Genomic DNA, 144,179 nt, shown 5'->3' on the forward strand with positions numbered 1-144,179 from the left:
TTTTGTTTAACCTGTGTTTTCTCACTACAATAAATTATCTTCAGACGCAATGTCAATCAACATGGGAGCACTGCTCTAAATAAATTTTCCGTAAGTTTTTAATTATCGGAAAACAAATATAGTTTCAGCATGCTTTAAAAAGGGGGAAAACACTTAACAGAACAAAGGTATCCCAGCGAACGAATATTTTTTTCAGAGTATATAAGGTAGACGATTAAGCGAGTTGGTTCATGACTAAAGTACTAACTGCGCTGTTGTCTCTCTATTTTAGTCCCTCCATGTCGTCGCGCTTTTATACTGTCAAGGTACATGTAACTGAAAAAATTGTCTACCTTCTAAAAAAACATGAAATGATGAAACAATCTTCTTGATTACTGTATGTGCAAATTATTGTGAATTAACTGTATTAGCCAGTGTGAACATATTTAGTATCTTATAGTTTCACTGCAGAAATGGTTGCCTCTTCTTTTCATAACAAAATATGTTATGCAAGGGGACATGCAATATTGGAGTGATATTTCAAATCAACTAACAGTAAATGTCTCATGCTGAGTCACAGCGTACGTTTTTTATGATTAACAAGAAAACTAACGGTTTATTATTCAGGGACTAATAAATTTTACTCATGGGTAAGCACCACCGTTGGTTCAGTTTAATCAAGTTGAATTTAAATCAATATGATTGCTTTTATTTTATACAGAAAATGTACTTCCACGAGGTGAGAAACACGCTAAAAAGGGCGTTACGACAGCCCGCCACTCGACAGCACAATTCAGCGAAAGCTCAGCGGTAAAGCATTTTTAATGAAAAACATCCAATGCATGTCGCTCATAGCATGCTACCCCCTATCTTACTCCCAACTTTAATCGTAGCATTATTTTTTTTATTTAATACATTTAAATATGCACAACCAGTTTTGACTTCGTTTGAATTTATTTTACAGATCATCAGATCTCGAGGAACTTAAAAACGCAAATTGAAACTTTTTTTTTTAGGCACATAACGGCGTTTCATGATGCCGATAAAATTTCCTTTTGATTTGTTTTCATTAACCATGAACTTTGTTCGTTATGCCGTAGCCCACTGCTAATGCATATTTCCCTTCGTCCCGCGTTCGGGTGCTCAGCATTTATATATTTTGATCGATGTATGTATTGACCTTAATACTTTTAGGAACTAATCCTACAAGCCTTTACGTATTTGAGGGTGCCGCTATAAGACATCAATTTACTTAAAGCACCTGCAATAAAAATTATTATTATTAATGCAAAAACTGACTACAAGTGTATACCTTGATATAAACATTTTGTACCCCCTCCCTACCCCATCTCCCGAAGGTTATAGTAGTATCAATAAATACATGTCAACCGCTTCACGTGTTGTGTATAAGCAGGGCCAACTTGATGTAGTTTATTTTGATTTTAGCACGGCTTTTAATCTATCCTAGTTGATCACAAAATCTTGCTGGCTAAGCTTTCGCACTATGGTGTTGGCAGGGATTTGTTTGTATTGTTTAGGAGTTTCCTTATTCCGGCAGGAAAGTTTTAGTTTGAGTTAATCATACTGCCTCCAGGCCCTACAAAACAAACTCCGGGGTGCACCAGGGATGTATCTTAGGCCCTCTCTTATTCTCTATTTTTGTGAATGATGTCTCTTTAGTTATTTTAGATTTGTTATTCCTGCAGTATCCGGATGATATTGTAGCGGCGTGCCGAGGCGGGTGCCGGGAACTACGGAAGACGAAGACGAAGCGCAGGCAGACATCACGTGACAGACTTCCAATCTGCCCTAATTTGGTTATGGACGTCCTCTTGTAAATTAAAAACGTAACATTTGGTATCAGAAATGGGATTCCCGGCATTCCTCCTGACGGCCCAGGAGACCATCTTACAAGCCGCAACGATACTCTCTGCGCGAGTGTCAGCACCTCGTTGAGTGGCACGGCCGTGCCTGGATTACCACCGGCCAGACCAGCTTGCGTCGCCATGTTCCATCACTGAAGCTACGCTAGCCGATTGTCACGGTCTCCCGGGAGCCCACTCCACAAAAGCGCGGAAGTGCGCGATAGGCTTGAATGGTTTTCGGACAGGTTGTGGCAGTTTTACGGTTGAAAGCATTCACGAAAAATCAGGGTGTCTCCTGCATTAAACAATGCCGGTGCATAAGATTCGTTTTCCGACATGTCACCAGGGATGATAATAAGATAACCACCTGACCTGCTGGTGTCAGGACTCTGCGCATCAATCTTTCAAAAGCGCGAAAGTGCTGGTCTCTGGTGCGGCAGGGAGACTGTGATTTAGGCCTGAACTTTAAAGCGTGTTCAAATGAACACGAACTTTCACGTCAGAGTTTGCACGCTGAAAGGACTTCACTAAAAAAAAAAAACTTTTCAAAACAGGCAAGTGCAAGCAAACTGTCTAACCCCACAGTAATGGGGCGAGGTTGTGTAGCAGGAAGACGATCAAAAGATAATCCCTCCAAGGAAACAACTCCTTAGGGGGAACAATGCAGCGGCGTGCTGAGGCGCGTGCCGGAAACCACGGAAGACGATGACGAAGCGCGGGCAGACGGCGCGTGACAGACTTCTAATCTGCCCTGATTTGGTTATAGACGTCCTCTTGTAAATTAATAACGTACCATTTTTAAAATATCCCGAGAATTTCAAACTACTCACGACTGCGCCAAGATACGTACCGACGTCAGATCAGTCAACGTTTGGTTCAATGAAAACAAACTGCATCTGAATCGTTCGAAAACAAAAATAATGACATTGCTACGCAAAATGCAAAAAGGTATGCTTCCCTTATCGCAGTGACGGAGAATTATTGTCCCATGTAACAGAAATGAGTGATCTCGGTGTTTTGTTTTTTAATCAAACCTGCGTTTTGATGTTCATGTGAGGGAAATGATTAGTGCATCCTTGCGAGCTTTGGGAGTTGTGTGTCGCGTGACTAGAGAATTCCCCAATCCATGTAATTGTATTACGCTTTACTGTTCACTCAGCCTTTCTCAGCTAGAATAGGCGTCGGTAGTGTGGAAGGGCATCTGTAAAACGAGTTCACTCAGAATAGAACATATACAGCAAAAATGTATTTCTATTTTAAACAACGTTCTTTGACAAGTCATGATCATTCGCTGAATTATGAAGCTCTCCTGGAACGTATCAAACTACTGTGTAAGACCCTGCACTGGTCTATCGATTCTCCGGGTGTTTATCGGAGTTGCGCTTCTGGTACCTAGAGCGGCTACAAGGCTTAATTCTCCATATTATATACTCGTAACCTTTAGTACTATATGCCCGATCCCCAGGTTATTGGAAATAAACTTGATATATTTTTATTCCAGCTCAAGCAAGCTCGGTCGTTCGGTTGAAAGTATGTTCGAACTAATGCTGTACTGAAACGTTTATTTTTTTTTTTCTTGTCAAGCGTGTAATGCTTCGTTGCTTAAAATTTGAGGCTACAACATTCAGGTGCAGTGAAATGCCAACGCGCTAATCTTCTATCTTTTTATGCGTGATGAAATGTATTGCTTATGTGTTCTTGTCTTGTGATGTTTTTTTATGTTTTGCTCGTCTTAAAGTACGTATGTTCAACATACGTATGTTTCATTTTAGTAAGTTTTTGAATATGTCGGTGTGCCGGCACCAAGATCTTATGGTTGTTCCTGAGCACCAAACAAAATAATTGATTATTATTATTAGTATTATTATTATTTTTATTATTGTTAAAATTTTATTATTTATATCATTATTATTATTAAAATGAGTTTTCTTCATGAAAAAGCTTAAGAATGCGCTTCGTCACCTCAAATTCGCTGACGATGGTTTGTTAACTTTAATTAATTATTTCTTACATTTTTGGAATGCCTTGAGTACCTCGCGTGTATGTGTGTCTTCTTAAACACTACTGTCCTCTTGAGCGTTTGTTTTCATTATTTCTTATGTTCAATTGGAATGATAGTGATTTTTGAATGTGTGACTTTATATGATAATTTCTCGAGTGGTAGTACATGAAACCTTAATGTTTTTCTAGCCTTGGAGATTACCAGTGACTTTCTTCTGATATGTTTTTTTTCCTTCTTTTTGTTGATTTGTGCCTAACATTTGTACTTCTGTGAGCCCCACATATTAGGATGAACTGCTGCATGATTCTATCAGCACAGGTCTTTTTTCCCCATGAGTGCTTACGGTTTTATGTTCGGGTTGTTTTCTAGCTGCCTTGGACCATCTTAACTGTATTCAATTTTGACAGCCTTAGGCTCCAATTTGAGCTAAGCCTAAGACTTCGTCAAGGGTGCAATTTTTACTTGACGATTTCGTTTCTGCTATGTGTTGTGGCATGCCGTTGGACGACTAATGTGCGTCTGTGTTTCCTTTTTTCAATCATTCATTTTGTGTGTTTCGGTCCTTCTGTATTATCCGTTCATCGCTCAGCCTACAATAGACATAAAAACCTTATCTACTGAACGTTTTTGACACATAACATTTTTTATTATACCCACTGCTATTGATTCCACTCTGGCTTTGGTTTAGTCATCCAAGCCCTTGCTGTCTTTGATAAACCTGTGTTGTGCGTTAGAAATACCTCTCCCTCATGAATTATTCTTGTTCTTGTTCATGTTGCTGTTGTTCTTGTTTTTACTTGGCGGATATAGCCGAGCGATTTAATTCATTTTTCATTGCTCCCGCCCCCTTTCCAGAAAGTGTTTGTGACTGTGAAAAAGTGGTAGAAATAAACATTACAACTGCTTTTCTCTATTATACGAGTTTGGACGACGTGCGCTTTACGCTCCTCAGCATTAAGCCTACCCACCAGGTGTAGACGGTTAGATACCGTCCTGCTGGATGTCTCCAGCGAAACTTCGAATATCTAAAACGTGTATTCACTTCTATGCCTAACGGTTTTATTGAGTTGTTCATTATCCCTAACGAGCTTAAACTGCTACTGTTAGGCCGATGTTCAAGGGCGGGGATTCCAGAAAGGTAGAAAATTACCGACCGACTTCAGTTTCGCCAATGCTGGAACATTCTATTAAAACACATTTTTCACACCACGAACAGTTTCTTAAACCAGTGTTCGATTTTATCATCTAGACACTACGGGCTCTTTTTTGGAAGCAGTACGCAGCTACTTTTAGGTGACGTAGCTGATGACGTGTGCTCTACTTCTGAGGGAAACATGTGTTCTTGCACCGTTTTCCTAGATGACAGCAATGCCTTCGACACGGTTAATCATCAGATTTCGTTACAGAAGCTTTGGGGATTCGGTTTCCGTGATCCGTTTCAATCACTCTTTGAAAATCTGTTCGATAAAAAGGACCAAGTCGTTTCCATAGATAAGGTCGAGATCACAGCGCAGTTTATCCAAACCGGTGTCCCGCAGGGGTCACGGCTAACTTCATTACTTTTTAATATACATGTAAATGACATAGCATCTGTAGTTTCGAGATGTAATGTTTTTTCAGACCGCTGACAACAAACACTTTGCTGGTTTCACGCCATGTCAACTTTAACAAGGCCGTATACGCTCTGCACTCGACTGTCCTGAAAGTTATGAGCTGGTATACGACCAGCCGTATTACACTTTACTCTTTCAAACTAAACTCATCTGTTTTCGAAACCCCTTAAAACCACTTTTTTGGAGTATTCCCCTTTTTCTACATAGTTCTGCTGTAAACCCTGTTGTTGCACACCTGTTCCCTGGGCTGACTCAGCGGAATATGTGGGCCTCATTTTCGAATATGACATGTGCTGGAATAAGCAGATGGCTCATATATGTAGCATGATAAGGAAACTTACATGCATGTTGTACAGAACAGTATAGTACAATTGCCTGAGGCGCTAAGGTAGATAATATATTGAAAATAATTTCGCGGGGTGCTTTCTGCTTCATTGGAGAAGAAAACTAAATTTTCTTGTCCGGTGAATATTTTTTTTGGAATTGGCAGCTGCCGAGACTACGTGCTTTGTATACCAAAATAGTTGTGCTCCGCTACTTTTGAAGTCAGAACTTTAAGACGCGTTATACACCGTCGCGCCACCTCAGAGTTTTTCCTCTGTATATAGTCAAGTGATGTGTTACCAGATACAGAAAAAGGACACGGTTGTTTTATGTTTCGGAAGTATTCACCGATCTTCCTGGAGAGATTTATAGTATTACTGGCTAAGGACAATTGAAGAAGTGGCTTCGTCGTCACGTGTTTGAAGAATATTTTTTTCTTTTGCATATATGTGCGTGGAAAAAAAAGGGGGGGGGGGGGACTGGCAAGACAGAGCTTGTGTTCGCGTGTTTGTTTCTCTATATAATTTGTTTTCACCGAACCTGACTTGTTCGGTTCAGTCATTGTTTTATTTACTTTTATTTACAAATACTGCTGACCCATATCAGCGTTCGCAGCAGGGTGTAAAAACTTACAACAAGGCCTAAAAAGAACAAAAGAGTAACACCGCTCGTAACATAAGGCGAAAACAAATGCACTGACAGAGTATTGACTAGTAGTTTTATAAAGAAGCTCTTTTCATTTACAATTGTTCGGGGAAAAACAAAAATTTGAAACTATTGATGCGCGGTTGATAGGATGTAATGGTAAGCGAGATTCTTCCACGGGTGGCATATCCAGTATAAACAGTTATATGTTTATCTAAATTAATTTTATGCTGCCCTTAATTAATTAAAATAAAAATCGAGGTCTTCATGTGCGATTTATTTTTTTAATCGAGACAGATATAAGCCTTTACAGCAAAGCTGTCTAAGTTGGCAATCGGGTCAGCTGAACACAGAAAAACAAGGACACCAAGGAAAGAGTTTGACAAAAACACCGCTGACCAACAACTGACTTTTACTTAATCCTCTTCCCAGCCTAGGCCCTTTCGTCTTCGTTCTATGGCACAATAAACACGTTTCGAACAACCTTTTAGCCTGTCACTCAACGGGGTGTGGCAAACGGCAAATACTGGCGTTCTTTTTTGCGAACCTCAATTGACGATGTGCTCACGCAAATCTTCTCCTGTTTCTTCAATGGCCAAGGCCTCCAGCACTTCACCCGCGCAGGAGTTTTTGTTCCTGTGTTTTTCTGTGCTCAGCTGACCCGACTGCCAACAGTATGTGCCAACTACTTCAACTAAAACCCGTAAGCTGTCTAAAGCTAGGCTCTGAAAATGTTTGCGTGCGTGACCGCCGCTCCTCACACCACTTGTGCGCCGGTGGTGTTCCTTCGCTCCCAATCGGAGGGGCTGAAAAGACTAATAAAACGTCATAGTCTACCCACCAATTGTAGTGCCTCGTTTTCTTCTGACGTAGTCATCGCCCTAGCGACGTTATGAGCAGTTGCAATTTGAACTTGCTACGGGCAGGACACGCGTAGTTCGCTTTGAGGAGGAAGAACGTTCCCGCAGAGAGCGAGAACGAGAGCAAAAGTGCGAATGAGCGCGAAAGCGACGAGAAGCCGCTGCCGCCGAGCGCGCAGCGGCCGACGGGTCGGGACCATCGAGTTGCTGCTCTCTGACCGACGAAGAAGGCCGTGCTTCGAGACATTCCTATCCTCTGCCTGTGGGAGACCTGGACGGACGTGCTGCTACAAGTGGACGGATACACCAGCGTAGTGTGCAACAAGGGCGTTGACCCCCGAGCCGGTGGCGGCACGATGTACGCAAAGAATGGCTACGAGGACGTCTCACCCTATGCGTTACCCATCGCAGAGCAAGCCGAGTGTGCAGTATGTGCGAGTATGTGCCGTGCACACAGAAGATGAAACCGTCGTCGCGACAATCTGTGTCGCTCCGGCTAGGACCAAAAAAGCCATTGAGACCTTTCTAATAGATGCCTTTGGTTGGATCTCATCCGTCGAAAACAAGTCGATCGTCATAGTGGGAGACTTTAACGTCGACCAAGCGCGCCCCCCCGGAAAGTGGATTGTGTCCTTCCTGTGTGAACGATTTGGGATTGAGTGCTACACGGAAGTCAATGTGCCGACCAGGCGTCACCGGTCACGTATAGATTTAACGTTTGGGAAGAACGTGTCTAGGCATGGCAGACAACCGATCACAATGTACCACAGTGACCACAAAGCTATGGTCCCTGTGGTAACGAATGCAAGAAAATAAAGACAATAACCACGAAGTTAGGTGTATGTGTCTTCATTCAATGAATATAGCAATAACCATATAAGTCAATATAGTTGTCAGCATAGCCCTATCGACACAGGTTCGCTGGTTATCCTTCTTCACAGTCTAGAAGGGCACTACGTTTCTTGGTAAGCTCTGAAATGGTTTTCTATAGAATTTAAAAATGAATCTGACAGCTTTGTTTTGTATTCGTTGGATGTGTTTAATACGTACTTTGGTGATTGGGTCCCCAATAATGCTGGGAAATGTCATAACAGGGCGAAATAAAGTTTTCATACGCTAGAAGTCGAGTGTCTGTAATGACTGATGTTGGTGTTCGTTTGAGAAAAAAGAGTCAACGGAAGGCGCTAGAGGAAACGAAACTAATGTGTTTATCCCACCTAAATTCAGAGCAGATCCAGAAACCCAGATATGTGAATTCACTCACCCTTGTTAGCATATGCTCATAAAACGATAGGCGAATGAAAGTGGATTCTTTCTGTTATTCACTGACATACAGCAATTTTTATTATGGTTTACACGCATTTTCCAGGTATCACACCACTTTAAATTCTTATCTGAATCATCTAAGTCTAATTTGATGCTCAACACAAGTAACTCAGTTGTGCAACACACAGTCGTCGGCATAAAGACGTATTTTAACATAAATGTCGTCTGGAACATCGTTGATAAATAACAAAAAAAAAATGGCAAGTAGCGAACCTTGAGGTACACCAGGATCAACCGAGAGTGAGGAAGAACACTTATTAGTAAAGTCTACATATTGATAACGGTTTGTAAGGTACACTTGCGTCCAACCGAAAATCTGATCATTTTTTAAGAAATTATTTAACTTTTTTCGGAGCTTTACATGTCACACTTTGTCGAAGGCTTTCGCGAAGTCGACAAAAATTACGTCTACCTGACTTTTTTTGTTCAAGGCGGTAGCTAGGTGGTCAAGTGTTTCAAGCAACTGAGTTGTTGCGGAAAATGCTTTTCTGAAGCTATGTTGACTGCTAGACAGTAGGTCATATGTTTCAAGAAGTTTAAAATTATGTTTATTTTTTATGTGTTCAGACAAGTTGCAGACGAAAAAGTGAACGATGAAGGTCAGTAGTTAGCCAATACCTGTTTATTTCCAGTTTTATGTAGGGGAATAATTCCGGCCATCTTCCAATAAGTCGGCGATTCGCCTTCTGGTAATGATCTATCCAATATAATGATTATGTACTCCGATGTGAATAAATTCTGCATATCGTTTAAAAAAACACGTTTGGCAACCCATCTGGACCACTGGACTTTCGTGATTATAGATTTAAGAGCAAGTTAAAAATTGCTTGTTCAACCAAATGTAAATTTTAAGAGGTGGTAGATGGCCAAACTTGATATAAGGAGGCATTATTCCAATATCACGTGTAAACACTAATTTAAACTGTAGATTGAAAAGCTTAGCTATTTTTCTGAAGGCCGTTTTAAGAGCACCGTCGACCGTAAAGGTGCTGGAGTTTGTAATGGCTGGTAAGACGTGTTTCCATAAGTTCCAAGGTGACGACACCATGAAGTTGAAAATTAAAACACCGTAAAACTTATGTTTATATGCCCTTATCTGTTCTCGCAGCTTAACAGAAAGATCTGCAAATTTATTTTTAGTCTCATTTGTATCTTTTTTAGACTTAGCTGTTAACCGCCTTATTTGACGCTTTAAAAAAACAGACTCACCAGATATCCAAGGGTATTTCGTAAATCTAAACCACAGTTTGATAATATCTAAGGAAGGCTCTGAGGCGAGCAAAAGAAACTCATCAAGCTCTAAATCAAACGTTTCTAAAATTGAAGTGTCATCAGGATGAGCAAAATCTAGTAGATTAGTGACCTCAGTGTCACATTTAAGCATCTCGTTCGATAGCAATAGCAGAACATAATTGTGGCCGGAAATTCCTGCAACAACTCCACAAGTAGAGAACTTTGCTATAAAATGTTTGATAAAAACATGATCCAGAATAGACTTCGTGGTATCTTGCACTCTTGTGAAATATTTTGCTTGTAATAAATCCAACGTAAAAGCTTAATCTAACAGTCCCTCGTCATGTTCAAGTCATCAAAAATCCCGAATTCACAAAAGCCATTATACGCTTTGACGAACCCGTCATTTGATATACCGCAAGTATTGTGTGAATAAAAAAGTATTATGAATGTTATTATCATTATTATTATTATTATTATTATATTATTATTATTATTTGGTAAATGCTCCAAACTATGGCAAAAGAAAATCAACAGCGTCTTGAAGGGAATACTGAAAAGCGTGGGGTACAAGCGTGATTTTTCGGATTTACATCTTTTTCAAACGCTATCAATGCCAACTTTTCAGTCCCTATTTCTGGAAACAGTTGTGCTCAATTTTAACTGGAATGACGATTTTAAGTCTCCACGCCCCATCTCACGAAACTTGCGGAAAGCTTCAAGATTCCTCACTCCAATATGTTATACCCGCTACGGCAAAAATATGCGTTCGTACTACATCCCTCAGATTTTTAACCTATTGCCCCCAAGCCTTTCAGGGATTACTTCCAAAAAGAAACTCAAAAAGACATTCCGGACACTTTCCATCGATGAAGAGGCCTTATAATCTCTCATTTTTTGGTTTCGTCATAATTGGTGTTGCTTCCTCACATGAATCTTTTTTCGAGTCAACTTTTTTTGTGTAGTGTAATGCAGTAATGTGTGTGTATTTGTGTGTGTGCGCATCAGCGTGTGTGTGCATGTGTATGACTGCTTCTATCATCACGTTCTTATACGATACGACTGAAACTTAGCCATACCTCTTTTTTTTCCTTCTACTAGAAAAATAGCTTATATTTGTATTGCAAATTTTTTTCCTTGACTCTGACAATAACTTTCTGAATGACATTTTTGTGTAGTTTTCACAACTGAAGAAACCACGTGGTGTTTTTCTGCTTTATTTTACTATTTTCCGATACTCTTATTTACCACTGCTACTTAGGTTCAGTCCTACAAGCACCTGCTGGCTTCGACGAACCTGCCTAGTGCCGTCCTGAATACACCCTGCGTAAATAAATTTATTAATATTATTATTATTATTAACAGAAGAAAAGCCGATTGCTCTCTTTTCTATACGTTACAGTATCTAATTACTAAACTTTTTGTCTCCCCGAAACTTGGTTATGTCCTATCATCGGGTTCTCCTATTACTCTTCGCCTGGTTTTGTTGTGGCGCCGCGACCGTGACTTGTTTCAGGGAGCTGGAGTGGGAGGCGGTGCGTTAGCCGCGGTTGATAGGCGTTACAGCTCAAGGAGGCGTCAAGATTTAGAAAGCATTCCTGAGTGTTTGTTCGTCGAAATTGAGCATACAAAGAAAAAAGTATTCTTATCGGTTTGTTTTATCTCCCCCCACAGGTGCCGTCTGATGATTTTCAGCGTTTCTGGTTCGCTTAGAACAACTCAGCGAGTTACAGAAGTGTAATCTTATTATTTTGGGATACTTTAACGCCCCAGGCATCAAGTGGACTGATCTAAACGTTGTGAGTGACAGCTTTTATTGTAAGCAGAAGTGCAACTATACTTTAGACTTCCCTTTTTTCTTGCATCTGAAACAGCGCAATAATGTTCTTAATAAGCAAAACAATGTTTCAGACCGATATGTTTCATATACGGACGGTGTGCGTATTGACTCGGAGTGAAATGCCAGCGATGCCTGAGGATATCTAGCATCCGCACTTGATGTAGTGATCTCTATTTATAATTATCCAATTCGCAGTCACTCTGATGCCTCTCCGCCGCACGCTTCGTATAACTTCTCGGCAGGGGACTACGTCGGAATGTTCCACCACCTTTGGGTTGTTGACTCGACATATGTTTTTCAATCTACTGATTTCAATGAACAAGTGGGGTTCACGAGGATTGTGCAGGAGGTACTGTATACACTTATGTCCCTCTAAGAGCTCAGAATAGATATTCTTTTCCTAGCAGGTTTTCTCGTGAATTAAGGATGCTCCTGAAAAAGGAAAACCTTATTTCATAATCCTTTTAAGAAGCGTGGTCTTCCTAGTTGGGAAGCAGAATTCAAGAGTTGTAGAAAATAGTGTAGGAAGCTATTAAGACGCGATCGCAAAGTGCATCATGATGCGGTAGAATCGGAATTCGCTAAAAATCCGAAGAAATTTCGGAGTTATGCTAGATCGCGATGTAGAAAGGATATTAGATCTGACACTTCCCCTTAGTGGGAAAAATTGCCGTGGTGCTTTCGATCTTGAAATCGGGAAATAATGGTGTTGCTATTAACTACTGGACGTTTTCCCTTCTTTCTACATTTTTAAAGATTTTCGAAATGGTATTGCATAAATGGCTGCATTTCAAGCTTCGCAACCTAATTACTCCTTATCAACCCAGCTTTATCTCTGGCAGATCAACAACAAGTAATCTGCTCACTTTTCCGTCGACCGCAACTCGTGTGGTCTGTAACAGGGGTCAGCTCGACGTTATTTACTTTGACCAGAGTAAGGCTTTCCATGTTGTCAATCACAGGATGCTATTGTCTCAGTTTTTCCACCTACGGTGTGTGCAGCTCATTGTTTGGGTGGCTGAAGAGCTATTTCTTCCACAAAAATGCATTTGTCCAGGTTAAAAATATGTCATCTTTATTGTGCATGACATGCTCTGCTGTTCCTAAGGGATTTGTCTTAGGTCCCCTTCTTGTTTTAGTTTTTCTAAATGATGTCTCCCATGTTATTTCAGACTAAATGTTTCTTCAATACGCTAATGTAATGCTGCAAAAGTACAATCGTAATGGTACAATGGTATCTGATGATTAAGAGAGAGCATTATGCTTCAATAATTACATCCAATCAATTTTTTCCCAACCAGTGACTGACGTGCCCGATTATTTTCTGGTTAAGTCCCTCTCTCCAATCTCGAACTTAGGAATAAATGCTGACGAAATTTGGAGCCTCCTTCTAAACTTGAACATAAATAAGGCCACTGGCCCTGACGAAATCCCAAATTGCGTTTTGAAAGAATGTGCTGACGTGATTTTCTCTTATCTCTATTCTCTTCACAAACTCCTTGTCATCTTCAAAGCTGCCAGCAAAGTGGGAAGTAGCTAGCGTTGTGCCTGTGCATATAGGTGGATCTAAGAGTAAAGGAGATAACTACCAGCCTATATCCCTTCTAACCGCATGCTCGAAACAGCTTGATCACATTATATTTAGCACTTTAGTCAATCATCTAAACAAGACCAACTATTTTTCTCCCTTCCAGCATGGGTCTAGAAGCGGCTTCTCGTGCGAACCGCAGTTACTCGAACTTTTCATGACCTGGCGTCCTTGTATGATAGAGGCTCTAAGGTGGATTGTGTTTTTCTTTATTTTCAGAAAGCTTTCGACCCTGTTTCACAAGAATTAATCTTAATTAAATTATCCTCATTAAATATTTCAGTTAATGTGTTATTGTGGCTATGAGATTACTGAGCGAAAGCAGTGCGTTGTAGTTAACAGTAAGAAATCTACATATGGTGGACGTAACTTCGGGGGTTCCGCATGCATCCGTTCTAGATCCCCTGTTATTTCTCATTTTCATTATTTCCATTACCATGGGCATAGAGTCAAGTATTTGTCTTTATGCCGACGACTGTGTGATATATCGATATGTTCAGAACTCTGTTGAGCGCAAAGCGCATTGACTCGGAGGAATAATGGAAACCCTATAATCTCGCAGCCAATGAATACAAAGAAGCAGTCGGGGAGACTAAATATTACTTTTTAATGAGTGTCTCGCATCTATGCTAATCAATAATCCTACACAATTTTGGTGCGTAATGAATCTCATGTTTCAGCGTTCCCTTTCGCTTAAAAATGAGTCCGGTGAAATGATTCCCGATTCATTGTGTTCGACTATTCTCTATGACATGTGTTCTAGTGTATTTAATAATGTTACTGATGCTTTTTGTCCGTCATATCCTTTATATGACTTTTTCCCATGAATTCAATTGTCATCGATGTGAATGGCATTTTAAATATTATAGAGTCAACTAAACAATCATCGTCATCTGGTATTGACAATACTAATTCAGTTTCTAAACAATACAAAATAATATACATCAATCCTTTTGTCTAAACTATTTGAGCAATCTCTTTCACTGGGTCAGCTTCCAGACGACTGGAAAACTGGAAGGGTGATTCAACTGCCCAAGAATGGAGACAAACATTTTATTTTTCTAACTTTATACCCCTTTCACTCACAAGTATTTGTTGTGTTAATTTTCTTGAAGCTGATTCATTCTTCAACTTTAACCAACACGGTTTTAAGAAATCTTTTTCATGCGAGACAAAACTCGTAAAACTAACAAATGATTTGATCGTGTTATAGATCGTGGTTGACGAATTCAGAGTGTTTTTCTGGACTTCTCCAAAGCGTTTGACAGGGTCTCTTATAACCTTCTTCTTCTTAAGCTTCACAAACTTAACACTGAACATCATGTACCTCCGTGAAGTCACTCATTTCTGACTTATCGCTCACAGTTCGTAAATTGTAATAATACCGACTCGTCCAAATTTTCAGTAACGTCCGGAGCACCTCAGGGATCTGTGCTTGGCCCTCTTCTCTTTCTCATTTACATTAATGACCTATTGAATGTCAACTCTTTGATTTGTTTATTTGCAGATGAGTGTGTTGTATACCGCTAAATTGTTAACAGTTCTGGCATCTTACTTCTTCAAAATGATTTCGATTCCATATCAAGTTGGTGTGACACTTGGCACAAGTCATTAAATGTTGACAAATGTAAACACATGATAATTTCCAGGCGAGTTAACGATCCTCCTTCCTATATCTTTAATAATATCACTTTAGAGCGGGTTGACACTTACAAATATCTGGGCGTTCACATCACATCTAACCTCTCATGGTAATCGCATGTTTACCCCGTCATTTTCAATGCCGACCGCATGCTTGGCTATCTAAAACGTAATTTTTTCCTGACTCCTTCGACTTTGAAACTCTTCTTCTATAAAACAGTAGTCCGGCCAAAACTTGAGTACGCTTCTGCTATTTGAGATCCTAACACTGCGAGCCTCGTCGGCGACTTGGAGGCTGTCCAGAATAGATTTGTGCGTTTCATTCTTTCTAATTACCATCGTACAACAACCGTACACTCTATGAAGAAATGCCTATCCTTGCCAACTCTTTCTTTACGCCGAAAGTTTTATCGATTAAGTTTATTTCAGAAAATGTTTTTTCGCAACCCAATCCTTAAGACTGAACTCCTACTGGAGTCATCCTACATATCATCACGCAATGATCACATACATAAGGTCGAAATTCCGCAGTGTCACTATAGTACCTACTAAAGATCATTCATACCTCGTATGTCTGCTGACTGAAATCACCTTTTCACATCCATCGCCACAATTGTTAATCCTGTTGATTAAAAAAAATGCTGTATCCATACTACTAAACTTGATTCGTGATTTGAGTGCTCTATTAACTTGTACATAATAATCCCACCCCCTCTGTAATGCCTTCGGGCCCTGTGGGTACCAATAAACGAAATGAAATGAAAGAATAACTCTGCTTTGCAACGGGATATAGATTGCATTTCAGACTTGTGTGAAAGTTGGCATATGAATCTAAGCAGTGATAAATGTCATCATCTGCGCTTTACAAAAAAAAAACTATATTGCTGCTTTTCTCATACCGCCAGAGTGGCACTACACTGACCGTAACTCCAGGGGTAAAATATCTTGGGATACCCTTTACAGAACGGTTATCTGGGCAGTCTCATATTAACAAAATAACCGCTAAAGCGGCTGGTATGCTGTATTTTTTGGACGCAACTTTAGAAACTACCCTCCCAAAGTTAAGAAAACGTATTTCACAAATATAAGGCCTATTCTTGAGTATGCTTGTGTAATCTGGGACTCCCAGATACTGTATCTTTGTGACGACCTTGAAAGGGTTCAAAACAAAGCAGCGAGATTCGTGACCGGAAATTATGATTATACACTAAAGTCGAGTCTCCTGAAAGACCCTTGGTTGGCAGTCGCTAAAGTGCCGAAGATTCGATTTACTTTTAAAACTATTTCATAGCATTTATAATAATAAAACGGGCATCAACAGAGGATCGTTTCTTCAGCCACCTCACTTCGTATCACGCAGGATAAATCATCAGAATAATGTTCGCGAATATTCGTGCCGCACTAATATATTTTAACACTTTTTTTTCTCGTACCACTCATCGATGGAACTGTCTCCCCCGAGTCGCCCGTCATGATATCATCCAACAATGCGTTCTTGCAGACTTATTAAGAGAGTCCTTGTACCTTATCTCCTGATGTGTCTAATGTGCTCATAATTGTATAAAGCTTACAATTCTTATTGTTCTTACCACTAGCAAACTTTATGTCAGAAACCTAGAGTTCGATTATTGTTTTTCTCTCGCTGTATATCCCCCCTCCCCCTCCACACACACAACACTTTCTATAATGCCTTTGGGCGCTAAAAATTATATTGAAGAAATAAAGAAATATAATAATCTATAAGGAAGGGTCACGCCAGAGGATTGCACTAAGTTTCAGGAGGACGCTTGTTCCTTCTTCAGGTGGTGCTTAGATAATGAATTTTTTTAAACCGTTCTAAAACCAAAGTCATGAGTTTTTGTCGTAAGACGCATACTACCTCTTGTTTATATAATAACCACGGCGAAATCCTGTTTTTCGTGCCAATGAAATGAAGGATCTCGGTGTCATGTTTGGCTCAAACGTGAGGTTCGATAGCCATGTAAGCTAAGTGGCCAACTCGTCTCTCCGCACTTTGGGTGCCGCATGTCGTGTAACGAATAGTTCAAAACCCGTCTGCGTTTTTCACATTGTACTGCTGTCTAGCAAGTTCAAAGCTGGAGCGCGCATCGGTTGAGTGGAATGGAATTTCCCAAACCAATTCTGTAAGGATCAAGCCGAGTTCAAAAGGAGTTTATTTGTATTATGAAGCATCGCTATCTTAAGGAAGATATACCTCGTAAGAATTACGAAGATGCGCTAAAACGTTTTAAATTTCTTAGCGTGTCCCGGCGTCGGGCGAAAGCGAATTTTTTTTTTTCTTGTTTAAGGTCATGCACGGACTAATTCCTTCACCACACCTTTTGTCTCAAGTGAGTCTTAGGGCTTCACGCGTACCTACACGTCTTCAGTCATCTGTTTTTTTTTTATATATATTTCTCGAAATTTTAATCAACTAGTCCTAAACCTCAGGTTGGTTGAATGTTATAATTGTCACTCGTAAACACTTGACATAGTTCACTCGTGCTATAGGGCTTTTAATCAATTTATTGTAAACATGTTCATGCTTGAGCAGGACTGAAAGTGCTGGATGTCCACCTGTGTCAAATTTAGTAGTTTTTACAGTATGTGTGCCTTGCAGTTACATCGCTGCATTGCATTTACTTTGCACGCTTCAACGTTCCTTCGAACACATGATTCTCACCAGCAGAACTCCTAACTTTTTTACCCCTCTGCATTTTCGGGTCGTGAGTAAAATTGTGTTTTTGTGTTTGTTATTAGTTCGTAATTTGAAGCGTGGCACCACCGAGACCGTGAGGTTATTCCTGAACACTGTAATAAACACTCATTGATCGATTGATTGATTGAATTATTATTACATTAATATTATTATTATTATTATTATTAATATTATTATGGAGGGTTATCATAATGTATTTACGCCTATACTGTGAACAATTTCTAATAACTCCTTGACGTCAGGAATATTCCCTGACAACTGGAAAGTGGTGGTAGTTGTTTCATTCCTGAAATCTGGAAATAGTGGTGAAGTTCTTAATTACAGATTGATTTCTCAACTGTCTTCTTTTTCAAAACTCTTTGAAATGGTTATGCATCAATTCCTCACCTTCAAGTTTCGTAGTATAGTCATTCCTGATCAGCATGGCTTCATGACCGGCAGATCAACATCTACTAATCTCGTATGCTTTCCGTCTGCTGCATCTGAAGTGTTTGTAATAGGGATCACCTTGGCATTTTTTTTTCGACCTGAGTGAGGACTGCGACGTAGACAATCACACATCCTCTTATACAAGCTTTCCAGTTACAGAGCATAAGGTTCGGTACACAATTTGTTAAAAAGCTATTTTCCAAAAGGCAAGCGTACGTCTGTGTCAACAATACTATCTCGTCCTTGTACAAGGCAAGCTCTGGAGTGCCTCAGGGATCTGGCTTGGGCCCCCTCCTTTTCAATATTTTTTTCAAAATGATGCCTTTCAGCCTATATCAAACTCTTCATGTCTGCAGTATGCTGATGATATAAAACTTTAAAAAATATGGACCTTAGAGGATTGCATCACATTTCAGAATGATGCATATTCTTTCGGTCATTGGTGTTGAGACAATGACCTCCGTTTTAATCATTCTGAAAAAAAAGTAATGACATAGTTTCGCAAACCCACAACATATTTTTGTCTATATATATTTATTATGAGAAACTATTTTTACGTGCAAGTGAACTGAGAGACCTTGGTGCTCCTTTTAATTGAATCCGGAGATTTGACACTCAGGTTACCAGAGTGGTTCAAAATTGGCCTTGCGCACGTTGGGTTCTGCGTAACGCATAACGAAAAAATTCAAAATGCCCCTCCACTTTTTTCACGCTGTACGGTTCCTTAGTTTGATCCCAGCTAGAGCACTCCTCGGTTGTTTGAAACGGCTTTTAAAGAAAAACTACACAGTTTATTGTCGAGCGAGTCCAAAACACATTTATTTTCATCTTTAAATATTGCTACATTGAGAAAGCTGATCCTTGTTTAAACGTTGGTGGTAACTCTCAACTCGTCAACTTGAGCCTGCAGGAGCGTCGGGTGAACGTATATCTTTTTTTTTACGACCCTGCACAGTTTGATGAACTCTCACCGCCTTCTGCCCGAAGTGAGCCTCAGAGTTCGACGAGTACACGGCTTTAATCATCTTTGCAGTCAGGCACGCTTAGACACCTACCACTGCAAACCACAATCAGGCACGAGTAGGCACCCACCGATGACTTGGCAGGGAAGCGTGTCGTTCCACCGCCTACGACGAGGCGGTCAAGTGACGCTCGTCGATCGGAACGTGGCCCTTGGTGCGTCAAAACCGCATCCGCCTGGGTCGTTGCACAGGCAAAGGTTCGCCTACGAAACCAAAGGGGCTCAGTGACCATAGCCATGCATCTCGCTGCTCTGCGATATGGAGATCTCCGATATAGAGACAGATAGTGAGTTAAAATAATGGCTGTCTGAATGCTCCTCTTAGAGCATGAGGACACTCTTTATAGTAACTTGCCACCCTATGATGGCTTGTGGCTGCCTCCGACTTTGGAACTTCTATGCTGAATCTATCTGAGTTGCAGGTGAAGGAAATCGAGTACCTCCGATTCTCCACTCTGAATGGCATGACAGAACTTCTGCCCAGTCTTCCTGAATTGTGACCTATTTAAAAAGTTTGTCCATCCTATCGCAGAAATGGGCTGTAGCCATGGCTGCCTCAAGAAGCTCCTTGGCATAAACAAGAGAGAGGATTGCAAACAGACTGAGGCACTCATTGCTTCTGCGGCACGCTTTACCTTCATGTTACTTAAATGGTTTTGAAAAATGTGTCTCTCAGTGAGTTTTGGAGCCATTCGCAACCTCATCTTAAGGCAATCGATCCGTTCATTCCAAAGCGATTGTCTAAGCCTTCTAAATACCAGTTTTGGCTCCCGAGGGAGTTGATACGCTACATGCGTAAAAAAGAACGCTATCATAAATTGTTTAAAAGAACCGGCATTGAGTTACGGTACATAAAGTTCAGTGTTTACAGACTGCTTGTTAAGAAACTGTTTAAACATGACAAATTTATTTATAAAAAATCGGTAGAAAAAAGTCTCTTCCGTGAGCCTGATAAATTCTAGCGATTTTCCAAAAAACACTCGAAAGAGTCGGCAAGAAATATTTATTTACGTACTAATACCGACTACGTAACAAATCCTGAAAAAGTAGCTAATATATTTTAAACTTACCTTCGTGAATGATATTCCAAGGAAGAATTCAAAAGCAAGACTTCAATCTGCGCTACTGGTTGTAACGACATTTTCCCATTTAGTGAGGTTGATGTAAATAAAATTTTAGAGGCAATTCAGAAATTATAACCAAAGTAGTAGAGCGGGAGATGATACAATATCTAGCTGGATTATTAAAGAATGCGCTAATTTGTTTGCCCCTTTACTTATGCACAAATTTAACCTATCGCTGAGAAATGGTGTTTTAGTTCGATTGTTTTCTTCCCTTGTACGAGTTAAACTTGAATTTTGTAGTTCAGTGTGGAACTCGCTAACAATATTCGACACTGCACGAATAGGAAGAGTTCAGAAGCGATTTACACGCCTTGTTTACGATAGATATTTTCATAGAAAATGTTAGTTTGATTATGAATACATTCTTTGAGAACTTTCACTACAGAACCTGTCAAAAAGAATTGCTCGTGACATTATACTTTTACACAAAGTGGTTCACGGCCAAATAGATAGCAATCTTGTATAGTCTTTAAATTTTCATGTACCGGCCCGTGTCATCAGAAACTCAAGTGCGCTTTATTCATCTATTCAAACGAAACCGTCCACTTCGGTTCGAATGCAAATTTCTTTAAATGAATTTCCGACTCATGTATACACGAGTCGGAAATGTAGACTGAAGAAGCTCCTCACAAATATATCGATCTGATTCTGAACACACTGTATTGAATTTCGTTATATTTTACCGCAGTTTCCATGCGTTATATCCTTCCAGGGGTACTGGCTCGTTTTGTGAAGTGTAATTTGATTTTGTTTTACTATGTATTGAATATTTTTACAGATAGGTATTATTTCGTACCTGTCGTTCGAATGGCCGGGAACCGTCCTTCAAGCCTCCTTTGGTTTGTACAAACCCGTTTCTTTTTTGTGTACTACGCAACCTTTCAATGAAAATAATATTATTAAATTATTTTTATTCTAGTAAGAACGCGTTGGGCCAGTTGGTTCATCCTAGTTAAACATTTAACATAGCGCCCAAAAGACAAGGACAAGATGTAAATAGAACAAGTGCTAACTTTCAAGTAGTTCGACTCCGGAAAAGCATATCACAGGCGAAGCAGCAATACATAAAGGTTATCAATTTATTATCCGATCATTCAAAAAGGCTCGAGGTACACCTAAGTTGTGAATGCGAAAGCACGCACGCCGCTCTTCGCTCCCTTCTTTAAAGGCCGACGTAAACTTCGCGCTTTCCACTTTTGCCCGCCACCTCCTTTCCTATACCCCCCATGTTTTACTTTACCCCAACCTGGCTCCCCTTCGCAGCTTAGGAGAGGGGAGCGCTGAGAGGATTACCTTCCCTGCAGAAAACCGAGGTTGTACGTCGGCCTTTAACCTGCGGCGAACAACGCGCTGACCTTGGGCGTGAATCGGTGGAGCCGCTGCCTCGCGGACACGCAGCGCCATCGGGTGAGCTATCGTTCAAACTGTCGTGTGCCTTGCGGCACGCGGAAGGAACAGAGAGCAACGTAGTTCGTAGCAGAACAAACCCCTTGATTTATTTCACGCGACGTACACTCTAAGAAAAAAGATGGTCTCAAAGGACTAACGGCAGCATTTGGTCCTCCGAACTCCCATTTGCTCCCCGAAGAGACCATCTGGTTCGAGCGAGGTACCGTGTGCAAATGCTGGGGACTAACTGTACTTGACCAGGACTAACCGAAAGGCGCGCGGGAGCAAAAGCAGCCGCGGGTGCAAAAGCGCAGGAGCAAAAGCAGCGAAAGGCGCGGGGGAGCAAGAGCGCGGGACCAAAAGACGCGCGGACAAGATGGCAGCGTCCGCTTCGTCGCCGATGGCCAGCGTTGGCGACGCACTTACTGTTTCGGAACGCAGGGGGAGATATCCAGAGCCAATCGTAGCATCAAAATTGCAAGAGGGGCATGTTTAAGGGTTGAAGCTGACTTTATAACGATCGCAGCCTCCGTACCAGCACGTCGAGGAAGCCGCCGCTGACTCAAGCGCAGCCATTGTTGATGCACTAGCCATGCGGCTTTTGAGCATTGTCCTGGCGTCCTTCTCTTTGCATACTTTTGAACGTGCTTTGAAAGCGTTTATATTTTCTTTTTGGTTTAATTGGAACGTAGAACAATGTTTTTACCACTTAGCGCGTGGTAAAAACGTTTGCAAAGGCAAAAAAGATAAATTCTGGTTTCTTTTCTTTTTGTATTCTTTACAATCTTTTTTTTTTTTTTTTTTTTTGCAAGAGACGATGCCGTTGCCGCGGAGACGATGCGGGGAAGCGAGAACATGGCTGCTGGGAGCCTATGGAGATGCTGTTTTATAGACTGTCAAATAATTACGGTGTGTACCGTTATTTCTTAGTAAGAGATACACTCCTTGGAAAGTTTAGCAACAATATTGGAGAACAATATTGGTGCGAAAGAAGCAAAATATTTGTAACGTCGTTCACGGTTTAGATTGTCACTGACAAAACGACTCCTCTCATATGATCAGCATAAAAGGCGCATAGGTAGCCTTTAGGATGGCGATTGGAATAGCGTGTCGTCGCGTGTGTGTTGTGCGCGTGTTGTGGGTGTCATCTGTGTTCTAATTCCTTGTCTATGTTTAAATGTGTATAACGTGTGCAAATGTGAAATAAGCGTTGTTCGTATGTGAATGTAATGAGCGCATGAAATATCTACTCCAGCGATACCATATTTTTTTACCAACTTTGAACTTGACGTTGACTAGCGCTACCTAGGTACGTAAGGGCGGAATTCGCTACAAAATAAGGTAAGGGCGTAACATTTAGTCCCAGGAGCTTAAATGCAAAGGTGCAAAAGTTACTCGTGGGGGCTCAACTTTGAGGGACTAACGGTAGGTGAACAAGGGTTGCTCCCGTCACCGTTGCTCCCCTAGGGGACCAATGGTTGTGTCAGCGAATTTGCTCCCTTGAGAGAGCAAGTCACGCTCCCTTTTTTCTTAGAGTGTATATATTGCCACGCGCCTTACACTCGATAGGAGGCGAGCGAATGCGGTGATCAGTGATAACACAACAGTGTGATAACACAGCCAGGATGATACCACACAAACTAACGCGCAGCGGCCAATGGGAGCCTCGTCGACGCGCGCCAGCCAATGGGACGAAGTGTAAAAGGTGCCGTTGGCTAGCTTTGCGCGTGGTTTCATTAAAGTGCCTTTTGCATGGTTTCAAAGCTGATAACCTCGGCTCGCTTTATGAGACAATTAATACTTTCGCATTGAAACTGAAATTCGTTCCCATGAAGCACAATTGACATGTCGCTGACACATGCCGTCCCACTTTTTTTTTATAAAGAACGTCTTTAAAAGTTCACGAGCGACGGTTTCATGGCTTCCTCCAGACTCAACATCTGCTCTGATATTGCGTATTTGATAGCACGCACTATTAGTAAAAAAACATATGGCTCGCATTTGCCTATAGAATGTAGCACGTGTGGCTGCGTTCCGCGACTTTAGCAGATAAAGATTCCTTGGAGAAGCCGTGACATTGTCCCTCGTGAACAGTTAGAGGCGTGCTTTATAAAAAAAAACAGTGGGACGGCATGTGCCAGCGACACGTCAAATGTGCTCCATCGGAATGAATTTCTGTTTTTAAATGATTGGATACTAAATGGATAACTTTTATTTATTGATGCTTCGCGTGTGCTGTGCATATATGCTTTGCTTTTCCTGAGTAAAACTAGTTGAAAGTTGGAGCTTGTCCTGTTTACTTCCTGCCCTTGTCTTTTTTGCACTATTTTATGTTCAATTAATAATATTATTCTTATTAAAATTATTACTATTATTATTATTAAGATATCTGTGAGTTTGGGTCACATATGTGTGAGCGAGATTTGTTTTCTCGGTGAAAGTTTTCACTACATATATTAGTTGCAAGCTAGCGCTCGTCCTGCTTTGTGTCTTCTCTGTGCCGTGTTTTAGGCGCTACTTTTTTACCATGTCTGTCAACAACCAATCAGCCTGTCCTTCCACTATTTCTATGTTACTCTGTTTCAACTTTCTTTCACTTCTTAATCGTCTCGTTCGCCATCCAGTCTAAGGAGGTTAAAAAATGACTAATTTTTGTACCATTTGTACTTTTTATTCTATGCAATTCCGTTAACCTTCTATTGGCCCTATGTAAGTTCCTTATCTAAGTTCCAATTTAGCCCGTGGCTAAATAGCGAGGTTACGTAATCTAGGTCACGTAATGCCCGTGGTTGAAGTGATCGTGGTTGAAGCTCCGTCGCGTATTCGCCAGATGTTCGCTTGTAGTATAAATGTGACAAAACGGAATACACTAAACTGGGTTTCATCGTATTCTGAGTCGAAGCGCATATTGTACAAAAATAAGCAAACGACTTAAAAGGTACCATCCAGACCCTTTCGTTTTTCTTCATTTACGCTTGATTTTATGCTGGGACATGATTGCGTGATTGTGGGTCGGATGCGGTTCCAAATATTCCTCATGCGGTTTGGATGCGCATAGAAAATATGCGAATGCGTATCAGATGCAGACAAAATAACTTAAGAACATTGCGGGGGCGGTTAGGGTACAAATAGAAAGTCTGCAGATCCGGGTCGGGTGCTGATGATCAAACAGTTATCTGCGCAGGGGTCTACTTATAAGCAACAGCATACGTAACATCGGCACATTCAAAAGCCTATTCTTTTAGATTTACACATCTACTGAATGTGATCTCCGAGACGATAATAACGAAGACCGATCTGGCTTGTTAGCGAAATGTAGCTCGCTGGCGGCAAAAAACTAAATATGGACGGATGTTTGAAAAGGATTTTACTGATATTCTCAAAGTGGCCACGGACGTTTTACTACGAATCAGTTTCTTCGGGTCTTGAAGACGTCTCTTAGCAAAACATTGTTGGCCACTCTGCAGATAACAGGAAACTTTTGTTTCAAGTTCTTCTTGACAGCTTCGATCACCTCTGCATTTTGTTTGAGCTCAGTTTCATCAACTGTTAATGCTGAATATGTTAAAGGCATATGCCGTCGTGCCGAGCTCAAAGCGAACAAGCCGCCAAGCGAAGTTTGTTCGATGTCCGCCGCATATTTATTCCATAGAGTGCTGTGTTTGCAGTGCAAAGTGGGAACACTAGAGGATTGCTTTCAATGCGAGATACCAATATGATTGTTCACATGACACCTAATTGCAACATACGTAGAGGGGTCAAGGGTCACTGAAAAATTCAAATCATTTTATGTAAAAACATTAGGTTGGGGGGGGGCTAATTTTATGAACATACTTGTGGCTATACGTTTTTTCGGCTCCATACATTTAAGTACGGAATACGATACGAGATTTCGGAGAAAGCATACTGCGAAGTTCCAGCTGATGCTGAGTGCTCCAAGAGTTACAAATTAAGAGCATCTCTGGTTTTCCGCGGATTTCTATTTGCAGTAAAACTTCGTGTATGGCATTCCTCTAGAACGAGAATACATTTGATGTATTAACTTTGATATCTATCATAATAAGACATGGGTAATTTCCATATACGCTGCATTTCACCACATCAAAAAGCAAATACAAGGATCATGTCTTCTCAGATCGGCAGAGCTGCTATTTTCAAATGGTGTCATGCTGTGTTGCTCCTAAAGGTGGCTTGAACTTTGTGGTGATATTTGTGACTCACTACAAAAAAAAAAAAAAATTGTAGACAGAGGTTGTCGAAGTTTAGAAGGAAACAAAGAACAATTCTAAATATAATAATTGTTACTAAATTCACTACTACATTCATAAAAGATTCTTTGCTAAAGTTCCTGGTGTTTTTATGCATGTGCACGCATACCAGGGCCTTAAATAATTTATTTGAAGATTAATTAAAACCAATTGGGTTCCAAACACGTAAGGTATGATTTAGGCATATACGCTAATGTTTGCGTGTTCCTCTGCTAAGGAGAGTAGACCAACAGGTCTTAAATCTTCATTTATTCCTTTTTTGCGTAACTGTTCGCCTGCATCAGAGCAAATCAAATGTGGCGCCTGATTATTTTATGCAGGTGGTTTGAATAAGCTTATAAAACTTCAGCCACAATTAGGACACGTTATATTTCTTGCGTGCCCCATTTTACTATATAGATGTGCCAGGCGCTCCACTTTCTGATCTTCAGCGTAATACGATTTATACAAACGGCGCAGCTTCGATTGAGCTTTCAGAAAGCGCCACTTTAAGTTATCTCTATCGTCGATATTCTAGGCAAATCTGTAGGAACATGAATTTGTTGTTGTTTTATCTTGCTTCGAATAGAAATTTTAATTCGCTCGGGTAAACACATAGCAGTTACTTCAAGTGAAGGTAGTGTTTTTTTTTTAATTTGTTTTTTATATCGCTAGCATTAGTGATAGCAATGAATTTTTGTTAACTTTTCCTGAAGATGAGGGTGAATTGTACAATGCGAAAATTCTATAATGTTATTATTTTTATGCCCTATGTAGTGCCTTATGAAAGCATCTTGTAAAATATATAATAATTTGAGCGGTTTAAGCCAGTTTAAATCATTATTCCTGCTCCCCGGTGCTGAACCGGAACTGAACCGAAAGCCGTGAACCCGGACCCAAAACCGTATCGATAAATATTTCGGCTCGAGATTGATGTTTACCATTATTATATACTTCCTTTGTTTTTGTATCAATGAGGCTCTCAAGACTATGCTCCGAAACCGGCCATCGTCAGGGCCGACAAACCAATGTTTCAAGTATTAAAATATAGTATACATAAAAATTACAATTAGCCCTCCTAACACACTTCTTTCATTTCTGAAAATTCGGGAGCAACACCATCCTAGAATAGCGTTATTTTTATGTATATAATATTATTGCTGCGGATTTTATATATTTTTCCTCCAATATTATTATTCCTGAAATATTTTTAAATAGAGTAGGCAACGTTAGCAGTGATAAAGTAAAACGCGTCCATTTGCCTTTATTAATACCAGCAAAAAGGGATTTAGCAGAGGGGTGGTAATAAACCTATCATGCCGGGGACTCTCCAGAAGGAAGGGCAGTGGAATATGCACGAGGTGTTTTTCTTGGTGAAGCTACAAATGTCGTACTCACCAACAGAGACAACAAAACGAGAGTCTGAGTGAAATTTTTGATGAACCGTTGTTTTGTTTGGACCGCCTTCCAAAGGCCCACTAGATTGCGAAGATATCTCTGCGAGCCTAAAGGTGTAATAATTTCTGTTTTGGGGGAAATTAAAACCTCAACAGATGTTGTGTAATAAGCTTTCATTTGGTAGATTTTTTTACAACTTGTCGCGCCTTGTTAATTTTTTTTAAAAATCCGCAATGTATGGCAGAAGGCAGCGGTTAGAAATGGCGGCATTCTTGATTTTACGATACTTACCACATACTCTCTAATTTCTATTGTCTCCTAGGTCACCATGTGGAGAAGTGACATCCAAAAACTCGAAGATGGGCGGATAATTTCCTTGCCTCGAGTGCACAAACTCCTCGATAGCAATTTTCAGTCGGTCTGGTGCCACTCGACGCGCAAATGTAACCCTAGGTTGTCCCTTAGTCACTATGTGATGACTAATATTGTGTTTATGAGGACGCTGAAGAGTATTTGGACAAATTCATTTTAGAGACTCTTGAGTATGTGTTTGGTAAGGAGAGAAGAGGAGAGCCAACCCACACATTGGACGATAGGCACGGTACACAAGATTCCTCGTACCTCCAGACGTGTAGAAATATCTGCCAGGTGTTTTCTCTGCATATTAACCATGATATTCCCATTTTGAATGAACCCTATTGAGAATAGCACTTCAGCTTGATGTGGTATAGTACCCTCTCAGCGCTTTAAACACCTTCAGCCCATCACACCCTTCAGTCTGTCAAATCACTTCAGCCTTTCAACCGCTTCAGCCCTCCAAACCCCTTGATCCCTTCAAAATCTGCAGCCTTTCAGACTTCCTGAGCCCGTCAACCCTTTAGACGCCCAAATGACTGAACCATAAACCAAAAATGCAGTTTAAAACATGTTCAATTTATTTCAGACACCGAGTTTTGCATGCTTGCTGTAAGCCGAAATAGACTATAAAAAACAAGCTTTACTCAAACCCGGGAGCAAGCATATGCACAAAAAAGCCATCAGACCAAGCAGCTGTAAGAGATTTGTTGCAAAAATGCATTTCGAGGTACTCACAATGCCGCTAAGCAAATTCATGAAATGTACGGAAGTTCAAATAATAAAACCAAGGAGTTTCACCTGACGCAGATATACACACAGTAAGTAGCACGTTAAGCGAAACCCACAAAACGCGCAACCAACATCCGCCGGCGTTGACAAATCGGGACCAGTCACGGTGTCGTCCCGGTGGCGTCTCCGGTGTCTTTTTCTCTCGATCGATGCTTTTGGCACCGGACGAACAAAGAGGTGAAAAAAAAAAGGGCACTGAGAGACATTCTTTACCCGCACCCCTCTAGACGATAGGTCCCACTCATGGGACGGGAAGTCGACTCCGAGCGTCCGCTCTTCTGTGCGTATTGAGTTTGCGCTCGCTAACGAAAAAAAAAAAACACAAAGCGACCAGCCTCTCACGAGGGCTGTATATTGCTTGACTTAAACAGGCTGCCTTAAAACAAACAGCCAAAACTCCCTCTTCCCTTTTCCCCACGCGCCATCTCTTCCTCGTGCGTGAGGACTGGATATCCCTGGGCATCCCTAGTTCAGCAAAGCACATAAACAGAACACAGAGACGCAGCAATGGGGCTGCGTGAACGAAGGCCTCGACAGAATAGAAACAGAAGATCGTCTCCTCAATTCTCACACTCGTAGCGGACGCCAGATAAAAGATGGCTAAGCCGCTTCCCCGACACAAGTATCTTGAAGGGTCACGTGATCTCTCCCACAGACCAGTTAAACGATTTTGGATGGGTGCTGTGGTTTTACGGAAAGGATAGAGACAGACTCTGCAGGCCTCTCTGAAAAATATGACCGCTGTTTTAACCCTTCAGGAATTCTTGAGGGTGGGTTAGGCCCCTTAGAAAACTTCGACAAACATCTCGCACCCTGCCCCCCCCCCCCCCCCCGCCCCCCACGCAGACACACACACATTTTCGAAAGGTATGTTAAAACATTTAAATAATCCTGGTAAGCCTGACAGACCGTTTTTCATAAGGAGGGTTGCTCGCCAGGCTGGGTATAATACGTATGCCACTAGAAAAGACTAATGTAAAAACCTTTCCTAGTTCAATTTCGAGGGTCATGTCCCGTTCTCCGAAAGTGGTAAGGGTGTCTAATTAGTGACTTGAAAGATGAATAATGTGCGCTTCGATCTTTACGGAGCAACAAAGATGGGTAGAATCATTGCCTCCTCTCTAATTAAAAAGCTTGGCAGTTCGACGACGGAGCCATAGAATGCCCGGTCGCACATTTGGAGCGCGAGGATCTGGTAGCAAAAAGCATTTCTCAGGGAACCTGGTACTCAGCGCACAGCTTTTGCAGCAGCGAGGACCCGAAACATGGTTTTCAAACCCGACGAGAAGAGAACTGGTAGTGCGAGGAACGCGAGGAGCACGAGCGGACATTCCATCGCTCGGGAGAAGTGTGTTTTTGTGTCTCGCTGCAGTGGGGCGCCCGTTACATGACTCTCCTTTCGGTAGCCGCGTCTCGTGTGGATCTGCCAGGCTTTGTTAGTATTAGCGGCGAGATGTTTTGGTGGCGCCCTCTTATGGTTCCCGCTTGTGACGTCATTACCTTGCAAACTAATTCGATGGTGTTTGTAAATAGCATGGTGGAAGCTTGAAATCATTGCGCTCACAAAGGAACACTGCCAACACCGTCAAAATTAAAGTTCTTTCATTCCTCTTATTTCCGTCGATGATAAATCCTTTTCTGACGTCATAGTCAGCGTTCGGTCAATCGTGAAAGGCCGACCACAGCGACGCTTTCGGTCGCGCACGTCGCCAATGGGGAGTATTCACTGGCGGCCACAGCTGTGTGCGCGAATGCTGAGCGCGTGCTGACGGCGTGCTTCCACAGTTTTTTCGCCACGTGCATCCCGCACCACCACCCAGATTGCCGGTCTTAGCAGCCTATTAACGTGAGCTCGTTCCGAGCAAGCGCTCTAAACAGCACCCACATATATGGCGTCCAGTGAATACTCCCTATAGGAGAGGCTATGATAGAATGCTTACCTTTGCAATGGTGTCGACGAAGAAACAGAGCCCAGAGTCACGATCAGTAACAAACAGCTAGAAGCTTGCATGGTCACCGTCACCAATCACCGCCCCTAGTGGTGGCTCGATGAATTCCCCGATGCTGAACAGTGGGAGACTCAGTTGCGGCCTGGTCTCCAAACGTCCAGTGATTCCACCAGAGATGGGCATTGAGTGATTTTGACAAAGTGGCAGTGGGAGGCCCATTGTAAGAATGAGGCGAAAGGCGCTACCTTTCCTTTTGAAATCGAGCAGTTCGCGAGTGCAGTCATCCACGTTGGGATATTTCCCTTTTCCCGCCTGATCTCTTATCGGACGTCATCAAGAATACATGCGGTAGATGAGGCTTAAGCTTCAGGAAGAATGCATTGTTCATGCTTTTTGAGAACAGTGGTTTGCGCGGATGTTGGCGTCGCAATGTTCATTATCGTCTGCGCAAATTGGGAATGTTTGGGTAAAACTCCCTTCAATGAATACTTCTTGCGACTCTATTCAGTGATTTTTGGCGAAATCAGCCCAGAGGCGCATGCGAGGATCATCTGCGCGTCGACAGGCATCCGTTGGAAAAAAAGTGCTACCGTGAAAGGGCCACGCCAAAGGTTGCGGCTTTATCTCCCAGGAGATGATGAAGATATCTGAGTTGTTATGAATAATTTTGGGTATTTAGAAGATATAATCTGCTTGAGTCGTCCTTGTTATTTTGAAATTAATTTCTCTAACTCTGCCATATGTATAAAAAGGTTGTCGGCAGATTGGACATGATGTTCCTAGTTTTATTTGTGATGCCTAGCCGTAAAATGAGCAAATCGCGTCCTGGTCTCAAATTAAGAAAACTAAATGTATCTTTATTTACTCCCACAATAATTTTGCCACGCGCGTCGCCGAGCGAACGCGTGCATAGCTGAGTAGTTACCGTGCTTGGCCTTCTGCTTCCATTCCTGGGAGCGACGCACTTTTTATTTATTCTTTCAATGTAGCGTTCTCGCAAGTTCGAGAACCTTGTCGTCTGATCTAGTTACAAATGCTCCGCGTGCCGAACGTTCTATGCTGAATATTCCAGAAAGACCACCCGTGTACAAATGAGATTCTGCAAGGCGAGCGGAGTCAGTCTCGCTGCACACACTTAAAATTTTAACACCCTTATTCGTGTAAATGGTTTGTCCTCTGGCTAACGCCTTTATTCGTGTAAGGGTGTTAGCCGCCGGAGGTGAAGAAAATCGTGTAACTCCTAACACCCTAAAAACAATATGGTGGCCAGTATGCGACAGGGGATACGATTAAAAGGCTTGGCGAGCCGTACGCGGCTTCTCGCCGGAGCAAGAGCATACGGCTCGCACGCTCGTTTGGTGTCATCTGTAGGCGCAGAAAACTTTCCAAACATCTCTATGTCCAAGCGCCAACACCGCAAGTAATACGAGTAAGGCCGAAACCGCTGGAGGCTGAACAGCCCAGATTGTCGCCTAAGTCTCGCTCGGCCTGCTCAATGCAGGTCGCATTTTCATCGCATCAGAAGCGTTTATAAAGAAGGGATAGCTTTACAAACACTGACAGGCTGGCTTTATTGAACACAATGCCCACTTGCCGTGGACAAGTTGACAACGAATCGCTCCGACACCCTCTGTCGACAGCGGCTAGGAGGTATCGCACTCGTGCTCCGTGTGACTCTCGATTAACTATTGCCCGTCCTCACCTCTGTTACGTGCGTTATTCACTCATGAACGTTTGTGCGTGAACAGCGGCATTCAGCATCTAGAACACGCGCTGGGGAAGCCGCCTAACCTCCTTTTGTTGCAATCAGGCAGCATAACACGGCGACACAGCTACCAGCGGGAATAACCGAATAACTCGGAGCGATCAACACGACGGATGGACTAATGGCATCCAGCCCTCTAATAGTTATAGATCACCAACCGCCACACTTTTCAAATTGGGCGGCGACAACCCCCATCTAGCGACGAAAAAAAAAGTGATAAATATTTGAAAAAAAAACAGCCATTTTTTTCTGCTGCCCGTCGCACGGCCAAATTCACTCACGACACGGACATACACACATCGCTGTACATACACACCACGCAGATACAAGCACTGAACAATTGCACAGCCCACAACAAATAGTACATACAACCTAATTATACGAACCGACAAGTGCCCCGAGCGGTATATATATGCCCTCCTATTTCGCGCATCGGTTAGCCCAGTGACCACGCTAGTCTTAATCAAGATATGAAAATATTGCGCCAATTTTATTTTTCAATAATATTTTTCCTGGATTTGTCTTAGGTAGGTACACATATCCCTTAATACCTTCTTACACCATAATGTATTAAAATGATACGCACCTAACTTCTAGTAACTCAACGTGAGTGACGAGAAACAAAAATCGTGTGAATCTGTCTGGCAACCACAGTCGCGGCGTGGTTGCTATGGCGTCGCTGTCGGTACGCGCGTCGGCAGCCGTCCAGACGAGCCGTTCGGCCGTTCGTCTGCGGCTGAGTGCGCGAGTACACGGTGAACGCCGCGAACACAATCGAGAAAACAAAGCGTCGACTACTGAAGCTGTACGTAATCGAGTTTCCGCCCGTTCGCTGCCAAATTCTCCATAGTCTTCTTCCGCCCATTCGGACTGGTGGGCCAGCTGCTGGCCCACCAGTCCGATTATTGCCGTGGCTTCAGTGGCTTCATCTTCGGGGGGAACTGCCAACTGAATTAGTTCCAAAACGCGCGTGTGTCAGGCAGCGCAACGTGGCGCGGTCCACGCACAAAGTCGGTAAGTAAACAAAACACTCAATGCCGTTCCATTCGTTTTTTTTTCTTTTTTTAATTTACGGGGCGCGCGGTGTTTCTGGGTGGCTCAAGGTATGGGAAAGCAACCGGAAAAATCGGCGCCTGATCGACCATGGGGTGAAAATTTCAAGGCGTATCGTATGCAAACGACAGCGTTTGCCGGCGGAAGACTCGGTCGTCCGTGGCGAACGCATTTTTAGCATTTTTAAGGATGTTCTAGCTGCAAAAGAAAGGAGCGCCTTAAAATTTCACAAGGTAAAATACACTGCTGAGGAAACGACGTCCCTTTGCGTGCAGGCGCCGATTTTCCCGGCAGAGTTTAGCGCGCTGTGAAATGCAGTGTGCACTTAGGGAGAGTTTTGGCATAATATAATGTTGCTCATTGGAAATAAAAGCATTGGAAATAAAAAAAAAAGAAAAAGAAATGCTGGCATCATATGTTTACGCACTCATCATTTTTGGAATCTTAAGTACCCTTTTTTACGGCAGGTATTGGACGCCAGCACATTTTACGTAGAAACGAAGAGTGGAATCCTGCCAATTCCCTTCCATATTAACATCAAGTGAGTGCTGTGAAAGCAAAGAAGAAAGTGAGGGTGAAGCAGTTCCTGCAGTAGTAAGTGAGAGAAACAAGAAAAGTGCCCCAAAGCGGAATATATACCCCCTTGAAAAGGATCCAAAAGAAATAGAGGTCATCAGGTATATAGAGACACCGCCGAGCGTCACAGAACTGGACACTCCATTTCAGTTTTTTAAATGCCCATGCCCTGATGAGGTGTTTACAGCGATATTTGAGGGGACCATCCTGTATTCAATTCAATACCACCCTGAACACCATTTGCTGGTTCTGGTCACACCTCCACGCAGGATGTCCTGCTCCAGATCAAGGAGGATATCCTTGACAGAATCTCCTGTACGACAACGTGGGCGGTCCTGGCCCTGGATATGAAGGGCGCCTTGACAACGTCAGTCACACGCTGGTGTTCGAAAACCTGGCCTCGACTGGGTGCGGGCCCCGGATGTATGATTATGTGCGGGACTTCCTGAGCAACTGGATGGCCACCATCGGAGTTGAGTCCATCCGCACAAGCACCATCTCGATCCCGAGCAAGGGCAACCGGCAAGGCTCGGTCCTGTCACCTACCTTGTTACCTGGCGATGTACAAGCCGCCTCCTCTACTGGAACGGATTCCCCGGATGAAGCATAAACTCTATGCCACTCTATGTGGACGACCTGACGATTTGGGCTACGTCGGGATCAGACAGCGGGAGGCAAGACTTCCTCGAAGAAGTCATCGAGACGGTGCAGAACTACCTCGAGGCCGGCAACCCCCAGCGCGCCCCCGATAAGTCTCAGCTGTTGCTCGTCCGCGCGGGCAAGCCAATTTCCAAAGAACAAGAAGGCGGACATCCACCTCACGTTAAAGGATGGTACCCCCGTGCTGGTGGTGAAGCGGGTTCGGATCCTGGGGCCTTCACCTCCAGCGGGACGGCGGAGCCAAGTACACGATCGACCGACCCGTCGAGACAACCACGCAAGTCATGCGCATGGTGAGAAGGATAACGGGTCACAGACACGGGCTCGAGGAGTCGGACCTGATCCGGCTGACCCGAGCACTCGTCGTGAGCCACATCGCCTGCGCAAATCCGTATCCCAACCTGCTGTCGAGAGGTAAGGGCAAGATGGACGTTATTATTCGCAAGGCGTACTAGCTGGCACTGGGGTGCCGCCGTACGCGTCGAACGCCAAGCTCCGGCAGCTAAGTGTAAACAACACCTTCCAGGAACTCATCAACATGCACCTAGCCAGTCTGTGGGACCACATGGCCCTCACACTGAGTGGGCGGCATGCCTCGAGCTCGCTCGGCATCCCCATCCCCGCATCGCAATGCGAGGCTATCCAGCTGCTGCAGGCCCTTTGGGACAAGATCCAGGTGGCACCAATCCCGTGAAAGCTGAAACCATCCCTGCATCCAGGTCGCTGGATGGCTCCCGGTCCCTTGATTCCGCTTGGCACCCTCGTGTAGCATAGGGCCCCTGGTAGCAGTTTGTTGCTAGCCCAGCATTTAAGCATACTCCAGCCTTTTCGTATGTAAAGCAAAACAATTACTGCAACTGAATACTTCTTAACTGACAATAATCGAAGTTTGTACTGCTCAATGCCCTTCTGTTTTATCTAAAGTACCGCAACTAAGTACTCCGAGTACCGGTCGGAGCACTGCGGTGCAGGTGAAGTTTCTACTTCACCTATTGCCCTTCTGTTTTACCTAAAGTACCACAACTAAGTACTCCGAGTACCGGTCGGAGCACTGCGGTGCAGGTGAAGTTTCTACTTACAAAAAAATGTCTGCCCAAAAGCTTGCTTCGGTACCACGAGCTGCAACAGGAAGCCCGATGCAGAGGCTTTAAGAGCAAGCTCCATGCTTTGAATGTTGGTAAGCATGCGCGCTTGTGCAGTGCAACTGTCGCTCAGGACAACGTGCTCGTTCTTGGCATTTCAGTTTCACTTGCACTTAAAAGGATGTTGAACCGAAATTTGGATTCCATAATACACGGCGGCAAAAGCGTGTAACAAGATGCTACAAACACCAAAACATCACTCATACAGCGATATCTCGAATGGATGACCTTATTTTTTAAAAAAGGAGGCTCATTTGACAGATTTGTTTGTCTTGTTTCTCCGAGAAGGAAAGGGAACGACCTCACGTCTTCTCCACCTCGCCGCCTCGAGGGGGCGAAGCGGAGAGAGGAGGAAACGAGATATCTCGACGTCACGCACCTCATCGGCCTCGTTCAATCTCAACCTCTTTTTCCAAAATTACGGCCGTCCATTCGAGATATCGCCTTGTGACTACGAGTAGTGTTTTAGGGATTGTAGCGTCCCGCCTACGGCTTCTGCATCGTTTTCTGAAATCCAAATTTCGGTTTACCAGCCCTTTAAAGGGAAACGGAGTGTGGCAGCGATGGGATGATTTCTTGTGTCAGCCGGAGTTTCCTACCATTACCACTGTAGGGCAGCAAAGGCTACAGGCATGCAAGAGCGACTTTGCGAAGCGCTTTCGCAGAACAAGAGCTTGCGATAGAGCGTGTACTAGCTCGCACTTGTCGCCTTCGACCGCGCTGTCACCCTGGCAAGCCTTCGGCAACACCTTCAGAATGCCCGCATTCTTCAAGAAAGCCACAATGTTATGAATATACCACAACAATGCCTGGCTTTTATTTTTTTTCTAAAAAAGAGCATTTCTGAAACTTTGAAAATGCAGCAGTGCACGCTCATTACCTTCGGTACTGCTTATTATGTGCTCATTTGCGGTCACTTTATCCAGGCTGAAAAGCTTGTGCTCGGACAGGGCATATTGAACACTGGTGGCGTCTTTTGACTGAAGTAATATACAAAGTATGAACAGGAGTGATACAGAAACACAACATTTAGTGCCAGTCATCTCCACTTTTAGAAAGTATCTCAACGTAAGATTAATTTGACATTTTGTGGTAAAGGTGCTGAATTCCAGACATGGTGACAAAAACCGTTTTGATAAAAACGTAAAAACAAAATTAACTACTCCATACAGGTGCCTAATAGTTTGATGACGAGGAAACAACACAGAGGACTAGAGAAATGTGATGAATATAAACGAATAAAGCTGTTCCTGAATCGAAGCATACTTAGGCATGTGAGCCACACAACTTGCAGCTGCCATCTCAAGAAAAACAACCAAAGCCTTTAGTGATTTCGAAAATCGGAACAATCCTGGCAAGAGTTTCACAGACTTTGGCGATCGCACTACGTGATCAGCAATCAGGCTACAGGTGTTTTCTTGATTGTATTAATCACCTTGATTGCAACTGGCCGTAGCTGTGAGTAGATTAGAATAAGACAAAGCCTCTCAAGAAGGCAGCTCGTATTGTACGCCTTCTGGCCATGGGCGAAGCCGAAAAGCCAGTAGGCCGCCATGACCACAGTAAAGCCTTCGAAAAGCCAAACTGTATCAACGTGTATGTTCATGCTCTTCGCTGCCTCCACATCGTACCCCGAGAAGACAAAGCAGGGTGCCGTCGAAATGGTTCCCTCCTGCATATAAAAGCAGAATTCATTCAGTCAGAGAATAATAAAGGCCGCACTGATGAGTATGATTTTAAGCATGAAATGCTTTTAGCTCCCGGCCACCAAACTGATGACGTATCTTTTCGGGAACTAACGCCAAAAATCACTTCAAAACATCCCAGGTTTCGAAGTTTACTTTGGCGTTGGTTTTCTTATTTGAAACCGGCTTTGACACCTACTGGGTCTCGAAGTCAGTTTTGGATGAGAAAGGTGTGCACTAGCAGAGTTCAAAATTTGCTATCAAAATTTTGTTTCCATTGAGACAAGGAAACAAAAAGGAACATACACATCACCGTCTCAAAACCAGCGCAGCATACACCTGTCATTTATTTCCACAAGTCTTCTTCCTTGTCATCCTACACGCTACACATGCTATGGAACCTATTCCTATACACGCTATGAAACCTATTAATTCCGAACTACAACTTTAAAAAATTATCCAACATTCAAATCACTTTTTTGTATGACATCTCGCTACCGAATTCTAAACCAAGAGCGCATCATTCGTTTCAACCATTTGAAGCTATCGCCTGACGAGGAGCCCGTTGTCGTCGCGCTTTGACGGCGCACTTTAGTTCACCTTTCTGTCAACGTCTTGGGGGGGGGGGGGGGGGGGGGGGGGGTCTCAAGCATCGTCCCCGCGCGAATATTATCACAACTGTTTAATTGATTTGTGTGGCACACAAACTTCTGTTCGGGCTGGAACTTGGTCAGCAGTGTCTGAGATGAGCCGGGTGCCCATTTCAGACGTCAAATAAAATTTCGAAATTGCATTTTTTGGTCTCTTTAAGAGTTTCAATGCAGGCGTCTGGAATTCGCAAAATTTGGTGGCCGCAATTATGTCCTCTGTGACCGATTTGCAAAAAAAGTGAAAGCCTGTAACGCCGAATTGAAGCGCAGATCTTGAGGGGAGGAGGGAAGGGTACTGAGGGCAGGGTAGACCCCTCCTCTTCCTTCTCCTCCTCCCCTCATTCTATAATATGCTCCGGGGGGTCACCTGAACTCGGGGAGGGGGTCACGTGACCTCGGGGAGGGGGGCCACGTGATCTCGGGGGGTCATGGGACCTTGGGGGTCACGTGACCTTGGGAGGGATCACGTGACCTGGGAGGTCACGTTACCTAGGAGTCACGTGACCTTGGGGGGTCACGTGACCTTGGGGTGACCTTGGTTACGCCGACGGCGACGGCGACGCCGACGCCGCTCAAGCCGGAAACGGGCGCCTAAAAGCTGCGCTCTAATAAATGGTTTTACAGTAATGATTCAGATTGTGATTTATTGGGAATTAACCAGTGCTGTTAATGACATGCTCTGTATTGTCCGCTCTGCTGGTGTTCTTTCTGCCGTCATTGCATCCACGCAGCTTGAAAGTGCCCTGCTTTATGCGACATGTGGCATGCACACACCGTGGCACTCCACTTCATAGCGTGGCGTGTGGTGGCAGCAAAAGCCTCTGTCAAAAACATGCTAAGCTAGACCTGCACAGCATTTGTGGCGGCAGAAAAGATACAAGGCTATTATGTTGTTCCCGAGAGTATAGTATGTTGCAGGTTAAGACGGTACGGTGAGGGGAAGAAGCTCTATTTACGCTCTTTCCACTTTAGCAGACAGGACGCTATAGAGAAAATAAGGAAACCGCCAATCGTGGCAAGCAAACCCTTTTTGGACTGGCGGAAGGGATGGGAGACGCCAGGCAGTGTGAAAAAAGGGGAAAGGGGGGGTGGACTGCAAACGTGTTTACCAAGAATAAAAAGGGGGAAGAGTAAAAAGAGGTATTCTTCTGTAGATTCCTTTTTCTCCCGGAGCTGTGAATGTGCCATGGCCGGACTGGGCTCAACTCAATGCCCCCAATCATATTTAAAAAAAAAAAAAATTATTGCCGGCAGAGTTTTGCGGACTCGTAAAATGCCTTTACGGAGAGGTTCCACAGACCCTCTTTCCAGAACCGTTGGCCTAGATTGTGGGCATGGGCATCTGCAGTATGTTTTGCAGGGAAAGGATGGGGAGGGGGGCAAACCTTGTTTTCTTTCAAAGTTATAGGTTTGAAAGCTACACCCCTTCAGAATAATCCCCCCCCCCTTTTCCGCCACTTTGCTGACGCCCATGATTGTGGGCACCTCATCACTTACAAAATGTTTCCTAGGACCCATGTGTAAAAAGTAGGAGCCACCATTCAAGCACCTGTCATGACTACGGTGCAGACATATCACAATAGCAGGTAAGAATAATAAATAATGGACAGTCTGACCGGAAACAATGGTACAGTTTCAGACTCACTGCTCAGCTTGCCAGCTGAGCCAGGCTAGAAAAACGAAATTGTCAAAGAGAATGAGTTGCGAGTATAAAGATGCAACAACAAAACCCTACTGGAGTTCTTAGAAAACGTTGGGGCCTTCTTGTCAATGGAAAAGGCACTGAGTAATTAAATCCAATACTCGGAGCTTACGCTTCATGAGATTGCTGTTGGCACCTTCCACTGAAATCACGGTGATGTGCTCCAGCAGCTCCTTGTTGCATCTCAAAATCTTCCTGGAGGCAAGACTGGAGGCAAGACCTTCATTAGCTCGATCTTTGGCGCTTTTAGTCCTTTCGGAACTGAAAGTAGAGCATGCATGCATGTTTGCATGACAGAACCTAATTTCCAAGAATACTTCTCCTAATTCCAGCCCACAATAAATAATTTTAAAAAATTAACTCAATCTTTCTATTTTAAACCTATATATATTTGCAAATATATAGGCACTTTCACAGACACAGAGAACTATCGCCGAAACAGAAAGAATAAAATGTCCTTGGGCCCGATTTTGGTCATCGTTGAGATCGCGATCAAGATCTCACTAGGTCCGCACTGTGATTGGAGACGGTGTCACAGACGAGCGCTCTTGACCAATGAAAATTCTTTTCGCTGTCGACGAGGCAATTTTTTGGTGAGAACCTGTCACCTTCTTTCGGGCAGTGAGATTGATATCGTGGTAAGGTGGGTGCTTGTCCCAAGCTCTTGTTTTAGCACCAGTGGGTGTCAAGTTACACACGGCCACAAAACAAATCAGCATAGCCAAACGAAGCACAGGACAACAATTGTATCCGTAAAATAGCCGATGTTCCATATTTCAGTTAGTTTTTGATCTCACTCTGCGCGGCACACAATTCGTAGCTGACGATTGTCCCTTTTTGGCTCTGTTCGCAGATGACTTGCCAGTCTGTTCGTCGTTTTGTTTCTGTCAGAGAATGATACCTAGTAGCGAACAAACTCATTATTAATCCCTCATGTTAGCAGACGATGCGTCTGGTAGCGGTATTTTATAGCGAGTTCGTTTCACACGCACTGACACCGTTCGAGTTCTCTCCCAGAATGCATCGCACTCGCAGAGTGTTGCACGGAGAACTGGACTCAAACGAATTCGCCAAATGCACCAAGTGCAGAAGACTGATGCTGCCGCCATCTATGTTGTAGAAAGAATACCAACCTCAAACCGAAACTGGCGCCTTGCTGTTCGGAGTGATGGGTGGGAATGCGAGAGTACAGTCGCTACCAACGTTTATCTACAAAGGTTGGTCGCTGCAGCCTGTAGTTTATATTCGCGATGACTTCAAGCAACTCGGCTGTCATAGAGATAGTTACAGATGGCGTAAAGTTTCGCAACCAGCTGTCTACAAAGCAGCTGGTTGCGATCTTTCAATTCTCATAACCGTTTACACTGAAGAAAACGGATGATGCTGTCCAAGCAGAAGCTTGATCCGTTTGAGCATGGCATTATGCGCGGACCACTGAAAGGGTACGGCTTGAAACTAGTGTGCTGGAATATCCAGCAAACATTTTCGTGGGACTTTCGATTTCGACCGTCATTACAGGTGGATCAGATATTAGTTTTGGTTAGGGCGTCGAGAACGAGAGCTTTATCGAACAAAATATGACGGGGCAACTTAGCTGACGTAGGTAAATGTTAAACATGATGATGTTGCCCAAGCCTCGGGTAAAGTGACTATGTTTAGCTTTTCTGATGCTTATTGGGCAGTCAAAGGTTTCTGCTGGGGGAGTTTTGTCGACAAATGTTAAATTTTTCACCCGCACACGTTGGTGATAATCATCTCGGGGGCCGCTGATGCGTTTGTTCTGAGCATTTCTTTACACACTGGTATATTTCAGCGTTTTTACGGCAACAGAGCGACTTAAAACCTCCAAATAAAGCACGGTTTGTCAACTGCTTCCTTCATGAAATAGGAGACGCTCACAGTTCAAGCTCGCGTTTGATTCCGTTGCCCGCGGGACGCAATTTGTATCAGAAAGTCTTTTTTTTTTTCCTTTCAGTTCTGCGACACATCGTAGCAGACGAACTTTCGTCGTCTGCTCCCGCTCCTCGCCGGCCTAGCCGGAGCGAGGCATGACGGGATTCCATTTTGGCGCACTCTCGATATTCTCGGTGCAGCGAGTGCATGCAGGCATGGGGTGTCAGTGATGAACTCGGAGAGTGCAACCACTCGTGGAGTGGTTGCACTCTCCGACCGGCTGAAACAAACCCGCTCCACGCTGCGAGTGGACACGCGTGGGCACGAGTGCCGTGAAACGAACTCGCTAATACTTCTTCAGTGCAAGCCGGTTGAGACCTCGATGACCAAAATCAGGCTCCCGGTGAGATGGAATGGCAGACTGAGAATGATTTCACGACCAGGGGCCAAACAAATACCAGGTGCATTGTATGGTGAGAGTATTAGCACCGAGAACTTTGGGTGGCGACCCCTTACGGCGAGCCGGGGTGACGTCATGCTGAGAACAAAATGTATCCCCTCACTCGCTCTGCAAAGGCCGAGACGGCGTTAGCTGTCGGCATACTAGTTTCTGTTCTTTTTTTTCTTTTTGGGCGCGTTTTAGGTAGGAAATATGAATTATTATATGCGGCCTTACTGAGGTAGGGTCTGTAGCTGCAGGCGAAACTTCAACCAACATTCGGAGCATGGTTTCCAGGGCAGACAGCCCATGAATCACAGCTGGTATATGAAAAGGAAGAAATGCCACCACACTTGCAGGAGCATTGCAATATATTTACATCTCGCACAATCAACGCTGCTGATGATTTGTATAAATTAAGAGGTTTTTTCAACTTTGTTTCTAAACAAAAACGTCTCAGCAAAAAAGCTGCACTCTGCTCGAGCAACATGTTAGATATATTCTGGTCCATGGAGAGAAAATTGCAAGTGAGACCGCCCAAAGGCCTTTGACTTAAATGCCATTTGTATGAATGCCCGAAAAGCGGGGTCCGATGTTCTCCTAAAGCGCAAGACACATGGACAGCAAAATCGTCCGATCCGACAGTCCGAACGCCGCTCCGAATTGAGACACACGCTTCCGACCTTGCAAGCAACACGACGATCCGTTCGGCTCCGCCCAGGAGATCCAACTTTCAAGCACTCCAGCGGAGGTCCGCGTTCATAGGTCTCTGGTCCCAGATTGACGGTTTAGCTCGCACGAGCGAAGCTAGGAGCTCGTTTTCGTTAGGGCGTGCATTCTTTGCCGGGGCCATCTTTCTCGAATGGATCAGCGGGGTCCACTCGTCCGGCTTCCCGTCGCCAGTCTCGTTTTCTTATTCGTCCCGACAGACCCAGTACGTCATCATGACGTTCGCGCTAGCTGTGCTGTCATTGGCTGGACGCATCCGACAATCCATCCGCCGTGCGAAACTATCTGGCGCGTTGGACGCATGTCGGATCGCCGATCCGACGCCTGAAGCGCACAAATATTTCGGATCAGGCAGTCGTACTGCCGGGTCGGACGTCGGATCGGATGGATTTTTCGCGCATGTGTCTCGCGCTTAACTCATGAAGCTGCAAAGAACAGAATTTCAGTGTCTGAAACACTTACACCGCCGCTTCCACAACCCCTTGCACAACTGCTTTATATCGTGTGGAGGGGGCGGGGGGGGGGGGGGGGGGGTTCATCGACGGAATAGACCCTTTCGGAATTCAGTCGGGCCACTTTGATCATTATCATCATCATCTGAAAACGGCATATGTGCTATACTAATGGCGGCCTTCTGTTTACTGATGAAGGAAGAAGTTGAAGATGCTTCTAAGGGGATGATTCGAGACCTATACATTCCAGATGTTAGCGCGGCGTGAAGCAGGAATTGGACGCAAGAGCTGCGTAAGCGTTCATTTCTAACTCGGTCCCAGTCAACCTGTTAGTAGCCCTCACTCGGCTTCAAAGCCACTTGATGTATCAAACCACATAGACGCCTCTATCAAGGCGTCCATGTGGGTTGGCGCTTCGTTCTGACTGGCTGCATTTGTTTCGCCATCGACACTCACAGAGATTGAAAAATGATTGTCGTGAAGTGCGCATTCTCGTTTACCGTTGACCTTTAGGTGACGGAGCCCTATTAAATACTGCAGACCTCAGGTTCATTGCCGCCATTAGTATAGTAAAAGATAAACTGCCATTTGAGTCACCAGATGGCACTGAATTCCGGAAAGGGTCTATTGCCTCCACCGATAGGTTTCCATACTTATAACCCAATTATAAAGGTAAATGTGACAAACACGGTTGGTAAAGCTATGAAAATTCTGTTGGCGTAAGTCTCGCCCAGCGCCTTGTACACCGGGTAAACGAAGCCCCGCTTCTCAACGTGCTTACAGCTCACGACGGCCGATGTTGACGGTGCCTTTCCCATTCTTAGTCGGACTGTCCATGCTCTCTAATCTCGAAGTTTTTGGGTGGTAGAATATGATACCGGCTTCTTTTTGGAAACTGCATTGCAGCGCTGAACAGTAGGTCAGCATGATCACAAACCTCCGATCGTGAGGAAACGGGCGCAGGGAAGCCAGCCAGATGCCAGAACGCGAAGCGGAGTCCGTCACCAGACGTCACGGTACCCCTCACCCAATCAAGACGTGGCGACCGCAGCGACACTTGTGTTTGCTCTGAAGACTAATAGTACGCCGTGCAAGCAAAACCATTGATCTCCACGACAATTTGCTGTATCGCGCGCCTCCACTTGGTCGTTGCAGCTCAGGTGCGGCCACCGGATGGCCACCTTGGGACACAGACTATCAGTCAACCTTTTTGGAGCATTACGGAGGCTGGGCGGCAGCGAGCTGAAGACATGTTTTCTGCTCGTTCGTTGTCATTTACCGAAGAAGTTTGTTAAAACCCCGAACGATGAGAATTGCGTTTGAGAACACGTGGAAATGTTTACGAAAGCTCAGCACCATAAGAAAAAGGAGCTACTCGTCTAACGCAAGTCTCGCCGTTCTGGCGGCATGATCAAAGCTTCCTTGGCATGCCAAAGTGCTGCATCTCTGTCTTCGCACGCTCGAATACCAATCAAGAATTAACGCCATGTGGATTCGTTTTGTGAGTGAAACGTACATGAAGATGCATGTGCCTCTGGAGCAGCATTTTTCTTTACTCTTACGACTGTATTTTTAACTTCCCGCACTTGCAGTCCAGAAACGGGCATGATCCAGTGGCGACAAAGGAGGGGTAAGAGGCTATGGCGACGGCGACAGATTGCACATAACCATATGGACGGGTCGCGTTTGAAAAACTTTCGATCTCGCCGCTCATACTTTTGCCTTCGAAAACCTACCTTCCTCCACAGCATTGCTCTATTTGTGCTGTCATGTGACCCATTTGAGTAGATTTGGAACAGCCATGGTTAATACATAATAGCAACCACCGATTTCGTTTCCCATTGATAGCAACTAGCTGGAACAGCTGGGTGATAGAGAAGACGTCTACGTGCGACATACCTTCAAAGCTCTGCCATGGCGTCGATTCTTGATAAGTATCCAAGCGTGAAAAGGCACAGAGACGCAGCTGTTTGGCAGGCCAAGGAAACTTTGATAACGCTGCAAAACCGGCGAGACTTCCCTTTGACAAGCTGTGCCTTTTTCCTGTGGTGCTGCACTTTTGCAAAAAAATTTCATGTGTTTTTAAAGGAAATTCTCATTGTTTACACATTGCGAGCGTTTGGCACTTTTTTCACTAAACAGACGAGAGCGCCGCCGGAGACTGACACTCGAGCGCGCTCTTCGTGCTCCGACCATTTCTTGAGCACAAGTGACTTCTTCGCGCTTCGTGATGTCACGTCCACAAACAAGATGGCTGTGCTATTGTTGAGATTGTTGAAACGAAAAGCGTAGCCGGACAGCTGCTCCTTTTCAGTCAATTAGTGCTTAACCCAGCAGGTAAAAACAATTTGATTTGAAAGCCAAGACAGCAATTAGCATTCCGCAAAAAGTTTGTTCGTGCATCTCGCCTGAAAACCAATTCATCAATCAAACGGTAGCGTGCCGATAGCACAGAGACAGAAAAGTTGTTGAGATGAGGACACATTCGGACTGCTGCCCCTTTTATAATGCTGAGCCCAGCAAATAAAATACTTCGATGGGAAAGCCGAAAAATCTGTTAGCGTTGAGGAAAAGGTTTTTTCATTCGTCTTGCCTGAAAACAAAGTGATCTGTCGAACGAGCGTGCTGATAGCTCAGCGACACAAAAGTTGCCGAGAAGAGAGTGGGACGGCTGCCCTTTTTAAAATGCTTAGTCCAGCTGGAGCGAATAAAGATACTTATATTGGAAAGCCGAAGCATCAGTTAGCATTGCGGGAAAGGTTTGTTCATGCATCTCGCCTCAAAAACGAATTCATCTATTGAACGGTAGGTTACCGACAGCATAGCGACAGAAAAGTTGTTGAGATGAGAAGACAGTCAGACCGCTGCCCTTTCTAGGATGCTTTGCCCAGATACTTTGAATGGAAAGCCGAAACATCATGGTCATGTCTCGCCTGAAACGAATTGACGTGCTATCTATTGAACGACGGTGTTCCGGTATTAGCACAGCACATCAACAGCTTCCGTCCAATTCCGTCTCGCTGCAATACGGAACCACGAAATATATGGCAAGTTTGAGGGTTTTGTGCGTCGACAAGCGGGTTCAAGAATGTTGTCTTGAATTTAAATATGAACAGCTTGCATGTTCAATAAACAGATCGGCCAAGGTACCTTTCCCCGTATGTGCTCAAAGCGAGTCTCCAAACCTCTCAGGAATATTTAAACGTTCGTAGAAACTTCATAACGTCGCCGTCCTTTTACTTTGTACCCTGCCGCTCTACACTGGCTTTAATTATTTAGCACCGAAATAATTTTGGCTTCTCCCACCCGTACCCACGGGATGCCAGGTTCGTCATGACCATGCTGTTGGAAGGAGCTTGTGCTGCTCGTCGATATATTCGGTGTGTCGCGCCCCTGTACGCCATGCGCCGTTTAGTTGCTGTGCCTGGAGTATGAAACTCGGAGTGTCGGAGTAGGAGTAAAGGAGCGTGGACTTAAAGGGGCCCCGCAATCATATTTAAGCGTCTACATCTTTTGCTGTTTCCACGTCTCTTGGGGTTCGGGCAAGCCAGCGGGCACGGAGAGAATAACTAAATATGAGTAAGCCATATTTTAACCGGACGACGCAGAAACCTCCTCCACCTACGTTGTCGAAAGCGCGCAATATGTGACGTCCTTGGTCCTGGGCTTACTACTGGTCACAGCCGCTAAAAGCTTTTTTTTTTAGTCGAGATACAAAATATATATGTTGCGAACCATTTCAACTATGTATGAACGTAGTTTTTGTTCGGTATTTTTGATTAGAAAAGAAACAAATGCAGTTTATAAAGTTCGGAAACGAGAAAAGACCCGTCGACAAACCCGCCACCAAGCGGCCGAAAAAACGGCGCATACTAGAAAGGCCTAGTGGGATGAGGCTCCGACGAACGGCGGGCGTAGGAAGGTCCCGGATGTACGCGGCGGCGCTGCGGTCGTATATCGGCTCGAGGATCCGACCAGTTCCGAGCGTTCCGAAGGCTTTCGGCGCGGGCTTGGCTGGCGATTTGGCCATTTGGCGGAATGGCAGCGCGAAGTGGCTCTTGTTATGAACTGATCTTTACCCTGTGTTTGATGTCGTTTGTGGCCAATGAAGTGCTATGCCGAATTAGTCTTTAATTGCGCGGCAAATGCAATACGAGCCACCCTGGCCGCCCGCTTCATACAGCCTAGTCAACACGTGCTTTAGTGGCGCCCTCTCGAGCCGTCGACACTGAGTGCGGCAGCCGTGAGCGCTCGATGAGCTCACCACTTCTCGGCCACTCAAGCCAGCACCTACGACGACATGAAGGGGGTTATTTTTTGCTTGTTTTTGTAATTCTAATTTTCCTATAACTTTTGAAATAAAGCTAAAATTGAGAAAAGTTTAAGTTACTACGTTCAGTGCGCTCAGGTTCGGTCCAAATTAAAAACCAGTCAAAAAGTTATTGCAGGGCCCCTTTAACGCGTCCAATGACGAAAAACGAGGAGAAAACATGTCTTCAGCACGCTGCCGGCCAGCCTCTGCAACGCTCCAAAAGGTTCATTTTCCGTGTCCCAAGATGGCCGCCCGGTAGCCGCACTCACGAAGCGGGGAAGCGCAATTTAGCAATTGTCGTAGAGATCAGTAAACAAATATGGAATGCATACCCTCCTAGCATCCATCAGGTAGGGATAAGCATTCTGTGCAGTCTATATGCCCATCAATGTTAACGCATGTAGCCGTTTGCAGGCAGTCGCATCCATTCGAAGATCAATCTGGCCTTCGTCAGGCACCAGCTTTCGCTCTCAGCACACAGCCACTGTTGGTGGGCTTCGAGGCTGCTCGTATCTTCACCCTCCACAGGCGGGGCAACCCCGGTCTGTAAACGTACAATATGAATATGGCAGGTATTATTTGATAACACTTTATGTTTTGGCCGTGTAAAGAAAATCTGCATTCCATTTTCTAACATATCAGTTATGAAATAACAAGGTCAGGTGGAACGGCCCGAGTTGCTGACTGAAAGACAGAGGGCTTAGCCTGAACCAATATCCTAGCAGCCTTCGATACTGGTGTGGGGGCAGAGGAGGCTGAGCCTCTAAAGATGTCTTCAAATGATTCTCTAATTGCTCAACTCCAAAGTTTCGGGCTGCTGCACTTCAACGTTCTGAACTTTCTCCAACACATATGTATGCTGTCGCTAACCATGTTCCATTTGCCAATTTTTTACACGCCCCTTCTCCTCCGATCAAAACAGCACGAGAGCCCGCCGTGAACATGGCATCATCGTGTGTCATATATCCCCGATGATTGCCTTTCCCACTAAGATGCATTAAAGCCAAGGCTCGAGCACGAGCTCATAGCATGGCTAGATGGTCGCACTGCACGAACCCTCGTGCATCTTGAGTATCTACTAGTACTAGTAAAAGCGAGCGAGTTGAAAATAAATACTTAAAATAAAAAAAATAAAACGCGAAGGACAAGCACAGGAAAGCCTGGTTCGAACAGTTGCGTTTAACCGCGTTGCGGCTGCCAGAAACCAGGACATCCCTGCTGCTTATATCACGTGCCAAGATGATTCCTTGAATTGGAATCCACGCTTCATATGAAGTACAGATGTGCCGGTCACTTGCTTTCGGTTCTAAACGGAACGCAGACAAACGCACTCAAACGCAAGTGTCTGAACCGACCTTTACCGTACAGGCTCACAGTAAAGCTGTGAGCCCGAACCGTCTCGCACGTCTAGCCTTCGCTTTAGTACATCTTAAGATGAGACGGAATGTATCATAATAGAAGCGATGTGGTCTCACCATTTTGAGCAGAAGTGCGTGAGTAACCGATGCTATTTTCGTGGTCGCTTGCACGTAAACAACCAAGGAGCTTGTACACAACGCCGGCATTCATCTGGCTTGAAAACAACTTGAGTGTTGGCTTGGCTTGGATGTCAGCTGCCCATTGTGCTTACTTGAACTTCACGAAATCCGCTAAATTGAGCGAACTGCTTCTTACTCCTGTTGTCGGCGCGTATGTCTGCAATTTGGTGGGTTCCGAGTTCGACAACCTGGAAATCATGGGTGTACCACCGCAACACCCTCTTAACACGATTTCGGTAGCCGCAGGGTGTAAAAAGGATGTACGAAGGGTCTATAGCCTTTCCGTACACCCTTGAATATTCAAAAATCATGTAAGAATGATGTAGGAAGGGTGTGAGATCGGAAAAACACCCTTTTAACACGAACATGGGTGTTGAAATTTTTAGTGTGCAGCGTTCGATCCTGCTGCTTCGCCGCCATCGACGCTTAAAGCGCTAGCGTTTTTTGTTTTTTTTTTGAGGGGGGGGGGTTGCTTCAGTTTTCGTCGTGTCATCAATTGTCATTCGTGACAATATATCCAAAGAGCTGAATGAAACTTCTGAGCTGACCCGCAGTATCGTTCTCCTCCCCATACAACGTGTCGCGCGCCATCGCCATGCTCTTTTGTCGCACCAAGTATGCGTGTTTGCTACGAAACTATAAGCTACAAAGGGGAATGCAAGAATGCTTTCCTTAGATTTAACTTGTCAGTCCTACAATAAATATTTGTGTTTATTTTCTTAGAAGATGTCAACAGGCGTCCCATTGCTTGGGCAAAAGGCGAATATGATCCGACATTCGCGACCGAGCGCCCGGCCCGGCAGTGCATCGTATATTCTCAGCGTGCAAAGACGACTTCTTCGATTGAGTTTAGAAAGTCAACCAACTTGGTTGATCCGGCCAATCGCGCTTCATCGGCTTGGTTTTGTTTTCGGGCCTGTTCTTTCACGTTATGGTAAACATGCTTCGGTGTCATCCTGGCTGCATAATAATGTGAATTGTTCTAGCACGCATTTTATCTATATCAATGCTAGCACATAGAACCTGTAATGAACGGTGTTATGAATGGGCCCCGGACCATTTCCTAATGTCTTCATCGAGCCGTTTCTTTTCGTCGAACGCCTCCCGCGGGTTCAACGTCATCTGACTCAGCGAGCCTGGCACCATCATCGCTTCGGAAGCACGCCTGCCCAGCGAACGCACGAGACGGGCGCCGAGATATAGCCAGACTTTAACGTGTATAAGTCTGGATGTAGCCTCCAAAGAGGGAAAACAACGTCTCAGGTTTCACGACCGAAACACCAGGGCACGATCTGGGGCGATGAGATCATCCGGACGCCTTCATCCAGCACGTAGACACGAAGGGTCGAAAGTCGGCACGTCACGTCTCGGCCCTGGACAGTGTTTTGACCAGCTGCGTGAATTCCAACGAGCCGGTGTTTCGGTGAGACTCTCGGCGCCGCCTAGACCGACGGTGAAGTGTTTACGGCGGCTGAGTGTGCGTAATCATGGAATGTGGGGCGGTGTGTGAACGGGACACCTTTCTGTGATTGGCCGACTATCCACCGATGTGGGGGTCCCTACCCAGGGACCTAGGGAGAACGAAGTGTTTAAAATGAGCGAACTTTGACAAGCAAACGTCCTCTCTGGTCTTGAACCAACTGTACACATGTAAATAAACGTCTATCGAAAAGTAACCCGGCTTCCGAGGCCCATCTTCCTGATGTCCTGGTCGGTACCCGCTCCGGCGGAGCCCGACAACGAGGACGACCCTGGGTTTGCTACAAACCGCAGTAAAATTTACCTTAGCAAGTAGCCGGCCACCCAACCAAAAGTATTAACGGTCACGTGAAACACGCGCTGCCACCAGCGCCCTGCATCGCATTTCAGCGCAAATACATCGCACCAGCTGCGCCAAACGCCGTTGCCTTGGCAACACACTCGATCCCAGCGACGATCACACACAACCGATATGCACGAATTGCGGGTCATATATAAAATCAAATCAAATAAAATTAGTTTATTTTCTGCCACAAAAATACCTTCGTGGCAAAAGCGCAGGAAAAAACAAAATGCTGCACGATTCCAGCTTGACTGGTCCCAGAGCCCTAGTACAAGGCTGCAGCGGTACTGACATAAATAAATGAAAAGTATATAACAATTACACACACACACAAAAGCGATATACATACACCTAAATACAGACATTTAGAACTATCAGAAAGGTAAATAATGATTTTATATTACAATTTTTTTAAGGTACGATTGCTTACAGAGTATATATCAATGTCGCGAAAAAAAAGCAAGTTTAACTAGAGGGGTAATTGGTAGCGGTATCACTGAGTGCCGAAATTTGTTCTAAATGCAGGAACACGCCATTGGGGACTATGACTAAATGGACTCGTTTTTTCTTGTTTAACGAGGTCTAAGATTATTTTAATATTTTTTCTTACCCATTGTTGGTAATTTAAAATCAATCTAGAGGAATACGTACTGTATATATCAATGATTTTTTGTTTATCAAAAAGAGGAGGAGAGTGATAATCACGAGGTACATTTTCAGTTATTCTAACGGTCTTTTTCTGTAAAACACGCGATTTGTCTAAATTTCTCTTAGTAGTTGTTCCCCATACTAAATGGGAAGAGCAGATTACGGAATGAAAAAGGGAATTGCAAATTAATCTTTTCATGTTTACTGGGAGTATATGCAGTTGTGCAGTATATGCAGTTCTCGGGCTTATAAATAAATAAATACAGGCCTGTATTTATTCATGATCTTGACAACTTTACAAAGTCTTTTGTGAATGTATGTTCCGGGATTATTCCATGACATAAGATTAGAAAATATAACACCGGGAGTCTGAATGGTATCATCAATACATTCTATTGTGCATGACCCAAGATACAAATCGCGCGATATTTGTACATATGATCCCGGACATTAAAATAATACTGCCTTAGATTGAGCGGTATTAAGAATGAGAGAGTTAATATTTATCCAATTTTTTTTTAATTTACCAAAGAAAACGTTTGCTGTAGAGGTAAGTAGGTCGTCTTTGGAATTACAGCTAGGGCACTAAAATGCCCTGTTTCCATTTAAATGTAAATATTCCGGTTCTAGAATTTTAAGATAACCGTAGCTAACACGAAGATGACATTATGAAATATGTAACTGGGTTTGCCGACTTTTAAAGATGATGCCGTTTATGTTTATATATATTTTATATCTATATAAATATTAATATATATAAATATATATATATATAATATATGCTTTAATAAAGGCAGTGGTTTCTCTCACGCGGATTTCGAAGTCTATACATGATATATCCCAGAAACATCAAGGCGATGTATTGCGGTTCAAGACGATTCTTTCAGAGATAGGTCGGTTTCGTCCCCAGGACTCGAAGGCAAGGTCAACGCCACTCTAACGTCTATCCAGAATGCACGAATCTCCACTTCCACGACGCCTCGAGAACGACGCTCGGCTGGCGGCCGGTTTCGAAACATCAAGCTTATCTGTGTGTTCGCCGTGGAAGTTAACGACGCCGACGGTCGACACCGGCGTTCGTGTCCCTTTCGCGAGGTCGCTTTACACGCAAACCGGCGCCGCAAAGGTCTCTGACAGAAAATAAAATTGCACGAGGAAAACAAAAGACGTCGGCTATATCTTTGAGAGCGGGAAAAAATGTTCTCAATTTTTGTTTTCCTCGAAGGTTAGAGAGTACTCCCGACAGCGTTGGTCATTCCCACGCTGAAGATGCGGAACAAGGAAATATTCTCGTTCCTCTGTAAAATTCTAAAAATCGTTGCCGTTAAAAGAAAATATACAAAAGAGAAAAGAAGGGGTAGTGCACGTGAAAGTGTAAGAATCACAATCTTTATCAAATGTGATACTGTTTTTGCGTCGGGTTAATAGACTTTCGCAGCTTGTACTAATATATGTTTGTATTTCAGGTACCGCTTACCTGGAACACGTTAAATTTCGTGAAGTGACTTCTCAACTTAAAACAAGCCCTGCTTTACAAGCTCAACAAAAGTAGATAACAAAGAATGGAAAATTACTATCACGTCAGTCTATTTTACAGTTGTATAATAAATGGTTGGCAAGGATATTCAGTGAAAAAACCCTTCTTTCCTAATGGGTTTGCTTGGACCACAAAAATCCCGCGCTTAAAAGCTTAGAATGTCAATTCCTATTCGCCAAGGAACAGAATCGATGTTTTATAAAGACAGCGCACGATTTAATTTTTAAAGAGTAACTCTACTGGAAACTTTAACCAAAGTAAGTTACTCATTCCGTTATAAGGAGTCTAAATACCAGCAGTGCCAAAATGCTACGCAATTGGAAACCGCGATCAAACTCTAACACCGGTATTAAATATGGTACCACCTGCTTCTCAGCTGGAATTCAGCGCGTAGGCTGTTTGTCAGGCAATCCTGTGCCCTGGTGTGATCTTCGTATTCGTGGAGGTTTCTTGTTCGCACTGCCGCATCTTTTGCCATGCTTCCCTGTCGCGTTTTCAGCCGTCCCAGCGGACGATTTCTGCTCGTTATGTTATGTATAAGTGGCCGTAGTTAGTAACTGCTCTTCGGCCGTAGTTAGTAACTGCTCGCTTAATCGCGTCGTGTTGCCGAAGGTGGCTTACACTGGCAGGCATAGTTGAGTCCGGTCCTGGTCAGCGTGAGCATACACACTAAACTTTTTTACACCCCTTAGGGGTGTAAAGCACTTGTCCCAGGACGAGCACCCTTTGAGGGTGCAAACGAGCACCCCTGTGCCAAAGCACCCTATAGGGGTGAGGAGTGGCATAGGGTGCTGATGCTGATTTTAATGCGTGCTCGAGGATGATTCATTCTAATCGAAATAGGCTCTTGTAAAACAAAACTTATCTTATTTACACAGATGATCTCGCTACAGTGAGCACTTAGCCAAGCCGAACTTTGTACAGGCAGGCTGGCACCAAAAGTGGACTATTATCTAAAATTAGTTGATTAACTTTTTCAATTGCTGGTTCGACAGTTGTTGCGAATTAAAGAGAATCACCTCCTTAAACCAGTCAATTTTTAATAAATCTTGAAATGAGCACACAGATAAAAAAAAGGAGAAAATATCATTTCACCAAAGACAGCGGTAATGTAGCGGTCCAGAAAGTATTGTATCCCACAACCCGTTTTGTCTGCACAAATCTTTCTCAATCGTTTTTTCTTAGGTTAGTGCTCATTTCACGAAAAATAAGCTGGTCTAAGAAGGTGGCTGCCTCCATTTTCACAATATGTGCGGGTGCCATCAAACCAGTAACTAAAAAGCTAATTCATGGCTTTTAAACAATAAGGCCACTTTTAGCTGCCATCTTGCCTGTATAAAGTGTCTGCCAGGACAACTATAACTTAACTGTAAAAAGATAATTTGCATAAAACACAAGTTTTATTTTACAAGAATCTGTTCCGATGAGAATGAATCACACCGGTATCTCAGCACTTGTCAAAGCGGGTTCAGTATACCAGGTATGGCAACCAGAAAACCACGAAGTATGCCGACCAATTAAGTGAAGAAATAAGGAGATGCAAAAGTAAAGTACCAGCATAGGACCTCGTTACAGAAACTGGATTCATTATTTGATATGTGTGCAATGCATCGGCACACATGCTACTTGAAGCAGCTGTGCATAGATGCATCTTCCGATAATGAAGGCAAGATGTGCATGGCAGAAAGGGTAATATTTCAATGTGAAGCTTAACCTGTGTGCAAACAGAAGTTACAGAAAAATCTTGCGTGATTTAAGTTTTACTTCCCACAAAATTTGGAAGGAAAATAAAAAAAAATATCACAGAATTTGTTCCATGCCTAAAGCTTCTGAATCTATTAATTGCTCGATGGTCTTAATACTCGTATACTAGAATAGATCAGTGGGAGACATTCTCAAACATCATTTTAAAGAAGTCTGCCACCACTCTCAATGTGTCATTAAAAGTGTCCAATTGTCAAACTACCAAAACTGAAGTGTGATATGCATCACATGCATAATGAGCACTTGCTTATGCAAACTATGCAATGTGAGAAAGTGTATGGTACAAACATAAACAACGAGGAGCTTAGCATGTTCAATCCCGATACTTGGTCCTTGCATCCTGCTCTGGCTCGTCGGTCATTTGCCTTGCATATGAAGTGGTTACGAGTCGTCATACTTGGTATGCCGTAGTGCCTTTACACTTTCGCCCAGGGCATGGCGAGTGGCATCAGCTGCATACAAACAGCATGTGATTGAGGTGCAAGTAAATAAAAGTTATAAAATGAGAAAAAAAAACTGAAAGGAAAACTAAATAACTATTTATTGAGCTATTATGTGACCACAAAAAAAAATAATGAGGAATGTCCTCCACACACATATCAAAATACAATACTTGTGGCATTCTATCAAATATCGCAGCCTATATAGGCCTCGATGCTAGTAAAAATCGAGAAAACATTGGGGGGTTTGAGTCAATAAAAGCCAAACTAAATGAATAATCATTTATTGAACTATTATGTGAGCACAACAAAATAACCAGGTATGTCCTCCATACAAATAACCAAATATATATATATTTTTTAATATCACACCGTAGGCTTAAGATGCTAGCAAAAAAAAATCAATACAGATTACCTCAGTACATGAGAATGTCTCTTGATAAAATGACTAGAACAAAAGAACAATTTAGATGCCTTCCGGTTCGAGCGTATACTTTTTGTTCCATAGCACATGCGACTTTCATTTAAGACCCTAAAGTTGCATAAAAATCAAGCTACACTTCTTTCAGTTTAGGGCTTAAAACATTAAAACAAGCTACCATATTTTCCAGACTAGAGTCCACAATCCGGTGTATAATGTGCAAGGGAAAATGTCGGCTAAAAAGAAAAAGCATTTTCTTAAACAGTCCGCACTCGGTGTATAGTCCTCAGGGAAAACTTCAGGCTGGAGAACTCCACAAAAGGGATATCTGCGGATGAATGTCGGAGGGCTTTCCGTGATCCGCTCGTCAGCCAATCGCAGAGCTCCTCAAGATTAAGCTTGACCCAAGTTGGTTGCGTGCGGGCTTCCAAGCAAACACCATGTCAGATGCAAGGTATCGAAAGCCTGGGAAACAGACTGACGGTAAGAGACTGTCTCGATTACTTTATCTCAGCATAAAATATCCAAAACATGGCAATCTGGCCTAACCAGTTTCGTAATAATGAACAATCTTGAAACAAAAGTTGTAGATTCCACACCTGTAGACAGACCGTACGGTATAAAATATCAACATTTAGACATGTATAGTTTGTGCACTATAGTCTGGTAAGTATGGTACATTTATTTTAGTTTAGAGTTAGAAAGTTAAGGGTGGACACTACCCAAAAAAGTGAATTTTTTAACCACTTGTCTGATTTAAATGACATTTACAGGGCTTGTTTCTATTGATGTTGAGAACATTTGTGCCAAATTTTGTTAACCTCGGTAAAGTACAATAAGAATTGCTAACGTTCAAAGATGGAAGTGGGTGTGTCTGCGTAGGAAAACTATCGTTTTGAAATTACTTATAAATTTGTCGTTTTCATGTGTTATATTGCTTTAGAACAGTTCAAAGCAGATAGCTATGGAGCTATTTTTCTATTTTATACCATCTTTCATGACAAAAATGCCACTAAACACAAATGCTGTTTTTTTTTTTTAGATCTCCATTCTTTGTCCAAAATGCTAGTTCTTGAGCATGAAAAATGACAAAAATAAAAAATTCAAGCTCATAGCTATCTTCCCCTTAAAATTTCACCCCAGAAAAACTTATAAAAATGAATCCAAGTTATGTAATAACAAAACGATAGTTTTCTTAAAGGGAAATTTATGCTAAAACGTGGATTAGAGAAAAATGCGTTCTACGTGCTCCAACCCGTACCTCTTCTTTAGCATCGGTGGACCGAAAATAATTTATAAAAAATTAACTATGCAGTGTAAACTAGTGAAAATTTCTGGGAATACTCTTTAGATGTTGGTGGATTTGAATATGACATTTTTCAAAATCAACTTTTTTTTGCAGAAATTATTTTTCCGGGTAGTGTCCCCCCTTAAAAGTTGAATGGGTGCTGTACTGAAATTTGGCTTCACAAAACAAGGCATCAGAAGCACACAGTGGGATGCTACAGACCCCAAAACATCACTCATGCAGAAGTATCTCAACTGGATGGCCATATTTTTGAAAAGGAAGGGAAGAGGAGAATAGAGGTGTCGCAAGCTTTGTTCAATCATGCTGATATTTTCCAAAAAGTACTGCCACCCGTACAAGATACCGTCCTATGAGTTATGTTTTAAGGTTTGCAGCATCCCACCTAGTGCTCCTGCCTGGTTTCGTGCTATCCAAATCTCGGTTCAGCATCCCTTTGGTACTAGAACGGTTGTTTGTTGGCCTCACTGGTTTTACTCTCTTTCGACCTTGTTCAGGAATTTCGTCCCAACTGGCCTCGGAGTAGTGCTGCTGAGGCCGAAAAACAACCGTTCTAGTACAGCAACTGTGTTTGCTGCCTTTTTCGAGCACTTTATATTAAAAAGCCAGTAAGCTACCATGATGGCAGCGATGCCATCCTCTGCATTCTTCACGGACAGGAACACCTGCCTATCGACAGCGAGGTACAAAAAGTCAGCCCCCTCGGCGTCATTGCCAGAGTACACGACGCACGACATTGCCGGGATGTCTTGCTCCTGTGTTAGCAAACAAAATCAATGCAATGTAATGCAGGAACCATCTGTAATAGTCTTTTCTAAATCATCACCGTTAACATATCACTATCTACCAGCGAGCTTGTCCAGTGTTATTTGCTATAGTTACTTATCTATGTGTAATATGTAATGCCCCCACCCCCTGCAGGCCTGATTATACTTGTGCAGAACGCAACTTAGACAAGTGGCAGTAAATCTTGCTTTCCCAGCACTGAAAAATATGCAAGATCATCAGCGCAACAGGGACACCTGCATTATCTCTGCGATTAGTTAAATTTCGGCAATGCTAGCCAGAAGTCTGGTTCCACACAGAGACGTAAACGTTGCTTTGACTTGCTCATTGCAAAAAAGTCAAAATCAGTCAACAGCAGCCCATATTCTACTTGTGTGATGACTTCACCTCCCATGTACATCTGGGCCAAAATATTTTGCTTTAGATGGTTAGAAATCTTCGAGGAAACTACTTTTGGCCATGATATTCCCAACCATCAGTGGGCCAGGAAAGACAGCCACTGGATCTTTTGTACCTTTCTAGAAAAGTGCGCCATGCAGTGAATATAAAGCTTGCTTGTCGAAGTTGTAGCCAAACATGTGAAGCAGTGCCATCACCACCGTATTGGCTCCCCTGAGACCCAAGTGACTCCTAAACCTCACCTCCAACTGCATAACTTTGCTAAACTCTGATCTAGATAAAGGCTAAACTAGGTACAAGCATGGAACATGGCTCTATCTGTTGTGCAAGAAAGGTGCTAGTTTGTAATGTACCGCATGGTTGGCGGCCATTAAAAAAAAGAAAATGAAAAACTTTAATAAGATGGATACATTCACAATTGCATATGTGCACCAATGTTACCTAAACATTTGCTTAGAAAGATTGTGCGCAAGGGAATTCATAAAAGTGCTAGGTTACATTCTGCAACCTATGCTAGGAAAGATAGTTGAGAGCTTACCTCCTCTCCAGCAAAAGCAGATGTGACAGTGCCATGGTTTCTTTGACATTGTAAACCACGATCATCGTAGCCACTACTGCCAAGATGTCTGAAAAATAGTAGCACCGTTCCAGTATAAGATTAGTAGAAATTCTCTGCAGTTCTAATGCCCTTGGCGCCGTGGAGGGCGAGCCCTCCACGGCGCTTGCCCACATGATTTTGCAAGGTCCATCAAAGTTGGAGCTTCAGGTACTAAAAGGAGTGTGGAGCTGTATATAGTGCTGTACAAGCATACTTCTTGTAAGCGTGTAAAGCGCACTGGCAGACTCTTGGCTCCAGCCGGTATCAGGGGCAGCAGAAGACGACCAAGACCACACTAATGTTTCGAGCATGCCTACTTACAGCGCTCGGCGAGTCGAAGGCACAGATTGGCAAGCATTTGTTGCAGTTAGTCCCATAACCACCTGCTGCACAAAATTAAGGAGCTGGGTTCTAAGCAATGTTTCCTGCAATCACACAAGTGTAATTGCAGCCACTGCACAGCTGTGACAACTGCTCAAGGGTGCTTTTACTGCTGAGAGCTACTGCCACCGGCCGTGCACTAGTGCGCACCCTGTTCCACCGCTTTATGGCGGGTGTGTTGATGATGTGATGTTTTCGTTGCTTAATGTTTCCATACTTTATAATTATAACTTCAGATGTTCCTTGCTTATCTGCAATATTAAATAAAAAGTACCTTAATAAATAACTGGTGCAGCTCCCTGATTATAATATTCATTTTGCTTTAAAAAAAGACATGGCGGGTCTGACCCATCGTAGTTGCTTCATGAGGCATCGCCAGTGCGTCGCAAGTCGCGTGCATTCGGCATTATGTGACGCCACTGCAACACAAGCTGTTTCTGCCTTGTTCAATTAAAACATAATGCAGTAGTAACTTAATTCTCTCCTTATTGCCTAGGTTGCCCAAACCACCAATACAGGAATTCTAAGGATTCCTTTTATGTGAAGAAGCTGAAATGAAAGGTCATAAAATGTAACAAAAAAAAAAAGCTCCTTTATCATCTTTTGCCCAGTACAAACTGACATGTCTAGCTAATTGCTTCAGAAGCTCAACGACGTCACAACGCACAAAATGAAGGCAACTGCATGGCAACTCCATGGGCAGTGGATTATTCTGTCCGTCTTGTTTTTCAGTATTATTGTTCTGTCGTGTTGGCATTCAATTTTGTTATCCTCTGCCTGCATTCCTCCAGGGCAATTTCTTGGCCACTAATACATATTATAGATTTTTGGAACCAATTAATTTGAAGGATATGAACCTCAGCTTTTCCAGTGGAACAGAGGCATTGCCAGAGCCTGCCCACTCAAAAGATAATGAAAGCCCATCCCCCTCTCCGCTCTCTCCTTCTCCCTAAATCTTTTATTTTGCTGGGGCCTCCTCTGCCCCATCCCCCTCATACAGAATTTTGTCATGGGCACCGCCGAATCAAAATTTTGGCTACGTGCCTGGCTTGCACCCATTTTTTTGTTTGTTCATTACTATAGGATTCAACTGTAAGCACAGGGTTAATGCAGAGTAAGAAATAGAAGCATACTCTTGTTGGCTAGTGCTGATGATTAGACCAGTTGGTAGACAATTATTAAAAAGAAATTGTGAAGAATATGGGAACAGCGCACACGGACACGACACAGCACTGGGTTCCTCTCCTCCTCCTTGTCTGTGCGACTCCTATTCTTTGAAAAAATCGTAAGGGTGCAGGCGAGCTGGTGAATATTAACCATGTTGAAATAACCTGAGACTGGGGTAGAGAAGAAGCATCAAATCGTAGAAGGGACAGAAAATAGACAGGACGACGTCTCAAACTCAGCTAACTTCATTTATTTTGTCCACCTCCTTATATAGTCCCAAACTCAAGGTCATCTCCACCAACACAAAAGGAAGAAGAAGCATTGTTTGACGAAGGCTGTGGCGCTTGAACTGTTTAGACTTCATCCTTTTGTGTTGGTGGAGATGACCTTGAGTTTGGGACTATATAAGGAGGTGGACAAAATAAATGAAGTTAGCTGAGTTTGAGACGTCGTCCTGTCTATTTTCTGTCCCTTCTACGATTTGATGCTTCTTCTCTACCCCAGTCTCAGGTTATTTCAACATGGTTCGTATTCTTTGTTTTTAATAATTCATTTTTAATGATATTCTGTTTAATATCATCTGTATGGGAGTTCACTGTAACAACCCACCTGCCATTGCGTTCACTTTGGGGGCAGCTCCCCCTTCCTTATGGTGCCAGCGTTGAAGGAGTGCAGGGTGGGTGTCACTCTGACTCTTGTGGTGCAGTTCCCCAGGTTCCCATAGGTTGCAAGCTGCCAGCCAAACTGCGTCAGGCCTGCCAGCCCTGCGGGGGATGCCAATTCCACTCTTTTAGACGTAGACACCCACATGTTGCGTTTACCTAAAAAAGAAAGCTTTAACAGAGAGGAAACGCAATAATTGGCCCTTCTTGAATGCATCTTTTTCTTTTGCTGGGAACATACATAAAAGTCACAAGCTATTGTACATTCAATGGTGCGGCTTAATTCACAATGAGCATTTTTTTATATAACTTCGAGCATTTAGAAAAAATATACAATATAATGGGTCGGACATAAATTGTTCCGGTGAACTATCCTATAAATTTACAGATTACCTGATATCATGAAAGCTACACAGCAGGGAAGGCTGTACTGCGTGAATTAGAAATTTATAACCAACTAAAAGTTGGCATATATCTCATTTATTACTATTGGCTATTATTTTTTGACAGAAAGAATAACTGGGCGAGTCGGTACGTTGGTATACTCTTTTAACACCATCGAATATTCAGGATCGTTTCGCGTTTTTTTATACTTTTACTTTTTCTAGCTGCTCAGCTTTTTGTAGCGGCTTTCGCTGCCACTTAAGAACGCGACATCCAAACTCACTTTATTTACATCACACAATCGTAAACTTCGAAACGTGCCGCTTCGGCATAGGCGAAGAGACCGCGCTTCTCTGCGGCACAGGCATAAGCATAGGCAAGAAATCATGCTGCTCGCTCTTGTAACGTTTTTTCTCGCTCCCGCTTTACGAAACGAATCGGTGGCGAGCGGTTGTTGAGACCACACCGCAGAACTAGCATCACCTGTGATTACTTGAACTGCCGTCAGACTGCACTTGAACGCTCCGCAAAAGGGTCGTCGGACGAACGTCGTAGAACGGCGCCCAGAGCAGCCTCTCGGCTCCGCCGCACACGCATCTTTCGTCGCACACGAATCTTTCTCGCTCTGCGGAGCGAGCCACAGGTTTTGAAGAACGCACGCCCTTTTCAAATAACGAAATAACACCGGCCAGAAGCATTGTTAGAATCAAGCATAGCTTAGCAAGCACATGGTACACGTACACGACACAGTTTGAAACACCGACGCACTTCGCAGAAACAAAATAGCTCACCGGCGCTTGCAGCAGTGTTGACGGACTGTCCGCAACTTGCGTTGGTAAGAGGCAGCGTCTTCCAGCTCTTAGTCGTCGCTTGCTATTCTTGAACACGGTATTCGTAAGAAACATATCTAAAATATCTGCTAAAGCGGCTAAAACGTAAAAAGGATGCGATTCTCGAAGCCTGCGTAACGGCCAGTGCCAACGGTAGCTGATTGCAATAGCGATGGTCCTTGCGCAGTCTTCAAAAGGCTCTTCATTTTTGTGTTTGAAAACAAAACTAAGCAAATTAGTATTATATTACTATTAATAGTGTCACTATAATGTTGTAGAAAGTTGACAAAAATTTAGTGTATCTTAGATGTTATCTAAACTTTAGGTTTTCTTTTCCAATACGAAACCGAAACTATAGCTCAAGCACGTTTCGTTCGTCGTATTCGTTTCCGTGCGTGCGTGCGTGCATGCGCCCTGTTCGTATGCGCGTGTGGGTACGTCCGTGTGGTTGTTTATGCGTGCATCTGCGTCTGCGTGCGTTTTCGCGTGTGCATGCTTGCGTGCGCGCGTGTATGTGTGTGTCTGCGCGCGCGCAAGCATATCTGTTTATGCGTTCTATTGAACTACGCCAGCGAGAAAACCAATTGGATGTCCCTGGACACTGTAAAAAACACTAAATGATTTTATTATTATTGTTATTATTGAAATATGCCAACGTGAAGTCCAGTGTTTCTCCCTAAACTCTGCAGTAAACACTAGTTGACTGATTGATTGAGCTTTATTTTTGCTGGTCGTAATTTGAGACAGATGCCAATCGGCCACTTCCGCGAATGGGGCGAACGTCCGTGGCCCTTCTAAATATCGCTCTTTCAACGTACCTCGAGGAGTCCGACGCCTTGATTGTCGACATTTCAGCAGTTCTATAAACCACTTCTATAATCCCAAATAATACTAATGGCGCGCCTAAATTATACTTAATTATGTTTAGAGCGTACTTCGAGTAGGCTAGTAGTTACATGATGTAAACATACTTAGCAAGTATACTTGGATCATGGAACGGCTCCCGCATGCCACATACTACTACTCTACTTTTTGTAATATTCTTTTACACTCCCTGCCATACAGCACACTACAAGTGTATGTCGAGTATACTTTTATTCCGCTCTTTTTCACTAGGGGGATGACGGTGAGACAGAAAACGACTACGTCACATACGTATATCAGCACAACATCAGACGCTCCAGTTTTTGAATTGTGATGGAAAGGCCGATGGCTATTTCATAACTTGTTGCATTTTCACGCATTGTTTCAAATTAGTTAGACTTTAAGAATGGCTTCATTTGAAGCTGCAATTGCAATATCGGCCACTAAACTAATAAAAAAATATCGAATTTTGGTTAATTAGTCATACATAAAAATAAAATAAAATAAAAGTAAACTAAATAAAAAATATACTGCGGCGTTTATCAATTCATCTGATGTACGCTGACCTCACTTATATACACTGAAGACGACATACAGATATCTATCGCTTCCCTTTTTTCCATATTATTCTGTTAAAAATAAAGATCTTCACCCTTGTCCGAATAATTGAGCACCCTTCCAACACCCTTCCAGCACTCAGCACCTCTCACAATGCATCGGAAGGGTGCTCGCGCCCAAGCACCCTCGCGCTCGTCATGAGGGGTGCTAACCGTACGAAAAAAAGGGTGCTGGACGGCTAAGTGAAGGGTGCAAACCACTTGCAGCACCCCTAAAGGGTGCTGTAGCACCCTTAAAGGGTGTAAAAAAGTTAAGTGTGTACGATTATCTTCTACAACGGTTCTACAACGTGTATTGCACACCACTATTATTGTAGTTTACCGCATAAAATAGGCAAACTCGTTTTTACGCTGCGTTCATCGTGGCAAGCTAGCTTTTCGGCTGGCAACCTAATCAATCCGCATACATATTTACTAGATATGGTTGATTTCTACGAAGCGATGCAGTGACAGCCAACGCTACTCCATCGACTCAGTTGGCGAACACCCACGGAGAGCGTGATCCCTTCTCGTACCCCTCAGCCGTGCTAACGCTATTCGTAGCGCCAACCTTCTTGCTCGCTGCGGCGCGTCTTGCAGCAGAAGTACAAAACACGGCCGCAGCGGGCAAGAAGAATGACGTTTCAAACAGCGTTTCCGAATCTAGGCGTTATCAGCGGAGACTTTCGTGTATCAGTTCGTGTCTTAGAAGGGATCACGCTCTCTGTGGGAGTTTGCCAACTGAGTGGATCGAGTAACTGTTGGTAACAGCCGTATCATCTTACCTGACTGATCGGAATTGCTCTTGCGCCGAGGTCAGCCATACGTTTTGCGGTACCACTGTACGAACTTTACCTAACACGATGGCCACGCAGCTGATCACAAGAGTTGCCATGACGCTCGAGCCGCTAGTTTCGGTTTCTGCGTAGACCCCCGAAACAAAACTTTTAAATGCAAAATCCAAAAAACTAAAACAAAAAAAAAAACAAGAAAAAGAACGCACACCTCGTAATTCAGGGACACTTCTTTCACTAGTAACTGTTGTAGCCATAAAATCTACAAAATGTACGGCAGTTACCCTTCAACATTTGGTCTTCACTTTTGACATTACTTTATGAGCAACGTGTATACTTCCTTTACAGTTACTTCATATACATGTTGACATTACTTTACGAATAACCTGTATAATAGTTCCGAAATAAAAATTGTCTACTAAAGTTTTTAGGGAATCTTCCACTGCCACACAATGACTTTCACGTGACCCGACTTTTTGAGCAATAAATAATATTTTTAGGTTAGACTCAATGCCCAGTCTTACAGCCAGTTTTATTAGGCCACCACTGCCGCCATGCATCTTGGAAACTGTACCATAGCCTTGTCTATGCTCACAAAGCCTGGCAGTTCGACGACGGAGCCATAGAGTGCCAGGTAGCAGACATGGAGCGCCAGGATCTGGTGGCAAAAAGCATTTCTCGGGGAGCCTGTAGTCAGCGCATTGCTTTTGCGACGGCGAGGACACGAGACATGGTTTCCAAACCCGACGAAGAAAGAAGCGGTAGCCCGACGAACGCGAGAAGAACGAGCTAGCCTTCCATTGGCCAGGACAAGTGTGTTTCGGCGTCTCGCCGCAGCAGGGTGCCCGTTACATGCCTCTCCTCTCATTCGCTATCTTCCGCTCTACCTTTTCGCTTTCGGCGGCCGCGTCTCGTGGCAATCTGCCAGGCTTTATCAGTATTGACCTTGTGAGTACGTCACAACATAGCGTCTGGGTCCAAACAAACCGTTTCTATAGGGACGTTGCTAGGAAATAATGCACGAGGACTCCACTTAAGGCTAGATTTTTGCTTACAAGTAAGTAAATATTTTTTGTAAGCAACCGAACATCTTGATATCTAATTATGAAGATTTTCTTTTCATCTCTGTCGCATTGCAACAATAAAAGCCATTTCTGAAATATTACACGCCGCTTTGCTTTGGTAGCAGACGACACGGTAGATATGCTGGCCTCTGTTGCAGCGGGCGTCTTCATTAAATTTCTTCGGTAAAGGAGCGACAGAAACAAATGCGTCGCCGTAGCCGTAGAGGCCTTCGCAATGTGCGTTTTGTTTTTTTCTGTAAAGAACCCAGCTTAGTTCAGAGGGCTGGAAATGCCGTAAAATCTAATCACGCCATGCAGATCAGTTACGACGACGACCTGAAGTGCATTACCGGCGTAGTGCAGGCAAGTATGAAAAAGAAATCGTACGCAGTCGAGGTAAGTCGCTTATTAATATTATTATTGAGGTTGTCAGGTTAATGAATAGTTGCATGTCTATCGCGATTTTGCAGTAACCATTGCAGCGACGGTTACAACCAGGTACCAAGCACCCTCCCATAGCGCGAGTCCACAAACAAAATTTGGGATGTCAACCGATTGCACGAAGTACTTTTCTCGCGGGTGCAATCTGATCTTTTAGTAGACTATCATCTCGATCGACTCCCGGACTTTCAATAAACCATATTTTGTACTGCACACAACTGTCAATTCTTATAAATGTCTGAAACTCATTATATTTATTTCAAACAAATGCAATACCAGAATATCGTCTTTATTCACACGATTCAAATGACGGTGCCGGCTTGGCCGGCCCGTGTGTGGCAGACGGCATACTACTTGCTTTCGTCGTCTGCTGCAGGCATCTTGAGGATCGCAAGTTTCAGTCGTAAATATTTCAGAAACAAGCGATTACCGGCACACTTCTGTCGAAACATTTAAGCTTTCTAAATCTGCGATTTTTAGAAGTTTAAATCATACTCCTGATTTTTTAGCGGTCGGGTTTTCGTAGCGAAACCTAGCCACATGTATTTATCCATAACAACGACCCTAGCAACGGTTTGTTTGGACCCATGACGTCACTCTTACGGAGTCAATAGAGGATGCTATGACTTTACTTATTTTGCGCGTGCGACAACCCCGCCGAGGTTGTTTGCGCTATCTCTCCATGATGCGTGGTGCCGCCGGGGCCGATATGCGCTCCGATAGCAAACCGAAACTTAAAAACCCGGGGAATTTGTGCGGTTTTTCAGAAAGCCGTAAAATGCTTCGCGTGCCTTCTATCGTTCTGCAATTTGTTGATTTAGTGTTTTTTCATGATGCTGAGCAATTTTCTAATTGAAGCCACGCCCTTAACCACAATATTAGAAAGTTAATTACGCAAAAATAATTAACATGTTAATTATTCCGGACTTTAATAATTTTCCTAAATGGGCCCCTGGCCAACACCACCTAGACAGAAGGCCTCCACACGCGTCATCATAGTCAGATCGATCGAGGCGAGAGATTGGGCACGAGTGCTGCGTCAGCGTTCGGCTGCGGCTCGTGGCCGATCAGCGCGTCGAAGGTCGGGCTCGGGTCCAATAGCCGACCGAGCGCGATTCGACTGTGATGACGTTTCGTAGAAGAAGAGGAAACCATGCGGAGGCCTTCTGTCTAGGTGGTGTTGCCCTTGCCCAAAACCATAACGGCAAAAGTTTTTTTTTTTTTTTGCGATAAGTAGTTTACGCAGGAGCGTTTTGGCCTGAATTCTCTAAACCACCCTGTATATATTTTTTTAATTGTTTAGCACAGAATATTGCAAAATTAAAATAACAGAAGAGCTGCGCTCTAACTTCGCATTACAGAGATTTGTAAACATCTTTCATTTTTTCATGCCACGAATTTAAGATAAAAACGCCGTAACTGCTCAATTATTTCGTCTGTGTGACTGAGAAATATACCTAGTACGTACGAATTATTCGTGATATTTGCTCTTATAAGCAAGCGCGAGGAGAAAATGCATTATTTTGTGCCCATTGAAATGCAATACCGGAAGTCGATTTCCGACTGGTTGCTGTCTGCTTCATACTTGGGTAGTAGTTCAATTACATTAATTTGATTACTGTTATTTAATAACTTTCTTTGTACGTTGTAACTTTGATTAATTACTTTCGGCTAAACGGAATTGCAATTTAATTATTTTCTAGCGTCAGTAATTGCGAAATTTCAGGCACAATCACAACTACTTTTGCAAGACTTTACGGTACCGACGGAACCTCTCTGACAGCCTCAGCGCTCGCACGAGTGGCCTAGCGCTCGGTGACACACTCGCACACATAGACACGCACTCACACACACGCACAACAAAAACAGCGTCGCGTTGTTTATTGTTTTGATGCTTACACTGCGGGCTGAGGGTATCCTTTTTGGAGCCTACCTCAACGGCGCCATGTGGCGCTGTCTGTGTTGCGAGCAGAAAACAGTAGCGTAAACATGCCAAAATATTGAAAGAAACAAAATTGAGGTTCAGCTTTTAGCCGAGGTTGAGGATTTTAATGGTCTACGAAGTCAGTTTTTTATTTATTTGTTTGCCAGTTTTTCGCGCTCCTTTTTAAATACTGTCCCTTTTTTTGTATTATTTTCAAGTTTATTTTTTGTTGGTTTTACCTCGGATATTATTTGCATAAGCATTTTGGAGCTGACTTCGCACCTGTGAATATTGTCGTGATTGATTCGGGGGCCCATATTCGGGTCTTATAAATTTTGAGCCATTGTAATTTCAACTCAATGTAAATAATATAGGAAAAAATGAAACTCTTGTCTGTAAATATGGTCGTATTAGCGCGTGTGGATGTGGATAGTAGTCTTATATTAACACTATTAAAATATTCAGATATCGCTAATTGTCACATTTTTATCTGCCTGGCTAACAAATGTGTGTCAACCAATTTTATTTTAGCGATCGGGTGTCTTCGAGTATATGAACTAATTTATTATTATTTATTGAAAATATCAGAGCGTAGGATTTCATTATCCCAAATTGTCAAGTTCTATATTTAATTTAAGAAAATGCACAAACAGAATGTACTATTCGGGACATATATTCGGCGATGCTTAAGCCTCCTCAAACATTTGGGCAAGGAATGAAGAACTGCGTTGCATTCCTAACATGTTGTTTGAAGTTATATAAACCAAGATGGTCGCTCCCAGAAATAAATAATTGTAAAGTAGTTGCATTACTTTTTGATGTAAGTTGTAATTGAAATGAATTATTTTTCATAAGTAGTAGTTGTAATTAAGGTTTAACTACTCTTGCAGCAAAATGATTGTAATTGTAATTAAATTACATTTTGGAAGAAATTTACCATGTATGGTCTGCTTCAATTTTCCGTGGCACACTAAAGCCAGTTGAGCCACTAGCGTACATTATAACTATGGTTTGTACTTAAAGTTTGCTTTACTTGCAGCAGAAATTGGCCGGTAGTGCACTGCCACCGGGGGCGCTAGATTGACAATAGAATGAGTATAAAAAGAGGATACCCGGATTCTGTATAAACACCTGCCAATAAAAAGACGCTAAAGCGTTCTTCCGCCATTCGATTGCCAATTTAGCACCTACCACGTCAGTGCATACATAAAAGGTTGAATACTGGTTGCTAAAACCATATGCTATCAATTAATTTTGATGGTGAAAGCATTCACTTTCATTGTCAGCGCGAGTTTCTTTAATCGTCAGCGCGAACTGGCTTGCTATTATCAGCGTCTGAAGGAAGCACGGCCAATGTTAGCTCACTAGCGGAGTGGCCAATCAAGTCGAGTCTGAAGCGCTTGCGCGCGCCAGGCTTCCGCAGGCTTTCTTCAGCCAGCCTAGATGCCGATTTCAGAAAACCGGCCAAGTTTCAATAATCCGCGTCTCAAGAAAGGATTGCCAAATCTAGGGCACGAGCCATGTGGCGCGTGAAGCCCAGTTGCAAGCGCTTGGCAGACTTCGTTCACACAGCCAAGGTGCTGATTCTAACCAGCAAGAGCAAGTGCCCAGATTGCTCTCGGTCTATACAGGAGTACGATCGTGTCGTTCAGATGAATCATAAATTTGGAAAATGTCCTTCACATTGACGCACGCAGTGTTCGTGAAAGAAAACAAATTAAAGCCGTTTACAACTCCCTGTAACGCCAGATTAGAGCGCAGCTCTTGAGGAGGAGGATGGAGGTGTACTGAGAGATACGATGGAAGCGTACTGAGGGATGGGTAACTCCCTGAGGTCACGTGACCTCAGGGTGGTCACGTCGCCTGAGGGGGTCACGTGACCATTGGGGGGTAACGTGACCTCAGGGGGTCAAGTGACCTGACAGGGGTCACGTGACCTCACGATTACGCCGACGCCGCTCAAGCCGGAACCGGGCGCCTAAGAGCTGCGCTCTAATAGTTTCTACCAGATATCTCTCCCAGCTTCTCGCCCAACTTCGTCCAGATATCGCCCTTGTACTTGAACACCCGTATTCAGCAGGCGCGAGTATCGCCTGTTTAACCACTGACTAGCCACGTCATCGACTAAAATGATCACGTGGCGAGCGATAGTCGCCGCTAAGTGAGCGCTTGGTATTCACCGGTCGTGTTCAGGGCCTAGTCGCCCCGCGCGACTAAGAAGTCGACTAACAAATCTTAGTCATAGGGTAGGGCTAGTTTATCGGGCGACTAGTGGGCGTTTGGCGGCAAATAGGGCCGACCTGCGAGATCTTTTCGAGCTCGAAGAGCTTTCACAAGTTCAAGCGCTTCGCGTTATGCCCCGTATGCTACGCGACCGGCAGAACCCATCTATTATATGGAGCGACGACAATTTCAAAAGGTGGTACAGGATGAGGATGGAGACGGTGATGTTTGTTGTGAATCTGCTTCGGTCAGACCTCAACGAAACTTCTGTGAACAACGCAATGTCGCTGGAGCTTCAAGTTCTCAGCGCCCTCCGCTTTTTTGCGAAAGGCAGCTATCAAGACTACGCTGGAGACATCCACGGCTTAAGCCAGCCTACCCAGTCGTAAATCGTAGGCCGGGTCTCTCGGGCTCTAGCGCGAAGACACGCTCAGTTTTTGTGCACTTTCCTGAAAACCGCAGGGAGCAGAGCTCTACGATCCAGCACTTCTTCGAACGATACGGGTTTCCTCTGTGGTTGGGCTTATCGACGGCACTCACATACGAATAAAGAATCCAGGAGGGCTAATGCAAACCTTGTACATCTGCAGGAAGAAGTTCCATGCCCTGAACGTTAAGGTGAGCTAGCTGAAAACAAATTTATTTCCACCTTTTTTAATACGCTAGCAAATTCATTACGGTTTCGTGGACATTCAAAACGATATCCAAAAAGAGTGTTTAAGCTAAATTAGTGAGTACCAGGTCAAACAGCAACTACCTAATACTCATCTCTCAAGAAAGTATTCAAATAGAACACATTTAAATCCCTAACCAGTAAAAACTTTATGGAGCTTTAGAGAGAAAGCTGCCTTGTCACTTCACGGGAGAAAAATGTTTGATGGCTCTTTTGCTGTGACAAGAACAAGGATACTAAGACCGCCCAGTAATATGGTGAAAGGCTCACTCTTTCAGCTTGTTGTTAAGAAAAGAAGTCATTCCTCGGTGCGCCTTGCAGAAGATTGTGGTGAACATTTTGTGCATAAAAAACACCGCACTTTATATACGTAGTTTAATAATGAAACAACATGAAATAAAGCGCATAAAATGTGAGCAAATTCAACAACGCGAGAGCTTGTGCTCCATAAGAGTTGCGAATAAACTTTTGATATTCGTTAAGCGAAGCGCTAGCTTGGACACGCCTGTCTTGATTACCCTTGCCCGCAAATTCCAGCTGAGGAAGGTTCTGCGAGGTCCGTGTTTACCTCGCCCATGTCAAGCCGCGGTCCTCAAGTGCTTAATTGCTGGCGCTCGAACTCAAAACCAGGATGCCGTTCCGCCCAATGGGCTCCCTTCAAAAGGGATCTGCCTTATCTCGACGTGATTGCCCTATGGACCTTTTCGATGAGAGGTAACGAGTGGGCAAATATCCATCCATTACTTATAAGAGTGCAACGAGTAGATTGCCTGCAAATCGACGCCGTGAGTCTCACGTACAGCTTAAATCCAGCCCTCTCGGGGATCGAGTCATGAACGCCGAGTGTTGGCTAGTGCTTCTCACAGTGGTGGCCTCCTGTTCCAGCCTGAGTGGTGAAGTTAATCGTAAGTCAAATTTCTCGATAAAAAAATAATTAATCTTGTCTTTATGATTATGATAACCACTGGAGGCACGTGTGTCGCGTACGCATTATGTGTGAGTTGGAATTTTTTAGGCTCGGTTATTAAATCATTTGTTGGTCTTAGAAGCACTGTACACACTCTAAGCTTATGAACTGTATCGGGTTTATCAGAATAATCCCTACAAGTCCAAGTTTACTTAATACCTATGTTAATCATTTCCTTGCAGCATATTAAATATATGCTGCAATAGAACGCTCAGTAGACCCATATATAAACTTTGTAATTTCTTAGGAATTGCAGCAAACCCTGCCGATATAGTAGTGGGCATTGCAGATATTGTGTATTCTCTTTATGGAAGGGCTCGTTATTTTCTAAAAAAACGCATGTTGGCGTGCAAATCTCAAACTGGGAAAACATTGGCGAGTTACTTAAGATAATCCAGCTCACAAACTGTGGGCCGAGGTAAGCGAAAATCACTTAAATCCTCCAACTGCGATACGATCAATTTTGTCGGGATTTGTTTCTTCACTTCTAAGTGAAAGACGGTTTTCATGAAAATCCACATTTATTAAGTCCTGCACTGAGTAGTGATGATATTTTTTAAAGTTTACCTATAAGTGGTACGGACACGTTACAATGCTCTTTATATTGGAAATAATCAAATTTCCTGTGTTTATGCTTTTTTAACTGCTAATGGCAAGTCGTTTTATCTTTCGGAGAGCAAATAATGAATGGTGTCATCCAGGTGCCGATTATTCTTAGCACATCACTAAACTGTTAAATTGTTGATTTTGGTATAGATGATGTAAAGTTTTAAAATCAAACGCTTATACCATGTCGCGCAACAGTTTATAATTGATTTGCCGTTTTAATCGACGAAGATGTTCATCCCAAAGCGGCATTCATCACTTTGACAAAAATGAGTATGGAAAAATTATCTGCGGTATTGATTTCGCAAACTCCAGCAATATATTTTTTTAATATTAGATAAAAATCGGATGCATTATGATTCATGAAACCGATGTTACTCTATTTATTACGCTAATAATATTTGTAAAGTTTAACGACCATACAAGTTGAATATATTTTACGCGCATATGTTCCGATCAATATTAAAATACCAACATATAATGAATTGTTACTTCTTAATGGTCAGGGATGTAGATTTATCCCGTTATGTTAAAGCATGTCGAAAGAACGAATCTGGTGGTGTGTCCACTGTACCAACCGCTATGCAACAATTCAGCTTCAGGAAAAAAGCTTCGACGCAGTCCACAGATCGAGAAAGCCGAGGGATCTCACTAAAGATTAATTCTTCTCTTATAAAAAATGCTACGCCGTCCCCTCTGTACATCGCGGTTCTTTGAAGACATTCTATTACATACTCTAGGATATTAACGCTTTTATACTTTCAACCACGTTTGCTTAATTGCTATGACGTCATATGTAATCGAGTAAAGGGTCAGGAACTCGAGCCCTTCGAATAAACCTTGGGGATTTTCCATTGCATGCGATCTCACCAAAAAATAACCTTCTCTACTACATTACAAAAGCAAAAACAAAAGCATAGCGAGCACGGTGAGATATAGTTTAGAACACGAGTGATATCTACCTTAATCTCTGTTGCTTTAGTTGTTTCCGTGATATCTTAGTAAGTCACAACGTTGTTGTCGTTGTTGTTGTCGTTTATTTTTATTTGGATCAAGCACAGCGTGCAGGATGCTGGAGGCTTTTGGAAAAAACCTGTCAGAAGACCAGCTTGACAGAGAGCCGCGGGTCCCCACATTGCCATTTATGCAGTTCTAAAAGGAAAATAATCAACATACCATACAGCTTGCAGCATTAACAAAAAAATAAAAATAAAGAGAAAAAATGAGACGTATACAATCCCCTGTAACGCCGAATTAGAGCGCAGCTCTTGAGGAGGAGGAGGGGAGGGTACGGAGAGGAGGCTACGCTCTCCTCCTTTCCTGATATTTAGGGGAAGTTTTTTCGCTAAATTCAGCAGGAAGATTTTTTCGATAAATTTAGCGGGGAATTTTTTTTTCTGCGATATTTAGCGGGAATTTTTTCCGCTAAATATAGCGGGGAATTTTTTTCGCTAAATTTAGCGGGCAAATTTTTTGCTAATTTTAGCGGGAAAAATTTGCCGCTAAATTTAGCGGGGAAATTTACCATAATGCACCTCGCGGTTACGCCGACGCCGACGCCAACGCCGACGCCGACGACAACGGCGACACCGTTCAAGCCGGAAATGGGCGCCTAAGAGCTGCGCTCTAAAAAGCTAAGCAGCAATGGACACATTCAAATTGCGTCGCAACCACGCAGTCGTAGGATATTTTGAAAGATATCCTACAATCTAAGGACCTTGCTATGCCGAAGCAAGAACTACAAAAGCAAGCACCTAGTACGTGAAAGAAAGTACACACGTTATTTGTCAGGCCTATCTTCCTGGGTGCATATATAACATGGTTTAAAAACAACTCCGCTCAATTCAAAAAAAAAAAAAAATATGGGCTTACGTGTGATTTCATTTCACAAAGCACCATTAAACAGGTCTACGTCTTTGGATTCGCGAATTGTAGAATATTATTTTTGTAATCTTCATTTAAACATCAGCAGATACCGAAAGCGAAACTTCGGTTGCGTCCGGCATTATTGGTCTCGCGTCGTCAGAGTCATGGCCAGGTCACGTCGAACCACGTGGTCTTGAGACGTTCGTGGGGTCGAGGTACAGGACACGTGACGCGGGCAATCGGCTTCGGATGGCGTGAACGGTGATGGCCCGGGGGAGAGGGAGATAGGAACAAGACGAAAGCGTAGAGGGGTAGCGGAGAAACCGGGCATGGGGACAAGTTGGGACTGGTAGGGGGAAGCGAGTTCGAGCGGGAAGACACGCCGAGAAAAGTGCCAGGGAGCGCGCTGGAGAGAGTGCGGGAAACAACGTACCAGAAAAACAAAACGGAAAGGCCACCCGCTTACGTCAGCGCACCAGGCCCCGGAACCTTGAGAAGCCCGGATCGCCTCAACGGCAAGGCCATTCGCTAGCGTCAGCGCTCCAAGCCCAGAACCCATTAACCACGACCAGAAAAACACAACGGCCACCCACTGGCGTCAGCGCTCCCGAACCCGCCGAGCCCTGAGAAGCCCGGATCGCCTCAATCGCAAGGCCACCCGCTACCGTCAGTCCTCCAAGCTCCTGAACCCTCTGAGCCCCGGAGCCAACTCGCCCAGGCACCGGCACAGTGACGGACAGCCCGGGTCAGCACCCCTCCAAAACACCACGACGGTCGGCGAGCTGCGGACAGCACCAGCACCGACTCCCATTATTATTAAACAGTAAATATCGTTTTCGCCTCGTCTCTCCTCACCTCAGCGTGGGCCCACCACAACGCGCCTGTGCATCCCTAACGTTGGTCGTCACACTCTCAAAGGTCACGCGATCGACGGCGGGCGAACGTCGAGCAAAGCGCAAGTGTCGTCTGCTCCGCAATTTTCGCCAGTGTAGTTTGCTACAACAGCCTGTGGAATCTTGTGAAAGACAACTACCGGGCTGGTCAACTCAGAATTCTAGCAGGCAGCGGCACAACATCGTGAGCCTATGGATCTTTCGACATTCATCGCAGCTAGGTATCGGGGATGCGGCCCGCGCTCGTATCGCAAACAAAACGTCCTTCTCAAGCTATAGCAGCGGTGACACGAAACAGACTGGTCCCAGCCGTTACACTGAGTTCCGATAAGCGCGCAGGGCAGCGCAAACTATTCGCAACTCCAACGCCCTATAGGTGGCGGGGCGGTAGCTCCAAGATGGCGGAAGAGACGGGGATAGATTCTCCGGGATATCCCTTGCGCCTGCTCGCTGGCGCTGTTCAGCGCGCTAAAAATGGTTTATTTGTCTACTAATGCGAAGCGGTTAGGGAGGGATCATATAACAGGTGACAGAGATGCTGATGCACGTTAGGAAAACGAGCATGCTGTTATATAGAAGTTGCAGGAACCTCAAATTGCGAAGCTTTGTGGTGAGCGAGCACGTTTTAGGCACCGGCCACGTTACTGTTTGTGGCAGAATATTTTTGAGGGGGATGAAGATATGTTTGCCCTTTGCTTGGCCATTAGTGCTCTAAAAAGAGAGCCGCGAACGGTGACCGTCAACCTTCGGAAGGGCAGTGTTCACAGTATTGGTGTCTTCGCGTCACAACCTCACAACTCGCAGCTCACCGTCTCTGTTCTAGTCTATTGCAGCACGTCATCAAACTGCTCTCTGGTTACTGATAGAAAGTTTGTTACCGCAGGCTACCGTGCGGTGTAGCATTACAACCGCAAGCTCGCGCTGCGCCTTTGAAGCACAATTTTCCGTGCGCGCCAGGAGCGTTTCCGTGCTCATCACTCTAAAACAATTGTGTAGTCCTTACACCCCTGTCACGTATACGACACGCCAAAACTTCAGTCCGCCGTACAGACCACTGACGTCAAACTGACGGCCCCGACTTTTACGAGAGGTTTGATGTCGGCGCAATATAAGATATTGAACAGCTAAAGTACGCATCAAAGAGTACAGAAAAAAAAAACAAAAAAACACCAAGGTTTTGCAGCAGGGCAAAAAAAAAAAAAAGAGCTAATTATTTCTTTTACAGTCATTTACACTTACTTAAGCTATTTTAATAACTTGTACAACTAGGCTATCAAGCCGCTCGTGAAAGTTGGTAGCGCCGGTTGAACGTCAGTGTGCTGTACGTCCAACTGAAGTTTAGGGGTGTCGTGTACGCTATGCAAAAACTGCCTATTAACATAATCGGCGTGTTTAGGGGTTTTATTTATTGCTCTTTCAAAAATAAATATGTTAATATACCGTACATTTTTTGTACCATGTTATTTGCAACATTGCGGTCCCTCTGGCCAAAACTGCGCGGTCTAAGCCCTTGTCACGAACGGCTGGCCAACGCAGACGCTCTTCAGATGCTTCGAGCATTTCTTTATTTGCTTTGTAATTACCTGAAAGCAAAATTACGGGTATTCTGTCTTTTTAAAGTGCTTTGAATAAATGGTCATATTCCTCGTAACGGCCTTAAAACGCGAACCCATTCCCGATTTGTATTGATGGAAATACCGTTGCGCGACAAGTTTTCTCCTACTTATGGCAAAGAAGAGACTTTCCGTAGACCGTACTACTGGCGACGTGCGCGATCGAAAGCGTCGCTGTGGTCGGCCGGCCATGATTGGCTGAGGGCTAACTATGACGCCAGGAAAGGATTTCTAATCGACGAAAATAAGAGGAATGCAAGAGCTTAAATTTTGATGATGTTGGCAGTGTCGCTTTGAGAGGGCAATGATTTCAAGCTTTCACCATGCTCAATGCAAACACCATCGAACTTGTTGTACGCAAGGTAATGACGTCACGAAAGGTAGCCATGAGATGGCGCCACCAAGACATCTCGTCGCTAATACACGTTTCCAAGAAAGGCTCCTATGCGCTGCCATTTTGAGCGATGCTGGCGCCCCGTACCGTTTCCGCCATGCTGGGGTGCTCCAGGGGCACGTCAGTGGGGTGCGCGATGACAAGATGGTGCCGTTTGCTGCATCGCCAATGGCTAACGTTGGCGGCACACTTACTGTCTCGGAACGCAGGAGGAGGTATCCACTCAGAATCGTAGCATCACGTATTGTAGGAGTTGGAGCTGACTCTATAACGATCGCAGCCTCTGTTCCTGCTTGTTGTGGAAGCCAGAGCTGCCTCGAGCGCAGCCATGGTTGATGCAAAGGCCATGCGACTTGTGGCGGATTCTGAAGAGCGCCTTAAGACTTCAGCTCTTTTTGAAATTTTTCGATTTGTTACTGGTTTAGGCGTTTTATTTAATTATCCGTGCTCTTTCGCGGTCGAAGTCGACACGTGTACGTATTATAGTTATTTCTTTAAATTTCTTTCTGCGCTCAGTGGTGTGCGCTTCGGCGAGAGACGCTTGGCAACATTGTACGCCAACCAGCGAACGTCCTGGCTGGAGAGTAGATCCGCCTCACCTTGGCGCGCGGTTCGAGGTTAAGCCGACATCCCACTTGCAAAGGTGTATATAGTTCTTCATTATTAGCGGGAGCGTTTTCCGTCACGTTGAGCACAGATTGAGCTGGCGGCCATGCACAAGGCCAGAAATTCGCAGCGTATGCGATACACGAAAAGTCCCTAATGAAATTAGACATCCCGGTCCTTCGTGCAAGGCTGTTGCAAGGCGGAGCACAAGAATTCCTTTTTTAACGTGCTAATTTTTTTTCGTTAAATCGGCTTCACGCATCAAGGCCCACAGTCCCTGCCACCGTTTCCGCGCCGCCGCCGCCGCCGCTGCCGTCCCCGCTCCTCTGGTTCTCTGTTCGTCCGCAGGGGGGCGAACGGCGCGCTGGAGTCGCGAATAGCGTATCCGCGTTACGGTGATCACGTGGACGCCGCTCAACCAACACCGGGAGGAAAAACTCATGACGTCATCGTTCAATATCGCTCCGAGAAGTAAAAACAAACAAAACGTGAGAATGACGTAGTCATGCATCTGACTTAGCGACTCAATGTTCGCTGCTCCAACTCTGTGGCATTGACTGCGCTGATGATTGCGCCTCACGTCGCACGCTAGAGTTGGCAGATTTAAGCGACTTGGCTCATTTGAAAGTTTGCTGGCCAGTTTATTAAATATGTAGACGGAATTAGATTGTAATATTTGACATATGGTCTTCCTATATGATACTGAAGAGGGCTGTCTGGTTTTCTAAATATCAAAAATGAAGCGGAGTTTCCCTTTAAAACCCCAGCAACACTAATTCCCAGTTTATTCTTCAATATCTTTAATAATCTGGGGATTTAATATGCCTATGAATGCGCTAAAACAAAACAATATTAACAACGCAATAAAAAAAAAAAAAAAACGCAGCTACCATTTTTGAAGTAGTGTAGCAAGAGTATAGAGTAACAAGAATGTAATGCGTTTCTGTTAAGTTGAAGTAATAACGAGTTTTATATTTAATGCGCTAATGAACCGAGTACTAAGTTAATTTAGAGCGAATAAGAAGCAGCGGTATTTAGCGACTTTTTTGTTTGCATGAACATGTAGATGACTGTTTCGTACTTTGCAAGCTCTAGAACCAACATGTCAACCCAGCAGGTTACATGGTGAGTGCTACGCAAGAGCAGAGTTGAGGAATCGACGTCATGGGGGATCTTCGCCGCGCTAGTTTCGGTATGAAATTATGATCATTGAAAGTAAATTGGTGCCCCGTAACGCTCAGTATAAGTTTTTTTTATGAACACTGTGCGCCACGGATACACTATGACTAGATCTACTGTCAGTCATTCATCTGCCTTGAGAAGGGAAAAAAGTGAATAAAATGTTTTCTTTTTAATAAGGTAGTTGAAGAATTTCGCGTCTTTTGTAGCGACCCTCATATCTCCCAACACAGCGAGGAAGTAAAAAAGAAACCTTTATGCTAAATACATTTTTTTATATTCCTGTCCCACAAAAGAACAAGGCCTGTATTTGTGCTTTCGCTCCCAATGTCGCGCTTAGAAGCAAAGTTTTCACGTTGAATTATTTAACGAGCGAAGTATAAAAAGGCTAGCCTTTTTAGTAGGAGCGTGGCAAAGGCAGTGGTAACACATAATGTGATCAGATAGTGTGAAGAAACTGCGTACATACGTGGGGACCGAATGGCGCAAATGATAGCTGGGTGCCAAGCCTCTTGGTGCGTGATATCATAGCCTCCCCTATCCTCACAAAGCCTGGCAGTTCGGCGCCGGAGCCATAGAATGCCCGGTCGCAGATTGGGAAAGCGAGAATCTGGTAGCACAGAGCTTTTTTCTCGGGTAAGCTGGTATTCAGCGCACAACTTTTGCAGCGGCGAGGACCCGAAACATGGTTTTCAAACCCGACGAGAAAAGAAGCGTTAGCGCGAGGAACGCGAGGAGCACGGGCTCGAGAGAAGTGTGTTTCGGCGTCTCAACGCAGCGGGGCGCCCGTTCAATAACCCTCCTTTCATCCGTTGTCGGCCGCTCTACCTTTTTACTTTAGGCGGCCGCGTCTCGTGGCGATCTGCCAGGCTTTGTCAGTATAGAGGAGACTATGTTGAGACGCAGACAGAGAGCGCGGTAAGCAATTATCTAAACGCAGCAGTGCCCATCTAGGGAGCCTTCATACGCTTTCACCACGTCTGTCGTAGGGTGGCGGCATCTCGGCCATTTCTGTGCCCAGAATACACGCGCTTCGATCTCGTTGGGAGCGAGCGCTTAGCTCTGCCCGGTGCTTTGGCGCCATTTCAGAGCCCATTCGGCACACGCAGGCATTATTCAATACAACAATGGATGTCTTTACCCATGCCCATAAGCGCTCTTGGCGCCAGCTCGTGGCAGAACACGCGAAGATACCTCGACCCAACGTCACCTCAATCCGCCACTACCGTTGCGACAAAGGGAGGGAGTGCTAATGGAGCGTCTGTATTTTTTTCCCTCGCTTATTCTGCTGATATTTTTTTTTCTCCGTTTAGCTGGTTTTGTGGAGGAGAAAGAACCCTGCTGTATGTCTAAACACAAATACTTTTTTGTACCCTGGGTGACTTTCAGTTATATTGTGTCAAAATTTTGTTTCTGAGCTCCACGGCGCAATAGAGCACACCGTCTCGACAACAAGGACAACACTCGCAATTAGTTGCATGGCGGTCGTGTGAAATAAACCGCTTGCAAGACTGAAGCGATCTTAGCACCGTACTGCAGCGGAGAGCATCTTGGGAACCCCTCTCCCCTAAGCACACACACGCACACACACGCACACACACGCACACACACACACACACGCACACGCACACGCACACACACACACGCACACACACACGCACAAACACACACGCACACGCGCGCACACGCGCACGCACACGCACACGCACACGCACACACACGCACACACGCACACACACGCACACATACAGACACACACACACAGTGTCGAATTCGATTTGCCCTGTTACGATAAAATACGGTGCTTGCATTTTCAAATATATGGCTTTCCTTAAGTTTATATTAAAATGTAGGTGTTGCTAAAAATGGGAATAAAACGCTGGGACACGTTTTTTGACGGTCTCCCAACGTGCCAAAGTTTGTGCGCAGAAAAACAGGACTACAAAAGCATATATGCAAGAAGTATACTGGTCCAGTCATCCTGTTACATCTGCTCAATAGACCTCATAAAATATCCGTTTGCCGGAAGGATCATATGCTTGACTCTGAGCTGCTATCTAGGCCGCCAGTAAGGAATTGTTTATTTACTTGGTTCTCCGTGCTTCAAAATGACACAAGTCGTGTATGAGGCACGTAAAGGGGCATCGACACATATTTTGTACTGTGCGCAAATACCGCTTAGAACGAATTCATGACGTTAATGACCTAAAGGTTTCCCAAGGAGCAGCCAGCTTCTTTAAATTGACCCACGAAATTCGGGTTGTTAACCTATCGCGCTACTACTTTGTGCAGCGTTGCCAGCATATGGTGATTTTTTTTTTTTGTGCAAAGTTTGCTAAGAGCGAACTTACGTGAGAAAAAAAAAGTAAAGAAAGAAAAAGTCTTAGCTCCTATGGAAACGCAGCGAAGGCGCCGGTCTTCAAACAACACGGCGCCGATTCGCGCGGGAGACAAGAGATGGCGCAATCGTTCGCGACGCCAACCGCCGCTAACGATCGAGCACACGGCGCCGAGTGCCGGCGTCATTAGCAGCCGATCTTTTGGACTCAAAAACGGCGTGCGTTTCGCAGGCGGCGACAGAACCAAAGACAGACGCGGTAACAAAAAGGAACTGCAAGGCAGACGACATCAATACCCCGAAAAAACAGTCAAAATATCCCGGAAAACCATTTTTTTAAGTGATTATCGATTATTAATCGATAACCCATCTGTTTCGTCCTCTTGTGTGTTTCTTTCGTTTTAAGCCTGTCCATTCAATATGTTTTATTAGTAAGGATGATAAAATAACGCATTGCAAACTGATATCAGAGAACCTCGCGCCGCTTTTGAGTCGAAAAGATCGTCTGCTCTTTGACACCGGCTCTGCATGGGCGCCATATGCTCGTGCGTTGGCGGCAGTTGGCGTCGCGACCGCTTGCGCCATCTCTTGTCTCCCGCGCGAAACGGCGCCGTATTGTTTGAAGACCGGTGGCTTCGCTCCGTTTCCATAGGAGCTAAGCCTTTTTCTTTCTGTATTTTTTCCTCGGGAGAATTCGCTCTCTGCAAATTTTACAAAAATAAAAAAAATGCACCATCCGTGGGCAACGCTGCACAAAGTCGTAGCGCGATAGGTTAAGAAACCGAAATTTGCGGTCGATTTAAAGAGCCTGGCCACTCCTCGATACACCCGGTGCAAAACACGCGTTCGTCTTTCACCATAAGCAATAAAAAATCGCAGAAAAAAATTTAATAAAAAAAATGGGGAGCCATTCCACTTTGTAAAGGTGGATGACCAGCGAAGCAGTTCAGCACACGACACAGACGTGACACAGAATTTTGAACAAATGTGCGAACACATTTACTGTCTTGATCGGTGGTCATCGTGACGAAACACACGCACACACACGTGCCGCCCGCCGCTGCCGCTGACATTCTTGTGGGCGTTCTCGCGGTTGTTCTTCGTAGGCACGTAGCACTTTGGGAGTCCGGACTACAAGCGGCCTCCCCATTACGACGAGAGAAGGAAAATTGAAAATGGAGAACGGCATCTTGTCTTCCTGGTTTTTATATATATTTGAGTGAACGACTAGCCGCCCCGAAGAACCGGAGGAAACTACACATACGCAACGAGACCGCCACTCGGCGGAAAGTAGACAGGCGCAACGGCACAACCACCCCGAGAGAGCGGGAGGAAAGGAAACTAGGCACGCAAGCCCTTGGAATGTCGAAGAGAGGGCGGTGCAAGCGTAGTTTTTGCAGAGCCGTGTATAGAGAGTATGGTCGATGGGAGGCGCGGGCAGAGCCAGGGCGTGCACCAGACGCATAAAGAGGACTCGACATGCTCTCTTAGCCAACCAGAAGCCGAAAAGAAGCCTCTAGCGGTGGTAGCGAGAAATAGTTTTAATCACTGATATATGGTTTTAATAAGCGCGTATGAGTTGAATGTCGTAACCCTTCATGGTTCAAAATAGGGTGCACGTGATGTTTCGATCATGATCATGCAGAACGATGTAAGAAACGAATGTGCCGCTCAACTCTGTTTAGCTCGGACAGAGTGTGAAAGTTCGGACGACAGATGCCCGGCCCTCGGCGCCTGCCGTACGGATTATGTCGATCGTTCCGCTAGTCGCACTCTTCCACCGTGATCTTGGATGACCGTGATTGAAACATCACGTGCACCATATTTTCAGTCACCAAGAATTCCTTCGATGCACTTATCAAGTTTGTTTCTCGCGACAACCGCCAGGGTATTCCCAAGCAGCACCAGAAAGTGGATTTCGATCGGCCGACGGTTGGCCAGTGCCTGGACAGCTTGGCCACTTTAAGTGCTTGGCCACCGGAGACATAAACAAGGCCGGCAAGGGTCCGGCCACAAACTAGCTGTTTTCAGCTTCTCCGCCGGAGACATAAACACTGCCGGCAAGCGCCTGGCCAGAAGTGCTCATTTTCAGTTTGGCCGCCGGAGACATAAACACGGCCGGCAAGTGTTTGGCCAGCAGTGGTGATTTTCAGCTTGGCCGCCGGAAACATAAACACGGCCGGTGAGTGTTTGGCCAGCAGTGCTGATTTTCAGTTTGGCCGCCAGGGACATAAACACGGCCGGCAAGTGTTTGGCCGGCAGTGCTGATTTTCAGTTTCGCCACAGGGACACCAATAACCTAAACTTTCATCGCGTTGACGAAACTTTGGCATAACGACGGGCAGCGATAGAAGCATCATCAGTGAGTGGTTGCCAGGATATTAGTGCGTGCATCGCGCGAACACTCTTAGCGCAAGCAAACGGTCACCGTTTTATTCTGGTTTTTTTTCGTTAGACTTAAAAGGCAATTGTCTTAACTAGCACTGTCGTGTGATATGTTCATTTGGAACATTACCAGAAGTGGGAAAATATTGTGCCCGTCGTTGTTCTGTGAAAATAAAATACGAAAACAGCGCCCACGTGATCTTCGCGCTAACAATACCGCTCTGTCGCTGCGCGGCACTCTTAGCGCGAATACCACATCCGCGATTTTTTGGTTAGTGCTCCACATATTTACTTCCCAACTGCACTCGAAGAAAAAAAAGTTGTAGTCGGGTGCATCGGGCGCACATACTCTCCTTTCCTGGAAGACGCACCCTCCGTTACCCAGCCAGTGTACCTGTATACCGACCATAAGCCCCCTTCTCTACCTTAAAAACCTATAGGTGTATCAGTGCACTCAGCTTAGTAAACCGCCACGCTAGCCACGCTTGCCGATCAGGTTGTGTTTGAATCGGATAACATTGGATATTTCAGGCTTTGTGCTTTGGAAGAGCCTAAACAAGACGTCTCTCATATATTGATGAAACTTAAGCTAGTCTCAGTAATGTTTTAATTAGGTGCTAGGATACTGATTTCCTGAGCCAAGGAAAGATAACAGCTTCGGTTAAAACCGCAATGGCAACGTTCAAAATCGAACCACACGTAAAAGAAAAAGAAAATGAACATCTCGACCTAGATGTGCAGAACGCTGGTTTTGTTGTTAACAACGTGGTTGTTGGCGGGTTGTGGGCAACGCCGTGACGCTATTGACGCTATCGTGGTGATTGGCGCCAGTGATGCTTGGCCGTACTACACAGTAAAAGTCTTTACACCTTTAAGGGTGTATAAGGGGTATTGTAGGCAACTTACACCCTCGGATAAAGTCTTTTAACACCCTAAAAACTAGGAATACAACCTCATAATTTGGCCGAAAAAGGTGCTGTTTCGTGTTACACCCTACATTTAGTGAAGAATGTGAGAAGGGTGTAGGAAGAAGGAGCTAAATAAATAATGTGAAATGGTTTTGGAAAGCTTATATATGGCTCTGTACATAATGTACAGGTAAGATTTCTGCTTGAAAAGCAACAGTTGCTAACAGTCTAGTTTCTTATAAGGTCAGTTGTAATTCATGCAAATAGCTGATAATGAAGTGCCTCTTTTGTATACAATTTTTATGTTTGCGAACAAAATTTTATATATGAGTTCATATTTAATTTTCTTACAAATCACTCCATGCTCAGAAATTGGAAAGTAGGATGAAATGCTCTATACTAGCATTTTTTTTACAAATATTTATTGATGGAAGTGTACAGTAAGAAAATCAGTTAGTAGTCTCGAGTTTTATCTGGCAACATGAAATCAAAATATTGTGAAAATGTTTGACAAATATTCATGACATGCTGCTAGAACCTGTCTCATGACCATGTCAACCCGAGTAAAATATTCATTTGAGAATATGGTGACATGCGCAAAAACTCACACACATAAAGAGGCAAATCCCATAATAAAGCAGTCCGAGACATCCCATAAAAAATGGCCTATGGTCGTCTATGGGAAATTCAATGGGAGGCTATCACCCCCTGTAGCTTTGCATGGTCGGCCTTAGAAATTTATAAATACAGCTACAGCCAGCTATAGAAACGTTTAGGGCCCTGTGTCTAGTCTCAGGGCTATGTTTCAATAACAACAATAATAATAATAATAGTAATAATAATCAATAAGTTAGTGTTTTAACAGTGTCCAGGGACATCCAATTGTTCTTCTTGCGGGCGCAGCGAAATAGAACGCACAAACAGACGCTTGCGCGCTCGCAGTCGCACACATACACGCGCGCACGCACGTACACACTCATGCACACTCGCAAACCCACGCCCGCGCGCAGACGCACAAGCACGCACAACCAGAAACGCACACGCGCATGCACGCGGACGCATCCACACGCGCGCGCACAAACACAAGCACGCACATGCACACACACACGCAAACAATTACGACGATGGAAATGTCGCTTAAGTTAGTTTCGGTTTCGGTTTACACAAAAAAGAAACAACCTAAAGTTTAAATAAAACCTAAGATTTACTCACTTTTTGTAATGTTTTACATTATTATTTTAGTGACATTCTTATTGTTACTTACATATAATAATATTTTTCTTAGTATCGTTCTAAAACAAATAACAACAAACAAAAAGGAAAAGAGACTCTTTAAGACTGCGCAAGACCATCGCTATCGCTATCAGCTTCCGTTGGGCCTAGAGCACTATATAGCTCCTTCGGAGCAGAGTAGCGCAATCTAGAACGCCGCCTCTCGGCGACTAGCGGCGAACGCCCGGAGGTTCCAACTGCGGTCAGAAATGCATGGAGAACGTGAGAAAATCGTTGTTTCTCCAGTATTGTGGGAATGTACGGAATCGCAATCATTTTTGACATAATAATGGAACACTTTAGAATAATTTGCGCTATGTTTTGTGCCCCGCAAGGACCTGACTTTTTTTTAAAAATTGCCTGAGCGGCATCATGCAGCAGACGACACGGCGACGTCACACCATTCACGTGACCCGCTCCGGCCAACCCGAAAAGTCCATCTCCGCTGCGAGCAAAAATCGTCTGCTTCAAACGCCATTGCCTTGGAAATTGCCTTCTCAAAATTTGCACACGCATCCGATATTGTTAAAACTTTGATAAAGTGTTTAGCGCTTTACTAACTTCACGACAGACTAGTTTTGAAAAGTGTGAACTCGCCGTTCATTTTTTAATCAGCCGTGTTGTGTCGATCTCCATGTATTCTCCCATAGGGCGGGCCGCCTCTTGGAACCCTGAGTACCACGTGACTCGCGCCGAGCCGCTCTGTCGGCCATGTTGTCGGCGAAACACGGGGTTCAAAGGATTGCGTTACTCTGCTCCGTAGGAGCTATATAGTGCTCTAGTTGGGCCCGGTTGAATGGTCGTTGAAGTTTCAGACGCTTCGCAAATCTCCTTTTTTACGTTTTAGCCGTTTTAGTGAATATTTTAAATATCTTCCTTACGAATGCCGTGTTCAAGAATCATAATCCATGACTGAGAGCTGGGAGACGCTGCGTCTTGCCAACGCCCGTAATTTCAGAACCGCCCATGCACGACTCGTGCAAACGCCGGTAAGCAACTTACTTTTGTTTCTGCGAATTTCAAACTGTGTCGTGTAACGTGTGCTTGCTGAGCTTTGCTTGATTCTAACTATGCTTCTGCCCTGTGTTATTTCGTTATTTGAAAAGGGCGTATCTTCTTCAAAACCTGTGGCTCGCTCCGCAGTGTGAGAAAGATTCCCGTACGGCGGAACCGTGGGCATGTTCTGGGCGCCGGTCGTGCGGCGCTCGTCCGACGACGCTCGTGCGGAGCGTTCAAGTGCCGTCTGACGGCAGTTCAAGCATTCAGTCGCCGTCCCAAAAGTGTTAATCACAGGTCATGCTAGTTCTGACGTCTTGTCCTAACAGCCGCTCGCCACCGATTTGTTTCATAAAGCGGGAGCGAGAAAAACGTTACAAGAGCGAGCACGCAGTATGATTTTTTGCATAAGCTAATGCCTGTGCGTAGAGACACGCGGTCTCTTCGTCATATTTCCGAGGGTAAAAGCGCTAAAAACAACGGACAAACAACGCCCTGTGTTTGTTTCTTTTACTTGTCCGCTGTTTTTAGAGCTTTTACCCTCGGAAATTAGGTCTCTTCGCGTTTACCGAACCGGCACACTTTTTAAGTTCACGATTGTGTGATGCAAAAAATAAAAGGAGTTTAGATGTCACGTTGTTTAGTAGTGGCGAAAGCCCTTACAAAAATCAGAGCAGCTAGAAAAAGCAAAAACATGAAAAAAAGGCGGAAAAAATTAACTAATGTCAAACCTGAATATTTCATGGAGTTCAAAGACTACCACCGTACTAACTCGCCCGGTTATTCTTTCTGTCAAAGAATAATAGCCAATAGTAATAAAGAAATAACTGCCAACTATTAATTGGTTACAAAGTCGTAATTGGTGCAGTGCAGCCCTACGCTACTCTACTCTTTTGATGATATCAGGTAATGTGTAAATATATAGGGCAGTTCATAGCAACCATTTATGCCCGACTCATTATATTGAGTTTTTTCTTTATATAAAAGTTATATGAAAAAAGTGCTCTTCCTAAATTAAGCCGCACCACTGAATGTACAATAGCGTGTAACGTTTATGTATGTTCTCAGCAAAAGAAAAGGATGCATTAAAAAAAGGCCAATCATTTTGTTTCCTCTCTGTTAGAGCTTCCTTCACGTACACGCAAAATGTGGGTGTCTACGTCTAAAAGAGTGGAATTGACATTTCCTGCACGGCTGGAAGGCCTGACTCAGTTTGGCTAGCACCTTGAAACCTGTGGGAACCTGGGGAACTAAACCACAAGAGTGAGAGTGACACCCGCCTTGCACTTCCTGAACGATGGCACCATGAGGAAGGGGGAGCTGCCCTAAAGTGAATGCAATAGCAGATGGGTCGTTCCAGATGATACCAAGCAGAAAATTATTAATAAATGTGTTATTAAAAACATGGAATGTGAATGGCACGGACAAGTAGGAGATCAACACAGCGCTGTGTTGTGTTCATATCCTCTGTTCCCATATTCTTCATGATTTCTTTTCAATAATTGGCTCCTAACTAGTCCAATCATCAGCACTAGTCAATAAAAGTATGCTGCTGTTTATTAGTATGCCTTAACACTGTGCTTGCAGTTGAATCCTACAGTCAATTATTAATGGACAAAAACAAAAAGGAGGGTGCAAGGCTAGCTAAACAGGCTAAACACATAATTTATTAAAAACGGGTTCTCTGAAGGATGACACAAACGCAGAGAAGTATCAAACAGAGCTGAGTATTAATGGGCAAAAATGAATAGGCGACCCAAAAAAGAAAACGCAGGAGAAGACATGAAGTCAGTCTTTAGAATTTCTCTTCTGCTTGCCACCACTTTACAAAGGGGATTCCTTCCTGGACCTTAGAGCGTTTTACTTTTCACAACCCCTGACATACCCAAGGACAGTAAGCATAAAAAAGCAACCTACTAACATTTGGGTAAATGTGATTCAACAAACAACAGGGAATGCCTTGAGCTTTCAACCTAGGAAATAAAAAAATATGCACAACATCAAGATTAAAAAAAAAAAAAACAGACGGACGCATCACACCTGTCTCTAACAAAAATATAGGCCAAGAAACTTCGTCCACTCAATGGCAAAACAGAGGGAAGGTACTAATAGATTTCTAGGTTTCATCATTGTTAGTGATTCTTTCAGTATACCCTTGTGGTCACTCTCTTTAGTCAAAATTACTTCATCATCATCATTCATTAAATCATCATCACAGTTGTGTTCTTTAAAGGGGTACGGAAACAAAAATTGAAATATTCAGATTTCGTTTGGAAGTGAATCAAGTATGAGGGATAATAACCGGAAATGATAATCGCACGTTTGTATTTTGAACGACTGGCTATATTTTGCGTTCCAAACGGTGCACTCGAGCAAGCGCTCGAAGAGAAGCGAACGGAGAGCGCGATGCGTCATGGGATATCCGGCGCAAACAAAAGCAGAAAGAAAAGATTCCCCGCGTTCGAGGAGTAGCAAGGCAGGCGTGGTTATCAGCTTTGCCCTTGGTGGCGCTGGCAGCGTTGCGGTGGTGTCAATAGCGCCAGCGCGTTACAACCGAGCCGTTCGAAGTACCCGTGGCGTGACGAGCGTGTGGCTGGCCCACGTGGGCTGGCCGAAGGAGCACGTAGCTTCCACAACACTGTCAGCTTAGGGCTGAACGGGGTGGGGAAAGCTAGGGTGCCCACATCAAGGGTCCCTAGGGAAAGCCACTTTTGTTCGAGTTTTGAGCGACGGGCTAATCTTCTAGGGGGAGAATGTCTGTTTCCGGTTGCACGAACGAGGGTTCGAGTATGAGGGGAGTCCTTCCTTTCCGTCTTCTTGGACCGTTTGGTACAATGCGCGATTGGTGATTTGAGCCAGATGCGCGTAGGAGACAAGTGATAAGCGAAGCGTGGGTTGCCTGCAATCCTCTGAGACAAACAAAACATGTCACTTAATCTCCAAACAGGAAAGCTTTACATGCTTCGTTTGTGGCAGACCATGATGTTCACAATGGTTCAGCCGTGCAGTGCGATGCTCGGGGCCACTGCTTGCTCACTTAGAGTTCGAGAAAGGGGGGTGCCGTAGCACTTCCCAATTGCCCACGGGGTTATGATGTGGCTTGCAAGGAGCTCTTTTGTGTTACTTCATGAAGTGAGTTGTGTTTAGTGTGGCTCATTATTTCTTTATCACATGCCTCGTATGCGGTGATGTGGCAATTGCTCTAAGTGAAAAAAAGTGAAAATGTGTTCAGTAAACATGATAAGCTGTAAATCATGTAATAATAATTTAAGAATATGCAATACCATATATGATTCTTGTACAATTTACAAGTTCCGATATGTGTATTGGACACATTCCAATGAAAAAGTTCACTGGGGTCTGTACTTCATTTCACCATTCGTGCGAGCGTGGCGGACGCTACGAGCCAATCTAGCGTCGAGAGAGCGTCATGTGACCTTGTACTCCACATAACCAAAACGTCGCATGATACTCTCCCGGCGCCAGATTGGCTGGGGTGGCCCAGCATCCACTGGGCCACCCCAGCAGGTGTCCATTTCATGCCAAGCACCCTTTACCAAGGGTGTTAGCAAGCACCCTTTATGAAGTGTGCTTGCCTGAACGCCATAAGGGTGTTAGCCCAGGGACAAACTGATTTACACCCTTAAGTGTGTAAAAACTTTTACTGTGTATTCAAGGCTTCTCTTTCCCATTAGTGCCAGTAAGGTTGTGTAAAGTGAAAAATATTGTAACTGAACAGTAGAGAGTTTTAGTAGATCGCTCCCATGACTCCGATAACGATACCCGATACTCCGCCTCCGCCTCCCTTGCGCATGCATAGTATCGTTATCGGGGCTATCGGAGGTATCGGAACGATCTACTAAAACTCTCTATTGTTGCACTGTCCCTTCACCTAAAGTTACTTCTTTTTTATTTTTTTTTACGGCTGCACTACCGGGGGATCTTAATGGTGGGACAACATACCATCCCTGAACCCACGACGACTGGAATGGTGGTCGCAACCAGCGTCGTAAGACTTAGTACTCAAAAAGTCCAATAAATATTGAGCAGACTTGCAGCAGCTTCGCGTGTCATTACTATGTAAAAGTTTCTGGGGTTGAGTTCTCAAACTTGACCTCCCGAAACTCTTGACAGTCTTCTGAGGAAAACCCAAATTTTCTGGCAGTCTGTGATAAATTATGTATTAAGTGTATAACTACAGCCACTTTCGGCCAGTGACTGGCCAGAAGTCAATGGCTAGTGGCTGGCCCAACGTGAATGGCCAGTGGCTGGCCGAAAGTGACTGGCCAAAGGTGAATGGCAAGTCACTGGCCTAAAGTGAATGGCCAGTCACTGGCCAAATGTGAATGGCCAGTCATGGCCAAAGGTGAATGGCCAGTCTCTGGCCTAAAGTGAATGGCCAGCCACTGGACAAAGGTGAATGGCCAGTCACTGGCCTAAAGTGAATGGCCAGCGACTGGCATAAAGTGAATGGCAAGTCACCAGACGAGGACGAAAACACTTCTATTGCCGAGCACTTTGGCCAAGCTTGGGCCATCGAAAATCTGGTTGGCCATAGTACACTTGCCAGGGATGGCCCATTCACAACGTGCTGCTTGGGTTATTTCCTGTTTCTGGATGGCTACACTCGAATTTGTGAAGACGCCCTGGAACACGCTCAGAACGCTTTCGGCCATGGACGCCTCCTGATTTGTCTCCCATACTTTCCAATGAATGGCTAAACTCTCTACATATATGGCTCTGAACCTTTAATAACGCACACGAAAATTGCTAATTTTTCCAAGCTTGAAGGAGAATGCAGGGAATATTGTTCCAGCCGCCGTACGCACACGCCTTCCCGGTATAAAAGATTCGAAGTAAATAACCAAAAGAAAGCGTTGACGAACGCGGATGCAAGATGCCATTTGTTTTAGGCTTTTGCTTTAGAGCAGTTATTGCCGCAGACGCCTGCAGGTGCGGCGCGAGGGTGTGGTGCGAGCGTAGAGTTTTTGGTCACTCATACGAAAAATCCACGGAACCCTAGCCATAAAGAGCTTCGCTTTACAACGATTAACGCTCACTCCCTCAACTCGCAGACAGTACAAGCGACCAGGTAATCTGAAGCCGATGATATGCCGCCAATGTTAATCATAGCCAAGCGCGAGGGTTGGCAAAGCACATGACACGCGCTGAATTATAGACATTGTTATGGTTTGCCGACTGTGATCATTGCAGCGATTGCACACTTGCCACTAACCGTATGCCTGTCAAGCTATTGAATATCGCGAGCCCAAATCGAAGGCTCACGCGACGTTCGGGTCCAATCTATAAGCAACGATCAAATATCGTCACTGGGGGTCTGCGATTTCTCAGCTACCCCTAGCAGCACACTTCCCCGGCTCATACTTGGGCCAGCTTGACGCAAGCATGGGCCAGGCTTGAGCCAAGTTGGCTCTTCGCACCAATCTGGCCCAAGCCAGGGCCGAGGAAGTGTTCGACCTGGGCCGTCATCAATTTTGCGAAGGAAAGGTTAAAAGAAAACGCCCGCTTTTATTCTTGAATCGACACCGCAACAAAGGAGCTTCTTGGTTAGTGACATGGACTGCGAGTATACTTGTGTCCCACTTGTGAAAGTAAGCTTTTGTAAATTGAAAAAGAAAAACATTCCAAGCGAATATTGTTGCATGGTCTGCTTTTTTAAGGGGATACTGTAGCAGAGATTCTAGTGTCCATAATAAGTGGAGCCCGATCTTTCCACGAAACAGCGGCCGCCGGTGTGCACGAGCACGCGCAACAAAATTGACGCCATAGTCCTCCATTCACGCTTGAGATGACAGTGAAAGGTATGGGCTTTAGGCAAAAGCAGATTAAAGACAGGCTTTTCATCTTCACAAGCGAAAGCTACGTGCTTGTTTCTACCAATTAAGCGCGTACCTTTCTCCAGCAGACCCCACCGTGGAGATTAAAAGCCTGTCCTTATTTCCCTTTTCCCCGGAGCCTGCAAATTTCCATGTCATCTTAAGCGTGAAGGGAGGATTATGACGTCAATTTCGTTGAAGTTTGCTCGCGCACAACGGCGACCGCTGGCTCGTAGAAACATCGTGCACCGCATAATACGGACACTGAAATGTTTTCTTCAGCATCCCTTTAGGATTCTTTTAAGTAAAAAATATAGCATGCTCAAAAACAGCTACAGATTCAGAACAAAATGCACACATCCAAGCATACAATGTTATAGAAAAGGTATGAAAACAATCTGGTAGCTATGTGTATAAGATTAACTCAACTTCACGATTAAAATGTTCGTAATTAACAAAAATATCCAGAGAGTTGATGGACATCTTTTTAAAAGTAAGTTGCATGTGAGTAACGAGTCATAGTTTCTCACGATGAAAAGGATACATTGGAAAGGCATCACTACTAACAAGTATAGGCGCGTGGAAATTAACGGAACATAATATTGCACAATGATGTTGACTGTGAATTGTCCTATTTAAATATAATATGTCTCGCGCAACTATTCTTCTTGCTAAACTTTGAAAGTTGAGCTTTCTAAGAATGTAGAAACGCGGCTGGCTGTATTTGTACCCCATTCCACGCTTAGCCTAGGCAACTCCATACGGCTGCTAGAGGTCTGTGTTTAACCGGTGGCTCTCACGAAGATGAATGGATGCAAAACAAGTGATAACTGACTTTATTTTTATGCATTACTGATATGTATTACTTCCACAAAGGGGCAATCGAAATCAAAACCATGCCACTCCTCTCCATGGCCAAAGAAGTACCATAATGCAACGCGAGCAGTGTTTCATGCAGGGATTTTCGGAAGTAGCATATTACGTTCGTGCCGCAATCTCGGGAAACATACCAGTGACCCAGTCGTACGGGTGGTTTAAATAAGTGAGAAAAAGGCTACGTTTGTCGTACTGCTCTGGTTGTAGACATCCTACGGGTACCAAATATTAGTGCGTAATGATATTCTCACCGGTCAAGAAGATAGTGCGTCGCAATGAATAATATTAATCAAAATGTTTAGACTCGTCTTGATCATACTGAAAAGCTGGGTTACCTCAACAAAGTCGTGCGTGCATTGTGCCTGCCTTACAGTTGTTATGCTTGGTTAGGAGGAGCTTTGGTGGTTTCTTATGCTCTGCTCATATGTCACAGTCATGGCCTGACCGGACTTACGGACATATTACTTCATTGAAGAAGTAATGGTGTGGTGAGAAGCAACGAGTATGGTTCGGGCAAATGAGCGCCTTTCCGCCGGACAACCAGCCGACCAAGATTGATGATGATGATTTTCGGCCGTGTACCTAGTGCCACCACGCGGCGGAAACATCTTCGAGCCATTATATTCTCTATGTCTCTCCCTCCCGACGAATTGAATAGCTGGAACAACGAGCTTGAGTCTTACCTTAGAATGGTAAAGCGGAACCCACTGCCTGCAGCGAAAATGTCACCCTCCCCCCCCCCCCCCCCCCCCCGGTTGGCGCCATCTTGCCTGTTTGCCACATAAGTGATCACGCGACGTTAAGATGGCTGCGTCCGGTGGTGGGCCAGATCATATCGGCCAGATCACGGGCAGCAGATGAGAACTCTGGGGCTGTGTTACGATATTACTCGAATGGATCCGAGTTATTCCGGCGGATCAAATCACGTGACAAGACAGACACAGCAATGCTGGACGCGGGTGGGTTTTCGAACGCAACGGGTTCAAGACCTTTACTGAGGAGTGAGATAGACGCTTCGTTCTATTGACTTGCACCTCCTGCACCGGTGCAGAAAAGTGTAAGGCAGTCTACTTCCGGTATGTGTATTGAGACACGACCGGAAGTACACTTTTCTGCACTGTTGCAGGAGGTGCAAGGACATGAAACACAGTTTCTATCTCGCTCCTGGCTGTAGGTCTCATACCCGTTGCGTTCGAAAACCTACCCGCGTGACTTGATCCGGCAGAATGATTTGGATCCATTCGAGTAAGATTGGAACGCAGCCCCAGAGTGCCCATCTGGTGACTGGTCTGGACAATCTGATTTGGCCCACCTCTGGAAGCAGCCATCTTAACGTCACGTGATCACTAATATGGCAAACAGGCAAGATGGCGGCAACCGGGATGGGGGGGGGGGGGCATTTTTGGCCGCTGGTTTACCGCTCTAAGTTTACTCAAGCTCGTTGCACTGGATGACGGCATTGCGGCCCAAGGATATCAAGGGCCATGAAAGGGCTATGGCACTCACATAAAGAAAATATAGTTCGCCGCTGTTTACGCCGCGTGGTGGTTTTATGTACCCGGCCACAAATTATCATAATCGGGCTTGCTTAACTAGCTTCCCAATTATAAAAAATACGCATGCTGGCCCAAATTATGTTCCGCACCGTAACACACACTAGTTTTAAGGAAGTGGTATGTTGAAATTCTAGCGTTGCTTTTTTAAAACCGGGAAAGATGTAAAATAAATGAGTGCCTGTTTGTTTTCAGACAAACTGTACGCCCAACCATTTTGGCGAAAAACCATTGAAGACTTAGAACGAGTCTCGGTAAAGTTTTTGACCCCAAAATATGTTTTTTTTTTTTTTGTTGTTCTTTTTTAACTGAACGAGCAGGCGAAATGTCATGCTGATAATTTCTTCGCAGATTTCTTTGCTGAATAGGCGTTAAGAAAGATTTTTTGGCCTCGTTTTTTGCTTGGGACTTTAAATTGCATTGTCCGTTTCGTGATACCTTTGTTTATTTATGTTATCCATCTTTCCCGTTTTGTCCTTTTAGGGGTTACGCTCAAGTGCTCCTTGGACACAATCTCGCCGTAACATATATCTCTGAAGGGCTTTGACTGCATCGGCCCTTTCGCCCCAGTTGACTTTTCTGCGACAATTACTCCTAATGTGTACTGATGCTCCGGACCGGCTTCTAAAAAATCGTCCTTAGCAAAGTCCGGATGAAGGAAGGCACTGCCGCAGCCAGCATAAGAGCTGAGCAGCACTTGAATTACAGTGTACTAGAATACGGGGTAGTTTTTTGGACCTTGGCGACTCGCGTGAGGCGCGTAGTGTAGGTGGCAGCAAGTGCCGACACCGGCTCAACGCTAGTTGGGTGGTAGTTTGCGCGCGTGCGCCCCGAGAGGGGCGTTGCGGACGGTTGTGAATGGCTGATGCAACAATCGTGACACTTGGCGGGCTGCAGCAAGTTTCTACTACCGTGACGGCTGCAGCGCCGCGATTGCTTTCTAGATACGCTGCATCATTTGCTTCAATTGCCGAGCCGCGCCGGTCCCAGCACTACCTCGTATTCTAGTACATTGTACTTGATACACATCTCAACGCGCTCGCGCGCCTCAGCTTTCGCAGCTTATCAAAACTGCGAGCCTTAAACACTGTTTCAACGTTTACAAAGTCACTGCCCAGTACGCGAACATCTAAATCCAGCAAGCGGATGGACATCGATTCGGAAAGCGATCGAAAAACGCACCATACGCACGAGCACTGAAAATGACACCGACCAGAAGCCCGTTTTTTGAATGGTTTATACCGAGTGCACAAATGGTGACGCCGGCTGTACATCAGTACCGCCTTGTGGAGAAGCTTTTCTATACGCTCGCAGGGCTGGGAAACAGGCGCTTTGAAGGGTTAGAGGAGAGGTTTGCGCGTTACAAATCTCGGAGTCCATGGAACCCATTGCCTCCGAAATTCTTGAGGTAATGGCCCTTCGATTGAGATTCAACACCCTATTTGCTATGCATTTCTAGAACGGTAAGATTTGGGTAGGGTACTGCGAATCAAATTGCGATTTGAATATTTTCTTTAGCCGGGCATTTAGAGCAGAGCATTCCTTGTAGCCTTTATTTGCCCGCGCAATAATATCAACAAGCGATATTCGGTCCTAACATAACACATACCACGTGGAATGCATTACCTTAAAAATTCAAGTTGTAGAAGCTTACAGTTATTTACCAGCTCGTTTACGCTCTGAATTACTGATCATGACGTATCTAGCTGATCAAGATGGTGAAAACACGCTATTATTGGTCTTTTATACTATTGTAGAAATGCATGGCTTTCCACGTTCTCACGGTTGATCAAAAAACAACATTAAACATACCCTTGGCTTGCCCGTGAGATGTTGCAAATTTCTCGTCATGTTAAAGGACGTCGACGATTGAAATGTTTAAGAAACAAAAAATGTTGTTAGTGCGGAATGTTACCGCGTACGGGAAATCTTTCCCATGAAGTAGCAATCAATGAAGAAAGAATATTTCAATCGCACTTTAACAGAGTATGTCAAGTCAATCATACCGAAATTTGCAGTGTATTTTACTCAATAAAGTTTAAACAACTAACTTTGTCTTAACTAGGACACCAATGAAAGATTACATCGTGATTGACGAAGCTTACAATGAGTACTTTAGATTTCTGTTTACGTGTGATAATGCTTACACTCCCCTATTTCCTCCTATAAAAAAAACTACTTGTGAAATTTCTTAAATTTGTTTTACGATTCTTGGTGTTTAAAACTTAATCTTGCATCTCAACTCGAAACAAATGCTAGTCCTGATGACATCCCAAATGCATTTCTTAAATGAATTGCTTCTTTTAGATCTCCCGGTACTTGATTATTTTCTTTCAAAAATAGCTTGATAGTGGCATCGTTCCTTCGGCATGGAAGGTCACAAAAGTGGTTTCAATATTTTAAGCTGGAGATAAGCAAATAATTCGTAACTATAGGCCAATACCTCCTACATCGATTTTCTGCAAAATATTAGAGCACGTAATTTTTTAAACATATCTGAATACCTTGAACATAATGACATGCGGACTCATCTAGAGCATGGTTTCCAAAAAGGGATTTCAAAGACGTTCCAACTTATTGAATTTTTCCATGACATTACTGAGGTTATGAATTGAAAGGATCAGGTGAATGCTATAAATACTGATTATTCAAACGTGTTTTATAAGGTGTGCCATAGCAAGCATTTATACGAACTAAACATTACCCTTAAAAACAGTCAGATGATTAATTGAGTTGCTAGTTATCTTTCAGACAAGAGTCAGTTTTAATCGCATAGCAAGGTCAGCTCATCATTTAATATTTATTTATTTTTGTTTTATTTACAAAATACTGCAGGCCAGTGATGCGGCGCAAACAGGAGTGGAGGCTATTTTTCTTCACATGTACCGATACTTTAGATATCAAAGGAGAAGGAGGGGCAATTGAAACACAAACCGCATAAAACACAAATTACACTTGAAATTAAAATTAACTGTCGGGCTAGTTGGTTAAACATCTTAATTACAAAAGCGCAAAGGAGAAGGACAGAACTAAGATGAACAGGACAAGCGCTTGTCCTATTCAGTCTTTGTTCTGTCCTTCTCGTTTGCGCTTTTGTAATTAAGATACAGTTCAAACATGCATTGATTTTATTGTAAAACATTGTCCAAAGTAATAATATGGGAAGGCTATCTGTTACACTTCTGTGGAGAAAGGAGTATTTAAAACATTTGTACGAGCAAATACGGGAGTTGTTCTAATGTATAATCCAGTCTAGTCTGTCTAGTATTTGATGACTGAATGAAGGATGAAGACTCGAGGCGACGTTTGTGATACCAAACTTGAAAAATTAATATCAATCTAGCTAGCTTACTTCGCGATTCTAGAGGAATGATGTTGTAAGTTATGAATAATTCGGTAGAGAGTCATGCCGGCGATAACGATTATAATAAAACAAACTTATATGCTCAGAACCTGCTCAAGCAGGTCCAGAGAAACGAATAATATTATTCGATTATGAAATGGATGGTATACGCTTATTGATGTACGATGCAGCTTGTGTAATAGGAGCAGTGTATGGACCCCCTAACACCCCCATATCGCTTTTAGAATCAATTCAAGATTACCTGCGTAATACCATCCCTTCACACACGCGTGACATTTTTGCATAAGATTTTAACCTGCCGGGTATAAATGGTAAAAGTTAGAAATAGGAACGTCAAATGTCAGGAACTGCGAGGCACTGCTAGATTTGGCATTTAGTAATGAATTTACACAAACTATTACAAAAGCAACTAGGTTTGGACTATCTGAAAAGTCAATATTAGATTTGGCATTTTTAACGGCGAAATCCTAGGGTATGAAGTTTCCGTAAATGATGCCAAATGCGATCGAAAACTTCTCTTCCTTTGTATAAAACAAACCCTGCCACGACAGCCTGAGAAGGAATCAACTATTCTTGTCATATAATTTTATAAGGCAGACGATATAAGCGTTCTCCATCACTTAGTGTGTACTCGTTTGATGAAACAACTGGCCTTGAGACACTATGGAACTGATTTAAATTATAGTACATTTTTGCCGTGTACATGGTGTTCCACAGCAAGTCAAAACAGAAAAAAAGTTAAACCTTTGGGTTGGCCGTAAAACCATCCAACTAAAAAAAAAAATTAAAAAAAAAGTGAACTAAAAAAAATAAAACTGAAATTTCTCGTCTTTTCTTGACGCTTAAATGTAAATTGAATATAGCTAGGGTGGCGTATTACTCCTAGACGGTAACCCAATTTAGGGGGGAATCGCCCAGAGGTTTTGGCGTCATCTTGGTTCTTCGCATGAGGATATTCAGCATGTCGCCCTTGATCAAAAAAGTTCTTAACAACCATGCAGAGGTCGCTCAGAAGTATAATGATTACTTCCACTCTGTGTTTGTTCCCCCGTAGTCTTCTTCGTCTTACACCAGTGTGGAGAGTGCTGAAGAACCTTCAGCCATGTCAGATATTTTTTTTTATCAGAACAGGGAATCTTTCACTCCTTCTTAATATCGACATCAAAACGTCGGCCGGTCCCGAAGGTCTCCCAAAAGAATTCCTCAAGTTGGTATCAAGATATTTGCTTATTAGGTTTATTGCGTCACTTCTGCAGTAATGTGTACCTACCCATTGGCTAACGACACCAGTTGTGCCTATTCACAAAACGGGGAACAAACATAATGTTAAAAATATAGGCCCATTTCAATTACGTGCGCGTGTTGTAAGATACTAGATAACATACCATCGAAAAGCTTGTTCACGTACTTCGAGGGTTACAAGATTCTTAATCCAAGTCAACATGGATTAGACGAAAAGTATCCACTATAACTCAGCTTGCCCACTTATTCTACGGCTTCGCGAAAGCTCGAAATGATAGAGGACAGGTGGACGCAATATGCCGGGAGCTATCGAGACATATGTCCGGGTTCCACATGAAGAGCTTCTTAGGAGTCATATGAATTCAATCATATCTTTCAAATAAAACACAGTTTGTACAACTTAATAGCGCAAAATCTAAAATTTTAAACGTAACATCTCGCGCCCCTCAGGGGTCAGTCTTGGGTCCTGTTTTATTCTGAAGTTACATACATGGCGTTGCAGATAAACTCAGCCCTGACTTCACGGTTCACCTGCTTGCCGATGATTGCTTGATCTATTCAAATATATCAAATCATCCTGACCAAGTCGAACTGAACTCGGCTCTAAAAATGATTAATGGCTGATGAACAAAATAGAAAATGAAAATAAACTATTACACAAAATCTGTGTATGAACGCTTAACAAATAAACCAAAAATATCTTACTATTCCAACATGAAATGGATGGTATACTCTTTATCGTTTGTATTTAATTTAAAGTACTTGGGTTGTTTCAATAACTGAAGATCTCATTTGCAGTGGACACGTAAATAAAATATAAATTTTAGTAGAAAAAAGACTATGGTCATTATGACGTAAACTGAAAGCCACTTCGCCAGACGCTAAACTAACTGCATACCTAACCACAGTGGTCCCAATCCTAGAATATGCAAGCGTAGTATGAAACCCGCATAAAACCTACACAATAAGCAGGGATGAAAATATTTAGGACGTCTGATTCAGTCAGCGACATGCTAAAACAGCTCAACCTGCCGCATCTAGAGCAACGATGAAAAATAGCAAGGTTAAAATTATTGTATTCGATGGATCACAACCTGTTCAACTTTTATATTCACCAATGCATAAAACCAAGATCAGCTCGTTTTGTCGGATGCAATCACCCGAACAAGATAACACCCATAATGACACGTATAGTAATTTTTCCCCAGAACCACACAGAAATAAAATTGTCTCCCCCATTATAAAAGTAAGCAAAGAGTCATTAAGTGGCGTTAAAAATGAGTTATTACGGTTATTATAATACTGCTTTTGTTATTTCATGCCCTTTTATGTCCGCGTGTTTTTTGCGTGCACTTGGGTGTTCTGAAATTTGTATAGTGCTCTAAATCCAACATGTGTATGTATAACTTGTAACGATACTGCATGCCCTAGAGTAGGGCATCCCCAGTTCCGAGATGTTTTAACACGCTCTGAACTCGTGAGTTTAGTGTGTGTGTGTGTGTGTGTGTGTGTGTGTCTGTGTCTGTGTGTGTATGTGTGTGTGCTTGTGTGCGTGTGTGTGTAACTGCCAAAACATCGGCCACAAGTGACTTTCTTCGGAACTCCACCCTGCATCGGCCCTCGGGCTATCAGTATTAATAAATAACTAAATTATTAAAAAAATAAAACACGTTAATATCTTTCTTCGTAAAGGGATCCCATACAGTGCAAGCGTACTCCAACCGAGACCTTATTAGAGTGTTATAAGCCAGAAGTTTGACATAACAAGGCACGTATTTAAGCTTGTGCCCCACTATACCTACTTTAAGACATGCAGGTGCACAGGTGCGTTTAATGTGTGAGGTCCAAGAGAAATCGTTAGTAATCGCAGCGCCAAGGTCGTTAAAAAGTTTAGAGAAATGATGTTATTTCGTACACATGGGGGCAGTTTTTGCTGATTAAGTTTCATCTCCCAGAGATTGCAGCAATTACAAATCGCATTAAGACTCTCATTCAACACAACCAGGTCTCTAATAGAGTTAACAGCCTTGAACAGTAGACAGTCATCTGCAAATAAGCGAATATGCACGCACTCGTCGATGCATGTAATTAAATCTATAATATAAGCTAAGAAAAGTGGCTGACCAAGGACACTTCCTTGCGGGACAGCAGGACTTACAGAAAGGGTATCTGAATGATGACCGTCTACGTCGACAAATTGTTTTTGCATTTCTAGGTAAGAGGAAATCCACTTTACAACCGTACGGGAAAAGCCAAGTTTGTTAAGTTTGAATACGATATCGAGAATGAGGAGATCCTATCATGCTTTGCCCAAGTCGAGAAAGATTGCGTCAACTTGGCCGAGTCTGTCGACTATTAAAGCGGAAGAGTGAATGATAGAAATAATTTGTGTGGTAGTGGAAAGGCCTTAACGGAAGCCACGCTGAAAAGGCGAGATGATCTCATGCTTATCTAAGGATTTAGTAATCTAATTAAAAATTATATGTTCTAAGAGCTTACATGATGTGCTGGTGAGCGATATATGGCACGGTAATTTTTTAACAGCGAACAATCTCCCTTTTTAAATACAGGAACAACCCGTGGGATGCGGCGATCTTAGGGAAAAACACCATATGAAAATGGCGCGCGTCAAATGGCAACAAGGAACCTAGCGAGCGATTCAGCGCAACGACGAAGGGAGGCGTTGGCAATGTTATCAGGGCCACATGATGATTTCGACTTACGGTTAAGCAACATGGAAAAAAATGCATTTAAAGGGACCATGAAATTACCTTTTTACTTTTTCCAGATAACTTTTACATTAAACCGTCAATGTTCACTGAATGCCGAGCAGGCATCCGTTTTCGTCCCGGTTTATTAACTTCTACACAAAAAATTATTGAAATATCGACTTTTTTATTCTCTTCAACTGACCGCAAAACAAGCCGTGACGTAGGCCGTTTCCAGAACCGGAAGTTCTCTCGGCAGTAGGAGAATGGGAGTGTTAGCGGCAACGAGTTGGGGTGCGCCGGTAGGTTTTACTGCGCTGATGTCACCGACGTATTTCCTGAATCGGCGCCTCTCATCGCCGCATCGCAGCTGAGCGAAATTCAATGAGATATGTTGCGCTACAGCGACAGCATGGGACTAGTCCCATACGCCGGTATGCCTGTTGGGAAGTGCAGCGAGTCTTCCGGTGAAGACTCCAGAAGTCAACCACCCTGTCATTGTTGGCAGAAGGGCCGGCCCGTGTCAGTCGTTTGCAAAGCGACGTAGATGGCGTTTTTCGCGGCTTCGGAGATGCAGGAGCGAGCCGACGTTAAAAAAGATACGTTTGAACTACGAGTGTCAGCAAGAGCCACGTAAATACCTGTTTACACTCGGAGCGGACGCGCGCGCTTGATGGAAGTGCTGTATTCGCGCTGTTTGTAAGCGCTTCGGGACCGTTCTTTTACGATTGCAACTCGATACTGACGCGACACTCGGCAAAGAAAGGTTGGACCGGGGTTGTACGTATACCTCCCACGAACTGTTATAGCTCGACAGTGACGTGCAGTCTGTCAGATTAAAAATGGCGTACCAATAACAAAGTGTACATACCGTGTTACGAAGGTAATCCATACGGCGTTTATTTCAGCGCTATATCACACAAAACAAGAAGATAGAATCGACGAGAGTCCCTTTTCGACGAGTGTTCGTCAACACTGCCTCGGAAAACAAGGGGAAGAGATTGACCTCACCTCTTAATCTAGAAATGAGGTCAGTGATCAAACTATAATACGAGAAGGGTCCACAAGGGTCGCGCGGGCATATTCCATTTAGCACGCCAGCCGGTCGTAGGCAGACGGTCTTGCGACGAAGCAACGCAGCGCCGGGTCGGAATGCCTGCTAGGCCTATATTCTGAGCAGCTCGCTTCGTCGGAGTCGGTGGATCCAGCGTTCTTGTTCGTCGTGGTCTGTTTTAAGTACTGTTTTCTTGCTGCTTGAAGTCGGCACGCGCGGGAAGAACACGTAGAAAAATAAACGTTCAGTCAGTCAGAGTTTTGAGAGGAAGGAAAACAAAGAAAATAAATGTTCGTCGGTCGCAGTCACCCAAGTAACTGTCGGCCCTGCCCTACTGCGCACGCGCAGTAGTTGCTTCGTTTACCACACGATAGATGGCGCTTGGCTCTCAGCATTATCAAATTTGGCAATTTTCGCCACACATCTCTAATTATGCTACAAAATGTGGATCTGAATATTATTTAACAAAACTTTTAGGAAACATTCGCCGGCTATTTATTGTTTACGATCGCGGTGCTGGTGAGGTAGGCTCTTACCCAATAGGCGACCTGGATTTGGCTGACGTGCTCCATTTCCGCGGATGCATCGTAGTGAACAGGCGAAGGAAGGAAGGCGCAAAAGAGTCCAGTTTTCTTTTAAAAGTTCTATAGCAAATAATTTTTTTTTGGCTCCCTATGTTTGTGTTTTTGTGTTTCTCTTCACACCTTTTACGACGTGCGGTGGATGAAACTCGATTTTAAAATCATTTCATGGTCCCTTTAAATATTGTGAAATCTGAACTAATATGGGTTCAGTCACCAAAGGAAGTTTGTCGCGGGCTGGCATGGGAAAACAAATGGAAAGAACAAATTAAATTCATTGGCTACTTTCTACTTGTCGTGACTCACGGTTTCACAAATTTAAACGTAATCGACGGTGTCCCGTTCATTTGTTGTGAGATGTCACCAAAATGTTTCCCGGTCAGTCTGAAATAACCATGAAAGCGTGTTAGAATGTTAAAACTTTTTACTTGCGGAAATTGTTCCCCAAGTGTTTGCTTTAAATTTTGATTTGTACAACTGCTAAAGCAACGCTTTCCATGACGTTTTATTTTCCGCACCAGATGAATTATGTTACGGGGATTTAGGGGTTCCAGTGCTGCAGGTTCTTTGTTCTATTTGGGATAAAATGTTGAAGACGGAAATGATAAATAGTTTTAAAATTGTTCCACAAACAATCAACACCATTCCCAGAAAATGAATCAAAAGTGAAATCAGAGTAAAAAAAAAAAGAAAAAACAGATTGATCATTTGCCCTTCAATATTTTTTAACAGCTGCTCCTGAGCAGCAGGCGCGTCCGAGCTGCTAATATGGCATGTGAAAAGGACAAGTTTATTATAAGACAGCCCGTCTTCAACTGTTACATGCACATCAGAAAGTGATATACTATAAAAGACAAGGTCCAGAATAGAGGATAAAGTTATCTTCACTCGCGTGGGACACTAACGGCTTGATGAAGATGGCGAGTAAACATAATGTCGAACACGGTTTGGTCGCATGGTGAAATGAATGACAATTTATGCCAGTCTAGGTTCCGTAAATTAATAGAACTGACAATTATTATGCAGGTTTTAGAGTATTTGAGCAAGTGATCATGTAGATTAGACAAACATTTTGTTTCAAGTGGGTAAACGGTACATCGCGAACAGGATTATTGGTTTTATATTCTAATCAATCCGTAGTACACAGGCTTTCATGATCAGGTGGCTGATCTAACAACACAGCAGATAAATTACTTTTTTTAAATAACGGCTAGTCCCCGCCGCAAAAGGGTCTACCTTTTATGTATATTGTCACGGATGGCAAGTGATGAGACGACGAAAACTGAAGTAAACTAGACATTTAATGGGGGCGAACTTGTGCCCAAATTAATAAAAGGAAAAGGAAACAGAAGAAAGCAGGAGAGCGTCGCGGGCGTCGATGTCGCCGAAACCGCAGGATCGAGCGCTGGGGCGAGACTGAGTCCGGTTCGCCACGCGGCGCCCCTTATGTACATGCGTGAGCTTTTGGAATAATCGGCGTAGAATGTTCCACGCGTAGAACATTCAAGCCTTGAACACGCAACATGATTCTCGAATCTACCAGAAAAATAAATTGCGGGAATAACAAAAGATGTGGCGCTGTCAGGAACCGAACCCCGACTTTTCGCGTGGGAGCCAGGTACGATAACATTAGGCCACGCGCGCGCTGCCTACTTGGCCAGTTGCGCGCGCGGTATTACTCCCCCCTTTAAAAAGTGCATCGCCCCGATGCAACGCAAGACAAAACAAAATAAAAAAGAACGATAAACTGAAGCGTCCTTTGGAGCACATGAGGTCCACAGTCCTATCGAGCGTAGTACGGCTTCAGGCGCACGATGTGGACGACCGCAGGTCGTGGTGGGCGGCATAACGATGTTCGTGTTCCTTTGGGCATCACGTCGTTGTTCAGCTCGCCGAGGCGACGAAGTACCTTGTATGGTCCAAAGTACCGTTTCAGCAGTTTCTCACTGAGGCCGCTGCGACGGATGGGCGTCCACACCCACACCCGGTCTCCGGGTTGAAAGTAGACGTCCCGGCGACGAAGGTTAAAGCGGCGTGCGTCGACTCGCTGTTGATCATGAATCTTGATTCTTGCCTATTGGCGAGCTTCTTCCGCGCGTTGCGAGATCAGTTGAGCATCGTCGTTGCCATCGTCGGCCGGCACGTGAGGCAGCATGGCGTCGAGCATTGTGGTAACCATCCGGCCGTGTACCAGTTGGAACGGTGTCATTCGCGTGCTTTCTTGCACCGCTGTGTTGTACGCAAACGTGACGTACGGCAACACCTCGTCCTATGTTTTGTGCTCTACGTCGACGTACATGGAGAGCATGTCGGCGATCGTCTTGTTGAGCCGCTCTGTTAGCCTGTTGGTCTGCAGATTATAAGCGGTTGTTCGTCGATGGCTGGTATGACTGAGCCGAAGAACTTCTTGAGTCAGCTGTGCCGTGAAGGATGACCCGCGATCTGTGATCAGCACTTCAGGTGCGCCGTGTCGAAGGAGAATAGACTCGACAAAACACTTGGCGACTTCTACCGCTGTTCCCGATGGCAGGGCTTTCGTCTCGGTGTATCGTGTAAGGTAATCGGTCGCGACGATAATCCACCGATTTCCTGGCGTCGATGTTGGGAACGGCCCAAGTAAATCCATGCCGACCTGCTGGAAGGGCGTAGTCGGTGCAGGTATCGGGTGCAGGAGTCCTGCTGGCTTCGTCGGAGGCTTCTTACGTCGTTGGCACTCATGGCACGACCGTGTGTAGAGGTGAACTGTTTTCGGGAGTTTCGGCCAGTAATACTTGTCACGAATCCGGGCGAGCGTCCTGCTGTAGCCAAGGTGTCCAGCCGTCGGGTCGTCATGGCATGCTTGAAAGATTTCTTCACGCAGGCTGGCCGGAACAACCAGCAGCCAGGGAGGGTTGCTCGTTCCGAAGTTCTTGACGAGCACGCCTCGCCGCAGAACGAAGCTTGGCAAGTCTCGGGCCAAGACTCGCGGAACTGAGCTTTCTTGACCTTCGAGGTGGTCGATCACGGCGCAAAGTTCTGGGTCGTCTCGTTGAAGTGCTCCCATGTCGGCATCGGTAATTGCTCCGAGAAAACGGGTCTCATCATCGTCGTCGGTGCTGTCGAGAGGAGATTCGACTGGGGCCTTAGGCAAACAATCGGCGTATGCGGCCAGACTTGTGCACAATGGTCACGTCGAATTCTTTCAATGGAAGGCTCCAGCGAGCGAGGCGTCCTGACGGGTCCTTGAGGTTGGCTAGCCAGCAGAGAGCGTGGTGGTCCGTGACAACGCGGAACGGGATCCCGTACAGGTATGGGCGGACCTTAGTTAACGCCCAGACGACAGCGAGACATTCCTTGTCGGTTTTAGAGTAATTTTTCTCTGCCTTGGACAGTGCCCGGCTTGCGTAAGCGATCACCCTCTCTGCTCCGTCTTGTCTTTGGACGAGCACCGCACCTACACACTAAAAATTTCAACACCCATGTTCGTGTTAAAAGGGTGTTTTTCCGAGCTCACACCCTTCCTACACCATTTTTACATGATTTTTGAATATTCAAGGGTGTACGGAAAGGCCTACACCCTTCGTACATCCTTTTTACACCCTACGGCTACCGAAATCGTGTTAAGAGGGTGTTGCGGTGGTACACCCATGATTTCCGAATCGTCGAACTCGGAAACCGCCGAATTGCAGACATACGCGCCGACAGCAGAAGTCAAGAAGCAGCCTGCTCAATTTAGAGGATTTCGTGAAGTTCAAGTAAGCACAATGGGCAGCTGACATCCAAGCCAAGCCAACGCTCAAGTTGTTTTCAAGCCAGATGAATGCCGGCGTTGTGTACAAGCTCCTTGGTTGTTTACGTGCAAGCGACCACGAAAATAGCATCGGTTATTCACGCACTTCTGCTCAGAATGGTGAGACCACATCGGTTCTATTATGATACATTCCGTCTTATCCTGAGATGTACTAAAGCGAAGGCTAGACGTGCGAGACGGTTCGGGCTCACAGCTTTACTGTGAGCCTGTACCGTAAAGGTCGGTTCCGACACTTGCGTTTGAGTGTGTTTGTCTGCGTTGCGTTTAGAACCGAAAACGAGTCACCGGCACATCTGTGCTTCGTATGAAGCGTGGATTCCAATTCAAAGAATCATCTTGGCACGCGATAGAAGCAGCAGGGATGTCCTGGTTTCTTGCAGCCGCAACGCGGTCAAACGCAACTGTTTGAACCAGGCTTTACGTGGTTGTCCTGTGCTTGTCCCTCGCGCTTTATTTTTTCGATTTTAAGTATTCATTTTCAACTCGCTCGCTTTTAACAGAACTAGTAGATACTCAGGCTGCACGAGGGTTCGTGCAGTGCGACCATCTAGCGATGCTATGAGCTTGTGCTCGAACCTTGGCTTTAATGGGCAATCATCGGGGATATATGACACACGATGATGCCAAGTCTGTTCACGGCGGACTCTCGTGCTGTTCTGATTGGAGGAGAAGGGGCGTGTAAAAAATTGGCAAATGGAACATGGTTAGCGACAGCGCAAATATATGTTGGAAAAAGTTCAGAACATTGAAGTGCAGCAGCCTGAAACTTTGGAGTTAAGCAATTAGAGAATCATTTGAAGACATCTTTAGAGGTTCAGCCTTCTCTCCCCCCACACCAATATCGAAGGCTGCTAGGATATTGGTTCAGGCTAAGCCCTCTGTCTTTCAGTCAGCGAACTCGAGCCGTTCCACCTGACCTTGTTATTTCATAACAGATATGTTAGAAAATGGAATGCAGATTTTCTTTACACGGCCAAAACATAAAGTGTTATCAAATAATACCTGCCATATTCATATTCTGCATTTACAGACCGGGGCTGCCCCGCCTGTGGAGGGTGAAGATGCGAGCAGCCTCGAAGCCCACCAACAGTGGCTGTGTGCTGAGAGCGAAAGCTGGTGCCTGACGAAGGCCAGATTGATCTTCGAAAGGATGCGACTGCCTGCAAATGGCTACATGCGTTGACATTGATGGGCATATAGACTGCACAGAATGCTTATACCTACCTGATGGATGCTAGGAGGGTATGCGTTCCATATTTTTTTACTGATCTCTACGACAATTGCTAAATTGCGCTTCCCCGTTCCGTGATTGCGGCTGCCGGACGACCATCTTGGGACACGGAAAATTAACCTTTTGGAGCGTTGCAGAGGCTGGCCGGCAGCGTGCTGAAGACATGTTTTTTGCTCGTTTGTCGTCATTGGGAGCGTTAAAGTGGCCCTGCAATAACTTTTTGACTGGTTTTTAATTTGGACCGAACCTGAGCGCATTGAACGTAGTAATTTAAAGAAACTTTTCTTTTCTCAAATTTCGCTTTATTTTAAAAGTTATAGGCAAATTAGACTTACAGAAACAAGCAAAAAATAACATCCTTCATGACGTCGTAGGTCCTGGTTTGAGTGGCCGTGAAGTAGTGAGCTCATCGAGCGCTCACGGCTGCCGCACTCAGTGTCAACGGCTCGAGAGGGTGCCACTAAAGCACGTGTTGACTAGGCTGTATGAAGCGGGCGGCCAGGGCAGCTCGCATTACATTTGCCGCGCGATTAAAGACTAATTCGGCATAACACTTCATTGGCCACAAACGACGGCAAACACGGGGTAAAGATCAGTTCAGAATGGGAGCCACTTCGCGCTGCCATACCGCCAAAGGGTCAAATCGCCAGCCAAGCCCGCGCCGAAAGCCTTGGGAACGCTCGGAACCGGTCGGATCCTCGAGCCGGTATACGACCGCAGCGCCACCGCGTACATCCGGGACCTTTCTAAGCCCATTGTTCGTCGGAGCCTCATCCCACTACGCCTTTCTAGTATGCGCCGTTTTTTTCACCGCTCGGTGGCGGGTTTGTCGACGGGTCTTTTCTTGTTTCTGTACTTTATAAACTGCATTTGTTTCTTTTCTGATCTAAAATACTGAACAAAAACTACTTTCATACATAATTGAAACGGTTCGCGAACCTTATATTTTGTATTGACTAAAAAAAATGCTTTTAGCGGCTCTGACCAGTAGTAAGCCCAGGACCAAAGACGTCACATATTCCGCGCTTTCGGCAACGCGGGTCGCCCTCGTAGGTGGAGGAGGTTTCCGCGTCGTCCGGTTAAAATATGACTCACTGATATTTAGTTATTCTCTCCGTGCCCGCTGGCTTACCCGAACCCAAAGAGACGTGGAAACCGCAAAAGAGGTAGACGCTTAAGTATGATTGCAGCTCCCCTTTAGTCCACACTCCTTTACTCCTACTCTGACGCTTCGAGTTTCATACTCCAGGCACAGCAACTAAACGGCCCATGGCGTACACACCAAATTTATTGACGAGCCGCACAAGCTCCTTCCCACCGCACGGTTATGACGAACCTGGCATCCCGTGGATACGGGTGGGAGAAGCCAAAATTATTTCGGTGGTAAATTAATTAAAGCCAGTGTAGAGCGGCAGGGTACAAAGTAAAAGAGACGGCGACGTTATGAAGTTTCTACAAACGTTTAAGTATTTCTGAGAGGTTTGGAGACTCGCTTCGAGCACGTGCGGGGAAAGGCACCTTGGCTGATCTATTTATTGACCGTGCAAGCTGTTTATATTTGACCGTGCAAGCTGTTTTCAGGCGAGATGCACGAACAAACCTTTCCCGTAATGCTAACTGATGCTTCGGCTTTCCAATCTAAGTATCTTTATTCGCTGCAGCTGGACTAAGCAGTTTAAAAAGGGCAGCCGTCCCACTGTCTTCTCGGCAACTTTTCTGTCGCCGAGCTATCAGCACGCTCGTTCGATAGATCACTTTGTTCTCAGGCAAGGCACATGAACAAACCTTTTCCGGAATGCTAATTGCTGTCTTGGCTTTCAAATCAAATTGTTTTTACCTGCTGGATTAACCACTAATGGACTGAAAAAGAGCAGCTGTCCGGCTACGCCTTTTGTTTCAACAATCTCAACAATGGCACAGCCATCTTGTTTGTGGACGTGACATCACGGAGCGCAAAGAAGTCACTTGTGCTCCAAGAAATGCTCGGAGCACGAAGAGCACGCTCGAGTGTCAGTCTCCGGCGGTGCTCCCCTCTGTTTAGTGAAAGGAGCGCCAAACGCTCGCAATGTGTAAACAATAAGAATTTCCTTTGAAAACGCATAAAATTTTTTGCAACAGCGCGGCACCGCAGGAAAAAGGCACAACTTGTCGAACGTCGAGTCTCGCCGGTCTTGCGGCGTGATCAAAGCTTCCTTGGCCTGCCAAACTGCTGCGTCTCTGTGCCTTTTCACGCTTGGATACTTATCAAGAATCAATGCCATGGCAGAGCTTTGAAGGTATGTCGCACATAGGCGTCTTCTCTATCACCCAGCTGTTCCAGCGAGTTGCTATCAATAGGAAACGAAATCGGTGGTTGCTATTATGGATTAACCATGGCTATGTTCCAAATCTACTCAAATGGATCACATGACAGCACAAATAGAGCAATGCTGTGGAAGAAGGTAGGTTTTCAAAGGCAAAAGTATGAAGCGGCGATATCTGAAGTTTTTCAAACGTGGCCCGTCCATATAGTTGTGTGCAGTCTGTCGCCGTCGCCATAGCCTCCTACCCCTCCTTTTTCGCCACTGGATCATGCCCGCTTCTGGACTGCAAGTGCCGCAAGTTACAAATACAGTCGTAAGAGTGAAGTAAAATGCTGCTCCAGAGGCACATGCATCTTCATGCTCTTTGCACTCACGAAACAAATCCACACGGCGTTAATTCTTGATCGGTATTCAAGCGTGCGAAGACAAGGATGCAGCACTTTGGCATGCCAAGGAAGCTTTGATCATGCCGCCAGAACGGTAAGACTTGCGTTAGACGAGTTGCCCCTTTTTCTTGCGGTGCTGAGCTTTCGTAAAAATTTCCCCGTGTTCTCAAACGAAATTCTCACCGTTCGGGGTTTTAACAAACTTCTTCGGTAAAGGACAACGAACGAGCAGAAAACATGTCTTCAGCTTACTGCCGCCCAGCCTCCGCGACGCTCCAAAAGGTTGACTGATAATCTTTGTCCCAAGGTGGCCATCCGGTGGCCGCACCTGAGCTGCAACGACCAAGCGGAGACACGCGATCCAGCAAATTGTCGTGGAGATCAATGGTATTGCTTGCACGGCGTACTATTAGTCTTCAGAGCAAACACAAGTGTCGCTGCGGTCGCCACGTCTTGATTGGGTGAGGTGTACCGTGACGTCTGGTGATGGACTCCGCTTCGCGTTCTGGCATCTAGCTGGCATCTAGCTGGCTTCCCTGCACCCGTTTCCTCACGATCGGAGGTTTGTGATCATGCTGACCTACTGTTCAGCGCTGCAATGCAATTTCCAAAAAGAAGCTGGTATCATATTCTACCACCCGAAAACTTCGAGATTAAAAAGAGCATGGACAGTCAGACTAAGGATGGGAAAGGCACCGTCAACATCGGCCGTTGTGAGCTGTAAGCACGTTGAAAAGCGGGGCTTCGTTTACCCAGTGTACAAGGCGCTGGCTGAGACTTATGCCGGCAGAATTTTCATAGCTTTTCCAACCGTGTTTGTCACGTTTACCCTTATAATTGGGTTATAAGTATGGAAAGCTATCGGTGGAGGCAACTCCGTCGATGAACCCCCCCGCCCCCTCCACACCATATAAGGCGGTTGTGCAAGGTGTTGTGGAAGCGGCGGTGTAAGTGTTTCAGACACTGAAATTCTGTTCTTTGCAGATTCATGAGTTAAGCACGAGACACATGCGCGAAAAATCCATCCGATCCGACGTCCGATCCGACAGTACGACTGCCTGATCCGAAAAATTTGGTCGCTTCAGGTGTCAGATCGGCGATCCGACATGCGTCAAACGCGCCAGATAGTTTCGCACGGCGGACGGATTGTCGGATGCGTCCAGCCAATGACAGCACAGCTAGCGCGAACGTCATGATGACATACTTGGTCTGTCGGGACGAATAAGAAAACGGGACGGGCGACGGGAAGCCGGACGTGTAGATCCCGCTGATCCATTCGAGAAAGATGGCCCCGGCAAAGAATGCACGCGCTAACAAGAACGAGCTCCTAGCTTCGCTCGTGCGAGCTAAACCATCAACCTGGGACCAGAGATCTATGAACGCGGACCTCCGCTGGAGTGCTTGGAAGTTGGATCTCCTGGGCGGAGCCGAACAGATTGTTGTGTCGCTTGCAAGGTCGGAAGCGTGTGCATGTGTCTCAATTCGGAGCGGCGTTCGGACTGTCGGATCGGACGATTCTGTCGTCCATTTGTCTCGCGCTTTAGGAGAACATCAGACCCCGCTTTGCGGACATACAAATGGCATTTAAGTCAAAGGCCTTTGGGCGGTCTCACTTGTAATTTTCTCCCCATGGCCCAGAATATATTTAACATGTTGCTCGAGCAGAGTGCGGCTTTTTCGCTGAGACGTTTTTGTTTAGAAACAAAGTTGAAAAAAACCTCTTAATTTATTCGAATCATCAGCAGCGTTGATTGTGCGAGATGTAAATATACTGCAATGCTCCTGCAAGTGTGGTGGCATTTCTTCCTTTTCATATACCATCTGTGATTCATGCACTGTCTGCCTTGGAAACCATGCTCGGAATGTTGGTTGAAGTTTCGCCTGCAGCTACAGACCATACCTCAACAAGGCCGCATATAATAATTCGCATTTCCTACGTAAAATGCGCACAAAAAAAAAAAAAAAAAAAAAAAACGAAAGTAATATGTTGACAGCTAACGCCGTCTCGGCCTTTGTAGGGCGAGTGAGGGGGTAAATTTTGTCCTCAGCAGGACGTCACCCCGGCTCGCTGTAAAAGGTCGCCTCCCAAACTTCTCGGTGCTAATACTCTCACCATACAATGCACCTGTTATTTGTTTGGCCCCTGGTCATGAAATCATTCTCAGTTTGCCATTCCATCTCACCGAGAGCCCGATTTTGGTCATTCAGGTCTCGACCGGCTTGCACTGAAGAAGTATTAGCGAGTTCGTTTCACGGCACCCGCAGCGTGGAGCGGGTTCGTTTCAGCCGGCACTCCACAAGTGGTTGCACTCTCCGAGTTCGTTTCATTGCTGACACCCCACGCGTGCATGCACTCGCTGCACCGAGAAAATCGAGATTGCGCCAAAATGCAATCCCGTCGTGCCTCGCTCCGGCTAGGCCGGCAAGGTGCTGGAGCAGATGACGAAAGTTTGTCTGCTACGATGTGTCGCAGAACTGAAAGGAAAAAAAGTAGATTTTCTGATAGAAATTGCGTCCCGCGGGCAACGGAATCAAACGCGAGCTTGAACTGTGAGCGTCTCCTATTTCATGAAGGAAGCAGTTGACAAACCGTGCTTTATTTGGAGGTTTTAAGTCGCTCTGTTGCCATAAAAACACTGAAATATACCAGCGTGTAAAGAAATGCTCAGAACAAATGCATCAGCGGCCCCCGAGATGTTTATCACCAACTTGTGCGGGTGAAAAATTGAACATTTGTCGACAAAACTGCCCCAGCAGAAACTTTGACTGCCCAATAAGCATCAGAGAAAGCTAAATTTAGTGATTTTACCCGAGGCTTGGGCAACATCATCATGTTTAACATTTACCTACTTCAGCTAACTTGCCCCGTCATATTTTGTTCGAGAAAGCTCTCGTTCTCGACGCCCTCACCAAAGCTAATATCTGATCCACCTGTAATGACGATTGAAATCGAAAAGTTTTGCTGGGTATTCCAGCAGACTAGTTTTAAGGCGTACCCTTTCAGTGGTCCACGCATAATGCCATGCTGAAATGGATCAAGCTTCTGCTCGGACAGCATCATCCATTTTCTTCAGTGTAAACGGTTATGAGAATTGAAAGATCGCAACCAGCTGCTTTGTAGACAGCTGGTTGCGGAAATTTACGCCGTCTGTAACTATCCCTATGACAGCCGAGTTGCTTGAAGTCATCGCAACTATAAACTACAGGCTGCAGCGACCAACGTTTGTAGATAAACGTTGGTAGCGACTGTACTCTCGCATTCCCACCCATCACTCCGAACAGCAAGGCGCCAGTTTCGGTTTGAGGTCGGTATTCTTTCTACAACATAGATGGCGGCAGCATCAGTCTTCCGCACTTGGTGCATTTGGCGAATTCGTTTGAGTCCAATTCTCAGTGCAACACTCTGCGAGTGCGATGCATTCTGGGAGAGAACTCGAACGGTGCCAGTGCGTGTGAAGCGAACTCGCTATAAAATACCGCTACCAGACGCATCGTCTGCTAACATGAGGGAATAATAATGAGTTTGTTTGCTACGAGGTAGGTATCATTCTCTGACAGAAACAAAACGACGAACAGACTTGTTCGTCGATTGTCCCTTTTTGGCTCTGCGAACAGAGCCAAAAAGGGACAATCGTCTGCTATAAATTGTGTGCTGCGCAGAGTGAGATCAAAAACTAATTGAAATATGGAACATCGGCTATTTTACGGATGCAATTGTCCTGTGCTTCGTTTGGCTATGCTGATTTGTTTTCTGGCTGTGTGTAACTTGACACCTACTGGTGCTAAAACAAGAGCTTGGGACAAGCACCCACCTTACCACGATATCAATCTCACTATCCGAAAGAGTATTGGATTTAATTACAGAGTGCCTTTTCCATTGACAAGAAGGCCCCAACATTTTCTAAGAACTCCAGTAGGGTTTTGTTGTTGCATCTTTATACTCGCAACTCATTCACTTTGCCAATTTCGTTTTTCTAGCCTGGCTCAGCTGGCAGGCTGAGTGGCGAGTCTGAAACTGTACCAATATTGTTTCCGGTCAGAGTGTCCATTATTATTTATTGTTCTTCCCTGCTATTGTGATATGTCTGCACTGTAGTCATGACAGGGGCTTGAATGGTGGCTCCTACTTTCTACACATGGGTCCTAGGAAACATTTTGTAAGTGATGAGGTGCCCACAATCATGGGCGTCAGCAAAGTGGCGGAAAAGGGGGGGGGATTATTCTGAAGGGGTGTAGCTTTCAAACCTATAACTTTGAAAGAAAACAAGGTTTGCCCCCCTCCCCCTCCTTTTCCTGCAAAACGTACTGCAGATGCCCATGCCCGCAATCTAAGCCAACGGTTCTGGAAAGAGGGTTTGTGGAACCTCTCCGTAAAGGCATTTTAGGAGTCCGCAAAACTCTGCCGGGAATAATTTTTTTTTTAAATATGATTTGGGGCATTGAGTTGAGCCCAATCCGGCCATGGCACATTCACAGCTCCGGGAGAAAGAGGAATCTACAGAAGAATACCTCCTTTCACTCTTCCCCCTTTTTATTCCTGGTAAACACGTTTGCAGTCCACCCCTTCCCCTTTTTTTACACTGCCTGGCGTCTCCCATCACTTCTGCCAGTCCAAAAAGGGTTTGCTTGCCACGATTGGCGGTTTCCTTCTTTTCTCTATAGCATCCTTTCTGCTAAAGTGGAAAGAGTGTAGACGGAGCTTCTTCCCCTCACCGTACCGTCTTAACCTGCAACATACTATACTCTCGGGAACAAGATAATAGCCTTGTATCTTTTCTGCCGCCACAAATGCTGTGCTTAACATGTTTTTGGCAGAGCCTTTTGCTGCCACCACATGCCACGCTATGAAGTGGAGTGCCACGGTGTGTGCGTGCCACCTGTCGCATAAAGCAGTGCACTTTCAAGCTGCGTGGATGCAATGACGGCAGAAAAAACACCAGCAGAGCGGACAATACAGAGCATGTTATTAACAGCACTGGTTAATTCCCAATAAATCACAATCTGGATCATTACTGTAAAACCATTTATTTTTGCAAATCGGTCACAGAGGACATAATCGCGGCCACTAAATTTTGCGAATTCCAGACGCCTGCATTCAAACTCTTAAAGAGATTATAAAAGCAATTTCGAAATTTTATTTGACGTCTGAAATGGGCGTCGGGCTCATCTCAGACACTGTTGACCAAGTTCCAGCCCGAACAGAAGTTTGTGTGCCGCACAAATCAATTAAACAGTTGTGGTAATATTTGCGCGGGGACAATGCCTGAGACCCCCCCCAAGACGGCGGCAGAAAGGTGAACTAAAGTGCGCCGTCAAAGCGTGACGACAACGGGCTCCTCGTCAGGCGATTGCTTTAAACGGTTTAAACGAATGATGCGCTCTTGGTTTAGAATTCGGTAGTGAGATGTCATACAAAAAAGTAATTTGAATGTTGGATAATTTTTTTAAAGCTGTAGTTCGGAATTAATAGGTTTCATAGTGTGTATAGGAATAGGTTCCATAGCATGTGTAGCGTGTGGGATGACAAGGAAGATGACTTGTGGAAATAAATGACAGCTGTATACTGTGCTGGTTTTGAGACGGTGGTGTGTATGTTCCTTTTTGTTTCCTTGTCTCAAGGAAACAAAATTTTGACAGCAAATTTTGAACCCTGCTAGTGCACACGTTTCTGATCCAAAACTGACTTCGAGACCCAGTAGGTTTCAAAGCCGGTTTCAAATAAGAAAACCAACGCAAAAGTCAACTTCGAAACCTGGGATGTTTTGAAGTGATTTTTGGCATTAGTTCCCGAAAAGATATGTCATCAGTTTGGTGGCCGGGAGCTAAAAGCATTTCATGCTTAAAATCATACTCATCAGTGCGGCCTTTATTATCCTCTGACTGAATCAATTCTGCTTTTATATGCAGGAGGGAACCATTTGGCTTTTCGAAGGCTTTACTGTGGTTATGGCGGCCTATTGGCTTTTCGGCTTCGCCCATGGCCAGAAGACGTACAATACGAGCTGCCTTCTTGAGAGGCTTTGTCTTATTCTAATCTACTCACAGCTATGGCCAGTTGCAATCAAGGTGATTAATACAATCAAGAAAACACCTGTAGCCTGATTGCTGATCACATAGTGCAATCGCCAAAGTCTGTGAAACTCCTGCCAGGATTGTTCCGATTTTCGAAATCATTAAAGGCTTTGTTTGTTTTTCTTGAGATGGCAGCTGCAAGTTGTGTGGCTCACACACCTAAGTATGCTTCAATTCATGACCAGCTTTATTCATTTATATTCATCAGATTTCTCTAGTCCTCCGTTTTGTTTCCTAGTCATCAAACTATTAGGCACCTGTATGGAGTAGTTACATTTTGTTTTTACGTTTTTATCAAAACGGTTTGTGTCATCCTGTCTGGAATTCATCACCCTTACTACGAAATGTCAAATTAATCTCACGTTGAGATACTTTTTAAAAGTGGAGATGACCGGCATTAAATGTTGTGTTTCTTTATCACTCCTGTTCATACTTTGTATATTACTTCAGTCAAAAGACACCACCAGTGTTCAATACGCCCCGTCCGAGCACAAGCTTTTCAGCCTAGATAAGGTGAGCGTGAGTGAGCACGTACTAAGCAGTACCGAAGGTAATGAGCGTGCACTGCTGCATTTTCAAAGTTTCATAAATGCTCTTTTTTAGAAAAAAATAAAAGCCAGGCATTGTTGTGGTATATTCATAACATTGTGGCTTTCTTGAAGAATGCGGGCATTCTGAAGGTGTTGCCGAAGGCTTGCCAGGGTGACAGCGCGGTCGAAGGCGACAAGTGCGAGCTAATACACGCTCTATCACAAGCTCTTGTTCTGCGAAAGCGCTTCTCAAAGCCGCTCTTGCATGCCTGTAGCCTTTGCTGCCCTACAGTGGTAATGGTAGGCAACTCCGGCTGACACAAGAAATCATCCAATCGCTGCCACACTCCGTTTCCCTTTAAAGGGCTGGTGAACCGAAATTTGGATTTCAGAAAACGATGCAGAAGCCGTAGGCGGGACGCTACAATCCCTAAAACACTACTCGTAGTCACAAGGCGATATCTCGAATGGACGGCCATATTTTTGGAGAAAGAGGTTGAGATTGAACGAGGCCGATGAGGCGCGTGACGTCAAGATATCTCGTTTTCTCCTCTCTCTGCTTCGCCCCCTCAAGGCGGCGAGGTGGAGAAGACGCGAGGTCGTTCCCTTTCCTTCTCGGAGAAACAAGACAAACAAATCTGTCAAATGCGCCTCCTATTTTTAAAAATAAGGTCATCCATTCGAAATATCGCTGTATGAGTGATGTTTTGGTGTTTGTAGCATCTTGTTACATGCTTTTGCCGCCGTGTTTTATGGAATCCAGATTTCGGTTCAACATCCCTTTAAAGGAGCTGTGCAACAATTTCAGGGCTTTGCTTAAATAATTGTGGAAGTTGATGCCTGACACTTCTGCAGTGAACTACAGAAAACAGATTTTGCCTGGATACCCTAGTTTTTACTTAAAAAAATGAAAAAGATCCAGGTTTTTGCCGCCTCTCAACTCGTGCATCGTCTTCCGGGTCACGTGCACAGTGACGTCACTAGAGTAGGCGCGGAGTTCCGGAAAAGTTCTCTCTTTAGAGCCATCAGCGAGCAGCGAGAACTCATCCGCTGCCGACCGCGTGACCACCCGTCCTTGCCAGTGTGGCGCTGTCCCCCTCCCCCTCCGGCTTCTGGCGGCTGTTCGCGGTTTTGTGGACCTAGGATAGATGGCGCCACTAAAACTCCGTATAATAAAAGTTTTGTCGATGATACCAGGGTGTTGACGCATTTATATATATGTTGGAACGACAAGATTTGTAAAAAGAGTTACCTTTTATCGAGCAGGTATTCGCACAACTTGCTATCTTTCTTACAACGACCCAAGTGACGTCACGCCGCTTGTTTCTCATGGCCGCCGCTCGTGGCTGCAGGTCGGGAAATATTCCAAGTTTTGCCTCGCTATTACGCGGCGGAATCGCAACATTGCGATGAAAAGAGGTGTGTTTTCTGCCATTTGTGACACAGTGAACAATATCAAAAGCAGAAAATGCCAATTCCTTCAACGTTAAAATCGTTGCACCGCTCCTTTAAGTGCAAGTGAAACTGAAATGCCAAGAATGAGCACGTTGTCCTGAACGACAGTTGCACTGCACAAGCGCGCATGCTTAGCAACATTCAAAGCATGGAGCTTGCTCTTAAAGCCTCTGCATCAGGCTTCCTGTTGCAGCTCGTGGTACCGAAGAAAGCTTTTGGGCAGACACTTTTTTATAAGCAGAAACTTCACCTGGCACCGCAGAGCTCCGACCGGTACTCGGAGTACTTAGTTGCGGTACTTTAGATAAAACAGAAGGGCAACAGGTGAAGTAGAAACTTCACCTGCACCGCAGTGCTCCGACCAGTACTCGGAGTACTTAGTTGCGGTATTTTAGATAAAACAGAAGGGCATTGAGCAGTGCAAACTACGATTATTGTCAGGTAAGAAGTATTCAGTTGCAGTAATTGTTTTGCTTTACATACAAAAAGGCTGGAGTATGCTTAAATGCTGGGCTAGCAACCGATTGCTACCAGGGGCCCTATGCTACACGACGGGACGAAGCGGAATCAAGGGACCGGGAGCCATCCAGCGACCTGGATGCAAAGATGGGTTCAGCTTTCACGGGATTGGTGCCACCTGGATCTTGTCCCAAAGGGCCAGCAGCAGCTGGATAGCCTCGCATTGCGATGCGGGGATGGGGATGCCGAGCGAGCTCGGGGCATGCCGCCCACTCAGTGTGAGAGCCAGGTGCTCCCACTGACTGGCTAGGTGCATGTTGAGGAGTTCCTGGAAGGTGTTGTTTACACTTAGCAGCCGGAGCTTGGCGTTCGACGCGTACGGCGGCACCCCCAGTGCCAGCTAGTACCCCTTGCGAATAATCACGTCCATCTTGCCCTTACCTCTCGACAGCAGGTCAGGTTGAGATACGGATTCGCGCAGGTGATGTGGCTCACGACGAGTGGTTGGGTCAGCCGGATCAGGTCCGACTCCTCGAGCCCGTGTCTGTGACTCGTTATCCTTCTCACCATGCGCATGACTTGCGTGGTTGTCTTGACGAGTCGGTCGACCGTGTACTTGGCTCCGCCGTCCCGCTGGAGGTGAAGGCCCCAGGATCCGAACCCGCTTCACCACCGGCACGGGGGTACCATCCTTTAACGTGAGGCGGATGTCCGCCTTCTTCTTCGGGAATTGGCTTGCCCGCGCGGAGGAGCAACAGCTGAGACTTATCGGGGGCGCGCTGGAGGTTGCCGGCCTCGAGGTAGTTCTGCACCGTCTCAATGACTTCTTCGAGGAAGTCTTGCCTCCCGCTGTCCGATCCCGACGTAGCCCAAATCGTCAGGTCGTCCACATAGAGTGGCATAGAGTGTATGCTTCATCCGGGGAATCCGTTCCAGTAGAGGAGGCGGCTTGCACATCGCCAGGTAACAAGGTGGGTGACAGGACCGAGCCTTGCCGGTTGCCCTTGCTCGGTATTGGGATGGTGCTTGTGCGGATGGACTCGATTCCGATGGTGGCCATCCAGTTGCTCAGGAATACATCCGGGGCCCGCACCCAGTTGAGGCCAAGTTCTCGAACACCAGCGTGTGACTGACGTTGTCAAAGGCGCCCTTTATATCCAGGGCCAGGACCGCCCGCGTTGTCGTACAGGAGATTCTGTCAAGGATATCCTCCTTGATCTGAAGCAGGACATCCTGCGTGGAGGTGTGACCAGAACCCGAAAATGGTGTTCGTGGTGGCATTGAGTTCAATACAGGATGGTCCCCTCAAATATCGCTGTCGACAGCTCATCAGGGCATGGGCATTTAAAAAACTGAAATGGAGTGTCCAGGTCTGTGACGCTCGGCGGTATACCTGATAACCTCTATTTCTTTTGGATCCTTTTCAAGGGAGTATATTTTCCACTTCGGGGCACTTTTCTTGTTTCTGGCACTTACTACTGCAGGAACTGTTTCACCCTTACTTTCTTCTTTGCTTTCACAGCACTCATTTGATGTTAATGTGGAAGGGAATTGGCCGGACTCCACTCTTCGTTCCTACGTAAAATGTGCTGCCGCCCAATACCTGCCACAAAAAGGGTACTTAAGATTCCAAAAATGACTAAGAGTGTGTAAACATATGATGCCAGCATTTCTTTTTTTTTATTTCCAATGAGCAACATTATATTATGCCAAAACTCTCCCTAAATGCACACTGCATTTCACAGCGCGCTAAACTCTGCCGGAAAAATCGGCGCCTGCACGCAAAGGGGCGCCGTTTCCTCAGCAGTGTATTTTACCTTGTGAAATTTTAAGGCGCTCCTTTCTTTTGCAGCTAGAACATCCTTAAAAATACTAAAAATGCGTTCGCCACGGACGACCGAGTCTTCCGCTGGCAAACGCTGTCGTTTGCGTACGATACGCCTTGAAATTTTCACCCCATGGTCGATCAGGCGCCGATTTTTCCGGTTGCTTTCCCATACCTTGAGCCACCCAGAAACACCGCGCGCCCCCGTAAAAAAAAAAAAAAAAAAAAAAAAAAAAAAAAAGAATGGAACGGCATTGAGTGTTTTGTTTACTTACCGACTTTGTGCGTGGACCGCGCCACGTTGCGCTGCCTGATGCACCCGCGTTTTGGAACTAATTCAGTTGACAGTTCCCTCCGAAGATGAAGCCACTGAAGCCACGGCGGTAATCGTACTGGTAGGCTGTTCCCTTTCGAACGGGCGGAAGAAGACTACGACGAATTCGGCAGCGAACGGGCGGAAACTCGATTACGTACAGCTTCAGTAGTCGACGCTTTGTTTTCTCGATTGCGTTCGCGGCGTTCACCGTGAACTCGCGCACTCGGCCGTAGCCGAACCAGCCGAACGGCCGTACCAGCTGGACGGCTGCCGGCGCGCGTACCACGCGTACCGACAGCGTCGCCATAGCAACCACGCCGCGAGTGTGGTTGCCAGACAGAATTCACACGATTTTTTTTTCTCGTCACTCACGTTGAGTTACTAGAAGTTAGGCGCGTATCATTATAATACATTATGCTGTAAGAAGTTATTAAGGGATATGTGTACCTACCTAAGACAAATGCAGAAAAAATATTATTGAAAAATAAAATTGGCGTAATCTTTTCATATCTTGATTAAGACTAGCGTGGTCACTGGGCTAACCGATGCGCGAAATAGGAGGGCATATATACCGCTCGGGGCAGTTGTTGGTTTGTATAAGTAGGTTGTATGTACTATTTGTTGTGTGTTGTGCAATTGATCAGTGCTAGTGTGCTCGTGTATATGTACAGTGTTGTGTGTATGTCAATGTCGTGAGCGAATGTAACCGCGCGGTGGGCAGCAAAAATCTGCTGTTTTCTTTTTTCAAATGTTGATCACTTTTTTTTTTCGTCGCTAGATGGGGGTTGTCGCCGCCCAATTTGAAAAGTGTGGCGGTTGGTGATCTATAACTATTAGAGGGCTGGATGCCATTAGTCCATCCGTCGTGTTGATCGCTCCGAGTTGTTCGGTTCCGCTGGCAGCTATGTCGCCGTGTTATGCTGCCTGATTGCAACAAAAGGAGGTTAGGCGGCTTCCCCAGCGCGTGTTCTAGGTGCTGAATGCCGCTGTTCACGCACAAACGTTCATGAGTGGATAACGCACGTAACAGAGGTGAGCACAGGCAATAGTTAATCGAGAGCCACACGGAGCGCGAGTGCGATACCTCCTAGCCGCTGTCGACAGAGGGTGTCGGAGCGATTCGTTGTCAACTTGTCCACGGCAAGTGGGCGTTTTGTTCAATAAAGCCAGCCTGTCAGTGTTTTGTAAAGCTATCCCTTCTTTATAAGCGCTTCTGATGCGATGAAAATGCGACTGGCATTGAGCAGGCCGAGCGAGACTTCGGCGACAGTCTCGGCTGTTCAGTCTCCAGCGGTTTCGGCCTTACTCGTATTATTTGCGGTGTTGGCGCTTGGACATAGAGATGTTTGGAAAGTTTTTTGCGCCTACAGATGCCACCAAACGAGCGTGCGAGCCGTATGCTCTTGCTCCGGCGAGAAGCCGCGTACGGCTCGCCAGGCTCGTATCGCCTGTCGCATACTGGCCGCCATATTGTTTTTAGGGTGTTAGCAGTTAACACGATTTTCACCACCTCCGGCGGCTAACACCCTTACACGAATAAAGGCGTTAGCCAGAGGACGAGCCATTTACACGAATAAGGGTGTAAAAATTTTAAGTGTGTATACTTCGTTTCACCTTACGTCCGAGCGCGGCCGATGTTATGAGCCGAAGGGCCACTCAAACAGCGCAAAAAGCGCAACGTCATGGAGTGCTCTCTGCGCTTGATAGGCCGGCGGAGGAGCACGCACAGAGAGACGGCGAATGCCGGCTGGTCCTATCAGCTGCAGAGAGCATGCCATGACGTTGTGCCTCTTTCGCTGTCTGATTGGCCCTTCGGCTCACAACATCGGCCGCGCTCGGACCTAAGCTGAAACGAAGTATAGCCCGGCGTTGCTGGCGTCTGTGTGAACTTCCGTTTCCGCTGATGGATCGAAGTGTCCTAGGATAGGGGCGACTGGAGTCCTTCCTTCAGTTCGTTGAACGGTTGTTCTTGCTCCTTCCCCACTGGAAGTTCAGATCGTCCTTTGTCAGATGTGTGAGCGGTGCAGAAATCGTGGCAAAATCGCGAACGAAACGTCTGTACTATGCGTACAGCCCAAGATATCTTCTTACGGCTTTCTTGTCTGATGGCTTCGGAAATTCGGCGACAACGGATGTCTTTGCAGGGTCAGGACTTACACCTTGAGCACTCACGACATGGCCCAGGAATTTGAGCTCACCGTAAGCGAACCGACATTTTGACGGCTTCAGTGCCAGTCTGGCATTCTGGATAGCCTGCAGCACGGCTCGCAAACGTCTGAGGTGCTCGTCAAAGTTGCTCGCGAATACCACGACGTCGTCGAGATAGTCGAGACAACTTTGCCATTTCAAGCCGGAAAGGACGGTGTCCATTTCGCTCTGGAACGTCGCCGGTGCTGTGCATAGTCCGAACGGCATCACTTTGAGTTCGTACAGCCCGTCCGGCGTGACGAAGGCAGTCTTTTCACGATCTCGTTCGTCGACCTCGATCTGCCAGTACCCACTCTTGAGGTCCATTGACGAAACGTATCGGGCGTGGCGCAGCCGGTCCAGGGTGTCGTCGATGCGTGGCAGCGGGTAGACGTCCTTTTTTGTTACAGCGTTCAGTCAGCGATATTCTAAGCAGAACCGAAGAGTCCCGTCTTTTTTTTTCACAAGGACTACCGGTGAGGCCCACGGGCTGCTTGAGGGCTGGACAATGTCGTCATCGAGCATTTCTTAGACCTGCTTCTGGATGATTTCTCTCTCTTTCACAGAAACACAGTACGGCGATCGATGAACAGGAAGCGCGTTGTCTTCAGTGACAATTCGATGTTTCGCAACGGCCGTTTGGCGCACCTTTGACGACGTGGAGAAGCAGTCATTGAACTCGGCGAGAAGGTCAGCGAGCGGTCATCGTTGTGGGGTAGGCAGGGTTGGGTCGATGTCAAACTGCGAAGGCGGCGTTGTCTTGGGTGGCCATGAAGAGATGTCTTCTGATATTCCGGCGATTGCGGCTGGGTCCGGGAGTTCTTCGGCGTGACCCACGGCGGTGCATTTCACAAGGTGCTGGGCCTCCTGTCGGAAGTTCAATACGAGTGCGACAGTGTGTCCGTCTTGGAGCTCCGCGACACCTCTTTCGATGCCGATTCCTCTTCCTAGAAGCAACTGGAGGATTCCTTCGAGCAAAACGTCGCCGCAGAAAGCCTCATCAACCCCGACGGGTACGAAAACACTTGACCGCGGTGGTAGGTTCACGTGGTTTGCGAGGACTCGTACCGCGGATGACGTCGCTTTGGGTTCCTCCGGTGATGGAGCAGATTTCCGTAGCGTCCGCCGGTTTTCTCCGAGGTCGATGACGGCACCATACTCGCAGAGAAAGTCCATTCCGAGGATAACGTCCCTCGAACAGTCTTGCAGAATGACGAACTTGACAGGGCACATCTCACCGTGGATCTCAACTCGAGCTGTGCATCTCCCAACCGGCGTGATGAAGTGCCCTCCGGCTGTTTGTATTTGAGGTCCATCCCACGGCGTCGTGACTTTTCGAAGGCGGCGGGAGAGCCTCCCACTCAAGACTGAGTAGTCTGCTCCGGTGTCCACGAGTGCTGATGCGTCGTGGCCGTCGATGATTACGTTTAGATGATTGGACACCGCTGCAGGGGCGTCGTTTCGGTCTCTGGTAGCGTTCGAGTGGGGGCCCTCCGACGTTCGTGGAGGATCTTGGCGACGGTCTTCTTCGGCAACTCCACCTCCAGGGGTTGGCGCGCCTAGTTTCCCCGGCATGGAGCGAGGGGCGACAGGCTTTCACGTCGGGGTCGGTGCATGGGCGAAGCTGGACGTCGTGGCGAAGGCGACCGGAACTCTTGGCGGGACGCAGGCTCAAGTGACTGAGGTCGTCGCAGGTACTCGACGACTTCCCGATGGTGTTCACCATACCGGGGGCGTGGGTCGTTTGGGTGGAATCCGCGAAGCCCGAGTCGTCGGTATGGGCATCGGCGGTACACATGGTCGGCTTCCCCGCAGTGCTAGCGGAGCGGGAGTCGGTCGGCCGTTCGCCACACGTCGGTCTTCCTCGGCGAGGGTTGCTCCGGACGGAAGTCCTGGGCTTGACCTTCCTGGCGTCGAGGATACTGTGGCATCGGAGAGTCTCGTCGGGTTGGCGCCGTGGCCTGGCAGTTAGCTTGCGGTGTTCGTCGGGCCATGGCGACGTAGCTCAAAGTGGTCCTCTGGCGTCGTGGTGTTGATCGGAACCCCAGGTTGGAAGGCTCGGTGAACTTCCTCCCGGACGACGTCGGCGAGCGACAGTGAGGGCGGGCGATCCACAGCGGTAAGTATCTTGCGGAGTTCTTCCCGGACGACTTCACGGACGATCTCTCGAAGGCTGTCGGCACTGCTGGTATTCAGGTCCAGAAGGCAAGCAACGACAGTTGGGGCAGCAGGCGCGCCGGCGATTCGGTGGTAGTGGCTTGCTCGGGCCGTCAGTGCGCGCTCGATGTTGGTGGCTTCCCTCACAAAACATCGACGGTCGTCGGGGGGTTGCGGACCAGGCCTCTAAAAATTTCTGCCTTGACACCACGCATGAGGACTCGAAGTTTCTTTTCCTCGGCGGCCTCCGGGTCGGTTCGGGCACTTAGCTGAAGGACATCCTCAACAAAACTGGTCACGCTTTCGTTGAGGCCCTGCACCCTTGTTTGAAGTAGGTCCTCTGCTCGCTGGCGGCGGTGGTGGTTAAGGAACGTCCGCTTCAGTTCGGCGACGCAGGACTCCCATGTAGTGAAGGAGGCTTTGTAGTTTTCAAACCAGTGCCTCGAGGTGCCCTCCAGCGAGAAGTATAGGTTCTGGAGGCGCTGCTCATCCGTCCATCCCTTGTGGCGAGCAACATGTTCGTAATGCTGCAGCCAGTCTTCGAGATCCTCGTAGGCTTCGCCGTGAAAGGGCGTCGGAGTGCGGGGAGTGACGTGCAGGATGACGACGGGTGCGGTGGTCATGGTCGGTATTTTCTTCCTCCGGTTCTCGGGCAAGAGACCGAATTCGGGAGACTGACCTCTGGTCCGACGGCTTCTTCGGGCTTCGGCGTCTTCGGCGAAGGGTAGCCTTCCGGGGCTGAGCACTTCACTCGGGCGGGGTGTCTTCTAGGGGTACGCTTTACGGGCATAGGATGGTACCCAGCACCTCCACCTAAATGTCACGGATGACAATTGATGAGGCGACGAAAACTGAAGCAAACTAGACGTTTAATGAGGTCGAACTTGTGCCCAAATTAATGAAAGGAAGAGGAAACAGAAGAAACCATGAGAGCGTCGCGGGCGTCGATGTCGGCGAAACCGCAGGATCGAGCGCTGGGGCGAGACTGAGTCCGGTTCGCCACGCGGCGCCCCTTATGTACATGCGTGAGCTTCTGGAATAATCGGCGTAGAATGTTCGACGCGTACAGCATTCGGACCTAGTACACGCCAACATGGTTCTCGTATCTACCAGAAAACTAAATTGCAGGAATAACAAAAGATGTGGCGCTGCCAGGAATCGAACCGTGACTTTTCGCGTGGGAGCCAGGTACGATAACCGTTAGGCCACGCGCGGGCTGCCTACTTGGCCAGTTGCGCGCGCGGCAATATATTCTAGGAGCCAGAAACTGTATATGTGTCCCATATAGCCTCGTTAAGCCACGCTTCGGTTAAAACTGTCACATAAGGGTCGTGACATAGCACAATGCTATCAAGTGCCGCAGTTTTGTTGATAGTTCTTCTTAAGTTGGTGTTTAGAAGGCAGAAGTGCTGCAGTGAAAAAAAGGAGGTGTCATGCGCTGTCAGGGCAATGATATGCAGACGAAGTTTTAACTCATGCGTTCCTACTGTCATCTCGAATAAGCGTGTAGTCGTCAATACGTAACCTATAGTTTACCATAAAAACACGCTTTCCATTCACCTTATCAGGCTTAGCACTTTCCCACAGCAGGTGTCGCCTTCGAGGTTTACACCGGGAATAATAATGTTTTCATAAGAATCTGAGTGCCCGTAAGCTTCTTTGCATTCTGGAGTAGAGTTTGTGTTTCGTTGTAATCTTGGAAGTACAAAATAACAGGACCGTTTGCTCCCCTTCGGCCGAGCCTGTGAATTCTACCGAATGAGCAGCACTTTACATCTATTTTTTTTTAACAGTCCATTTACTACCTAATCATTAGGTTGAATATTCATTTCGTCCTTCGCCTCCGGCAGGTCGTACATCATCAGGTTGTAGCGGCGACTGTGGTCTTTGAGATAAACGAGCTTTCCACGCTGTTGCGCTGCATTTGACCGGAGCAAACATATAGCACTAGTTAGGCCATCCAGTTTGCATGTTGAAGAGCTCATACGTTGCAGAAGCTTCTCACGGTGCGCAACTCCGGTATTAAGGGCAGCTGTTGCTGTATATGAAGAAGGCGCCTTAATGCCTTTAAGAATTTCAGCTTGCCCAGTGAGAATGCTGGCTATGGTAGCCTCGGAATTAGTGGCCAAGGTTTGACTCTACATCCCCACAGAGAAAAAGTTTACACACGCGAAGGCAGTCGTACATGATGCACATAAAAGTGCCTGGGCATGACAAAATAACAAGAAACTTATTGCTAGATCTCCCAGAACAAGATTCATAACAAACCTGAACGATGAAAGGAACAGGTCTGGTCAGCATGTAGTTGATTTCATTTCGCCATACCCGCTGAAGAGGTACAGCTGAGGGCCAGTCTTTGTAACTCCCGCCGAAGGTGACGTCACTGATCGTAGCGCCATGCTGATGTTGACGGGTAGGTAGGAATTCGGCTTACAAGTAGGTCCGGGGACGCAGGCAGAAACAACGTCTGCGGTGATGGGGCAGTTTCAGGGCATGTGGGTGGCAGCCACAGTCAGCAGAATTAGCGGGAACGCAGCAGCACAGGAGCGCCTGAACAATAAAAGGAACAGGTCTTACAAAGGTCTATGTAAGTTCAGGAGTACCACAGGGCTGGGTTCCGGGTCATTAATTATTTATTATCTTAATGACGTAGTGAAAAACATACCATTTAAAATATGACTTTACGCTGATGATTGTACCTTATATAGGGAAGTTGACTCAGTCAGTGACCAGATTTTGATTCAACAGTCTCTTGAGCGTATCTGCTCCTAGAGCCATGATTGGCGAATGGAAGTTAAGTTTAGTAAAACTGCATTTATGTCATTTAGAAAATAATAGAAACGTTTTATGTGAATACTTTTGAAGTATAAAAAGCACCTTATTCGTGTGTCTCAGTACAAGTACTTGGGCGCCACGCTGACTCAAAATTTAACCTGGACGAAACATACTGATATATTCTGCTCTAGGGCATTAAGGGCCTGGGGTATCTGATGAGAACGCTGAGGCCTGCCTCTAAATAAACAAGGTTCTTAGCATACAGTGCCTTAGTCCGACCAGTTCTTGAATATATTTCTGTCGCTAGGCTTCATCGCAAGATAGGTGACCTAAAAGAGCGGAAGCCGTCCAGAGACGTGAAGAACGTTTAATTTTTAGTCAATATGGTCGTGTTTTTTCCCCATGCTATGAAAGGGAACAACTACGCCGTCAGCTGCTGTCGTCTTGGCGAGTCGCAAACCACTTAAAAATGTTCTATTCGTTTGTAAAAAATGATTACTTGAAGCTCTTTCCCCGTTACTTGTCAACAAAAAAAAAAAAAAATCCCGTTCAACTAGAAGTTGCCATCATCTCAGCATTGTCCCATACTTCACTTCACTGCACAATTTTTGATATATTTTTTGTTCCCGACAGCATCGATATTTGGATTGAACTCTAGGGAAATGGTAGAGAGCTCGTGCTAGGAATCTTTATTTGTTAGATGAACAGCGTATTTTAAAAGATCTTCGCTGCTTATGTTGCGTTTTCGGTATTTACTTTTCGGGTATGCATTTCTCTTATGTGCGAAGGTCCCATCGACCTCACTTTCGTATTGAGGACATTATTGTGTTGTGCCCCACCCTTGCCAAAATCTTGTAAAAGGTTGCAGTATTTTGATATAAAATAACGCTCAATTTTTTTCCTTCTTAGGTGACACGTACGAATCATCGACTTCGACGCAGGCTGAAAATACCGTCACCCTCGCAAGTAATGCATCAATCTCGCCCAGCCTAGACGGGCCAGACACTACGACGGTGTGTCCAGACGTTTTCAAGCGCAGGTTGCGATTGCTCCTAAAAGAGCAAAAATTCAGCCTGCCCGAAACCGGAGACGCGCTCGGCACCTCGACAGTACACAGGTACCGGCGCTTCGTGCAAGAAAAGGCTTCCGAGATTTGGGCGCTGGTTCCGAAAGAGCGTGAGTATGAAGTTTGAAGCATTCATTTAGGGTAGCGAAAATTGACTACTTATTGGCAAAGGACGAAAAGGCATTTAGAAGGTTTTTTTCCGGGCCAATAAATATGTGCTGCATGACAAAGCACCTCATTTGAGCATATGCTTTTCTTTCCAATGTATATATTGTATATTTACATTATACTGCTCAAGCCGTATAATGCTCAAGCCGTATGGTCAAATCCACCTGTGAGATCTGACTACGCATCGAATCGCATCGCATCGCATCGCGCGAGCAAAAAAAAAAAAAAAAGTTAATGTTTTAATATTTTTTCAAAGGACTTATTTAGGAAAAATATTTACGTCCAGTGCAACTAGTGTTTTAATTAGTAAATTTAAAAGCATAATTTTTATTACGAAAGTTGCCCGTCGCGCGAACAAAATACCACCAATTGTTAGGGAGATCCCACGCTCTAAGAAAAAAAAAGGAGAAAAAAAAAGGTAGAAACATTGAGTTTTCCTCCCTTGGTGTAACGACGGCCAAAACGGACGCGAGAAAAAGAGGGAAACGATGTTGTGTTCTCCTTTTCCAGGCAAACAGGTGGACGGTTCCTCCCACCCGCCTAATCTTCTTTCGGCGGTTTCGTTTTTGCTGCGCGTGGCATATCTTTATTTAATAAGCGGCTTTGAGCTGACTGAGCGGCAACGGGAACGAACAAACACGCAGATCACATCGGTGACATTGACGCTTTTACCGCTAGTTTCGTCAAACGAGCAAAACAAAACTGTTAGAAATAGCGAAGTTCCAGAGCAGTGCCAGCAGTGCTACACTCTCAGAAAAAAAAATGGTGTAGTATTACACCCTTTGTCCCATATTATACACCCAAAAACTTCAGTAAGACATACAGCCCATTGATGTCGATCTGACGGTACCAACTTTCATGACAGGATTGATAGCCCTGTGCTACAACTTCTTAAATAGCTAATGTACGTGTTACTGAATACAAAAAAAAAAAAAAATTATCGAGGTTTTTGTGGCCCTACTGCAGAGCCTGTGTTTTCTTCCTGCGGTATTAGATACGTATTTTAGCTATATAATAAGTTATATCGCACCCTTCTCAAGCCCATCATAAAATTTGGGGCCGTGTGTTCGACTAGAGGACGCTGTATGTCGAATCGAAGTTTTAGGTGCAAAAATGACAAAAGGGTATAAGGTGATATACTTTTTTTTTTAATGTACGTGCACTGGGCTAAAATGGCCGCCTGCCTTTTTGCAGGCAATTCATCCTTGTTTGTGCTAGACTGGTGGCAGCTGAGAAAACCCGTGTGCTTTACTGAGGTCTAACACCTGGTTAGTTCAGTTGGTGGAACGCTCCACTGGAAATGGAGAGGTCCCTGGTTCAATATCAGGATCAGGCGGAATATTTTGGTCGGGCACAAGTCACCCAGCTGGGCTTGGAAATTTATATTTGTCCTTTTTACCCTTTTTTCCCTTCTTCAGGGATTATTATCGTCATTTTTGTCCCGCTCGCTTGCACGTTTGCATTAATGGCATTATCATAGTATCTGCAAATTTATGTCTAAGTTACTTTTGGGTGCCTGCTCGCCTTGCGTGCTTCGTTTTGGGTATGTTTCCTGTTACCGAGTGCCATCAGACGATAAACATGGTTTTGTTTTCTGTGATCCACCAACAACACCATGGCAATGTTGTGCGTTGTAAATGACGTCCGGAATCGTGGTAGATGTCTGCGCGTATTTTGCGATTTCGTGGTGTAAGAGCAAGACGAGATTATGTTTACGGTTCAAGATTGTCATTCAGCTTTACATTAAAGAGTATATAAGACCGCTTGTACGATTTTGGTGCAATCGATCGACTTGTGGATAGTCATGTCAGACCAGTGGCCCAAAAGCAGCTCCATCGTAGTGGCAAATACGACTGTCTTCTGCAGTTCCCAGTTTTTCCCTCCCCAAAAGCGATTGGGCGCTCGAGGGAGTATTGAAAAGGCTTGAGCTGTGGCGGAAGGGACGCACGTACGTATATTTACAGTTTAAAATATTAGCATTAAAGGAAATCATACAGAACGACCGATGTGGTGCTAGATACGCGTATGTACAGTGCCCCTCAAACTTTACGCCGCTACTCGGTTACGCAAATATTGTTCTATTGCATGCTACTCGAAGATAAATTGGTCATTGCCGCTGCTGGATTACTTTACCCTGGTTGGGTTTTCATCAAAAACGCAAGTCTTCACCAACTAGTTCGACCGCTAGGTTCAGGAATAGCTCAAAAAGTGAAGAAACCGGACCATCTCATGGCGGCGTTAAGTTTGGGGCGCACCGTACGTGCGTGCGTGCGTTCAACTTTTCACTTGGTTTCCCAAAGACGTAACTCTGCACGAGTGCAACAACCCCACCAAACGCGGCATGCTCCCGCAACCGACGAACGATTGCGGTTAAGTGTTCGCAGCTAGGCTTAGCGGGGTTTACAGAACCTCTCCCAAACGTCATCCCTTGGATGTGAGCCCGAGCGCCGGGGTCGGGGGACGTTTGTGCCCATTTAGCCGGTGGGTGTCCGATGGTGGGCTCCGAACCGATCACCCCCCGTAGCCGAGGCGGACGCTCCATGCCACTAGCTTACAGATACCGGGCTGCGGTGGTGCTACGTAAATTTGCTTTCTGTTAAAGCCGGATAGTTTTAATGCGTCAGCATTAGAATGCTCGTTTTGACGAAAGCCAGGCGGTGCCTTTCCTTTGTCAATATCCGCGAGAGAGAGACAGGGAGGTGGAAAGGTTGACGCGTGCGACGCTCCAATTGGTCCGAAGTGCCGACGTTAGCTTGCTTCAACCCCTCCCTCTCCCCCCGGTGCTGACGAATTGACAGACACCACCATTGTTTCACCAAAACGAGCCCTTTTGTTTCCGACAAAGTCACACAAACAGCGGGCGTGGAGCCAGCGAGGAGGCGGCGCCGTGCAACACCTCCTCGATGACGAAGCCGTAGTGCTGAATGAGATGGCGTCATCAGAGAACGCTGGAAAAAGATAGGAAACGAGTGCTGCGTCAGCGCTCGGCTTCGAGTCTGGTTTGAGCCGAGCGTTAGGCAATCGTTGTGTCCAATCTGTGTCCAGCGTTGTCCTTCTCGGATGACGCCATCTCATTCAGCGCTACGGCTTTCTGACGTAGGTGGTATTAAACCGCTGCGCGGTGGAATGCGGGCGTGCTGAGTTGCCGCTCTGCCAACACCTGCTGTTCGTTGCTCGGTGTTTCCGTATTAGCAGTACGTGGTCTGTGATGTGTTTGTAGTTAAATCCATGATTGCGGTTCACTCCACGAATGATATGGGCGCTGTTCCTTCCACGAGTGGTATAGACGTGGTTCTTTCCACCAGTGATATAAATGTCCATAGCCAAGGACGTCAACGTATGTGACAGGCAGAGTAGCGAAAAGGTATAAACAAAATTAAGAAAGGTTTAATGTTGGATTCTTAGAAAATCCTTTTCAACTTTCAGCTTTCAACTTTATTGTTTCTCTCCAAGGGAGAGGGGGAGAAAGAAAAAAAAAAGCAGACTGTTGTCGCTTGACAGAGTTTCTCCTCCCCACCAGCAACGAGAGAAATTATTTTACATAGTAGTAACCGGTAGAACAAGGTTTCCATAGGAGCAAAACACACAACACTTAACAGAAAAGAAATATCTGACATACATCACGAACATTTCTTGCAGATCGGAGGTCCCATCAAGAATAGGCACAAATAACACTAGAGAAACAATGAATGAATATCCTTTCTGCTCAAACCCGTCAAATCCGTGCCCAGTCTATGTGTTTTGTTTATAACGTTAGGCAACGAGTACTGCAACATCTGGAGCGCGGCGTTGGCCATATGTCAACATAACGGCCTGCATATGCAGGAACTCTCCACTTTATATTGGCGATTGTTAGAAAAACAAGTTGATCTTGCCTTACAGACGTTTGATATGTTATAAGCTTATAATTAGAATCCTCTGTAATTGAAGCTATACGAAGGTTTTTGAAAGGTTGTAATGTGTGAACATTGAACTCCGCATTGCACATTACTCGAGTTATTCTCCTCTGGAGGACATGCAAGTGGTGCATATTTGTAACCGTTGTGCTACCCCAAACAAGGAAACAGTAATTGTGGAATTAGGAAAAGGACTCGTTGGTTTTTAGAGTAACAGAACATGGTTTATATCTAGTGAAAACTCGTTTAAGTAAAGTTAGCGAAGGCACCGTCCCTCTCCGCGGTTTCCTGGAAAGGGGCTGGTGCCTGGGTTCGGCTCGTCTTAGAAGTCGTTTTGCCTGCCCTCTTCCTGGCTCGGGCATCTCCAAGTTCTCTTCTTTTTATTTTACAACACATTCCCCCAAATGAGAGTGTCATTTTTCTATCTCGTTATGTGATCTCTAAAGGTTACAATTATAACAGTATGGATCTTTTGAGCGTTGAACCTCTGGGCATCTTGAGCAGGCATGATCGTACTTTGCCGACTCTTCCCGGAAACACCTTCTAGATCCTAGCGCGTCTCCTCTGCTGTCCTAACTCTTTCCGGAAACATCTTCTTGATCCTAGCGCGTCTCCCCTGCTGTCGGGGTCGCAGGCCGTCGCGGAGAAGAATCAGATCACCCCCTTCTAGCAGTGGTCCTGCGAAGTCGACGCCAGTGACTTCGAAGGGTTGAGTCTGTGTCACTCGGTCTCGTGGAAGTGGAGCGGTCACCTCTGTCGCCAGACGGGCATTGAAGCGCTGGCACGTCACGCATCTCTTGATTATCTTCTTCACCAGTTGCCGTGCTCGCACCACCCAGTACTTCTCTCTGAGCTGGACCGGGCTGTCCCGAACTCCCCCGTGTAGCACCTGACGATGCGACTGTCGGACGAGCCGTTTTCCCAAGCGATGTCTGCCTGCGAATACGCATGTGGTGTCGTTCAGAGTACGGCACGTCACTCTGTTGAAGCTACCGGTGACACGGATAATGCCGTTACCGTCAATGTGCTCTGGGATGTCTCGTAAGGGCAAGTCGCAAGGAAGACGCTCCCCTCTTTGCGTACTCTCGATTTCTCGTAAAAGTTCTTCCCGGTGTGCGTGACGTATCCAGTATTTTTTGGCCCGACGCAGTTCGATAGCTGTAAGTTGACCGGTTTTACTGCTTACATGCCGCAGCTTGCCGACATAGCGCAGAATCCATTCTGTCACCCGGAAGAGGCGTGCTGCATCGCTGTAGCATTCAATGTTCAGCACCGAAGGAACTGCAGTGGAGCTCGTTGCCTGAAAGACCTCAATCGTCCTTCTCTCCCCCAACGCGATCCTGTGGTTTCTGCAGTTGAGCAGCAAGCCAACGAGGTCAGCGATCAAGTTAGGTCCGCTCTCGGGGTTTTGGTTTAGTGACCTCGACTTGTTGCCATGCGATGAAGCGTCACACACGATGCGCAGCCTCGTCGTACTGCTTGAATCTCAGAGCACCATTTGATGTGGCATGTAGTAGGTCGGCTTCTGCTCGTCGACGTCGTTCCTCGTTACCTGTTCCGCAATTCCTTCCGAACAGTACTGTCTCATTACAGCGTCGTACTACTCACGAAGCAAGTCCGGTGTCTTCTGGAGACGGTTCGTCAGCTCGGTCAGTCGTTTTTCTGCTATTTACCTGTTGTCGTCGAGATTCACGTTTGGTTTCCAGGGAAGAGCAACTTCGTATCGGGAACCAACTCGATTGATGTACTCCTCGAAGGAGTTAGCTGCCGTTGTTTTGCCGAGCTAACTCCTTCGTCTTCAGTCACTCCGATTGTCTCCAGTGTCCAAAACCGCTCTAAGCAGTCTGTTGCTTTAGCCTCTGGCACGGACGTCTTGAAGGCGATCGTTTGCGTACAATGTACGACGTGAACTGTTGCTCTCACGGGACCCTGGATACTCCATCTAAATGCAGTCTCGACCGCTCTTAGTTTTTCTTTTAGTGGTTTGGATTTCCCCGTCACAAAGTCCCAGTAGTGCTCTGAGCCGATTAGAAGGTCAATATCGCCACGTTGCTTGCTGTTAGTCAAGTCGGCCATCTTCAATTCCCCCAGTAATTTTTTCAGGTTGGCTTCGGGGATAGGGATCTCCTGATCGCATATCACGTCCGTTTCAAGAACTTCGAGCTTATGTATCTTGCCGTTTTGTGCCGTTAATGAAACCAGTACCCTGTTAAATACTCGTTCTGATTGGTGTCCGCCGAATACTCCGACGGTCAGTGTCTCCTGTCCCAAGATCTTGCACTCGAGACGTTCGGACGCGTTCTTTGTAATGAACGAACGTTGGCTCCCTCCGTCGAAGAGAGCTCGGACGAACACCCCGTTGGTTTCTCCTGCACACCAGATCGTTGCAGTCTGGAGAAGGACGGCTGGCCCGGCAGCTTCGCTTGTGGCGGATTCCAGATTCACTGGAACGCTCGTTATCGCATGTCGGTTTGCTTCTACCTTGGTTGGCGTGTAGCCTGGGTCGCACATCGTTGTCGCATGCCGTCTCGAACACTTCGTGCATTGCATGCTGCTGCTGCATTCATTCGAGCGGTGATTAGGTTTCGTGCAACGGAAGCATCGTCTCTCCAAGCGCAGGAGTCTTTTCTTCTCTTCAATTGAAATGTCAGCAGGGCAGGCAGCTGTCGCGTGGTTTTTTTCTTTGCAGAAGAAACAGCTATGAGGTTTCGTTGATTGATGCAGTAATGCTGCGGAGGATTGATAGCGTTCTCTGGGACTTCCCACCTTCTCGTTTTTCTTCTCTGCCCTTAATCCACGCGGCTGTTGCCTCGTGTCCATAGCTTGTTGTGCAGCTAGGTTCTCGCGGCTCTGGACTTCGACTCTCAAAAAGGCAAGCAGTCGTGAGAATAGTGTCACGATACCTCGTTCAGTGGTGCTTGTCTCTGTTGGTCGTTCCTGAGAGTCGTTGGATCCTGTGGACATCCCTCCGGCTGAAGCGTCCAGCGTCAACACGTCCGATGCCTGCTCGTTCACGATCGTCCTGTTAAAATCCAGCAGGATTTCCTTTGGCAGTTCACGCTGAAACACTGGAAACAAAAGAGCACCGAAGGTCTGATGCTTCTATCCGAGTGTGTCCAGTCCTCGGAGATGGGAGATGATGGTGTCGTAGAGTCGACGGAGACCCCGGACGTCGTCGGCGTCTCGCACTGGCTGTAGATCTAGGAGATTCCGCATGTGTGTCTGAACGAGGACGTCCTCATTTCTGAAGCGTTTCTTCAGCAGAAGCACGGCGTCCTCGTAGCATCGTGATGTGGGAGGCAAACCCCTGATGGCACTTGACGCCTCGCCGGTCACCGCAGCAATGAGGTACCCGAACTTGTCCAAAGTCGTTAGCTGGTTGTTGGTGTGTAGTACTCGCTCGAACTGCTCCCAAACCTCTTGCCAAGAGATGCTTTTGCCGTCAAACTTGAGCAGCTCGAGCTTCGGGAGCTTCACTCGGCAGGCAGTCGTTGTCGCGTTTCCGTTGTTGTGCATCGCCGATGAATCAAAATTTCGTAGTGCCGTTGCTCGGACTTCTATCAGTTCTTCCTGAAGTGTTGCAATACAGGTGACTGACCCGATCATTGTATTCAATTGTTCGCACAAAGTTTTGCTCAGCTTCTCCTTCCGGCACCAGTGGCTCGATGGCGGCGTCCACCTCGTTCAGTTGGGCTTGGAGAGCGCCAAGCCTTGTGGAGGAGATGCTGAGGATATTATCGTTTTTCTCGTTGCTTTTGATGTACGAATCAATTTCAGAAAGGCGTTTGGTCACCTGTGTTCGCAGGGCAGTTCGTTTCCCCTTGAGTCGTTCCATGGCCTGGAGCTCGTTTCCTCAGCCGTTGGCGAATCCAAGATGGCTTTTGCCTTTTTCTCGTTGCCTGAGCTGTTGGCGAATCCAAGATGGCTATCCAAGATGGATCCTGCTTTCTTGTCGTTCGTTTTTTTCACTTTTCTGTCGTTTGATGTTCTGCGTTGAAGTCATGTCCTAATTTTCTTCATTCCCGGGTTTCGGCACCAACTTTTTAACAGTGTGGAATTGGGGAAAGGACTCGTTATTTTTTAGAGTAACAGAACATGGTTTATTTCTAGTGAAAACTTGTTTAAGTAAAGTTAGCGAAGGCACGTCCGCCTTCGACCGTCGTTCGAACAAGAAGGGAGAAGTCGCCCGCGCCACGCGTCGGTCCAAGAGGGGGGCTCGTCGTTTATGACCCCACGGTGGAGCACGCTCTCCCCGCGGCCCTCCGTCCCTCTCCGCGGTTTCCTGGAAAGGGGCTGGTGCCTCGGTTTCGGCTCGTCTTCGAAGTCGTTTTCCTTTCCCTCTTCCCGGCTCGGGCATCTCCAAGTTTTTTTCTTTTTATTTTACAACAGTAATTATAGCAAGAGTAAAAGAGGGAGTTATAAAGAAGCCTTACTTTTGAGAAATGCCACACACGTACCCCTCCGGGAAACGCTAACACTGATCTTGTAACAAGGCCAGAAAGAGGTAGCAGAACAAATAGATTAAGCAGAATACAAAGCCAACAAAGAAAGCTAAAAGAAAAAAGAAAAGGCGTCAGCGTTAGCGTTTCCCAAAGGGTGACGTGTTCGGCGTTTCCAAGGGTCATGCTAACGCATTCCATAAGAATCCACCAATGGATCTTCCAGTAATTTTTAGTCTACTGTGTGCTTGTGGCCGAGCCCACAAAACCTACCTGCCACCGTTCCAGCTTTTCTTTCTGATTCCTGAACTTGGCCGGTCACAAATCTACGCGCCACTGCTAAAGGTGTTTAACTACATGAGGCTGTTGTGCACCATTCTTGGAGCAAAACAGCGCTCGTGATACTTATTTTAGGTCAATGAAACCACAGATTGTGGTACCTAACTCAAAGCGCTCTTCAATTTCAATTATGCATTTCGTGATACACTCGTTGATTCCAATCTCGCGAGCTCTGAACTATAAAGGGCTGTCCAAACAGGATACTTCAGAAATCGTGAGGCGACACAACTCCGTCAAAAGTCGTGGAAGTTGAAGTCTGGTAGTCTGATTTCTATTTTGACACCATCTAGCAAACATCACGAATTTCCTCCTCACCTCCTTCGCTTTTCGGTAACCTCGCTCAACACCTCCTGGAAGCCAAGGCCGTAGCGCTCTTCTCCTGACGTCGCAAAGGAAGGCCATCGGGGTCCCGCCTCAAAACGCCCAAACGAAGGAAACGCGCCTAAATCGGCCGTCGTAACAACGCGCTTTTAGTCACATAATCGTATCTTATTAACAAAAATGCAAGATTCACACAGCTACTGGGCTAGAAAACATTTTATTACACAGGAAAATTATTACACTGGTAAATAATTGCTACGAAATTACATGAGGTATGCGTATAAGACGTCTAAACAAATATGTGATCGTTTTAATTTGAACATACTTAGCCACGCAATTATTGCGGTAGGAATGCATAGTTTATACAAAATTACTTTTACGAAATGGCGAGATACGCAGTGATTGGGCAGAGCAAAACAGATCACTGTAAAAATCAGGTAGACCTCTTCAACGCGGACACGGCAAGACAGGTGTCACTTACAATCGTATAAGCAATGTTAACGGACGCAGTAACTGAAATCTGCCAAAGTCACTTAATACGATCAGTGAATTCTGGCGAAATTAATGCAATTTCGTTCAAATGAAATTACGTTTTTGACGAATCAACTCGCGTCGATATAGGTACTGAGGGTAGTGAGATGATTAGATATTACAATATTTCCTTCCATTTCATTTATTTCTAGGACCCGTGTTCGGGTGTTACCCAAGGGAGGGTAAGAAGACACGTATTTTAACACAAAATTAATTTTTTAACCTTTTAATGTGGCAGGGGTACTAAATTTAATATTTGCAATCAACTAATAGACTTATCTTTATGGGCTCGCGCTGCCTTAGAATATAATTTATTTTTTATTCCATAATAAATAAAAATAATACACCTAGGATTGCAGTGTGAACGCGGTAAAGGCAGTAATATAACATTAGCATAAAGAAACAAATAAGTACAAACGACGCCCTTTCTATAATCGAACATAAACTTGTCATTCACCTTCCAGTGAAAACTGGAAGGTGAATGACAACTGGAAGGTGAATGACAGTGAATGGAACGTCGACACAATCGCACACGGATGAAGACGAAGAACGAGATTCCATTCTATCCATTCTATTCCATTCTCGCGTCCTGCATGAAAAAGAAAGGTCCTAAATAAGTTGTTTCTCACCTGTCGATCCTATCGATACGTACCGCAACATCCGCCACAAACAAACTTGAACACGAACTCCCGGAAGTCTCTCTGCCTGTTGCGTCAAGGAGGTCTATCGATAATTGACCGGCGTCATCATTGACTTGTTGCCATGCATGTCACTTACACCGTATCGGGACAGGTGCCGGGAATCCACGTAAATGGCGTAGTATGAAAAGAACACAAAGGAACCATTCACAAGAGCAGCGGAATAAGCGTGGAACAAAAGGCTTAACGTCGTCAACACATCGTTTGCTCGTGTGCTCTTCCTGCCGCTGTGACTGGATTTTTTTACGGTTCCCTTCGCTTCTGAAATGTCTCGGCATTCCCTTTCATACAGTCATTTGGTCACACACAGCAAAACTTTATCAGAATCGGAACCCGTATTAGGGAACGAAATGTCGCCGCTGGAGCAGGTCCATTCAATTAGTGTGGGGAACTGCGGGACTGCATTGTATTCCCGCGGTTACGGGATAATCATAAATATAAATATGGCATGTTCGACCTTATTAACGCGCTGTATATTACATCTAAATTACGTATATATCAAATTATACAAGAGTGCTCATTTAAAACGTATATTGATGCCGGATAAATACACACGAACAAACTACATGATCTGAACGAGCAGACGACGGTGCCGGGGAATGAGCAGTTGTAAAGAAAACCAGAGTGGGCGCCTTTTCTCGGCGTGACCTTCCTTCTCCGATATTGTGACGACACGACTCGGAGCGCTACCGCCTTAAATTCTAGGAGGTTCTGCTTCGGTGCTCGTCTGATTTGACGTCACATGCCACCTGCCAATGATGTGCCTGGTGCCTGTCTCTCTGTTCTGCCGCTGCTCCCGGCAAGCGCGAACAGCCTTCGCCTCCTCACCCTCATGTCCTTCCCTTTTCCGTTTTCGGGACTTGAACAGCAGCGCAGGCTTTGATCGATTGAACAACAGCCAAAAAACCATTCCCGCCAATAAAAAAAAAAACAAAAAAAACGGTCGAAATTGGATTTATGCACGACTTGGATAGGAGTTGTGACGCCTCTCGATTTCTGAAGTGTCCCATTTGGACAGGCCTTCACGCTAACCGTAAAAATAATGCACTGACCGTCGGTCAGTAAGTGATGACTTCGGAACAACGAACAAAGTGAAACCGCGTCATCGGTGTCACTTTGTCGATTTGCCAGAGCTGCTCGGTACAGCAACCGGCCAATATATATATATATTTTAGAGCGCAGCTCTTAGGGGCCCGTTTCCGGCTTGAGCGGCGTCGCCGTCGCCGTCGCCGTCGCCGTCGGCGTCGCCGTCGGCGTAACCGCGCGGTGCATCATGGGAAATGTCCCATAATGCACCGCGCGAGCCCCCCACCGGAGTCACGTGACCTCGTGGGGGTCACGTGACCCCCGAGGTCACGTGACCCCCTCCTCGAGGTCACGTGACCCCCGCCGATGTCGCGTGACCCCCGATGACGTCATCGTCACTGATGACGTCACCGGCATCCACATCGTCATCGTCATCATCACTGATGACGTCACCGGCATCTACATCGTCATCGTCATCATCACTGATGACGTCACCGGCATCCGCATCGTCATCGTCATCATCACTGATGACGTCACCGGCATCCACATCGTCATCGTCATCATCACTGATGACGTCACCGGCATCCGCATCGTCATCGTCATCATCACTGATGACGTCACCGGCATCCACATCGTCATCGTCATCATCACTGGTGACGTCACCGGCATCCACATCGTCATCGTCATCATCACTGATGACGTCACCGGCATCCACATCGTCATCGTCATCATCACTGATGACGTCACCGGCATCCACATCGTCATCGTCATCATCACTGGTGACGTCACCGGCATCCGCATCGTCATCGTCATCATCACTGATGACGTTACCGACATCCGCATTGTCATCGTCATCATCACTGATGACGTCATCAGTGACGTCACTGATGTCGTCACCGGCATCCGCATCGTCATCGTCATCATCACTGATGACGTCATCAGCGACGTCACTGATGACGTCACCGACATTCGCATCGTCATCGTCATCATCACTGGTGAAGTCATCAGTGACGTCTGACGTCATCGGTACCCGCATCGTCATCGTCACTGATGACGTCATCAGTGACGTCAGTGATGACATCTGCATTGGGGGTCACGTGACCCCCAAGGTCACGTGACCCCCCCCTGGTTAGTTTAACCCCTCCCCCAGTGCCCTTCCCTCCTCCTCCTCAAGAGCTGCGCTCTAATTCGTCGTTACAGGGAGTTGTAAGCGGCTTTCATTTTTTTTCTTCCTCCAACTATCAGTAACCCTGTACGACATAATTACTTATTTACACAAGTTATCCCCAAAAGCTGTATGTTTTCGAACGCACCACAGCGTAGCTAACGGCCATAACACCTGTCGCAAATCGTGGTGTTTACAGCACGCATGGTTTTCGAAAAGCGATTTCTCTGCCCGCGAAACAAGGGTTTATTCACGCTGAGTGAATAAACCCTTTACAGGGAATAATTCACGACGACCACTGCCACCACATACTGAACAGCGCAAAAACAAATCTAATACTATGATAGAAAAACTGGCGTGCCTCGAGATATTTTACGACGTGCTTTGCGGGGAAGTGAACTTATGGATAGGAACGGTAGGGCAATGAAGTATTTTCCGGCTCTCGCAAATAATTACAGCGCGAACGTTTACTTTTCACTAGAAGATTCATCCCTTTTGCCGTTTAAAATATTTTATAAGCAATGACATTAATGAGAAGAAACCTTCATATTGGTAACAATATTTACTGCCTAGAATATCATCGAGAAAATCAGTTTCTTCAAAACGACCAATTTAAAAGGCGGAAATGCAGCGTACGGAGTCGGGAGATCGGTCGCGGAGTGGGCTGACGCGTCTCAGCTCTGAGCATGGAGCAAACGCTTGCGCTGCATAATTCCCTCGGTTCGATCCCCTCCAGCTGCCCATTTCGATCTGGATGAGTTTCATGCCGGCGCGCGTTCGTGTAATCACTACTCCTTGGTACACGTTAATGACCCATGGCTAGCGGTTGGACCGCACTGGCTAAATTTTTCTGTTAAAACGGAGGTTCGGGCGAGTTGGTTGTTCATGACTGACAAGGAAACAGCGCACCCTCAAAACAAGCACTCTAAGCTTTCATGCACACAAAAGAAAGAAGCACTTACACAGCGCCGACTGACAACTCTATGTTATATTTACAATTTTCGTTTTCGTCTTTCTTTGGGACTAGGGTTTCTATGGCAAAAAAATTTCCGTTTTCTTTTGTGTGCATGTTCTTTCTTTTGTGTGCATGAAAGCTTAGAGTGCTTGTGTTGGGGGTGCGCTGTTTCCTTGTCAGTCTAAATTTCTCG

Source organism: Ixodes scapularis, unplaced genomic scaffold (genome assembly GCF_016920785.2).
Source record: "Ixodes scapularis isolate PalLabHiFi unplaced genomic scaffold, ASM1692078v2 ptg000925l_1__unscaffolded, whole genome shotgun sequence".
Classification (NCBI taxonomy): Eukaryota; Metazoa; Arthropoda; class Arachnida; order Ixodida; family Ixodidae; genus Ixodes; species Ixodes scapularis.